General features: G+C 42.8%; 6 protein-coding genes and 2 long non-coding RNA genes across 15 annotated transcripts; 2 read left to right on the plus strand and 6 right to left on the minus strand.

Annotated features, from left to right (window-relative positions):
- The first annotated feature begins 3,828 nt into the window (after positions 1 to 3,828).
- LOC106579004 (mitogen-activated protein kinase 8) lies at positions 3,829 to 19,673 on the plus strand. Of its 4 annotated transcripts, none has more exons than XM_014158395.3 (12): positions 3,829 to 4,028; positions 6,959 to 7,139; positions 7,606 to 7,735; positions 8,107 to 8,165; positions 11,352 to 11,490; positions 11,714 to 11,879; positions 12,412 to 12,483; positions 14,030 to 14,212; positions 14,641 to 14,765; positions 15,363 to 15,426; positions 16,077 to 16,154; positions 16,445 to 19,673. In XM_014158395.3, the coding sequence occupies exons 2-12, from the start codon at positions 7,018 to 7,020 to the stop codon at positions 16,459 to 16,461; spliced, it is 1,155 nt and encodes a 384-aa protein (XP_014013870.1). In that variant the 5' UTR covers positions 3,829 to 4,028; positions 6,959 to 7,017; the 3' UTR covers positions 16,462 to 19,673. The 4 variants fall into 4 exon arrangements, with proteins under 4 accessions (XP_014013870.1, XP_014013868.1, XP_014013869.1 ...); XM_014158393.3 differs by having other exon boundaries at positions 16,450 to 19,673; XM_014158394.3 differs by lacking the exon at positions 12,412 to 12,483 and adding an exon at positions 13,330 to 13,401.
- A 120-nt stretch (positions 19,674 to 19,793) lies between these two features.
- LOC106579003 (rho GTPase-activating protein 22) lies at positions 19,794 to 57,466 on the minus strand. 4 transcript variants are annotated; one of them, XM_014158385.3, is made up of 10 exons: positions 56,005 to 57,466; positions 50,333 to 50,532; positions 49,046 to 49,133; positions 28,875 to 29,006; positions 25,627 to 25,834; positions 23,608 to 23,740; positions 23,356 to 23,429; positions 23,118 to 23,239; positions 21,841 to 22,801; positions 19,794 to 21,558 (listed from the first exon to the last, which is right to left on the minus strand). In XM_014158385.3, exons 1-10 carry the CDS (start codon positions 56,045 to 56,047, stop codon positions 21,336 to 21,338), a joined length of 2,184 nt encoding a protein of 727 aa, XP_014013860.2. In that variant the 5' UTR covers positions 56,048 to 57,466; the 3' UTR covers positions 19,794 to 21,335. The 4 variants fall into 4 exon arrangements, with proteins under 4 accessions (XP_014013860.2, XP_014013864.2, XP_014013866.2 ...); XM_014158389.3 differs by lacking the exons at positions 49,046 to 49,133; positions 50,333 to 50,532; positions 56,005 to 57,466 and adding an exon at positions 43,768 to 44,158; XM_014158391.3 differs by lacking the exons at positions 49,046 to 49,133; positions 50,333 to 50,532; positions 56,005 to 57,466 and adding an exon at positions 35,335 to 35,941.
- On the minus strand, positions 33,960 to 35,313 carry LOC106579005 (uncharacterized). The gene is made up of 2 exons (XR_001322562.3): positions 34,840 to 35,313; positions 33,960 to 34,453 (listed from the first exon to the last, which is right to left on the minus strand). It is a non-coding gene; the product is annotated as an uncharacterized LOC106579005 (long non-coding RNA).
- A 2,898-nt stretch (positions 57,467 to 60,364) lies between the features above and the next one.
- On the minus strand, positions 60,365 to 62,611 carry LOC106579048 (leucine-rich repeat-containing protein 18). Its single transcript, XM_014158475.3, has 2 exons — positions 62,340 to 62,611; positions 60,365 to 61,726 (listed from the first exon to the last, which is right to left on the minus strand). The coding sequence occupies exon 2, from the start codon at positions 61,720 to 61,722 to the stop codon at positions 60,955 to 60,957; it is 768 nt and encodes a 255-aa protein (XP_014013950.3). The 5' UTR covers positions 61,723 to 61,726; positions 62,340 to 62,611; the 3' UTR covers positions 60,365 to 60,954.
- Positions 62,612 to 69,997: 7,386 nt separating this feature from the next.
- vstm4b (V-set and transmembrane domain containing 4b) lies at positions 69,998 to 82,358 on the minus strand. The gene is made up of 9 exons (XM_014158396.3): positions 82,178 to 82,358; positions 80,638 to 81,042; positions 72,762 to 72,815; positions 72,476 to 72,583; positions 72,261 to 72,294; positions 71,987 to 72,108; positions 71,192 to 71,256; positions 70,870 to 70,985; positions 69,998 to 70,534 (listed from the first exon to the last, which is right to left on the minus strand). Exons 1-9 carry the CDS (start codon positions 82,227 to 82,229, stop codon positions 70,450 to 70,452), a joined length of 1,041 nt encoding a protein of 346 aa, XP_014013871.1. The 5' UTR covers positions 82,230 to 82,358; the 3' UTR covers positions 69,998 to 70,449.
- Positions 82,359 to 91,662: 9,304 nt separating this feature from the next.
- Positions 91,663 to 100,242, minus strand: LOC145862308 (uncharacterized). Of its 2 annotated transcripts, XR_014381641.1 has the most exons (5): positions 100,108 to 100,242; positions 96,397 to 96,450; positions 95,862 to 95,972; positions 95,719 to 95,746; positions 91,663 to 95,627 (listed from the first exon to the last, which is right to left on the minus strand). It is a non-coding gene; the product is annotated as an uncharacterized LOC145862308 (long non-coding RNA). The 2 variants fall into 2 exon arrangements; XR_014381642.1 differs by lacking the exon at positions 95,719 to 95,746.
- Positions 100,243 to 121,491: 21,249 nt separating this feature from the next.
- Positions 121,492 to 133,787, plus strand: LOC106579007 (uncharacterized). The gene is made up of 3 exons (XM_014158397.3): positions 121,492 to 122,230; positions 122,327 to 122,426; positions 126,304 to 133,787. The coding sequence occupies exon 3, from the start codon at positions 126,382 to 126,384 to the stop codon at positions 133,138 to 133,140; it is 6,759 nt and encodes a 2,252-aa protein (XP_014013872.3). The 5' UTR covers positions 121,492 to 122,230; positions 122,327 to 122,426; positions 126,304 to 126,381; the 3' UTR covers positions 133,141 to 133,787.
- A 4,991-nt stretch (positions 133,788 to 138,778) lies between these two features.
- LOC106579050 (bone morphogenetic protein 2) lies at positions 138,779 to 141,636 on the minus strand. The gene is made up of 5 exons (XM_014158476.2): positions 141,075 to 141,636; positions 140,793 to 140,932; positions 140,586 to 140,702; positions 140,301 to 140,493; positions 138,779 to 139,342 (listed from the first exon to the last, which is right to left on the minus strand). Exons 1-5 carry the CDS (start codon positions 141,385 to 141,387, stop codon positions 138,918 to 138,920), a joined length of 1,188 nt encoding a protein of 395 aa, XP_014013951.1. The 5' UTR covers positions 141,388 to 141,636; the 3' UTR covers positions 138,779 to 138,917.
- Positions 141,637 to 144,179: the final 2,543 nt, after the last annotated feature.

The following is a 144,179-nucleotide window of genomic DNA, read 5'->3' on the forward strand; positions in this document are numbered from 1 at the left end:
CATGCTATCCTGCCCCAGGTCAGACAGGGTAGGTCTATTTTTGCACCAGGACAGTTTGTACAAAAATATATAAATAATTTAAACATAAAGGCATGATAACTGACTATATTCATGCTGTCGTTGCATTTAAAACATATTTACTAACTCTTATCCTAGCAAAATATCAAAATCACTTGCCCAATAATTAAATTAATGGGCTAAAATTATCGCTGACGATAAACTCTCTACCAGGCTATTGTCTAGAAACTGTCGATGGAATATGTTGTAATTAAACTGTAAATACCTAATGGAAAGATCGGGCCACAATTACCTCCCGATGACATACCGGCATTAATTAAATTACTCATTGGTCGTGTTCCCGCAACTTTTAGATATTCATAGAATATCACATATGTGTTGAATAGATGTAGGTCTATATTTTTGTGCAATTCTATCCACTTAAACCCATAACTTTACCTTATTTCATTCAATATATGAAGAAGTCCCTCTTCAGAAAACCTCCAGCAGCTCGAATGTAATCTTCTCAAGCATCACAGGGTATTCCACCTGTGGCTGTACTCTTCATTCGCTACTTTTTCTAGCCTATCAGGCGACTTTTCATCTATCCATAAATCCATCACAAGATAGCGTGGAAATAACAAATTTTCTCCATAGAATATAATGTTCTGTACACAAACGTAGCGATGTATCGATACTGGGTTTTCGGTCAATTTGGACTATTTTTAGACTCCAGGTATAAGAACTCAATTGGATTACGCAGGAGCGGTTTGACAAGCAGCAAGGTAGTGGTCAACCAATCGGTGTGGGCAAGAACATTTAGCTAACCTTTCAATAGTAAAGTGATATACGTATTGTTCTGCTCAATTCTACTAATCCAACCCATGTTAATAATATATATATATCTTTTTTTACTTCGACAATAATGTGTGATTTGTTGTTTGGCTAAAGTCACCAACACTCTTTTTCTCTTGCTATCTGTTTTACTTTCTTACGTTCTCTCTCTCTCTCTCTCTCACACACACACACACACACCCTTTCCATTCAAAATCCTAACGCTAAACCTAACTCCTGACCCTAACCCTAAATTATAACCCTAACCCTAATTGTAACCCTAAAAGAATGGCGCTGAAGGGAATAGTACTGCAATTAGTTGGGGGCGAAGGACATACTACTCATCTAAGGAGGCGTTATAGAGGCCAGTGTGTGGGATACCAGATGAGACTAGGTTGGCGAGTGGATAAACCGCCTTTCCCTTCCGTTCTATTGGCGAACGTTCAATCACTGGAGAATAAACAGGACAAGCTCCGTTCGAGACTAGCCTATCAACGTGATCTGTATTATCCTATGTTTCTCAGAGTTGTAGCTGAACATGGACATGGGAAATATAAATCTAGCTGTTGTTTCTATACATCGGCAGAACGGCAACGAGCCGTAAGCAATCAAGAAAAGGCTCACCCAGAGAGCAGGCGCTAAGATACAGGACTGTTTCGTAGTACAGACTGGAATATGTTCCGGGATTCATCCGATGGCATTGAGGAGTTAGCCACAGTCAAGTGCATCAACAAAGTCATCCCCACAGTGACTTTTGTCTGCCAATTTTTCTTACTTTTTAACTTCATTGTTGGGAAAGGGCTCGTAAGTAAGCATTTCACAAGGAAGTCTACAGCTGTTGTATCGGCGCATGTGAAAAATAAATTGTATTTAATTTGATTTGAACTCTGAACCTAACCCCTAAACCTAAAATAGCTTATGTCCTTGTGAGGACATTTCCCCATGAGAACAAATGCACAGTTAAAAAGTAAGAATAATTAGCATTTTGTGAATTCTTGGTTGGTGAGCGGATCCCAGATCTCACAACCAAAAAGGGCAAGGGGTTCTATTACTGATTCAAGTATTTTTAGCCACAAAGATGACTTTCGAGTAGTAAGACATGCACAGTTGAAGTCGGAAGTTTACGTACACTTAGATTGGAGTCATTAAAACTAGTTTTTCAACCACTCCACAAATTTCTTGCTAACAAACTATAGTTTTGGCAAGTCGGTTAGGACATCTACTTTGTGTATGACACAAGTCATTTTTCCAAATGGACAATGATCCCAAGCATACTTACTTGTGGCAAATGGCTTAAGGACAACAAAGTCAAGGTATTGGAGTGGCCATCACAAAGCCCTGACCTCATCTTATTGAAAATGTGTGGGCAGAACAGAAAAAACATGTGCGAGCAAGGAGGCCTACAAACCTGACTCAGTTACACCAGCTCTGTCAGGAGGAATGGGCCAAAATTCACCCAACTTATTGTGGGAAGCTTGTGGAAGGCTACCCGAAACGTTTGACCCATGTTAAAAAATGTAACGGCAATGCTACCAAATACTAATTGAGTGTATGTAAACTTCTGACCCACTGGGAATGTGGTGTAAGAAATAAATGCTGAAATAAATAATTCTCTCTACTATTATTCTGACATTTCACATTCTTAAAATAAAATGGTGATCCTAACTGACCTAAGACAGGCCATTTTTACTAGGATTAAATGTCAGGAATTGTAAAAAACTGAGTTTAAATGTATTTGGCTAGGGTGTGTGTAAAGTTCTGACTCCAACTGTATAAAAGCAACAGATATCATTAATAAGAAGGGGCTAGAAGAGTCTTATATGGTGAGCTACCAAGTGGCTAGAACAGGCAAGCCACATACTATTGTGGAGGACTTGATTCTTCCTGCTACCACGGATATGGCTGGGCCAATGCTGGGGGAAAAGGCCAACAAAAACTATACAGACAAAGCCTTCATCAAACAACACTGTTTTACGATGCATCAGTGATATGGCAGGAGATGTTTTGAAACAATTACTGTTCCACTTACATGCCAGTGAATTCTATGCGTTACAGCTGGATGATTCAACAGACGTGGCGGGCCTGGCACAGCTCCTGGTATATGTCCGTTATCTTTATGGGGGCTCAATTAAGGAAGACAAATGAACTCAAGCTTACGGACAATGTCAAATGTGATATAGCGAAGGACTTGAGTGAGCTGGTTGCGCAATTACGCCAGTACTTTCCCGAAACGGACGACACAAACAACTGGATTCGTTATCCCTTTCATGCCCTGCTTCCAGTCCACTTCCCGATATCTGAACAAGAGAGCCTCGTCGAAATTGCAACAAGTGGTTCTGTGAAAATTTAATTTAATCAGAAGCCAATGACAGATTTCTGGGTAGGGCTGCGCTCAGAATATCCTGCCAGCTGTGTCACTAGAGATTCTGGGTTCGAGTCCAGGCTCTGTCGCAGCCGGCTTCCCACGAGCCGGGTTGTGACAACTCACACTCATTCTTATGTTTAATAAATGTATCATATAGTGTGTGTGTGGCAGGCTTACAATGATGGCAAAAAACAACATTTGAGAGTGCACTGACCCTGGTGCTAGAGGGGGTACGCAGCTGGAGGTTGAATGTTTGAAGGGGTACGGGACTATGAAAAGTTTGGGGACCACTGCTCTACTGAGATTTACTGTCAGGGCCCAGGTCTGGCAGCATCTGTGCAGAAGATCTAGGTGCTGCTGTAGGTTCTCTCTCGCTCTATGCACTAGCGTAAGTGCATGTGCTTATTATGGCAAGATCACAGAGGTGAAATGCCTAAATGCCTCTAATTTGTCCAGCATAGTGTTGCTACATAAACTAATACTGTGAGAGGTAGGCTACCGCAGGCTATACAACACCGCAGGACGATTTGTTCTTGAATGTCACCTAGTTCTCATCGGCAACTTCCGGCAAACATCGCAAGGTTTCGACGACATCGGTATGAAATGGCAGAAACTGCCTCTGTGTCACGGACTCAAAGATTAGGCTACGTAGTACACATGTATTTTGCAGACCTAGGCCTGCCAGTGGAAGGAAACGCAGTGGATTCAGAGGTTGTCCTACTAAGCAAAAAATAATATAATATCTTCAAACATTCTGCTGTATATTTCAACGGAAGACCAGAAACCGCGGTTTGACAGTTTTGGAATTTCTAACGCGTTCTTTTGGAGTAGGGTGAGTTCGATATTAAACCTTTATAAGACATGTTATTGTTAGCAGTGGGGGAGGGTATTAGCACTGATGGGTTGCAAAGAACACAGAAAATACATTAAATAACTGCAATCAGCTAGCTGGACCATATTGTCAAGTTTTGGCTTATATGCCTATTGTAATTTTAAAGACATGCACCGCATAAAAAAAAGATGGCTATTGGATATTCTCAAACGCGCACCAGAGGCTACAAAATGCGCTAACGTTACATTGTAAGACTTTAACTAACTGCTAAGAGCTAGTGCTACATTGTAACAACGACCTAAGTATCTTCGCGGCATATAGGCTACTGACAACATCAACGGCGTGGTTACATTTGTCATGCTATATTTGGATTTGTATCATCACCATAATTTCTAAAATGAATAAGAAACACAAGCCCACCATTCGGTCATAAATGGGCTTTTGACAATTAACGTTAGCCTACCACCAATGGACTAGTATAAACTTGTGAGTGCAAGTTAACTTATTGCCTGCTGCTAGTACGTCAAGTCGATTTCTATTAAACAAGTGAGAGGTGTATAGCTGCAATTTGTCTACATTTCATCCAATATACCTAAGAATAGCAGAATAATGAATCGACGATATTATGGTCACATCGACAACCATCTATCATAATAAGAACGCTATTTATCATGTAAATATGGTTAAATCATATCTTAATTTGACTATCTATTCAATTAAAGATGAATACAATTTCGGTGATGTTTAGTGTCGCATGTTGTTTTTGAAGGATTTTGGACACCTTCATTGACCATTCCAGGTGTGTCCTATAGAAGAATGACCTCCATAACAGATGAAGCCAGAGGCTTTTGGCACATTGCTTCTAATGCTGATGTCTGCTCTCAGTGGTGATAGGCTTCAGTATCTTCATTAGCTGGAAAAGTAGGCTGGTGAATCCCAGAAAAACACATCAGATAATGTGAGAAGTCATATTCATTTTGGCTAGATGTAGACCCCAGCTGGGCATTGTGGTATGAAAGAGAGTCATGGATGGCCCTGAATGGTTTGACATCTGGTTTGAAAGCTGAACAACCCATATTCATGTTCAGCTTTCTTCCAGTTATGCATTTAATTTATTCCTTGAAATGAAATGGCCCCCATTTTACTGAAATGCCCCACACCACGGAAGTGTGATTAGTGAGAGACCTTGAAACAGCGTCGATGTAGCGCGACGACAGGCTTCATGGCTATGGTTCTCTGCCTCCGCCTGATCGCATATTCTCTCAGATTCTCTGTGATTTGAAGCAACACTCATCTAAGTTTCACATCTAAAGACCAACTGACATGTCATAAAAATGCTCACATTCCAGTGATAATGTGACGAAAAAAAGAGTGTCATTCATGTTGTTTTAATAAAATGACACGCATATCATTCAATTTAATCCGACTGTATTACTATGGTCATCCTGTTGTTCACACCGCCATTCGTTCTGCTCCAGAGCACACAATTGGATGGAGCGACTGCACGGAAACGATTTCATTTTGAATTTGGCAAAGCATTTTGTTCAGGCTTCTCCAAACCCTGTTTTAGTCCCTCCATCTCATAGCAGGGCTTCAGGCCGTTGACATGCCTTTCAACCGGGATGAAAAAACCCTGCTGAACACCCCTTCATGTGGAAAAGGGGAAGGGGGTGGCTGTATAGGCGTATGGAGGTCAAGTCATGGTCTGTTGACCGTGCAGCCATCAGCCAGTGAAAATGTCCTCAGCACAAATGTTCTAGATTTGACTAATGATTTCTTCTTCTAGCTCCTTATCAAATCCAGCGCTCCCTCCGGCTCTCCTTTTCTCTCTCTGCCTCAATACTTCCTTCCATTTGCCTGAACAATGAGTCTTAAATGTACATTTCTGCAGGCTCAAATGGGCTTCGGACAGTGGTACTAGTCCCTCTTGTTGTGATAGCTGTGGGATTTCTCTATAAGCTAGTTATTAACTTTTCTATCGCTGGCCAATATCTCACCCGAACAATCATCTAAAGACATTGTGTATATGTTTTACATTTTCTATGTTAAAATCGAGCCCGGACGACTTGTTACTATTGTGGCGAGGAATCAAAACACGAAGTGGATTTAACTTCTTTAGGAAAACAGCCCTAATGTTGGAAATAAACATACTTTTAGTGTCATCCAGTCACATGTATTTATTTCCCCTGCTTTTCCACACAGTATTTTCCACACAGCAGGTTTTTAAAGGACCAGAGTGTGGTCTGCTTTGTGTTTTCATTTTTGCCATGGAAAACGTATTGCGACACTGGTATCTTCACAGCCCTAGTTCAAATGCTAGCAAAGCACTGCCACGAACCTCAGGAAATGCCTCTCTGTTTTCTGATATTGGAGATGTTTTTAAATCTGTAGAAGCAGGATGTATGCAATGGATTTTTTGAGCTGAAGGTTTAGCCAGCTTAGACTAACACAATTGTGGCTGAAACATTGGTCCCTGTTTAGACCACAATTGATTGGTGGTACCAGACAGTTTGCTGTGCTGGTGTTTTGCTTTACAGTGCTCTGGTTTTACATTTATGAAAGCTGTGATCCAAATCCTGGAATGAATTTGTACAGTATATTGACTTATGATGGGATATAAAATACCAGCTAATCCTATAAACCCAGAACTATAATGTGTTGTAATGCATTTAAACCTTTTTTAGATGAACTGTATGTGTAACGCCGTATACCCTCGCTAGCCTAAATGACCCAAATGTCATCACTATTCAGGGAGGACTTGATTTCTCTCATATACTGAATCATTTCGCCTCATGAATTTTGACACACAATGCAGCCTCTGTCAATCGTATTCCCATAGATTGACAGCTATGGCTTGAAAGGTCCAGGTAATAAGCTGATAATATGCTAATTGCTTTTTTATCTTTCTGTTTCTTCTCCCTCTGTCTTAGGTCTTGAGACAGAAGTCCCACTTGGATGCCCAAAACACACACTTTGTCCAGATTTCATCATGAATCGGAATAAGCGTGAAAAGGAGTATTACAGTTTAGACGTCGGGGATTCCACTTTTACGGTTTTGAAGCGCTACCAGAATTTAAGACCCATAGGCTCCGGAGCACAGGGGATTGTCTGGTGAGTAGACGGAGCTGTGAATTGGAAAGGAAAATAGATGCCCTGTAGCCCGATGCTTATTTTCCAGTGGCTATGTTAGAACTGTGTGTGTTACTCTGGGAAAAAACATCTAATCTGAATCGTACTATAAAATATCACAATTTGCCAGCTATTTGAAATGTGATTGGAAGTCAATGTGATTCATACGTTATTAGCTGCTGTAGGTTGAAATGGCTTTGGACGTCAATATGATACATTATTAGCTGCTTTAAGTCTGTTTATATGCTATATGTTTGCCATTGGTCCAGTATTACACTTCAATCATTTGGACCCTGATATTGATCTAGGATGTGGGAAATAAGGAACAAAACTCATCTTTCATAAAAAAAAACAACATATATATTTAAGACATTGATGTTTGGCCATGCTAGCCTTCTTCATATACATCATAAAGTAGGGACGGACATTTGTATTTTTGTGTTTCCAGCTCAGCATATGACCACAACCTTGAACGAAATGTGGCAATTAAAAAACTCAGCCGGCCTTTCCAGAACCAGACCCATGCCAAAAGAGCTTACAGAGAACTGGTGCTCATGAAATGTGTCAACCATAAGAACGTAAGCTATTTACCTCTCAATCTGTGTGTCTGATAGAAAAAGGGGAACAGCAAGTAGGAAAGGGAGTTGTCCCAAATTATAGAAAAGAAAGTTGCGAAATCATTTACTCTTGTACAATGAAGCAAAATGTAAGATCATCACAGATCATTCTAGAATGTTGCTATCCTCTTGTAGCTCTTACATGAATTCTTGATGTTTCCATTTTTCTAAAATGCCATTGTCTATTTTATGTAGTGTTAATTGATTTTCGGAAGAACCCCTCTGTAGTTTTAGCGCGTCCTTAGGCAGCGTATTGTCAGCATGAAATGCAATATTGCTACATACGCTGCTCACAGAACTATGATGCACTGATGCATCTTATATCTCCACAGATTATCGGCCTATTAAATGTATTCACGCCACAGAAGACGCTGGAAGAATTTCAAGATGTGTAAGTAACGTCATCGTCACCTTTGCTTATAAAATCAATAAGGATAAATTTTATGATCTCTGTTCCCTGGTAGGCTGTAGTGCTGAAATGGCCAAAAGTATATTTTGGATGTGTGTTTTTTTGTGCAGTGTAGTGGGGACCAGGGTCTATTGTGGGATAACTGAAGGGTTAGTACATTGTAGTGCATGGGAGGAAATGTGATTAATTCTCAGAGCGGAGGGAGGTACTTTGAGAATCTCTGTCTTTCTGATTTGTATCTAAAAAGAAAAATGAGCATCATGGCTGGGGGGTAAACAGCCCGTTTCACTATGACGGAGTATGACGGAGGAGCAGCCCACTCCTGTGTGTGTGTGTGTGTGTGTGTGTGTGTGTGTGTGTGTGTGTGTGTGTGTGTGTGTGTGTGTGTGTGTGTGTGTGTCCTGCAGCATCACACAATAGAATACATTTGAGTCATTATGGAGTCATTTACAATGCTTTATTAAGACGTGTAATAGACCAGGGGTTTTCAAACCTTTCTTGCCCAGGCAAACCGGTGACCAAGGGACCAACACCATATGTTAACAAAAAAAAGAAATAGCACTTTTTGTCTTATCATTGGGTAATGGCAAGTAGAAGTAATCAACATTTTAAAATGAATAGATTTGGTCAACAGTTATTATTTTGACCTCCCCACAGTTTATTGGAAGAGGAAGTGTAAACTCTAACATAGGTTATTAGCTAGAAAGGTAACTTGCAGTTTTTAATCTACACAGTTTGGCATGGAGCTGAGAAACACATTGCAGTTTTAAAGATAATTTCCTGCAATTCTATGCATTTTGCCATGGCTAGTGCTGTGTTCCTCTGCTCAAACATTATAACAAAATCAATGGACATGTGGCCTGAATGACCGTTTACATTTTTTACATTTTAGATTCTCCCTGACTGTCTAGCTGTTATTTGATTGTTAGTTCTCAAAGAGCGCTTTATGTATTTATATATATAAACATACACACACTACCGTTCAGAAGTTTGGGGTCACTTAGAAATGCCCTTGTTTTCCATGAAAACATACATGAAATGAGTTACAAAATGAATGGGAAATATAGTCAAGATGTTGACAAGGTTATAAATAATGATTTTTAATTGAAACAATAATTGTGTCCTTCAAACTTTGCTTTCGTCAAAGAATCCTCCATTTGCAACAGTTACAGCCTTGCAGACCTTTGGCAGTCTAGTTGTCAATTTCACCCCGTGCTTCCTGAAGCACCTCCCACAAGTTGGATTGACTTGATGGGCACCTCTTACATACCATACGGTCAAGCTGCTCCCACAACAGCTCAATAGGGTTGAGATCCGGTGACTGTGCTGGCCACTCCATTATAGACAGTATACCATCTGACTGCTTCTTCCCTAAATATTTCTTGCATAGTTTGGAGCTGTGCTTTGGGGCATTGTTCTGTTGTAGGAGGAAATTGGCTCCAATTAAGCACCGTCCACAGGTTATGGCATGGCGTTGCAAAATGGAGTGATAGCCTTCCTTCTTCAAGATCCCTTTTACCCTGTACAAATCTCCCACTTTACCACAACCAAAGCACCCCCAGAACATCACATTGCCTCCATCATGCTTGACAGATGGCGTCAAGCACTCTTCCAGCATCTTTTCATTTTTTATGCATCTCATGAATGATGTTCTTTGTGATCCGAACACCTCAAACTTAGATTTGTCTGTCCAGTGTCTGTGTTCTTTTGCCCATCTTAATCTTTTCTTTTATTGGCCAGTCTGAGATATGGTTTTTTCTTTGCAACCATGCAAAGAAAAAGGCCAGCATCCCGGAGTCGCCTGTTCACTTTTTAGGTTGAGACCAGTGTTTTGCGGGTACTATTTAATGATGCTGCCAGTTGAGGACTTGTGAGGCGTCTGTTTCTCAAACTAGCCACTCTAATTAATGTACTTGTCCTCTTGCTCAGTTGTGCACCGGGGCCTCCCACTCCTCTTTCTATTCTGGTTAGCTGTTCTGTGAAGGGAGTACTTCACAGCATTGTACGAGATCTACAGTTTCTTGGCAATTTCTCGCATTGGAATAGCCTTCATTTCTCAGAACAAGAATATAGACTGACGAGTTTCAGAAGAAAGGTCTTGGTTTCTGGCCATTTTGAGCCTGTAATCGAACGCACAAAGGCTGATGCTCCCGATACTCAACTAGTCTAAAGGCCAGTTTTATTGCTTCTTTAATTAGAACCACAGTTTTCAGCTGTGCTAACATAATTGCAAAAGGGTTTTCTAATGATCAATTAGTCTTTTTAAATGATAAACTTGGATTGTGCCATTGGAACACAGGAGTGATAGCTGCTGATAATGGGCCTCTGTACGCCTAAGTAGATATTCCATAAAAAATCTGCTGTTTCCAGCTACATTAGTCATTTACAACATTAGCAATGTGTTCACTGTATTTCGGATCAATTTGATGTTATTTGAATGGACAAAAAATGTGCTTTTCTTTCAAAAACAAGGACATTTCTAAGTGACCCCAAACTTTTGAACGTTAGTACGCACAAACACAAACTACTGGTCAAACGTTTTAGAACACGTACTCATTCAAGGGTTTTTCTTTATTTTTACTATTTTCTACATTGTAGAATAATAGTGAAGACATCAAAACTATGAAATAACACACATGGAATCATGTAGTAACCAAAGAAGTGTTAAACAATTCAAAATATATTTGAGATTATTCAAATAGCCATCCTTTGCTTTGATGACAGCTTTGCACACTCTTGGCATTCACACTCTTGGCATTTCCCCCGCAATTGCAATTGAAATGATATAAAGGGGGGAGAGAGTGTGAGAGGCTCACTCATTACAGCAAAACAAGCAGGTACACTTTTATTACAGGAATCATGAGAATAATGCACTTTACTGTTGAACAAATTCATGGTTTTATCCACCCAGAAATAGGACGTTTTGATTGAGGTGACCAGGTAGAATGTGCAGCTTGCACCAGTCGGAACAATTAAATGGTCACAGTCTGAAGCCCTGGTGTGTGAGTGAGAGCGCGAGACGTGTGCACTCTGCGCATATTCTTTCATGTGTATCTGTGTGCGTCTGCCTGTGTATGCTTACGTTTGTGAGTGTATACGTGTGCACTGCACACCTTTCTGTGTAATGTCATCCACCCTCCCTTCCCTCTCCTCTGTATCCGTCCCCAGGTATATTGTGATGGAGCTGATGGATGCCAACCTGTGCCAGGTGATTCAGATGGAGCTGGACCACGAGCGGCTGTCCTATCTGCTCTACCAGATGCTGTGTGGCATCAAGCACCTTCACGCCGCGGGCATCATACACAGGGTGGGCACACACCACCACACCTTGCCTGGCCAAGCAACCTTAATATGACCCAGTCCTCCTGTGTATTCCTAAAGTTGTCCCTTCTCTTACAATGCATTCACCTTTGGAGAATAAAATAAAAATCAAATGCATTTCATTGGCCTGGTGTGGTGTGAATGGAACTTAAGCATCGGTAGAGAGTTATCCATCTAAAGCGTATCCCCCTCCTGTCCTCCAACCTCAGGATCTGAAACCCAGCAACATCGTGGTAAAGTCTGACTGCACGCTGAAGATCCTGGACTTTGGATTGGCCAGGACAGCGGCCACGGGCCTCCTGATGACCCCGTACGTGGTGACCCGCTACTACCGTGCCCCTGAAGTCATATTGGGCATGGGTTACCAGGCCAACGGTGAGTGAGAGACCGAGGGATCGGCCAATTGGAGCTGTGCGCGCTGCAGAACGCTGTTTGTCGCATGCCCCGCCCACAAGGTCCTGAGACCCACCCACCTTCACAGCCACACCCCCCCCCCCCCCCCCCCCGTGTCAGTGTTGCAGTCAGAGGGGTAGGTGGTACGCCTGGTTATGCATTGTAGGTTCCTTTCCTGCTGCATAGAGAGCCAGTGCACAGCAGGTGTAGTGCTTGTGTTTTGTAGGAGGCTGTCCAGAGACAGCGCAGCTGGACTAGATGTCAGTGTGATCCAGTCCCTAGTTCAGCTTGCCTTTAGCAATGAATGTTTACTGCAAGAATGTGCAGATGTGATGGGGCTTGATATCTCCGAATCATTGGACTCGCTGCGATAAAATTCAGAAATTAAGTATGAGGAAAAAAACTGCCTGAAAATATGGGCATCCCTGCAGTGTCTAAAAACGACCCAAACTTTCCTGCTGACTTGTTGCTTTGCCTTTCTTCTTCTCCTTCTTTCTATGCTACACATATTTAGTGGATATTTGGGCTGTGGGCTGCATTATGGCAGAAATGGTTCGCCACAAAATCCTTTTCCCAGGAAGGGATTGTATCCTTGTGCTGCTTGAAGCAGTTCAGTTCTGCATTTGAAAAAAACGTCAGAGTTTATTTTAGAAGGCTTGTTACAATGGATTGCGGAGATCATGTCAAAGAGCAACTGTCAATTCTATTTCTCTTTTGATATGCCTGACACCCCCACACCTTCCCTCTATCCCCCAAAGCACCCAGTGCTGTAGCTTGATGCACTTCTGACTTATGCAACAAGCACCTGAAATTTAATTCAACAGTGTTTTGCGCTTTCATTTTTTACCAAGACAATTGCAAAAGATACCCTTTTAAATCATATTGTTTGATGTTCTTCTTCAAAGATAAGCAGCCATTTTGGCAGAAAATAAGAAATGGACCCTGTCCTAACACAGAACATCTAATATCAATGGTGGATCTTTTATCAATTATCAAAACGTGGCCTTTGTCTATTAAATTGATAGCATTAATTTGCCCCAGTGAGAATCTTGAGGGTGTTATGCATTTCTGCTGTCATAATACAGTTTCGGCAGGCCTCGGGTGTCAGTGTCTTGCTAGTCAAAAGCCAATGTTATGTGGCCAATGTAAAAAAAGAAAGCCAATGTAGGCAGTTCTTTGGCCCACTTCCACTTTGTTTAATAATATGCCAGATAGTGAACCAAAAAACCCTCACCTTATCATGATGCACTGCCTAGTCGGACACTGACAGCGGTTTGACATGAGAGTTGGCATGCCTTCATTTTCTTTGTTTGTATTCACACACATCACATTGTCTGCATCGTAATTACTTCCTTGTTTTATGATTCCATTTTTTTTCATTTGGATTGATTTGAGTTCTGCATGCTAATTTGGTTGTCATTCCATTTTTCAGTTGATGTCTGGTCTATTGGCTGCATCATGGCAGAAATGGTCCGAGGTAGTGTGTTGTTCCCAGGCACAGATCGTATCCTTCCCTGGACCCTCGTCGTCCCTCCATTGTGTGTGTGAATATTTGTGTGTATGTGTATGCAAGTTTGTTATGTGTGTGTTCTGGTGGTCAGCGTATCGTACTGCATTTACATGTTAGTCATTTAGCAGATGCTCTTAACCAGAGCGAGTTACAGGATCGATTAGGGTTAAGTCCCTTGCTCAAGGGCACATCGACAGATTTTTCACCTAGTCTGCTTAGGGATTTGAAACCAGCGACCTTTCACTCCATCCAAATGACTTTCCACTGGGTTGGGTATATGTGAAAGGGTCTGTACCTGTCGGCGGCCATTTCAACTCAAGGGAAAAGTGTTCTGATCACTTCACCTCATTACACAGTCCCATGTCGAGGCTTGTGGCTCTGTTTTCAGTCTTCTTTGTGTCCGTCTCACTGGAGAAGAGGCGATCGAACAGCTTTCCCTTGGTTCCTCAATCACAGTTGTTCTACAAAGTCAACAGTGAAAGAAATTTGCCTCCTCTGTGTCCAGTGTCTGTAATCCTCCTCCTTTATCCCAACTACAAGCACAAAACCTTGCCAATATTCCGCTTGTGAAAAGCCTCTGAAAAGCCCTTTGCAGCATTTTTCTTACATGTTGGAACGTCAGATATTGATCAGTGGAACAAGGTGATCGAGCAGCTGGGGACTCCAAGTCAGGAGTTCCTGATGAAGCTCAACCAGTCAGTGAGGACTTACGTGGAAAACAGACCCCGCTATGCCGGCTATACCTTCGAGAAGCTCTTCCCCGATGTCCTCTTCCCAGCCGACTCAGAGCACAACAAACTGAAAGGTAAGCGGGGAGAGCACACGCCCCTGGGGGACACCCCAAGCATGGAAACTGCAGTATGGTGTGTCATTGTGAGATGTAAAATGTCTCATACATGTCTGTATGACTAGAATATCCCATATATAGTAGTCAGTTATTTGCTGAATATAAGTATATTATGTGCCTAACACTGTCTCTGATATGCACTAACTAATCGAGTCCGGCTTATGTGATCAATTGGAAATTCCACGGAAAGTAGTCTGATGATCATGAATAGTATTTTATGTAGTGGTTTGAAGCCTTACTCTGCTTTGATTCGGATCATGTTTGACTAAGGGACTCTATTCTGGCCCACTACACTAATTTATCAGCACAGTGAATGTCAGCCGAGGGAATGAGAGGGGAATTTGCCCACGCCATTAATTTCTCTATTTGTCTCAATTGTCTCGCAGCAAGTCAAGCCAGAGACCTATTATCGAAGATGCTGGTAATAGATGCATCCAAACGGATCTCTGTGAGCGAGGCTCTCCAGCACCCCTACATAAACGTGTGGTATGATCCAACTGAAGTGGAGGCGGTAAGCACTTACTGGCCCATTATGTGGGCGTGGAGGGGTGGTTCTTGTGTTAATGATCTACTCTTACGTTAGATAATAACATGACTCTTCAGATCTACTGTGTGTGTGTTTTTATGCGTGCATATGCCTCGAAATACACATTGAATGGTGATTCACAATAAGAGGGAACGTCAAAACAGCCACACGCGAAATGATGAAAGCCCTGTGAGTTTGCCTGCCTGGGAAAAGCTTAGCCCGGATCAGATCATAAAACTCCCTGACTGTTTAAGCAGGGGCTCTGGATTTGACATCCATTGACAACCAGGTCGTCATCACCGAGAGTGCACTTGCCGTTTTTCCTCTGTCAACCAATCAGACCCCGGCTACCGTAAAGTGCGGGGGTGGAGAATGAGATGTTGCACTCCACTCAGTCACTCGCATGCAAGCATTCCTCACAACTGACTAAATCGTCCTTGAGACGTGTAGATTTGGCTGCAGTGCAGCGCCTTGCGCAAAAGTATCAAATTTGAATGTGACTCAGCCAAGTGAAGAGAAGGCCAACATTCCCCATGTCACCCCACTTAAAGTACACTGTGCCCTGTCCTGTTCCTCTTGCAGCCCCCACCGCTGATCACAGACAAGCAGCTGGATGAGAGGGAGCACACGGTGGAGGAGTGGAAAGGTACAGTAGAAAGCGAGAGAAGCCATTTTTCTTACCCATGCTTTGATTCATACACTTTGAGCATGTTTAAATGTTTCCACTTTGTTACATTACAATTGCACATTATTCTACTAAGAATCTACATCTCAAGATGTTCTCGTGGGACATTCAATCTTAATATTTGAGTTTTATGCAGGTTTTGCCCTTTGTCTGTCTGTCTGTCTGTCCTAAAAAAAAGCCTGTCTAAAGTGAGACGTGTTTATGGTGCATCCTATCCATCCCTGTCTGTCTAATCTAAACCTGGTCTGGTGATCTAACCCTGCTTCCTCTGGGAGCGTGATAATGACGACAGGGCATTCACACCCGAGTCTAGCAGAGCTCTGTTTATTGGCTCTATTCTCAAGTGTGGACTCCATGTCATATCATGCTAGCAATGTTTCTGTCTGTCATGTTCTTCTTAGGTTTATGTCTCATGTCTAGGGTTGCAAAATTCCCGAGATTCACAGGTTTTCCAGAAATCCCAGTTGGAAGATTCCCAGATATCCTGCTTGTTCCCTCCTAATTCCAGGAACCTTCTGACAAGAATTTCTGGAAAACCTGGGAGTTTTGGTGTAGTTACCAGAAGTTCAACTGTAGTCACTTTTTTTACTAAATCTTGTGATCCATTGCAGATTTGATATACATGGAGGTCCAGGACTGGGAGGAGAGAACGAAGAATGGAGTGATCCGGGGACAACCATCGTCTTTAGGTTAGTTTAGAGAGTTTTCTCCAAGGGCAACTTAGCACTCAAACTCTGATAGTTATACTCTATAACTAGGGCCCAGAGTTGTTCCTGGTCAGGTCCTATGGTCAGAGAAATCTCCTGGTTCTAGAGTACTATGTGTGGGAGCAACAAATTGAGACTGGCACGGTCTCTCTGCCCGTAGTTGACTTCTGTTCCAGATCCAGCTCTTAATGAAGAACCTTTGCTCTTTCTGCCTAACCAGAAGTGGTTTAAGTCTGACTTGATACCCCCTCTCTGTTTCTCCATACATGTAGCACAGGTGCAGCAGTGAGCAGCAGCTTCCAGCAGCACCCTTCTGCGTCGTCCTCGTCCGCCAACGATGTGTCCTCCATGTCCACCGACCCCACCCTGGCCTCGGACACAGACAGCAGCCTGGAGACGGCCTCTAACACGGACCCGCTGGGCTGCTGCAGATGACCATCACCCTGCCCTGGTCCTTGTCTCACCAGTCCCTCCGCTTGTCTTCAATGGTGTAGAGTTTAGGCCAGTTTCGATGTTTGTTTGTTTGTTTGTAAAAAAAGAAAAGAAGAAAAAAAAACATTTTTTTCCCCTTAAAGTACTACTACAGAGTCATTTTTATTACATTTTATTAATATTTTTTAGTCCAGGCTGTAATATCAACTTCTTTTTAACCTAAGAACTTTATGATTTCACTACGCTGCAGTTTTGGCCAATGGTGATATTTTGAGAACGTCTGTAAAAGCTTTTTAGATGCTTTCATTTTGTATCTTTGTTTTTAGTTTCAGCTACTTCTATTTCAAGCTACTGCTGTTTCAACTGGCCATATCAATGTAGAATGAGTTTGTACAGATTTTATGGTGAATATATTTTTTTCAAATTTAGTTTGCAGTGAGCCATTCTAACCATCATTTAATTGATACATTTATGATTTTAGTACTCCCCTTCCGAATAGTACTATTTCTTTGTCTATTCTAATCTCTATTCTAATCTTTTTCATATAGAATATTGTTTAATGCATATCCATTGGGTTGGATTTTGAGATATACTTTAGATTTATTTGTAAAAAAAAAAAAAAACGGTTTTCCTCGTGAGTCACTACCTCCTTGAAAAAAAAAAAACAGTTTATCAAACCGCTTTCTTTTTTTTTATTTTCTCATTAGTTTAGTCTTAAAATATCTCAAAATGCTGTTAGATTCCTGAACCATTTTCTCTTTTGGTAAGAGAAGACATTTAGTATTTCTTTTTTGTTGTTGAATTTTTGTCTGAATTTTCTTTTCCATGTTATGGGTGTTACAGATATGACGGAAATGGCGCAGATAGGTCCAGAAAGGAAACTAAGGAGCTTTTGATAATTTTCTTTGTTTGTCAGTGCTGAAGGCACTGCTTCCTCTGCACTGGTCAGTTATTCTCCAGTGATTATTTTCTACAGGTTTACTCTTTCTTTGACAGTGGGGCTATGTTGAACGCTAGGACTGAGAAACGTGGCAGTGGTCGTACTGTACAGGTGTATGCTGAGGAGCTTTGTGAGAAATAGGATGTTACTAGTTAGAACACATGACTTGAGACGGTTGAAGGTATATGAAGAATGTGTTTTGATTAAGTCCCAAACAGGGACGTAGAGAGGGCTTGTGTATGTGGTGATGTTGGTTGTCTTTGGAGGGATGGACATTCTGCAGGCTTAAAGCACAGGAACAAACTATTTAAAGAAACAAGGTTCCTAATCTCTGCTCATGTTATTCATGTAATATAAGTGTGCAGTCAGCTTGCAGTGTATTGAACATTTCAAATTGGAAAATGAGTGTACAATACGTAAGTAATAAGCTGAATCTCGGAGAAGATAATTGGCTGAACCCTTTGCAGAACTTGTACGTATGCATGCACTAAATAAATGTCACCCTATGCTTAGTACATCACACAATAGCTACAGAACCACCTCAAAACCCAAGTGAATCAGTGATTCTGAACTGTATGCAATAATGGTGTCCTTACAGTGTTTTTTTTTATTTAGCTTTTAAAAGGAAAAAGTGCCTGTAGTTTGCCAAGCATTCATTCCTTGAGTATCTAGGAAGAGGATGAGTAGTCCTGTTGTGTCGAGGTCAATAACGGTTCCTGATAATGACTATAGTAGTTTCCACAAATAAGTCAATCACATTTGAGGCGTTTATCGTTAATGTGTTGTACATTTTCTTTTCCTACGGCATTGGTAAGTCTCCAACTTTACGGTCAATGTTCTGTCAAGAGGATGATGTATGCTTCTGATTATTTTAGCTCATATATTTGAAAATGTTTCAAAAAGGGGGCAGTTTTATCAAAGTAGGTCTTTCATCAAAGTAAAATACGTTTAAAAAAAATTACAATGACTGGTAGGTGTGTATGGTTTGTGGCTTTACTTTGCATAATGAGAATGTGCTTGGTGATTTTAGGAGGGACATTTTCATACTGTTTTCCCTCATTTCCCCAATATTAAACCAAATGTATTTGCGCTGAATGGTGGCTGTGGCAGTGTAGCTGTTACGCGGTGGCGTTGAAGAATGCCTGTGCTAAATTATGGAGTTTCAGAATGTAAAATACCATGTAGTGTGTTGTTGAATGGTCGATGGGGAAGGTATGCAGAATAACAGCCAATCATATGTATCCATTATTATAGTAGCTGTGTTATAATTCATAATTATGATTCATTTTTTGTTATTTTAAGTGCTCTTCTATTTCTTAACCCAGCATTATTAGGGACACATTCAGAGTTGTTTGACTTCCTGTGGCTTTTTGCTTTTCTATCACATCTCTCAAAATTGTAATTGTGATTTTTAAGTAGGCTTTGATGAACTACCTCACACTCAATTTCTACAAGTTCTTGGATACCTAGTTGCCCACATGATTAGCTATCGAAGACATGTGAATACAGATTCCGTTATTTATTTATTTGAAAGTGTACTATTGTTAATGTTAGGAAACTTCTAGTTGTGTACGGTGTGTACTTCACCTAGAAGTAAAGAGAATTGTTTATGTAAATGTCATTTCTCCCCCCCTCTTTTTCCCTCTTGTTTTTACAGTTCATGTGCAATACCTTCTGCAAATTATGCTAGTAGTAAACTAAGTGATGATCTAGCCTGTTACTTTGTATTTTTCTGAAGGTAGAGAAATGTTTGGTACTGTCAATCCATGTTTTCCTTTTTTATGAATTAGGATGATTTCTTGTGACTTTTAATCTATGATGTTACGTAATCAGTCCTATACCAGTCCTTAATCTATGGCCAGAGTCGGTTATATCATGCATGGCCAATAGATTTTGATTGGGATAAGGCCAAATAATGATAAAGGAAAAAATGTAAAAGATAAGTAATGCCTAAAAACAAACTCATATATATATGGTGCTGGTTTGTTATGCAACTAGTTAAACATTTCTGGCTCTGCATCCTGACCGCAGCCAATGAAAAGTACACTACTGGAATAAAAACACTGGGATCTGATGATGCCAACTTAAAAAAAAAAACATGTACTGCAAATAAATTAAACAAAATTTGACTCATGCATTTGTAGTTTTTTTTTTGCGCTTGATCTTAATATGTGGTAAATGTGTTGGAATTGTAAGACACTCTGAGCTAAGTAGAAGATGCACTGAACACAAGCTTGCTGACCCATACATAAGGTATCAGTCACGAAATGACACCTGTCATCTTTATTTACTTAGATTGCCATAATGCCATTCATTACAAGTGTGTAGATTCATAATAAATAAGCAACTTAAATCTTAATCAAAGACACAAGAAACATTCAGCCTAAGTTTGTTTTAAGAGATACACATTTCAACTGCAATCATCAACAGGGCGAACACTAGACGCTTGTCTATAACGGTCGTCTTTCAAAACACCACCTTGTAAACAGTAGCATATGAACAGCATATGAAAAGGGTCTGTATAAAATGTAAAAACAAAACAAAAAATAGTCACATTACCTTAATGAATGCACATTATTATACTGCTTATAGTGGTCTTCAAGAACCAAATCATGTTTCGTGTTCAAGCCTCAAGACATTTCTATGCAGTAGCAGTAATCATTTGCTGAAAAAGGGGATTCTATCAACACTTTCACCACATGCAACGCTCACATGAGAATGTTCTGGGAAATGTATATAATTGTTATCCATTCAAATCTATATCAATGTTTTAAGAATTAGTTTAGGCTCAATTTACAGGGCTGGCTTGATCAACAACACAGTTACATTCACTAAAGTATACACCATTTTTTCAAAATGTTCAATTAATGGCGGTGCATAAAGATGTCAGAATTCAGGTTTGACTTCATTGTTTTACCACTATATACTGGATTATTAAATTACAGCCTGCGACATGGTTCAACACGCCAATAAATCAGAACATTATACTTTGTTTTTAAATCGCCGGCGTCTTGGAGCTAGAATTGGGATCATGTATACTGTCCTAACGACAACACTGGAGTACAGGAGAGCAATACAGCGAACTTATCAAACGAGGTATTTGCGGCAAGTACATGGGGGCCTTTATGCACCTCCGCGATTGTCATTTTACGGCAAGTGACTGAGGATGTCATGTGACTCTTCAACAAATTTGGAGTAGTGATAAAGTTAAGCAATACATGTACCATGTGAGTATTATTGACAGTAATTGACTAACTACACCTCTGGACAAGCACGCAACATTTTCTTTTATCGAAATCAAAAAGTCTGCAAAGGCACAGCCAGCACACTTCTTCATTGTTCCTTTGAGGGCAGTAGTCAGCTTCATGTGCCCCAAACCAATATGGCGGCTTCAACCCTGGTCCTTAGCAGAGTCCAGCTTTGGTAATGTTGTATTTGCATATTGTGTACTGTTGTAGGCAGCATATGATTAACACAGCAGGGATTATTGTATAGTCATAATGATAGAAGTTGAAACCCTTTGCTTTACATTAAAAGTATAATGACAGAGTTGACCAGAGTAAACCAAGGACCGAGGCTTTGTCACCAAACGACACGGAATTCCATCCAGATAGATACTCGTGGTAGTCATAGGCACACTTTGAGGCCTGAGGAAACATTGAGAGACGCAGCTGCCTGCGTTGGACAACATGCAGTATTATTCACTGAGTCCATGTAGTTGTCAGTCTTGCTTGCCAGACTCATGGCACTCGGCTGTGGGAAGAGACTATAGAGGTCTATGACCAGGGCTATTAAATGTCACTAGTCCTTGCTCCCAGAGCCAGGTCCCCCAGAGTGGAGAAGAAGTCCTCCATTTCCTTCTCCAGGAGCCGGTTCCTGTTCTCTGCGTCGTGACGGGCTCGCTCTGAGTTGCGGAGCTTGATCTCCAGCATCCGCTGCTTTTTTCTCTCCTGCTCCATCTCCTGCTCCAGACGCTCCATCTGAGCACACAGCACCGCACTGGACTCCTCCAGCCTGCCGGGGGCACACACACACATATGTTGATTTTACACAAATGTAGAGCTGGCACGCCTCAATACAAGTAACCCGAGAAAGATTGTTGACAGATTTACAGCAATATTGAATATTTTGGAAGGGAAAATATTTTTGTCCTTTGATTTTTTGGGACACTAGGAATCAATCTACTCAGACAGTGCATATTTTGTTGTTATGTTCACATTAACTGTTTCTCAGAAGTTTCATTCAAAATTCTGACTTATAAACCCCCATGGTACAATAAATAAGCTACAGACATACTTTTTGATCCTGGTCTCGTAGGCCACCTTCTGTTTCCTCAGCTCATCCTTCAGACCCTCCACCAGGCTGGTAAGTGCTTTGGAGCCTCCATCAAGGTCTTCTGGCGTCACGATGGACGGCACCACCATATTGGCTATGGTGTTCCTGTTGTCACTGCAGCCTGCACTGCTAACACAGAGCTCCATGGCTTCACTACTGTCCTGCTCTTGCTCTGAGACCCTATCTCCAACTCTCTCCTCCACCCGGCCTCCCCTCTGACCCTGGCCCGGGCCCTGGGGTGAGGCTAGCTCCTGCCATTGGCACTCCTCTAGACCCTTCCCATTACCACAGTTAGGCCCTGAGGGTTCGCTGCCTGAGTCGGATGCGGAGATGTCACAGGAGGAGGTAGACCAAGGTGTGCTGGCTACACTAGGGCCACTGCCCATGCTGGAGGAAGACGTGACGTTGTCGTAGGTGGACAGTCTCTGGGAAAAGCCGGTGGAGTCCCTGACACGCTCCCCCGAGGAGGTGCGCCTGTGGCTCCTCAGAGAGGACAGCCCGTTCATCAGCCAGTTGCCACTGGGGGACACGGTGGTGACGTCGGCCTGAGGAGGGGGCCGTGGCGTTGAGGTGCCCTTGAAGGAGTACTTCCAGGAGGGAAGGTTCTTGGTCTGCTTGCTGGGGCTGACCACCGTCTCCCCCTTCACTGAAGGAGCTAGTCTAGGTGGAGGGGTGGTGGCAGCACAGAGCTTTGCGTCCAGAGAAGAGGCGCTGCTGCAGGCTAGGTCCTCGTTGGGGTTGGTGGGGCAGTTCTGGAGGTCCTCCTCAGAGATCCAGCCACCGATGCTGTGCTGCTGGAGCCGTTGGCCCTGGAGGGTCACCTCTGGCTGGGGAACAAGGACCTCCAGCTCCCCCCTCCCCGAGTACAGACGGTTATGTTCACTGATCATTACGGTCATGAGGCTTTGGACTAGGGAGGTCCCTTTACAGGAAATAAAAAACAATAAGGAACTAGACTGTACAACGCTGCTCTACTTTAGATTTGACATGTTTTATGAACTAGAGATAGACAAGATGAGTCATGAATAGATAACATGCAATAGTGACGCTCTGTCTCTGCCCTAGGCGTCTCCGCTTTCCATAGGCTAATGTACTCCGCTTTCCATAGGCTAATGTACTGTATCTACTCTGCCTCATACCGCCCAGACAGTTGTATAAAAAAATATTAGGAATGTCTCAAAGGATTAATACAGTGCCTATTAATAAAAGTATAATATAAAATGAATGAGAGTTCACACCTTCCATAATAGCCACTGGGTCCTCCATTTTGGGTCGGAGGATATTTGGTCCAAATACTGTGGCCAGGTTCTGTACACTCATCTTGTTTTTGTTTGCGTGAGACTGGACCTCGTCAAGAAACCTATAAAGGAAGGCATGGCACGGTGGGATGGAATTAAAACGATATGAAAATGGCACTGTGATAAAATACGATTTTTGAGATCTTCAAAAGAAGGAGTTGTATGTTTGTGGACATACATGCATATATACTTCAGGAGATTGTAGTTGGCGGGAGGAAGATTGCTCACTTGCTTGCCCAGCTCCTGTACACCCTAAAAGATGAGATGAGATGAAAAGATACAGTATCACCATCACTTGTTTCTTCACACAGACAACATGTACTTGAACACTGGTTTCTATGGAATGACAGAGCAGTTCTGTTCTTTGGCTTCGGTGTCATAGTGTGAATACTAACATGAACTGGAACTAGCGCAGAGAAGTGTCTCTTACCTCCTCCACGTCTTTGGCCAGCAGCTGAGCACAGGAGAGGAAGTCCTCATACTTGGAGAAAGGGACCACAGGCTCAGGCAGTTCACGGAGGTAGAGCTTCAGCAGGGATGCCACCGTGTGGACGTCAGTGTTACTGCAAGAGGGTACAAAATAGTTATCTAGAGTGGTCTACTAACTGTATGAATCAGTCCAATAGCAAGTGCTATAGCCTTAGTGGCCAACAGTAGAGGGATTTATTGTGTGTTTCACAGGCGGCTGGTGGCACCTTAATTGGGGAGGACGGGCTCATTGTAATGGCTGTAATGGAATGAAGTCAAAACATCATACACATGGTTTACTTATGTTTGATACCATTCCATTCACTTCATTCCAGTCGTTGTTATAAGCCGTTCTCCCCTCACCAGCCTCGTGTGTATACACTATCACAGTACAGGATGCGTACTCAGAGCAGGCGCTGACCAGCTGTCTTCATGGACATTTTTAACCTCCCTGACTCAGTCTGTAATGCCTACATGTTTTATACAGACCACCATAGTCCCTGTGCCCAAGAACGCCAAGGTAACCTGCCTAAATGACTACCGCCCCGTAGCACTCACATCTGTAGCCATGAAATACTTTGAAAGACTGGTCATGGCTCACATCAACACCATCATACCAGAAATCCTGGACCCACTCCAATTCACATACCGCCCAAACGGATTCACAGAAGACGCAATCTCTATTGCACTTCACACTGCCCTCTCCCACCTGGACAAAAGGAACACATAGGGGGGAATGCTGTTCAGCGTTCAACACCATAGTGCCCTCCAAGCTCATCACTAAGCTAAAGACCCTGGGACTGAACACATCCCTTTGCAACTGGATCCTGGATTTCCTGATGGGTCGCCCCCAGGTGGTGAGGGTAGGCAGCAACACATCCGCCACACTGAACCCCAACACGGAGGCCCATCAAGGGTGTGTGCTTAGTCCCCTCCTGTACTGCCTGTTCACCTACGACTGTGTGGCCACACACGACTCCAACACGACGGTGATATGGCTGATCACCTACGATGATGAGACAGCATACAGGGAGGAGGTCAGCGACCTGGCAGTGTGGTGCCAGGACAACAATCACTCTCTCAATGTGAGAAAGACAAAAAAGCTGATTCTTGATTACAGGAACAGGAGGGCCGAGCCTGACTGGTTGATCACCGCTTGGTATGGCAACTTCTCAGCATCCGACTGCAAGGCGCTACAGAGAGTAATGTGTACGGCCCAGAACATCACTAGGACTGAGCTCCCTGCCCTTCAGGACCTCTATACCAGGCGGTGTCAAAGGAAGGCCCTAAAAATTGTCAAAGACTCCAGCCACCCAAGTCATAGACTGTTCTCTCTGCTACCGCACGGCAAGCAGTACCGGAGCGCCATGTCTGGGACCAAAAGGCTCCTGAACAGTTTCTACCCCCAATCCATAAGACTGCTGAACAACCATTAATCAAATGGCTACCCGGACTATTTGCATTGACTCCCTTATTTTTGCACTGACTCTCTTGCACAGGCTCGATTTACACTCACTGGAATCTAACCATCTAACCACAAACTCACAAATACTACACACACACACACACACACACACACACACACACACACACACAAACTGCTATTATCTGTTTATTATCTATGTATAGTCACTTTACCCCTACCTACATGCACATACCTCAATTACCTCAACTGACCCGTACCCCTGCACATTACCAGTACCCATTGTATGTAGCCTCCTTATTGTATTTTATTGTGTTACTATTTTTCCTTTTATTTATTTACCAAATGTTTTAACTTTTTTAAGGGCTTGTAAGTAAGCATTTCATGCTAAGGTCTACACCTGTTGTATTCAGCGCATGTGACAAATAACATTTATTTTTATTTGACTGTCAATAATTGACCACTGCCACCATTACTGTGGCCACCACTTCTACTTCCAGCTGAACAAATAGCAAGTCAGCACTTTTTGCCATTCAATAACAGCGAATGCAGATCTACCTGTCAAACAGAGGCTTATCCCCACAGTCAAAGGCTTCCTGTAGATCCTTTACCAGGTTAGCCTGCCCTGGCATCCGAAAGAGGCCCTCCTCATCCAGACCGCGTTCCCTTATGAAGTCCACACACTGCTCCACCAGAAGAGGTGCCAGGCGCTGCCCAAATTTCTTCTCATACTGGACTGTGTCTTCTAAATGCTGGCCAAATATACCTGCAGGCAAAAAACATGGTTTACATACAGTATAGGGTTCTGTATTTCAGTATTTTATGATGGTTGTCATTCATTCAATTAAAAAAGTTTTAACATATTAAAATGACAAATCAATGGAAAGTTATCTTCAGGAATACCAATATGCAGTTTGTCAACATTCAGTAGTTGGATGAACAGTAAACACAACATGCAAATTAAATAAAGGAGAAACAGAGAGGAAGGACACACAGTTCAGACAGTCTTCACATCTACATCGGTCAATCGCGCACCGCATCTCACCTGATTGTGCGCAACACCGCCTCTCAACACAGCTGCAACCACTGGACACTGACAGATCAAAGTAGTCGTAGTACATCATCGAGCAAGTGCTACACAGAATCAGAGCGCGCTTTTCATACATTCCAAAGCCACATTTACCAAGCAGCGACGGTCGAAGTAATTCAATCCAGTCTGGCTCGTGCACTCGAGATGACTGGTTTTCTAATAACACGTAATGACACATCTATAGACGTTGGTAATAGCGCAGCGTCCGAGCAGAAGTGAGAAGAGGATGAGCAAGAGATAAAAGGTTTGGCGGCAGGTAGTCAGCACATCAAAATTTAAATAACAGACATGGAAGTGTCACGGGTTCTGCCAGCAGTATTCCTGTTAACGACAGTTCTATAAATTGGCAACAGTTCTATTCTTGATGGAGAGCGAGAACTGGAAAGCATTCCTGCAGCCATGTAAATTTGAGACGATGGAAACGAAATACACTCCAGTGCAACAGAACATTCAGGGGCCAATACAAAACGTGTCAATAGGCCTCAAATACTGTACAGATGAAATCCGGCTGTTATCAGCAATCTCGTGTATATCCTCCTGGTGTAAAATGGAAATGATAGCCAACCGTTTTCAGTTTAGGCCCTATTTACATGAATTAGACATGTCGGGCTAAAGAAGAGTGAATTTCGTCATTGCATGCTCCTTTTAAAATGTAATGTATGAAGCCACAAGTACTGGCTACAATATAGTGACTCCCTTCCAGTTCCAGAGAGTTGGTTGGTTTAAAGTTACGGCAATGATCACAGACATACTGTGATCCTCCTATTTATAACGTCCTTTTTGTAACATAATATCTGTATATCCAGCTGCCTCCACACAACCTAGCCTAGTTATATTTCTGGACACACGTCAAGGATAGTAGCATACAGTAGACTAGCCTCCAGTGCAACGTTAGCAACTGTACCGGGTGTAAAGACAGACTAGTGAGGAAATGAAGACTTAGTGTTCTGAAAGGACCTTTTATTCTGTTCTGAACATACAGTGCATTCATAAAGTATTCAGACCCCTTGTCTTTTTCCACATTTTGTTAATTACAGCCTTATTCTAAAATATATTACATAATGACAAAAACATTTTAGACATTTTTGCAAATGTATATAAAAAAAAAGATTTAAAAAATATCACATTTACATAAGTATTCAGACTCTTTACTCAGTACTTTGTTGTAGCTCCTTTGGCAGCGATTACAACCTTGAGTCTTCTTCGGTATGACATTAAAAGCTTGGCACACAGATCCTCTCAAGCTCTGTCAGGTTGGATGGGGAACATCGCTGCACAGCTATTTTCAGGTCTCTCCAGAGATGTTTGATCGGGTTCAAGTCCGGGCTCTGGCTGGGCCACTCAAGGACATTCAGAGACTTGTCCAGAACCCACTCCTGCAATGTCCTGGCTGTTTGCTTAGGGTCGTTGTGCTGTTGGAAGGTGAACCTTCGCCCCAGTCTGATGTCCTGAGCTCTGGAGCAGGTTTTCAACAAGGATCTATCTGTACTTTGCTCCGTTCATCTTTCCCTCGATCCTGACTAGTCTCCCAGTCCCTGCCGCTGAAAAACATCACCACAGCATGATGCTGCCACCACCATGCTTCACCGTGATGCTTGGCATTCAGGACAAAGAGTTCAAGCTTGGTTTCATCAGACCAGAGAATCTTGTTTCTCATGGTCTGACAGTCCTTTAGGTGCCTTTTGGCAAACTCCAAGCAGGCTGTCATGAGCCTTTTATTGAAGAGTGGCTTCTGTCTGGCCACTCTACCATAAAGGCCTGATTAGTGAAGTGCTGCAGAGATGGATGTCCTTCTGGAAGGTTCTCCCATCTCCACATAGGAACTCTGGAACTCTGTCAGAGTGACCATCGGGTTCTTGGTCACCTCCCCCGATTGCTCAATTTGGCCGGGCGGCCAGCTCTAGGAAGAGTCTTGGTGGTTCCAAACTTCTTCCATTTAAGAATGATGGAAGCCACTGTGTTCTTGGGGACCTTCAATGCTGCAGACATTTTGTGTTACCCTTCCCCAGATCTGATCCTCGACACAATCCTGTCTCAGAGCTTTACGGACAATTCCTTCAACCTCATGGCTTGGTTTTTACTTTGACATGTACTGTCAACTGTGGGACCTTATATAGACAGGTGTGTGCCTTTCCAAATCATGTCCAATCAATTGAATTTACCACAGGTGGACTCCAATAAATTTGTAGAAACATCTCAAGGATGATCAATGGAAACAGGATGCACCTGAGCTCAGTTTTGAGTCTCATTGCAAAGGGTCTGAATACTTATGTAAATACGGTACTTCTGTTTTTTTTTTAAATATAAAAACCTGTTTTTGCTTTGTCATTATGGGGGTATTGTGTGTGATTGACAAAGATGTTTTATTTATATAATCAACTTTAGAATAAGGCTGTAACGTAACAAAATGTGGAAAGAGTCAGGGGGTCTGAATACTTTCTGAATGCACAGCACGTCATAAAATGATCTTCTGTCTGTCAAACCACTGACCCCATAAAGCACTAGACAAAGACGTTTGAGTGACATACAAAGAGCATAATGTGAGCCTGTACCAGAATATGCTTTCACTGAGATTTAGAGTGCATTTTGTAATCATTCTGTCTAGTAATATAACTCTGGACAAAGCAGTTTACCTCTAGCCCGGCTAAACCAGCTTGAACAAAGCAAAACAACGGTGAAACATGGCAAAATCATTTGGAATGCCAGGCTAGTTTACCTCCTCCAAAGGGTGCCCAGATGACCCGTCTTATGGCCTTGACCCAGTCATCCATGTCACTCTGAGAGTTGGCCATGAGCAGAAAGGCCTCATGACTGAGTGCAGCACGGTCCTTTTCTCCTCCTGGACCACCTGAGCGAGAAAGAGAGAGAGAAAGAGAGAGAAAGAAAAAGAGCAAGAGAGAGATGAAGAGAGAGAAATGGAGAGAAAGAAAGAGAGATGGAGAGAGCGAGAAAGAGAGAGATAGAGAGAGATGAGTGGAATTAGTCTTTGAAAAGTACATATTCTTGCCAGACTCCAATCTTGGGGAAGACTGGACTGATGTTAATTAAAGGTTGATGAGTCCAGCAGCCACTTCAATATCCTCCCATGTTTTCCCCATACCACAGCTCTACAGGGGGAGATGGTGTCCTTCAAGATCCCATCCCTGTACTAGGCTACAATATGAGATATTGTGAATGGTCTACAACCTCTGACTCCTCAAAAATCTAATTGTCTAAATTAAAATTCTGATTCGATTTTCAGCAAATCAAGCTAATTATCATCTGCCCTCATCTCAGGCCTATCATTTGTAACTAATTAGTACCACTAGATGGTGGAGTTGATTTGTTTAGAATACAGTGACAGCTACAAACGTAACAGAATGACTGAAATACCAATATAGACTACGTGTCTCAATTGATTGACCCTAATTGTCACATTTAAGAGATTAATCAGATATAATTATTTAGATGTCATTTTACTGTGGTCCAGTTATATGTTATGGTATCTCTTGCCATGTTACTCAATAGCATTTAGCTTTGGTCCAGCTATATGTTATGGTATCTCTTGCCATGTTACTCAATAGCATTTAGCTTTGGTCCAGCTATATGTTATGGTATCTCTTGCCATGTTACTCAATAGCATTTAGCTTTGGTCCAGCTATATGTTATGGTATCTCTTGCCATGTTACTCAATAGCATTTAGCTTTGGTCCAGCTATATGTTATGGTATCTCTTGCCATGTTACTCAATAGCATTTAGCTTCGGGAAGGTACACCAAATATAAACAGCAGTGCCATAAAGTTAAATGCCTTTGTCACCCAGCTCAGCAAACTCACACCTTTATCACTGAGTAGACCAGTTGCTGTGTGCTCATGTGACCCCTACACTCAGAGAAAAAAGGGTTCCAAAAGGGTTCTTCAGCTTTCCCCATAGGAGAACCGTTTTTGGTTCCATGTTGAACCCTCAGTGGAAAGGGTTTTACCTGGAACCAGAAGGGTTCTACCTGGAACCAAAAAGGGGTCTTCAAACGGTTATACTATGGGGACAGCCAAAGAACCATTTTAGGTTCTAGATAGCCCCTTTTTTTAAGAGTGTAGGTACAGGGTTGTATTCTAGTACCTAGCTGAAATTCTTTAGTCATCATTACTTTCATCATTATTACCACATGCAGTCATTTCATTCAGTCAGTACTTCATATAAGGTACTTAATATTATTTTGATGAAGTACAGATGTCGGATCTTAATATGACCAATTTCGTCGCAGGAGAGAAATAATCCCGCACAGGAGGATTTAAATGAATATTGAAAATGTAGAATCGCTGTCAGGGGGCAGCTGGAAGTGGTGTTTGTAGGCTGTACAATGCAGTACGATACCTAGAGGTTATGGCTTGCAAAACGCTGCAAAACAACCGACCTCATACCATCAAGTATTCTCATGGCTTGCTAAAGTGTAGTGAAATGCCATAGCGCAGTTTTCTGAGCAGCACACTTCAAAGCCAAGCATTACAGGCTCGCGGCCCGTGCTGTGCAATAATTTTTACACTTTGTATGACTGGAAACTAATGTTGGTGTAGCCTACTGTTGTTGTTTAACCAATCCAAAAGCAGCTACCTACTGCCTACCTGCCTCCAGAGGCACCTAGTTTAGTAGTTAGCACTTTTCCAGTAGGTTACTGCCATTTGCAACGAGATTCAAAGGCAGCATCACGTGATAACGCATTCAAATTCCACTGAGCGTGAAACGTTTGCAGTCACATTGTAGCCACTGTAGCAGTGTGAGCTAGTGATGGGCAATCCGGCTCGTTCCGCTCAGCTCACCAAAAAGAGACGGCACTTTTGGCTCCCAAATGGCTCTTTAAAAAAAATATGTTTTGTATTTTTTCAAGTCAAACAGTTTGCGATAGTTTGACTATGATTGGTGTTAAAACAATTCTAATTAAATTATTAAATCATACTTAACCACAATGTATTTAAAAATGCATCGGTCTGTTATGAAAAAGAATGCTATTAAACATTTGCATTTAAAGTATAACTTTTTAATGTATATGAACAAAGTGCATATAAATGTAACAATTCAAAATGAATACAATCTGAACAACATAATAATAGAATATTGCACCATATCAAAGAAAAATAAATAACAATGTGTAAAACTGCAGCATCCCACTTAAAATATTAAACTGGTCCCTATTTTCTCTCTCTTCTTTAGAGGGAACGGATGTGGCCACTATGCAGAGTCTCCCTGTCATGACTTTAGTAATCCGTGGGTAGACAGAGGCCTTGTTCTTCCACCAGCTCAGGGGGGGCTCCTCCAAATAGGATCGGACCTCCATTATGGCATCTACTCAGGGATTCCTTCGTGCTGCATCCCCAGTTGCTCTCTCGTCAAACAGCATCCAAACAGCAGACGTTTGTGGCACTACTGCTGGTGCTTCTACTCCATCTGATCTCTCTTCTTCCTGTTGCCCTGGTGTCTGAGCCAGCTGACTGCTGGGGCTGTCCCTCCCTGCTGCTGAGGTTATTCTTTGAAGAGCTTCATCAATCGCTCTGGCATCACTGAAGGCTAACTTCTTAAACCTGGGGTCAAGTGCAGCAGTTTCTGATAGCACGTGATTATATTCCATTCTGTGGAACTTTCTGTCCATTGATGAACATAGGGTGTCCATCAACTCTGTCACATGTCCTGTGGTTACATTTGCTTCTCTCTGGCGGCTGGCTGTGATTCGCTGCAGACCCTTACACAGGAGTATCATTTTTGAGGCTGTCACATAGCTGAAAAGAGAGAACAGTAACTTATTAGTTCAGGTTCATGTTTTGTCTACTGATACTACATTCTCATCTACTGCTCATATACATATATAATACTGTATTAAATAATGATGTAGTAATAACTATTTACTGTACCTCTCCCCACTGATCTCCACAGTGATCTGCTCAAAGGGTTCCAGGACTCTGCACACCTCCTCCACCACCTCCCATTCCTCTTGGGTCAGAGCATCAACAGGTGCATTGACAATGGCCAGGGTAGAGATGATGGCATCCTTTGACTCAAGAAACTGCTTCAACATATAAAATGTTGAATTCCACCTTGTAGTGCAGTTTTGTTTAGGCCTCAGCTCAGGCATCCCCATCTGGCGTTGTGTAGACTTTAGTTTTTCAGCACCTACTGTGCTCCTGTGGAAGTATTCCACAGCTGCTTTCACTTTGTCCACAGTTGGCTTCATCACCTTCAGAGCATTTCTTACAATCAGGTTGATTGTGTGGGCAAGACATGGATGATGGGTCCATGTAAAAATGTTCATGGCTTTGGTTATGTTAGCTGCATTGTCGCTAACACAACAGACCACTTATCCATCTACTTGCCATTCTCAACAGTTCCTCTGTCAAGTTCTCTGAGGTGTCTGTCACTGAACTCAAAGCAGTCCAGAAGACAGCTAGACATCAAAAAATCTTCAATGAAGGGACATGTAACCGACATGTAAGAAGTGGTTACCCTTGATGTCCAGCAGTCAGTGGTAAGGCAAATTGCAGTAGATTTTTGGACTCTTTCCCGCACTGAAGCCTGTGTGCTCTCGTACAGTTATGGAATAAGTGATTTTGAAAGGGTTTCCCTGCTTGGATTTAGACTATTGCTATAATAATTTCTAAAACCTGTCCTCCACGATCGAAAATGGCTGGAAATCGGTGGGAATCATTTTAGCCAATATGCAATATCAATTTGGCCTTGTTTGGCTACAGACTTTGGCATAAACTGGTCCATAGAAGACTGCGTTGCTGTGGGTCGCAGAGTAGGCCTACTTGACTGAGTGGATAGGTGGAGGTGCTGGCTCCACCACTATCACTAGCAGGCCCGCTAGTTTCTCAAAGCTCCGCTACAGCTAGCTTCACAGTTGGGTGCACAGTTCACATATGCCGGTGTAGGTTGTGCGTAGAACCGGCTTTATATGAGATTTTGTTTTGGCAAATTCTACACTGTGTTCTAACATTGTCTACATTATTAAAATGCATCCAAATGCTACTGTGCTTCCGACTCATTTTTCCAGCTATTGTTTTCACAGCTGTCCTTCCTCTCGCCTCGGCTGCTAAGTGTGTGACTAGTGTGAGCAACTAGTGATAGCAATCTCCTCAACAACCATCTCAAGTGGCAATATCTGACACAAATAAACAAGTAACTGAATCCATCTCCTCAGTACCTGTTAATGAAGTTGACACCGACCAGAATAATTATCCTTCAGAATAGGGTCCTCCTCTCGCATATTGCTTGGTCTGCTGCTCCATCATTGTAAGCTTGCATGCATGATATTATACAGGCTACGATTTTTTGAGATCGCTAAATAATATATTTTACTGACTGTTTAAGAATGATTAATAGCCAGAATAGTGGTTTCACTGTGAAGTTAATATTGCATTAGAGCTGATAATGTGCTTCTCTAATGAGTAGGCTTGCATTGTGAGTAATTCATATAACTATCACACCCGTGCAGATTATTAAATGACATTGATTTTCATGATTTATATTTGTTGATAACTAATATTGAAAGGTGATATGATGCATAATAACTAGATTAGAAGGACAAGGCTACTTCATCCTAATGTAAGCTAAATGCATTGTATACAAAACAAATACTGGCATGTGATAAAGGACATGTCCAATATAATTATGTAAATGCATATCAAACAGGAATATATATTCAATTAAATAAATACAGCATTGTAATATGATTGATGCCTTTCTCTCCTTGCAGTGGATTAGACAGATGCAGTCACCAGATACTTTAGATGCCCAAGCCTCAAAACCAGAAACATGACATCAACAATTGTAATTTTAAATAAATGTTAACTTTTTTATTGTTTTTCCTGTATCAGTGCATGAGTCCTTCAAACACAGTCCATTGTACAAAATAAATAATTACCAAGTGAGGGATTTCAAGGAGATTAACCCCCAACATTCATAAGCTTGTTCAGCCACAGGTTTTTTTATATTTTTTATAGACAGGACCGGAGTTTATTTTTTATTTTTTGTTCCAGCCCTTCACTAACACCTAATTCAACTAATTGTGGTCTAAATTGAAGACTTGTTCAAAGTGCAATCCCCTGGGTCAGACATCACATCTGTATTTTAGAATGAGCTTCATAAATTACAATGTCCTATCAAATCTGCATGATACACAATAACATGGGTGAATCTATTTCTATTTAACATTGTGATGTAACACTCCTGAACAATATCCTGGGATATATGGTGATTATCCTGGTGCCTGGGAGGTTCACAACAAGTTATTTACATCTGCAGGGTGTTGTTGTGGGATCCTTCATCCTGGAACAAGCACAGACAAGGGAGGAGTAATTAACCTCACTGCTCAAATTTCAGTAACGTTACTGGTTCAAGTTGCTGAAGCCACAACTACCTTTATTAATGTGCAATCGTTTTGTTAACAGTTTTGCATATTTTTAGGCTTGGTCAAGTTGTTTACAGTAAGAGTAGAATAACTTAGCTTCTAATTTTAACTAGTAACACCAACCCCAATGGTGCAACACAATAGGGGAAGGGAATGTGGCAAGAAAACGTTAGCTAGGTAAACAGACACTGCATACAGCTAGCTAGCAAAACAGACTCGTCAACAAAATGCACAAATGGCTTGCTAGCCAGACAAGTTTAGACTGAACAATACACAATGAACAGATGTTGTTAAAATGTTTTACCTCCAAACGAGTCGGGCAGGACTGTTTTCTCCTGCCAAGCCAATGCAATGGAGTGAAACGTGATCAGGTGCCCACTTTAGTTCCTGAAAATATTTTTTAAGTATTTGCGACATGTCTTTAGCTAGCTAACAAGTTCACCAATTCATGACTTAAAAACGGTCAGATTCTTCACAATTGACCCATTGCTGAATCTACGATTAGTTAGTTTAGTTGTTCATCTCTAAACATACGATAAACAGGATGAGATCGCCTGCTAGCTAGTTATCATGTCCACCCCATCTGGTCACACACTGGTCGAATCAACGTTGTTTCCACGTCACTTCAATTACATTACATTGAACCAACATGGAAAAGATGTTGAATTGACGTGTTAGCTAGCTAACTTGGCAACAAGCGGATAAACACCAGTTACTCAGCATTTTAATAAAACATTCGTATGAAAGTAATATTTTTTTTTTTTACATAATTTTATGAATAAACAAACGCTATACTTACATTTCGCAAAATGATTCCTTTTTCTTCTGGAAAATGCTATCCCAAGCGGGGACTTCTGTCGGCCATTAATTCAGATGTTTTTTTAAATAACTTTCGCTGCGTCGCAAGGTTTATGGGATTACATTTTTTATTGTATTTGGCTCCCTATCAGGGAAAGGATGATACAGTTGTAGAACTGAATGCATTTAAATGAAATGTCTCTTCCGCATGTAACCCAACCCCTCTGAATCAGAGAGGTGCAGGGGGCTGCCATAATCGATATGCACGCCTTCGGCGCCCGGCGAACAGTGGGTTTACTGCCTTGCTCAGGGGTAAAACGACAGGTTTTTACCTTGTCAGCTCGGGGTTTCGATCCAGCAACCTCCCGGTTACTGGCCCAATGCTCTAACCACTAGGCTACCTACCGCCAAAGGAAAAAGCTAGTCTTACTGGGGTCCCATATATAACGAAAAATACATTACAGCCAAAATACTTTACAGTTTACATACATTTAAAAACATTAACATGTATGTGTGTGCATCTATCAGTTACACATAAACTCAGCAAACAAATAAACGTCCTCTCACTGCGTTTATTTTCAGCAAACTTAACATGTGTAAATATTTGTATGAACATAATAAGATTCAACAACTGAGACATAAACTGAACAAGTTCCACAGACATGTGACTAACAGAAATGGAATAATGTGTCCCTGAACAAAGGAGGGGTCAAAATCAAAACTAACAGTCAGTATCTGGTGTGGCCACCAGCTGCATTAAGTACTGCAGTGCATCTCCTCCTCATGGACTGCACCAGATTTGCCTGTTCTTGCTGTGAGATGTTACCCCACTCTTCCACCAAGGCACCTGCAAGTTCCCAGACATTTCTGGGGGGAATGGCCCTAGCCCTCACCCTCTGATCCAACAGGTCCCAGACATGCTCAATGGGATTGAGATCCAGGCTCTTCGCTGGCCATGGCAGAACACAGACATTCCTGTCTTGCAGGAAATCATGCACAGAACGAGCAGTATGGCTGGCGGCATTGTCATGCTGGAGGGTCATGTCAGGATGAGCCTGCAGGATGGGTACCACATGAGGGAGGATGATGTCTTCCCTGTAACGCACAGCGTTGAGATTTCCAGCAATGACAACAAGCTCAGTCCGATAATGCTGTGACACACCGCCCCAGACCATGATGAAAACTCCACCTCTAAATCGATCCCGCTCCAGAGTACAGGCCTCGATGTAACGCTCATTCCTTCGACGATAAATGCGAATCCGACCATCACCCCTGGTGAGACAAAACCACAACTCGTCAGTGAAGAGCACTTTTTGCCAGTCCTGTCTGGTCCAGCGACGGTGGGTTTGTGCCCATAGGCGACATTGTTGCCGGTGATGTCTGGTGAGGACCTGCCTTACAACAGGCCTACAAGCCCTCAGTCCAGCCGCTCTCAGCCTATTGTAGACAGTCTGAGCACTGATGGAGGGATTGTGCGTTCCTGGTGTAACTCGGGCAGTTGTTGTTGCCATCCTGTACCTGTCCCGCAGGTGTGATGTTCGGATGTACCAATCCTGTGCAGGTGTTGTTACACGTGGTCTGCCACTGCGAGGACGATCAGCTGTCCATCCTGTCTCCCTGTAGCGCTGTCTTAGGTGCCTCACAGTACGGACATTGCAATTTATTGCCCTGGCCACATCTGCAGTCCTCATGCCTCAGTAAAAAGGCCTCTTTAGTGTCCTAAATTTTCATAACTGTGACCTTAATTACCTACCGTCTGTAAGCTGTTAGTGTCTTAACGACCGTTCCACAGGTGCATGTTTATTAATTGTTTATGGTTCATTGAACAAGCATGAGAAACCGTGTTTAAACCCTTTACAATGAAGATCTGTGAAGTTATTTGGATTTTTATGAATTATCTTTGAAGACAGGGTCCTGAAAAAGAGACGTTTCTTTTTTTGCTGTGTTTGCATGTCAGTACAAACACACGACATGTCGGTCACATGTGGGAGAGGCATTGTGCCGAGAGTTGTTGCTTTATTTGTTTTTTTCAACCCAGGTTTGCTGTTCACTTGCACTATATGAGATGGAAAGGAGTTCCATGCAATCTTGGCTCTGAATAATACTGCACGTTTCCTTGAATTTGTTCTGGACCTGTGGACTGTGAAAAGACCCCTGATGTCTGGTGGGGTAAGTGTTACTGGCTGGCAGTGCTGTGTGTAAGTTGACTATGCAAACTGTTGTTTTCAGTAATATGGTGTCATAGCTCAGTTGAGTACTGAATACTGTTGCTTTAAGAATGTATCTGGCACGTTGTGTGTGAACAGAGGTGTAAAGATTGGATGAGTGAGTTTTATACGAGTTGTTAACATTAAATAGTACCCGCAAAACACCAATCTCAACGTCAACAGTGAAGAGGCTACTCCGGGATGCTGGCCTTCTATGCAGAGTACCTCTGTCCAGTGTCGGTGTTCTTTTACCCATCTTAATCTTTTATTTTTATTGGCCAGTCTGAGATATGGCTTTTTCTTTGCAACTCTGCCTAGAAGGCCAGCATCCCAGAGTTGCCTCTTCACTGTTGACGTTGAGACTGGTGTTTTGCGGGTACTGGCCTTCTTTAGACTAGTTGAGTATCTGGAGCATCAGCATTTGAGGGTTTTGCACTCTTCTGTGATGTGAGTAGTACACAGTGTTGTATGAAATCTTCAGTTTCTTGACAGTTTCTCACACGGAATAGCCTTAATTTCTCAGAACAAGTATAGACTGACGAGTTTCAGAAGAAAGTTATTTGTTTCTAGTCATTTTGAAACTGTAATCGAACCCATAAATTCTGATGCTCCAGATACTCAACTAGTCTAAAGAAGGCCAGTTGTATTGCTTCTTTAATCAGAACAACAGTTTTCAGCTGTGCTAACATAATTGCAAAAGGGTTTTCTAATGATCAATTAGCTAACACAACGTGCCATTGGAACACAGGAGTGATGGTTGCTGATAATGGGCCTCTGTACGCCTATGTGTATATATTCCATAAAAAATCTGCCGTTTCCTGCTACAATAGTATTTCAAACATTAACCATGTCTACACTGTATTTCTGATCAATTTGATGTTATTTTAATGGACAAAAAAAACGTATTTTAAAAAAAAAACAAGTGACCCCAAACTTTTGAACGGTAGTGTATATAGGATGGAATCATCAGCATACATGGACACGCAGGCTTTGTTTAATGCCAGTGGCAGGTCATTGGTAAAAATAGAAAAGAGAAGAAGGCCTAGAGAGCTGCCCTGCGGTACACCACACTTTACATGTTTGACATTAGAGAAGTTTCCATTAAAGAAAACCATCTGAGATGTATTAGATAGATAGCTCTGAATCCACTTTTTTTTTTTTACAACAGTTTGCTAAGAGCTGGCAGCAAGCTGACAGGTCTGTTGTTAGAACCTGTAAAGGCCACTTTACCACTCTTGCGTATTGGAATGACTTTGGCTTCCCTCCAGGCCTGAGGACAAACACTTTCCTCTAGGCTCAGATTAAAGATATGACAGATAGGAGTGGCTATAGCAGCTACCATCCTCAGTAGCTTTCCATCTAAGTTGTCAGTGCCAGGAGGTTTGTCATTATTGATCGATAACAATAGTGTCTCCACCTCTTCCACACTAACTTTACAAAATTCAAACTTACATTGCTTTTCTTTCATAATATATTTTTTTTATGCATGAAAACGATGGCTCACTGTTCGTTGTTGGCATTTCCTGCTTAAGTTTGCCCACTTTGCCATTAAGTAATCATAAAAATAATTGACAAAACCAAATGGTTTTGTGATGAATAAGCCTTCTGATTCGATGAAAGATGTAGTTGAATTTGCCCATAATTCCATTTAAAGTACTCAAGTTTTTTTTCATCATTCTTCATATCATTGATCTTGGCTTCATAATACAGTTTCTTCTGCTATTTGTTGAGTTTAGTCACATAATTTCTCGATTAGCAGTAAGTCACACTCCTTTTGCCCCATCTCTTTCAACCATACAGTTGTATGTTTATCAATAATTGGAAGAAGCAATTTCATAAATTCATCAAGCGCAGCATCTGGATGCTCCTTTTTTTTAACATCATCCATATAAGAGTTACAGCTACATATTTTGTATAATCTCTTATACACTATTTTAGGCCCAGCTTTTGGAGCGTTGTCTTTCCTGGATATAGCCACTACAGTTGAAGTTGGAAGTTTACATACACCTTAGCCAAATACATTTAAACTCAGTTTTTCACAATTCCTGACATTTAATCCTGGTAAAAATTCCCTGTCTTAGGTCAGTTAGGATCACCCCTTTATTTTAAGAATGTGAAATGTCAGAATAATATTAGAGAGTGATTTATTTAAGTTTTTATTTCTTTCATCACATTCCCAGTGGGTCAGAAGTTTACATACACTCAATTAGTATTTGGTAGCATTGCCTTTAAATTGTTTAACTTGGGTCAAATGTTTCGTGTAGCCTTCCACAAGCTCCTCACAGTAAGTTGGGTGAATTTTGGCCCATTCCTCCTGACAGAGCTGGTGTAACTTAGTCAGGTTTGTAGGCTTCCTTGCTCGCACATGCCTTTCTAGAATTGAGGTCAGGGATTTGTGATGGCCATTCCAATACCTTGACTTTGTTGTCCTTAAGCCATTTTGCCACAGCTTTGGAAGTATGCTTGGGGTCATTGTCCATTTGGTCTGCAGATAGACTCTACTCAGGATACACGGCATTGGGATATGCCAATTCACCTGCACAGTTGATCTCAATAATTATTGGTCACCTCATTACCGCTCCCAAGAATATGATATTTGTGTCCTGTTGCAACCCAAGTCTTTCAAGATACACTATATATTTAAAATTATGTGGACGCCCCTTCAAATTGTGGATTTGGCTTTTTCAGCTAAGCGTCAGCTGGAGTGATGTAAAGCTCACCACCATTGGACTCTGGAGTAGTGGAAACATGTTCTTCTCTAGTAATGAATCACTTTTCACCATCTGGTGGTCCAGGTTTGCCGGATGCCAAGAAAATGCTACCTGCCCCAATGCATAGTGCCAACTGTAAAGTTTGGTCTAGGAAGAATAATGGTTTGGGGCTGTTTTTCATGGTTTGGGATAGGCCCCTTAGTTCCAGTGAAGTGAAATCTTAACACTACAGCATACAATGACATTATAGACGATTCTGTGCTTCCACCTTTGTGGCAACAGTTTGAAGAAGGCCCTTTCCTGTTTCAGGATGACAATGCCCTCGTGCACAAAGCGAGGCCCATACAGAAATGGTTTGTCGAGATCGGTGTGGAAGAACTTGACTGGCCTGCACAGAGCCTTGACCTCAACCCAATCGAACATCTTTGAGATTAATTGGAACGCCGACTGCAAGCCAGGCCTAATCGCCCAACATCACTGCCCGACCTCACTAATGCTCGTGGCTGAATGGAAGCAATCCCCACAGCAATGTTCCAACATCTAGTTGGAAGCCTTCCCAGAGGAGTGGAGGCTGTAATAGCCCATGATTTTGGAATGAGATGTTCGGTGAGCATGTGTCCACATACTTTTGGTCATGTAGTGTATGTTCGCCCTATGGTTGGTATTGTCATCGCAACAACTTAGTCCTTTTTTAACAGACTAAGGGCAATTTATCTATTTGACAAGTATTCCGTAAAGTATTTCCTTTGTTACCACAGAAAATATACTGTGGCAATTTACTTGACAATTTGTATGAATGAAAATGAACGTTTGGTGTAGCCTACTGACTGTTATTATTTTATTTGTTAATAGTTTCCTATTTACGTTATCCAAAAGTGTCATTTCTTATCAAGACCAGGGGGAAAATAACCATGGACTGTCCACATTTGAAATGTGTAACTACATCAAGTCAATCAGGGGATTTATTTATTTGTGCCAGAAGGGCGTGGGCCGGAATCGTATCTGCGTGACATGGTAGGCCTATATGTGCGCACTGAAGGCAGCGTCCCTAACTGCTAAACCACCCCAGGCCACAATTGAACTCAGTTTTGACAGTTAATTCATAACCTTAGGATACACTAGACATTTGTACGTCGTAGTCTGGTGGAGACCAATGTCTATATTGTGTTATTAATCTATATAAAACGACGGTTGTTTATGTGTATGGCTGCATTTCAGATAAATGTTTGTACATTTGAATGTTGCAGTAATAGGGCCTAGGCCTAGAGTTTGCGCAATCAAGAGAGAATATTATTTTGATAGCAAGCCTGATCCCAGTGATTTGACTACCTCTGCATGGAGAGAAAGAGAACTGCTAATTTTCAGCCACTCACAAGGCCCATTTGAATTTCCTGATGCAGCACGAAAATTCTCTGCGACAGAAGTGTGATCAAGTTAAGTGCCGACATCTGTAGATAGAATTCCTGTTATTGCATTGCTACCATATTACAATAGTCTTAGAATCAGTTGAAACCCCTTATGCCCGAGTAAAAAGTAATGAGAATTCCCTTGCCTTCATAAAATATTGCATTATGATCCTATCATTTGACTGGTGGAATATTGGTTCTGTGAAGGTATACTGTATTTCCCACTTGTCTTCTGCTTCAAAACAACTTACTCATATACCAGACAGGCATAAAGCAATAATGCCCAGCTAGCTGCTGCCATCTGATATGAACTTCAATAAAACAGAGAATAAATGGACTCCCACTGTAGGAGACGATCATATCATTCACCAAATATAATACCTTCTACTGTCTTGTACCAAATATACCTTCTAACCGTCTTGTCTTTATTGGCTACTTTTGGTTCTAAAACATAGGACTTATATCGTTACAGCTTGAAAAGCACTTCTTCAAAAAGCTGTTCCTCTATGTGGTCTGATAGGAAAGCCAAAGCTTTTCAGACCCAGTTCCTGTCATTAATAACAGTGTAGACCAGATGGATCCCTTCCCACCAGGTCGCCTAGCCAACGGGAAAGAGAGAAATCAAGCAAGTGATAAAGATGTCTTGCCGACGCAGACATAAAGGAGCCTGAACACAGCCAATAGTTCCTCTTCCAGCTCACTGCCAGGCGGATAATACAGCTTCACAAAATCAATCAAGAAATGGCAGACTGTCAAAAATCTAAGAAAATCCTCTGTTTGAAGAAAGAAAGTAAAAAGATTTGATTTGGAGACAAGAGCTCTGGGATTTAATGAAAGTAAGTCTCACTCCTACAGAGCACAGTGAAGGGCTGGTATTTTGAAAAGGACACTTCATGTTCCACAGAAAACTGCAGTGAAGGTCATTTTTTGATAATAATGATTCCCTCAGGTTGGTAAATGTCAGACTGCCCACTGTGCTTGTGGATGGATGGATCCTTAGTGGAAGATGAAGGATGGGTTTTACTGCGAAAAATACATTTCTTCTTATCGCTGATTGTACTGTGTGAACTTAGTTAACTGACTGCAGTAAATGGTAAGCAGTGGCGTTGTGTGTGTACGGTATGTGTGTGTGGTCAGTGTTAATAATTGGCCAGAGAATTATTCTGAGGATTGGGAGTGGATTAACTCCTTTTGACCATTGTGATTGTCCAACCTTTGTTGGATAATCAGAAAAGCTTACCTTTCAAGTGAAATGAAGGACTCTTCACAAAACCTGACTGCAGTATGTTATACAACAGAGCCACCAACTAAAGATAACACTTCTTTGAGTCCCTCTAGTGCCCCTACTAAGTATACCTTCTGTCGGGGTATGACAGACTGCACTATGGACAAAACAAGTGAAATCCACAACAGACAGATGAATCTCAACCGCCAACCTGGTCTCATAGCATTTCCTATGGTTCTGTATGTAAATCCGAAACACTCCATTTAGTATGATATGTTACGTTTCGTGTGGTATGTATTAATTTGTGGCTGTCCATCATCCATTTCGTAGGATATGCTACGAATTACAATTCGCATGATATGTTACGAATTTTCAATACGTATGATATGTTACGAATTGTAGCTATAGTTAGCTAGGTTAGGGATTAGGGTTAGGGGATAAGGTTAGGGTTAAGTTTAGGGTTAGTAGTTAGGTAAAATGGTTAAGGTTAGGGGAAGGGTTAGCTAACATGCTAAGTAGTTGCAAAGTAGCTAAAAAGTAGTAAATAGTTGCTAAAATTGTCATTGATAAGATTCAAACACGCAACCTTTGAGTTGCTAGACGTTCACGTCCAACCCAACCAACCACCCTAGGCCCTATTACTGCCTTTCGTTTATTCCTTAAGTAATCTTCTGTCTTATGTAATCATACCAAACCTAACATATCATACTAATTTGGGTGTCACGGATTTACATTTACTACAGTATGTTACATCTAATCTATGAGACCAGGCTTCAACCACCCATAGCTGTCCAATGTACATTGTAATTACAATACTTTACATGTACGCAAATTAAATTAAATGGCATTTTCCAAATATAACTCTAAAAAGGTAGCTAGCATTACCTTGCAGGTGTTCCTGTTTGAGCCCGTTGGGCTTACAGCAGGCCAGCCCCATTCCCATGCTTCACTGAGGGGAGCTGACAGTGCTACAGCTGGGGCATGAACGTACACACTGCCCTCCTGGAGGTTGTATATCTTTATCCACAAACAGGTACTACTGGGCAGACGGTGCCAATAAGGCATGCTCGATGCCAGGAAAAACGAAACCCGAAAAACAAGTCCCTTCTTATTTTTCATCCGTTCACACGGTCCCTCATTCACTGACATGGGCAGCAGCAAATCCCTCTATCCCCTAGCTCCCCTATGGAGAGGCAGGTCCCAGAGGAAGAGCTAAGCTCTCCTTGTGTTGCCTTGCCTTGCTCTCCCTCCCTGGCTGTGTGCAGCTGTGCGTGGAGTGACAGGAAGATGGGCTGCTCTTCCTTTCCTTACCAAACAAACCTCCACCGTCCCAACACAGAAAACAAACAGACCCTGCTAATCAATTGGGAAGCCTCTGGCTGGCCAGCTTTGATGGTGATCTATAGTATGAGTCTAAACCGCAATGTACTGTATCAATGTAATCATGTTGTTGGATGACACGATGCTGTAGGCTAGTTTGTCCTACTAACCCATATTTAAAAACCCATACACAAAAAAGTGTTGAACAAATAAAAATATATTTGAGATTTGAGATTTTTCAAAGTAGCCACCCTTTGCCTTGATGACAGCTTTGCATACTCTTGGCATTCTCTCAACCAGCTTCATGAGCAATGCTTTACCAACAGTCTTGAAGGAGTTCCCACATATGCTGAGCACTTGTTGGCTGCTTTTCCTTCACTCTACAGTCCAACTCATCCCAAACCATCTCAATTGGGTTGAGGTTTGGTGATTGTGGAGGCCAGGTCATTTGATGCAGCACTGCATCTCTCTCCTCGGTCGAATAGCCCTTACACAGCCTGGAGGTGTGTTTGGGTCATTGTCCTGTTGAAAAACAAATGATAGTCCCACTAAGCACAAACCAGATGGGATGGCGTATTACTGCAGAATTCTGTGGTAGCCATGCTGGTTAAGTGTGCCTTGAATTCTAAATAAATCACTGACAGTGTCACCAGCAAAGCACCCCCACACCTCCTCCTCCATGCTTCACGTTGAGAACCACACATGTGGAGATCATACGTTCACCTACTCTGCGTCTCACAAAAATCTCAAATTTGGACATCAGACAAAAGGACAGATTTCCACCGGTCTAATGTCTATTGCTCGTGTTTCTTGGCCCAAGCAGGTCTCTTCTTTTTATTGGTGTCCTTAGGAGTGGTTTCTTTGCAGCAATTCGACCATGAAGGCCTGATTCACGCAGTCTCCTCTGAACAGTTGATGTTGAGATGTGTCTGTTACTTGAACTCTGTGAAGCATTTATTTGGTCTGCAATTTCTGAGGCTGGTAACTCTAATGAACTTATCCTCTGCAGCAGAGGTAACTCTGGGTCTTCCTTTCCTGTGGCAGTCCTCATGAGACCCAGTTTCATCATAGTGCTTAATGGTTTTTGCAACTGCACTTGAAGAAACTTTCAAAGTTCTTGAAATTTTCTGGATTGACTGACATTCATGTCTTAAAGTGATGGATGGGTTGTCATTTCTCTTTGCTTATTTGAGCTGTTCTTGCCATAACATGGACTTGGTCTTTTACAAAATAGGGCTATCTTCTGTATACCACCCTTACCTTGTCACAACACAACTGATTGGCTCAAACACATTAAGAAGGAAATAAATTCCACAAATTAACTTTTAACAAGGTACACCTGTTAATTGAAATGCATTCCAGGTGACTGCCTCATGAAGCTGGTTGAGAGAATGCCAAGAGTGTGCAAAGCTGTCATCAAGGCAATGTGTGGCTACTTTGAAGAATCTGAAATATAAAATATATTTTGATTTGTTTAACACTTTTTTTGATTACTACATGATTCCATATGTGTTATTTCATAGTTTTGATGTCTTCACTATTATTCTACAATGTAGAAAATAGTAAAAAATAAAGAAAACCCTTGAATGAGTAGGCGTGTCCAAACTTTTGACTGGTACTGTATGCAGGCATGTAAGTCACTTTCGATAAAAACGTTTGATAAATGGCTTGTATTAATTCCAGCATGCTGCTCAGAGACATGGGACTCAAACCCAGCACTTAGCTTATTTCCATCCATAAACATGGGACTTAAACCCAGCACTTAGCTCATTTCCATCCATAAATGTGGGACTTAAACCCAGCACTTAGCTCGTTTCCATCCGTAAACATGGGACTTAAACACAACACTTAGCTCGTTTCCATTTCTTACGCAACACTATCTGGGGTCATGAAATGAACCATTGTTGTAGTTGCTGACAGTTTATGCATATCAAGTAAGAAGAGCTCACACTGAAGCACAAAATAGATACAATTTCTATACAAAATGCAATACTGATAATTATTCTGAAAGGATCTGAAAAATAGACATTGCAACGTAAACCGTGAGCCGATTACTTTCAGTCACGTTATTAAATAGCCATCAGTCAATATGCATGCACAACTACACACAAGGTATGCATTAATATTGTCTACTTTTTCCAACCTGGGTTACATTACTCAAGTAAACAAGGGCATAAACCAATCAGAATCACGTCATTTCACACAGCAATTAACTATAGAGACTTATAAGGCTCTTGTTGTAGTCTATCCCTATTCCAAGTCAGCCTGCTCTGTAAGGAATGATCAGACAGACATTCAGCACTGACAGCAAGTTGAACTCAGAGCAGAAGTACTGTAAGTCTTTAGAGAGGAGGACTGTCCCTTTGTCTAGAACTGTTACCAGTGTGCTTTATAAAACCCATGGATGTTGCACGTGTGGGGGAAGGGGTTAGACAAACAGATATTTGATAAGGCTGAACTTAGTTAAATACTCTGTGGGAGAGCTGGGGGCAGGGGACAGGCTCTAAGTTTGTGTGTGTGTGTGTGTGTGTGTGTGTGTGTGTGTGTGTGTGTGTGTGTGTGTGTGTGTGTGTGTGTGTGTGTGTGTGTGTGTTTGCACATGCACTTGCTAAACAAGTAGCCTGCAATAATGAATTAGCTGAAGTAGTCACGTTTACACAGGCTTGTGCTTTAGTGTGTGTGTGTGTGTGTGTGTGTGTGTGTGTGTGTGTGTGTGTGTGTGTGTGTGTGTGTGTGTGTGTGTGTGTGTGTTAGTGCACCATCCTTTCCTGGCTGTTGTTTCCCAGCTGGCTTTATGGCTAGAGACCAACACAAAAGGAAGCTTAGCCTTGAGTAGCCCCCTTAAGCACAGACAGCATTTAAAAACCACAGATTATTACAACTGTTCCTTAATCTGATAGGCTTTCAGTCATAGCCGTATACTTTCAGTTGAACCAAAATGGATTGCTGGATTTGTCTGTGTTTTGGTTCATTGCTTGCTTTCTAGGTCACAAGGATATTCCAGTTAAAATAAGCAGGATATTTTACTTTGAAAAGGTGTGAGGCCTCCCAAACTATTAATAAAACCCTTGGATATGAGGACAGAAGAAGGGAGGTTCATTTGGTCATACAGGATGTCTATCAACGTAGATGTTCTTGTGGAAATGAGGGGAGATGCATCATGTATCAATGTATCATCACCTGCCAAATTTTGGACCCCAAAGAAAATCTAGCTACTTGTACCCTTGATAAGTTAGTCTCAGTTTGCAGGGGCCTTAGCTTCTCTTTCGTTTGGACAGGGCAAGGACCTTAAAATGTCCACAACAAACACGACCTGCAAGGGCGTTTATTGCCAGAGCTCATGCATGGAGGGAGTCAGTGAACTGAGACCCAGGAACACCCTATCGCTCAGCCTTGCTCTGAAAGGATGACGTGACGCGGTAACAGAAAACGAAAGGTGCTAAGAGGAATTCATCAAACGTGCTATGAACATCATACAGACAGTAGCCTCAGGAGTCATGGGCTCTCTAACCCCCTGCAGTCAAAAACGAAATTTTTCAACGAATTTCAGGCACTGCTCTGTGCCAGAACTGGTTTTGAAATGGATAGTATGAATGAGGACATAGGACCATCGGTCCAAAGTGGATCTGACTCCATGCTGTATGGAGACATTTTGGCTGATATGGGTCAATGTATTATTCCCTGTGGACCCACTGTAAGAAGTGTACAGAAAGCTTCCCTGCGCCTCTGTTGAAGCCTTACAGTAATACTTGTTTACCATGATCCCCTGTTTCCCAACCCCTCTTACTAAAGTGCTAGAGTGGATCTTTATCGTAGTGTGAAAGTCAACCTAAGCCCCCAGTAGCTGTTCATTTCAAAGCTGAGAAGCGAAAAAGGCTTTAATTTAAGCTGATTAAGAATAAAACAAAGGAGGAGAAAGAAAAAAAACAAGGGCCTGAGGGTTGAATATCTTGTAAACAGTAGATGTAGGAGGTATGGAGGGGGTGAGTTGGGTTTGGGAGTGAAAGGTATGTAGTTTGAAATTCAACCCCATTTCCATTCTCACTGTCCCACTGTTTTAATGGTCTTCAGAAATGGCTTTGTCTGCCTGTGTGCTGCCTGCCTGGCCCATCCACACTTGGCTGATTGGGGTCACACTCTCCTGCAATATTTACTCATCATAAATAAAACACACAGGGACCCAATGGCCCGTCGACAACAATAAACAGTGGGAAAAACCACCTAGCAAATACCCTTTACTGAGTGATATAGCTATCTCGCACACTCTGAGTCACTTTCATTGAAAATGACCATTTGGCTGTATTGAGCGCAACCAAAAGCTTGAAGAGCTGATTGAGTAGGGTCTTTCCAGCACACTCGCCCCCAGGCAACGCTGTGTATTGTCTGTGTATGGATGTCAACAGTAACTGACTCCTGATAGACATGAGACTGAGGTATTGGGGTCGATAAGCCTGGACAAGGCTAGGAGATTCTCTTTTCTCCCTGAGGTATTAATGTGTTCTTAGAGATTAGTTCTGATTCTGGAGTCTTAGTTTGGAAACGATGTTATGAGAGAGATTACCATCCACAGGATTTCGAAAGCAATTCTTAGCTGGTCATATAATTGCACAGTGCATTGAGTGCAAGCTCATCTACCAGTCAGTAGTGTGTACTGTATGTGTCCTACATCTACATTCTCTACACCAGACGCAGTTGTTAAACATCAGCATTGCCCCCTGCTGGGCTACTGTGGTATTGAGAAAACTACAATGTTAAATATCAGCTCTGTGCGGTGATGCCTGACTTTGACAGCACTTTTTTTTGTGAGAATAGGAGAGGGTTTGGTGTTGATGGATCACCTCACCTGGAACGATTTCAAAAAGATGTCTCCCTGGTTCCTCTGAGTTGGCGGTGAGCTCATTCACCTGACAGCCCTGCAGGGGTATGCAGCCCTGGAACGAACAAACCGAGAAGGACTTAACTGGAACACAGGAATCAGCAGCATTTGGGAATAGATCCATTTGAAAGCAAAGATTAATGATACCTCAGTGAGACTCTAATCGATTAAATCACAAATATTGACTAAATCATGATGAGACTATTAGGGTAGAAAATAGACCGAAGATCTCGTTATTTATATTGATCTCTTTAATCTATCCAATGATGAAGATGTACACATTATCAAATGCAGATCAATAGTAATTTAACAACGGAATCAAGGCCTGTTAATTAGAGACTACGCAGAAGGAAAATTGGTCTCATCCTACCAGTCTGGAGCTGGCACTATCCCACATCAAACTGGCTGCGATCTTCCAAATGGCCAAACTAGAAGCCAAGCTGTCACCACATTAGCCGCCATGGCAACAAATTGGTAGAACGTTGGCGCAGGGCTAGCAGCCCAGAAGCACATCTCCCAAGCGTACAATGTGGCTTGAATACTGCTGGTGGGAACGAATGAATGAGAAGAACCAAAATGTAACTCAAGATCTGAGATTATTCTTCCTTCAGAGTGTGTCTTGGAGCAAACTCTCTGGCTCTAACACAAATCCATTCCTTAATGACCTGCTCTACATGATGAGAAATGGCTATTGATCGCTTTTGTGCAAATGTCCTTCCTCCAATTATAATTTCCTTTCATCTCAGTGTGAGACCTTGATGTGTGATGTGCCTACGCAGTGCCCTGCTCCGATTCCTATTGATTAGATGGGGGGAAATCATCCAGATTGACACTCGCACACATCCTGAATACTGCACAGGGAGGTGTGTAGAGAAATAAATTCTGGCTGGATGACTATTGACAGCCTTTGATTAAAAGGTGTCAACCAACAGGTGTCGTGACTCATGACCAACACTGAGCGACGCTATCAAAATTATGTTTTATCCTGATTTTCCTCCTAGGCAGGGCACGATGACAATGTAATCCATCCAGGCTAGGTCATGGTATAGAAAGTTCTTTCTTTTCTATTGGCCATTTGACCTGCGTGTCTAAGGAATGGATGGAAAAACCACAGCAAACAAGCAAAGTATTTGTGGAGACGATCTGAACCTGCGACGTTGGCTTTATAGTAAGGTCCCACATTCAACCAAATAAAGGATGTCAGCTAACCTCTGTAAGAATGTGAAGAAGAGCTTAGGTGTGAACGTTCAGTACCTGTGGCTTGGTCTCCTCCTCCTCTTTGTAGAAGAAAAGCTGGTCGGAGCGCAGGACAAACCATCTCAGCTGCCAGTTCTTCATGATGCTCCTCTGTTTCTTCAGCCAGCCAGCTTTCAGAGCCCCCTCCTGGAGACTGGGGGAGGACGGGCGGATTGGGCCCCGGGACACATCTCCCATCACCATGCTCTTGGACCGGGCTGGAGAGTGGAGATGCACATACAAACATGAATACAAATACACATTTAAGCAGCAGGGAGACAGGCACATACACACAGTGTGTGTGTGCGCTCCAGGGTTGCCATGGTGAGGCACATACCACACACACCATGTCCTGCCCTGGAGCTGAGGCCGAGGCCCCCCTTCCTCCCCCGGGTAGAGGTGGCTGGAGACCCACCCGGCACAGGGAAGAAAGGAGAGGCCTCAGGTGATATAAGCGATTAATGTAAAGCCCCTGGAAGAGAGTTATTGTCTGTTCTGGCAGACCAATAGAACCAGGAACCTGTTTGAACTGGGATAACAAGGCCTCCTGGGATGTCTCTGGGTTTTAGTGTAATGTGAGCTCAGTCAAGGACCGTTTCAGATGCAGTTCATGTCAGGAGGCTCTGGAGTCACGCGCTGTCCCTCACCCTGTATCAGTTTCAGTCTGTTCTCTATTCAACGCAATTGATGAAATAAGCTACATTAAAAAGTACAGGAATCACTCAATATTACTCAATATTTTTCTCAGAGAGAAGATGGCGCTGACAGACATGGCAGTTCTGCTTCTAGCTCCTAAGCAGCTTTGCAGTATTTTTATTTCTTTTTTGTTATTTCTATTCAACGCAAATACAAGCATTTCGCTACACCCGCAATAACATCTGCTAAATATGTCTATGTGACCAATAAAATTTGATTTGAAAACAGTACAGCCTGTGCAGAAAGTAACATCTGGTGATTACTAGTGGAAAAAACAGCATGCTTTGATCATGCCATTTTCCAAAATCAACTAAACCCTGAATACAGCTTCTAGAGACCATCCTGAGAGAATAACCACTCAGCAACACATCTCACGGAGCCAAACAGCAGCAACGCAAACAAGACAAAACTATTTGATTATCATGTATAATTTATAAGAATCAATCCAGCATCCTGTGTGACATACTCAGGATCAATGCCCAGATGGCTTAGAGGCGGAAGGGGGGATGAAAATCAATGTTTGTTCTGTAATTTCTCTCTTATTCTCCTTCTTCTGCTTCTTCTTCTTCTTCTTGCGATATGGGATGGGGGGCCAGGAGTTTCTCACATGGTCAAAGAAAACTCCTGACCCTAAGGATGGGGAATGCTATGGTATAGATGCAGACACCCTGAAAAGACACTTCCCGACATATCCCCGGCACCACCAACCATGTTTCATTGGAATGAATTGATAGTTCAAACTGTTCATTCATTTACAGTCATTGTATACTATACTCTTTGGTTGTGGGCTTGGCTGTGGCACAACATAGCATGGCCACTATAGCCTAGTCATCGTGGTCCCCCTCCACTCCTACCTCCATCGCTGCCTGGCTCCATTCCTAATCGGTTAAACTCACAAGAGGAACAGGGGCCGTATATCACGTTAAACATCTCTCTCTCTCCGTCTACAACCATCCCTCTCTGCCTCCGTCACCATGTCTGGCTGCACTGCTGGCCCCACTCAATCACAGCCCTGTGTTCTACCCTGGAAGCCTTATTAGACTAAGTGCATACTGTACACTCAAGAGTCCTGGAGGGACTATAAGCATGGTTAGTAGAGTGTCGTTTGAGCTCATTGGTTTATTGTGAGAATTAATTTGAATTGGTTTATTGTGAGATACAATGGGCTCTAGTCAATCTGTTCAAAGCTGAAGCGTTACAGATTCCGCGCAAGAAATGTAAAGGTCATTTCCGATTGAGCCGACATATGCAGCGTTTACCATGAATACAGTCTCCGCCGATGCGGGAACATTGCTTTTAAATTTCAATCATTCTGTAAAGCTGAACTTCTGCGACGTGGATTGAATAGAACCCAAAATCGAAGAATTATCGAACAAGAACAATATTGTCTTAATTGGAACTATAACGAGAAGGTCTTTCACTACTGTACTCATTATTCTGTCATTCCGGACAGATGTATTGCATCAGTGGTGTTTCAGGACACAGTGGCGTTGTGGGTTTTCTAAACGGACATTTGGGGGAAACCTCCAAGAGTCTTGTTTTCCAGTTTCCACACTGTCTTTTCAAATTTGTCTCCACAGGAAGAAACCAACTGGGTCCAAGAGGAATAAAGGAATGATTTGTAATGTTGCCATAGTAATGTAATGTACCGTAGTTCGCACCAGCTGTTGCAATCCGTGGGCGCTTTGGAATACACTGCCCAATTATCTGAGTCAATGTGTGTGTGTGTGTGTGTGTGTGTGTGTGTGTGTGTGTGTGTGTGTGTGTGTGTGTGTGTGTGTGTGTGTGTGTGTGTGTGTGTGTGTGTGTTGGTAGGCCAAATGCTACACTGAGCCAGTTTGGACATTTCTCCTCAGTGATTCATACCTTCCCTGTGTTGACATGGGTGTAGCTACAATGTGGTCTCACTCAATCTGTAACATTGGGACTGTGGTTCAAAGTGAACATTTTCACAAAATACTAGCAATTCATTGAGTGTGCGTTCATACTAGTTCTTTCCATGTTTAAAGTTAAGTAAATGGATGATTCACTCTCTCAGTAGCTCTGGGATTCAAACCCACACATGCTATCCCCTCCATATGATCTATAGTTATCTTCAATGAACAATTTAGTAGATTGGTGGTCCACCATCTTGATTCTATGTATCATGTACCCCCTGACCCTAGAGAATAGTCTGCCAAGGATGTGCATCATGAGTAATGTATATTGTGTATGAGCTTCATTAATACCATCAATCAATGAGCTAATGTCTAAAAGCGCCAGCCATGATGTGCTCTGTATAACCTGTTTATTTAGCATGTTTCAATGTGCTGCTACTAGCGTATGGTATATATGTCTAACCCATAGTAATTACATATTGTATGATTTAATCCATAGCAGAGCCATGTATTTTGAGAGTTGAGACATTGAGGTTTCTGCAATATGATGCATTTACATGACACTACAACATTCTATGGCAGCCATGTTGGCTCCCCATTAACATTACATGAGGAATATCATGTCTAGAATGAGCATTATGATGCATTTACATGACACTACAACATTCTATGGCAGCCATGTTGGCTTCCTATTAACATTACATTTATTTGTATTTATTTTATTTCACCTTTATTTAACCAGGTAGGCAAGTTGAGAACAAGTTCTCATTTACAACTGCGACCTGGCCAAGATAAAGCAAAGCAGTTCGACAGATACAACAACACAGAGTTACACATGGAGTAAAACAAACATACAGTCAATAATACAGTAGAAAAATAAGTCTATATACAATGTGAGAAAATGAGGTGAGATAAGGGAGGTAAAGGCAATAAATAGGCCATGGTGGAGAAGTAAATACAATATAGCAATTAAAACACTGGAATGGTAGATTTGACAGTAGATGAGTGTGCAAAGTAGAAATACTGGGCTGCAAAGGAGCAAAATAAATAAATAAATACAGTAGGGGAAGAGGTAGTTGTTTGGGCTATTTATATATGGGCTATGTACAGGTGCAGTGATCTGTGAGCTGCTCTGACAGCTGGTGCTTAAAGCTAGTGAGGGAGATAAGTGTTTCCAGTTTCAGAGATTTTTGTAGTTCGTTCCAGTCATTGGCAGCAGAGAACTGGAAGGAGAGGCGGCCAAAGGAGGAATTGGCTTTGGGGGTGACACGTGAGATATACCTGCAGGAACGCGTGCTACAGGTGGGTGCAGCTATGGTGACCAGCGAGCAGAGATAAGGCGGGACTTTACCTAGCAAGGTCTTGTAGATGACCTGGAGCCAGTGGGTTTGGCGACGAGTATGAAGCGAGGGCCAGCCAACGAGAGCGTACAGGTCGCAGTGGTGGGTAGTGTATGGGGCTTTGGTGACAAAACGGATGGCACTGTGATAGACTGCATCCAATTTGTTGAGTAGAGTGTTGGAGGCTATTTTGTAAATGACATGAGGAATATCATGTCTAGAATGAGCATTATGATGCATTTACATGACACTACAACATTCTATGGCAGCCATGTTGGCTCTCCATTAACAGTACATGAGGAATATCATGTCTAGAATGAGCATTATGATGCATTTACATGACATTACAACATTCTATGGCAGCCATGTTGGCTCTCCATTAACAGTACATGAGGAATATCATGTCTAGAATGAGCATTATGATGCATTTACATGACACTACAACATTCTATGGCAGCCATGTTGGCTCCCCATTAACATTACATGAGGAATATCATGTCTAGAATGAGCATTATGACGCAGCCACGTTAGCTAAATACATGGCTCTGATCCATAGTAATGACATAGACTAAGTGTGGCTGTTTTCCTGTTGATCTCATACCTACCTTACAGTATGATGTTTCAACGTGGGTGAAAACTCAACCCAGAGATAGTCATCATGACCATAGAGAAATATGACTGCATGATTGCATTGCACACACACGTACTATAGCCTATGATATCCAGTCACTATTGTTAATGCACATTTGAGCTGCGAATTCATCATCACACGATATAGATGTATAGTCCCCTCTCCACATCGAAGAATAGCTATCCATTAACCTGTCACAATGGGTAGACTTATCAGCCACAAGACAAATTACCTGGCTCTTTTTCTCCAAGCATGGAATCCATTTTGAGAAATTCAATTTCATGAATCTGGTTGCTGTGTGATTTATGATGCCTGGGAAGGAGCTGGTAGAGTTACAGGTGCATCATTTCCACTGACTCATCTGCGGTTGATGAATGTATTAACCCATTGAGAATTAGTGGAGTGTTTGCATTGCCGGAGAAACTGTAGTAGGCTCCACTCGGATCGGGGGGTGGGGGGTGGGGGGGGGGGGGTACTTATCTATGCTGTGTGTGTGTACTACTGTGCCTGTAGCTTAGCTGTCAGTACTGTCCATGATGTGTAATATAGTACAGTAGTGGGATCTCTCATTCCAAAAAAACAATAGTGAAACAGCTGCGATGTGGGCTATTTAATGAGGTTTCCATGGACCAGGAAATAGATTTTCTATGGACCAGGAATTGAAATCGGATTTCGTCATGTGTTTTGTTGAATGAATAAAAGGAAGCAATCACATTCCAATTACAACATCTATGCAGAGAATGTGTGTATTTTAGAACCACAAAGCTAATTGAATCTATTTCATTAATCCATTTCGTTTATCATACACTGTCAATTGTATCTTATTTTAGAGAGAATAACAGAACAAAGATAACAAAGTGACCTATCCCTATATCCAGTGATATTCACGGTTTCACATTCACTATCTAAACACACCTGCATCATTTTGACGTTCACCATTCAATGCATCAAAAGCAGCAATTGACAGACAAGCATCTGATCAGCATTATCAAGATGAAACAGGAGATGATGATGTCATTGACAGCATCATAGTAGAAAGACCCGTGTGTACCGGCCATATGCTCCATTCAGATATGTAGTGGTAGTAGTAGTAGTATGGTTAGGTAGTAGTGGTAGAGAAAAATACAATGCGCTCGGCTCTCTCACCTCTCCTGGTCTGTCTAATCTTGGGACTCAGCATGGCTGTCATCGCAGGAAGACCACACTCTCCCCTCTGGGCATGTTCATCCGTCCGTCCGTCCGTCCGGCACCCCACCCCTCTTGCTCTTGCTCTCTATCACTCTCTCTTAACACACCATCCTCTCCTCTGTCCTGCCTCTCCTCTCTCCTCTCCTCTCTGCCACTGACGTTCTGTAGTAGGCAACAGCAGCAGCAGCAACAGCAAGCTAGGGGGCTGAGGCTGAGGGGGAGGGATCCCTCCTCCTCGCACACGCTCAGTGGCCTCCACCCATCCCTGCTGCATTATTCATCGCCAGGGAGACCACGCCGGTAGGGAGGGTGGAGGGAGGGGGGATCTCATCCCACTCTTACTACACCACACTGACAGGTAAATGCCTGTGTGTGATCAGAATGTCCTTCCAAGCGCAGGCTTCACTGGGGCTGAAACACACAAGGAGTAGGCAACAGCAGCAGCAGCAGCAGCAACAGCAAGCTCTCACTCTTCCTCTCTCTCTGGCTGGCAGCTACCATCTTAATCGGCTACAGCTGTGTGTTTCCCTGTTTTTCCACAGATGTTCTGTCATTTTCTCACTTTCTCTCTTCTTCTCCCTCTGTGTTCTTCCTTTTCTTTCTCTCGTCTCTGCCTCTCTCGTCTCTAGATCTCTGTATATTATCTCTCTCTGCCTCTCTCATCTCTAGATCTCTGTATATTATCTCTCTCTGCCTCTCTCATCTCTAGATCTCTGTATATTATCTCTCTCTGCCTCTCACATCTCTAGATCTCTGTATATTATCTCTCTCTGCCTCTCTTATCTCTAGATCTCTGTATATTATCTCTCTCTGCCTCTCACATCTCTAGATCTCTGTATATTATCTCTCTCTGCCTCTCTCATCTCTAGATCTCTGTATATTATCTATGCCTTTGTCATCTCTAGATCTCTGTATATTATCCCTCTCTGCTTCTCTCATCTCTAGATCTCTGTATCTCTCTCTGCCTCTCTCATCTCTAGATCTCTGTTAATTATCTCTCTCTGCTTCTCACATCTCTAGATCTCTGTATATTATCTCTTTCTGCCTCTCATCTCTAGATCTCTGTACATTATCTCTGACTTTGTCATCTCTAAATCTCTGTATATTATCTCTCTCTGCCTCTCTCATCTCTAGATCTCTGTATATTATCTATCTCTGCCTCTCTCATCTCTAGATCTCTGTATATTATCTCTGCCTTTTGTCATCTCTAGATCTCTGTATCTCTCTCTGCCTCTCTCATCTCTAGATCTCTGTTAATTATCTCTCTCTGCCTCTCTCATCTCTAGATCTATGAATATTGTCTCTCCTTCCCTCCATCCCTCCCTCTCTCTCCCTTTCTCTCTCCCTCATTTCCGCATCTCTCTAAGAATATGTCCCTCAGTCAGGCAGCAGCAGCCCAGATATCCTCCACTTATTCTCTTCATCCTCCTCCTCCTCTTCTCCCCCTCTTCATCCTCCTCTTCCTGTATGGAGGATAATAGCTTTAAATCCTCCATTGCAATTGAATCAGCACTGCCCTGTAGACCACAGATGCTCTTATTACAGAGCCCAGAGGGGGGAGGGCAACACACACCCTAGCACAAGCCCAAAATGAGACAGCAATAAAAACCTCACCACCATGGATGGCGTATAGGGCTATGGTTAGGGTTGGGCTGGGCACTGCTGTTTTTGTTCAGTCATAACTACTGGGCTGCTCATGAAATATGGGCTCCTATGTCTATTTCAGAGGTGCATCACATGTTGTATTGTTGTTTAGTGGTTTAAGATGGATTGTTTGAAATGGGAAATATCATGGCTTAGCACTAGCTGTGTGAAAACCTGCAAACAATGCTGTACAGTAATTAAGCAATAAGGCCATAGGGAGTGTGGTATGTGGCCAATAGACCACGGCTAAGGGCTGTTCTTTCGCACGACGCAACGTGGAGTGCCTGGATACAGCCCTTAGCCGTGGTATATTGGCCATATACCACAAACCCTGAGGTGCCTTAATGCTATTATAAACTGGCTACCAATGTAATTAGAACAGTAAAAATATATGTTTTTTCATACCCGTGGTATACTATCTGATATACCACTGCTGTCAACCAATCAGAATTCAGGGCTCGAACCACCCAGTTTATAATACACATGTAGCCTCTCTTCTTCTGTCAATGCATGTCCTTGTACTGAATTGGAATATGCTGACTAGCGCTACTGCTGACTGTCTACAAATGGGAATCCAGAGCTTTGCTCTCAAGTTAAATATTCATCAGAGGAGGCTGGTGGGAGGAGCTCTAGGAGGAAGGGCTCATTGTAATGGCTGGAATGGAATTAATGGAACGGTATCAAACATATCATACATGGAAACCACATGTTTGGCTCAGTTCCATTCCATCCCAGCCATTACAATGAGCCTGTCCTCCTATACCTCCTCCCACCAGCCTCCTCTGATATGAATAGTTTAACCTAAGTACATTTTCATAATGGATACGTGTGGTAGTTGTTGTGAGATTGTCTTGGCTGTCTGTTGAAGGTGTGATGACTTAGAATGACTTATTGATTTGCAGTGTGTTCAAGAATCAGCCATCCATTCTTATGGGGGCGTTTGGCAGTGACTGTATTGACAGAAGGCTTTGCAGATCTACATCATTTGTTTCTACAGGAAAGATTTTTTTAGATGGTTGACACTGTGCCAAACATACTATTCATTATACTCAATATAGCGTTAGTCGGAATGCTGGGGACTTACACTTCATTAAATATCTGGCATCTAAAGAAATGAATGAGTCGTTTACAAACAGGTATAGACTAAATTACTTCACAGATTGTTGTTATACTGACAATTATTTAGGATGCAATGAATGGAAATATGGGTCATATCAGGGGTGGGCCCTTACTGTAATGAATGATGTAATTGAATACAAAAATGAAAACCTATAACCACTGTTTGGGCTATTCCAGTGCCAGTCATTCTTTAATCTTCTTTTAAATATTTAATACTATATATTCAGTTATACCAGAATACAGACATCTGTAGTAACAATTTGATGTGGGAGGTGGACTCCAACCACGCTGAGTGCATTCTACACTCATAATTGACCAGTAAAAAATCCAATTGGGGCTTATTAGTTCAAACCTGTAACGTCTGTAGAGACAAAGTTGATTCCCATGTGCCCCTGCAGCCCCCGTTCTCCCCGACACAATGCCTAAACCCCCATTACCCTGTCACTGGCAATTAGCAAGGGCCATCATTTCATCTGCTAATGGATGTGATGGGGAACATTCTGATAGCAGACTATGCACTGGCTGCCACGTATGTCTGAATGATGAGTGTTAAAGTCCATCCCCCCCCCCCCCCCCCCCCCCCCCCCCCCCCACACACACACACACACACACACACACACACACACACACACACACACACACACACACACACACACACACACACACACACACACACGGCTTCTGCTCCACTGCATTCTGCCAGCCTGACTGACGGAGTGTGTGCGTGTGTGTCTGTGTGTACTGGTGCATTGATTTCCTATAGTGCTGACACAGTGGTGAGCAGTGTGTAAAGCAAAGTATGTTGGACTGCTCACCTGTGACAAGGCTGCATAGACAGAACACAGAAAGGAGGATCTTATCAGATACTGCCTCTTAACATTGATAGTGATCAGATCTTATAACGGTCAGATCAATACTGTGTAGTTTCTGTTGGCTAACTAGTTAATCTATCGATTTAGCGTCTTTATCTTCTTGTTGACTCAGCACTTCTCTGGTCAGCGTCAGCCCCAGGCAGCCGTATGGTAAATACGGTGTAATGTTGGAGATGGTGATGACCTTGTATCTTAAGGGTTTATTAAAATGGAAGATAGGTTAATAGCAAGGCTGTTCCACTGAGGTGTGTGCACAGACCTTATCAAGCCGTCACGCTTGGTGCAGAAATGTGTTGGCAGTCTTTGCCAGCCTGGTCCCAGATCAGTTTGTGCTTTTGCCTCCTTCACTGTCATTGTCAAGCCAAACATAAAGTACCAGTCAAAAGTTTGGACACTACCCATTCAAGGGTTTTTCTTAATTTTTACTATTTTCTACATTGTAGAATAATAGTGAAGGCATCAAAAATATGAAATAACACAAATGGAATCATGTAGTAAACAAAAAGTGTTAAACAAATCAAAATATATTCTAGATTTTAGATTCTTCAAGGTAGCCTTTGCCTTGATGACAGCTTTACACACGCAACTTACCTGGTAAAATACAAAATAAAAACTATGTCTGGGATGTTGTCTTGGGCCTAGTGAGATTCCTTACTGGAACAGAGGAGACAGATAATCAGATAAAGAATGAGAATGAAATAATATTTATTAACAGAAACATGTGAAAGGATTTAGAATACACCAAATGAGAATACTGTATAGTGAAGCTAAGGCAGGTTTTCTTCTAGTAGTTTGTTGAAGAACATTACAGTAGTCCAAACTCTAGAGGGTGGTAGAGTAGAACAGACCACAGACCCAGCAGCTTATAAAAAGCTGTGGTTACGGATGTGTGACTGTAACCTCTGTAATGTTTTTGTCTTCCAGAATTCTTGATATGCTTAATATACATTGTTTGTAATAAGTAGCTATTGCAATGGAACACCTGGACTGTTCTCATCCTAAATAATCTGTCCTTGATGACCTTTTGATGACATCATGGAGGACCTGGTTCCTGGTTCTGTCTTGGTGGAATAGAGCTTCCCGAAAGTGACTTTTTTGTAGCAGGTTAGGAGAACTTATGCAGCAGATTAGGATAAATAATGCAGCAGGTTAGGAGTATTAGGTTAAGGTTAGGAAAAGGGCTAGGGTTAGCTTAGAGGCTATCCTAACCTGCCACAAAAAGTCACTTCCAGTCATAGCTGTACTCCATCTAGACACAACCCTGGTTCCTCAATCACCTCCAGGTGGCCTGGTCCTCCTGCGCCACCGAGTTGGGTGTGATCAGGCCGGCGAATATGGACCTCCCATGAGCAGGGGCTCTGTTTAGCCTGCTGTCCACCCTCTGCCTGGCGTCTTTGACCTTCTTGAGGCAGGAGGCACACAGGCAGCTATCCCTCACCAGGTACAGACATTCCACCCTCTGGATGGGGTCTATGCCTTTGTCATCCCCCGAGGGGATTGGGTTACACTTCAGGTTGACTCTCTCAAGGTGGGGCAGGTTGCGGAGGCACTCGGGCACCCGGGTCAGGTGGTTGTTGAACAGGCCCAGGTGGCGCAGCTCCTTGAGGGCTGCGATGGAGGACGGGATGCTTTCAAGGAGGTTCATGCCCAGGTTGAGGCTCCTCAGCTTCTGCAGGAGGCCGATCTCGTTGGGGAGTCCTATACTGCTCAGTAGGTTGTTACACAGGTTGAGGCTGTATAGGTTCTGGAGGTGCCCGATAGCTTCCGGGACGTGGTCCAGCTGGTTGCTGTGGAGATCCAGCCAGCGGAGGTTGATGAACTTGTCGATGGAGTCAGGGATCTTCTTGAGCATGTTGCGGCTCAGGTCCAGCTCGTCCACATCACACAGCTTCAGGATGCACTTGGGAAAGCTGGCAATCTCCATGTTGCTGAGGTCCAGCCGACGTTTGCCGTCCACGGTCAGCTTCAGAGCCAGCTTTGCCATCTTTAGGGTGATCTTCCGGCCTTTGGGCTCTTTTGACTGCTTGTTGCCCTTGGCCATGGTGCTTGAATAAATAAAGGAGGTGCAACTTGTTATGAGTTTAGTGTTTAACAAGTTTGATTAAAGGTGCTTTCCTTGGTTAAGCTTTAACCTGTTCCATCAATATGTTATTCGGTTTTCTATGGTTCTAACTACTTCAAGGATCGTAACAAAGCTGTTAATTTCTCCTTTACACACGAAGTAGACAGTAGAACAATGGAATTACTAGTAGAACCAGAACTTGATGTAATAGATATTGTCATAATCCCTTGTATCCATGACAATAGACTTGTCTCACTGTAACTAAGCTCATCACATTACAGCTAAGGAAATGACGCAGCTGGCTGTTGTTTGCCACTGTAGCAGAGAATGAACATGCACCTTGACCACAAGAACTCTCAATCCCACCTTTTACTGGAATAAAAGAGTGAATAGTCATTGATTTTACTGTATAGCTTGTCTTTAAATGAACAATTATGAATAAGTTGAACCTATTCTCACATTCCCCCTATTTAACCTAACGTCTTACAACACTGACATCAACACTAGAATCTACTGTACGACTTTTCAGCAACAATCAAGTTTCTTTTGTTCTGAACTTATAGAATACAAGAAAAATATGATGTTTTGTTTCTTACCAGCGTTGGAGTTAGTCCACCACCCCCAGATCAGTGCAGAGCCAGAGAGGGTGCAATCTCCAGAGCGAAGACACAGGAATACTGTCCCAAGGTACGGCCGTGTTTGTCGAGGATCATTCCATCTCCCTGGCTGTGAATTATACATAAGAGCCACCGAGAGCCATGTAAATAAAAACCAGGAAGTGCATCGCTCTGACGTTTTTAGGTGGACACAGCTGAGGCCCTGTGTTTAACTGTCAGCCTGGCCTGGGTGCACTGTGAGTGCTGCTAGCTTTGTCACGTTTTTCTTTGTAACCAAGCAACTGAATTTTGTTTAGAACTAGGTCTGAGGCCTACAGGGAAAGAGCTAGTGTACTGTTGTTGCTGTTAATACCTTACTGTATACATTCTGTACACAGTTAGCATACAGTTGAAGATCAGAACAAATAAGTACAAATAAGCCTGTCATGTTGAGACATAAATGGTGGAAAATCTTAGACTATTTTCGTGTTATATTCTCATATTTCTCAAGTAATTTACTGCTACATTTACTTCCTTGTACACTGAAGTACCTAAGCGGGCCCTCATCCTACAGGAATAGAAAAGCAAAAACAACATGTTGTCTTTTACTTGGAGATAGAGAGATTGATCTTTGGCTATTGGAAGCCCTAAGAGAGTATTGTAATCAAACTTAAAGACATCGAGACTGAGTCAAAAGTAGGGCATATAAATGAACTTGTCCCGTTCGGTCTGGTCCCCTTCCCATGTTTGTAAATAGCATAGACTATGACCCACATCTCAGACTTCGCCCGATTTAGTTTTTTGAAATCTGTCACATGGTTCATAAGGTACCTTAAAGCCACACACATACCTTATAGTGACATTACTCAACCCTGTCAACAAGGGTATTTTTAGCCAGATGGGTATTTCATAACACATTCAAGATACACTAATCTCAGTCAGTATCATTTAGCACCAATAGATGGCACCATGATAAGGGGTGATGGAAAATAAATTAATGTTACCTTGATCCAAAACTTCAGCAGCACAGATTCATGTAGAACTCATACCATTCCATGATTTGGTATTCTACTGAGAATGGTTCTAAGAATGGAACCGGTATTTATGATGTCACTCACTGTTGTAAATCGATACATTCTAAATCTATGGTCAGTCTTATTTGCATGTATATGAAATATTTTGAGGTCATTGTTGATATAAATGTAATCTGAAGGACGACTAGCAGTATAAAAAATGTTACGAAAAGTAATAGCGTCTCTGGTGCTTGAAAATACTTAAACGTACCTAATAAAGCACACATTTCCATCAAATCTGTGCTCTTGACATTTACCATGGCCGTTGTAAATTTAGTTTGTTTGACAACTGAATCTGGTGTCAATAAATGTAAGGGTATAGTTTACCCTAGCCAGTTAGACAGAACCAACTTCGCTTCAGTGCCTGAATTTCACATAGACCATATGCAAATGTCTGCATGTAATGAAGACAGACAGACGTACTGACCTACTTAATTGAGCGAGGCCCACTGCACCTTGTGGACCTTTGAATAGGCTAGAGAGAGAGAGAGAGAGATTCCAAAAAAGGACCAGTTGCCAGGACCATGAATACAAATTCCATCTAGACACACAAAAACTGTACATACTTCGGCCTAAACATCAGTGTCCGACACACCAACCAAGAATTCCCAAAATGGAGCAAACACTAAATTGAGACTCTGCATGCAGAATTCTGCAAAAATATCCTCTGTGTACAATGTAAAACACCAAATAATGCATGCAGAGCAGAATTAGGCCGATACCCACTACTTATAGGCCGATACCCACTACTATCAAAATCCAGAAAAGAGACGTTCAGTTCTACAACCACCTAAAAGGAAGCGATTCCCAAACCTTCCATAACAAAGCCATCACCTACAGAGAGATGAACCTGGAGAAGACCCACCTAAGCAAGCTGGTCCTGGGGCTCTGTTCTCAAACAGACCCCACAGAGCCCCAGGACAGCAACACAACTAGACCCAACATTTACATTTTAGTCATTTAGCAGACGCTCTTATCCAGAGTGACTTACAGTAGTGAATGCATACATTTCATTTCATACATTTTTAGTTTTTTCCTACTGGCCCCCCGTGGGAATCGAAGCCACAACCTTGGCGTTGCAAACACCATGCTCTACCAACTGAGCCACATACCAGTGGGATCCAACCAAATCAGGACAACAACAAAAAAAGAGAATCACTTGACACATTGGAAAGCATTTACAAAAAAACAGAGCAAACTAGAATGCTATTTGGCCCTAAACAGAGAGTACACAGTGGCAGAATACCTGACCACTGTGACTGACCCAAAATTAAGGAAATCTTTGACTATGTACAGTGAGCATAGCCTTGATATTGAGAAAGGCAGCCAAAGGCAGACCTGGCTCTCAAGAGAAGACAGGCTATGTGCACACTGCCCACAAAATGAGGTGGAAACTATAAGCTGCACTTCCTGACCTCCTGCCAAATGTGTGACCATATTAGAGACACATATTTCCCTCAGATTACACAGATCCACAAAGAATGTGAAAACAAACTCCCATATCTACTGGGTGAAATACCACAGTGTGCAATCACAGCAGCAAGATTTGTGACCTTTTGCCATTAGAAAAGAGCAACCAGTGAAGAACAAACACCATTGTAAATAAAACCTATATTTGTTTATTTATTTTCCCTTTTGTAATTTAACTATTTGCACATCATTACAACACTGTATATAGACTTAATATGAGATTTAAAATGTCTTTTTTCTTTTGGAACTTTTGTGAGTGTTATGTTATTTGTAAATTTGTATTGTTTATTTCACTTTTGTTTATTAGCTATTTGTCACGTTTGTTGGAATGATCAGACCAAAGCGCAGCGTGAGTAGCGTTCCACATAATTTATTAGAAAGTGAAACTTAGCAAAATACAAAACAATAAATAATAAACGAACCGTGACGACAATGCAGTGCTAACAGGCAACTAAACATAAACAATATCCCATAACTCACAGGTGGAAAAAATGCTACATATATATGATCCCCAATCAGAGACAACGATAACCAGCTGCCTCTAATTGGGAATCACACAAATCACCAAAACATAGAAAAACTAAACTAGAACCCCACATAGAAAATAATAACTAGAAAACCCCCAGTCACGCCCTGACCTACTCTACCATAGAAAATAAGAGCTCTCTATGGTCAGGACGTGACACTATTTCACTTGCTTTGGCAATGTTAACATATGTTTCCCATGCCAATAAAGCCCTTAAATTGAATTGAATTGAGAGAGGGAAAGAGAGAGAGAGGATGAGGGGTAGGAGGGGGTGGGGGGGGGTGGGGGCGTGTTGTCCACAGGTTTTTTTGGGTTGTCCACAGACAGAGACCAAGCTAGACAGATCCTCCAGGTCATTGTGTCTGTCAATGGGATCCTGTTTCTGGTCCCCAGGAGGACAACACATCACAAGGGCCTCTTGTTTACCTGTGTTCAGTCTGTCATCCTCCCCCTGTAAAAAGAGCTCTGCTTTACTTGAGGGGTGATGATTCCTCTGTAACAGCCAGACAACCCGTTGAGTATAAACACACATACCTGCATTTCATTCACTGGTGTTTAACTAACCTATTCATTTAGTTTATTATGGGTTTATTCTACTCATACACACTGATTCTACTTATTGTTTCATTCAAGAAAACCCTCTAGTAGCTGACAATGTCAAACACTAACACTCAGCAATCAATCATACTGGGCTATCTACTGCTGCGATACTAGCACATTGGCCAAGTGCTGAGGCTGGATTGCTGGACATAACGGCTGCATTTAGACAGGCAGCCCAATTATGATATTTCTTTCACGATTTGGTCTTTTGAAAAAATATCTGCTGTGAAAAAATTCTGATATAATTGGTCAAAAGACCAATTAGTGGGAAAAATATCGGAATTGGGCTATCCTTGTTAGCAGGACGTCCATTCTGTCTGGTCTAGCTTTCCTACTCCCAACCCTGTGCCAGCTGACAGTGTCTGTTACAGCCCCTCGGTTTTCTTCCTCTGTTATTGTGTAACTGCCCCATTGGGTATGTCACGCCCTGATCTGTTTCACCTGGCCTTGTGCTTGTCTCCACCCCCTCCACCCCCCATCCAAGCTTACCCGAGTTCTCCAAGAGCCCCCGGAGACTGCCGATTCACCTCTTCCCGAGCCGATGCAGCTCTGCAGGGCTGAACGCGTGCGCAGACTTGAGACCCAGAGTTGTCTGTATTGCAGTACTGCTGGTCATTATGTGTCTACCTGTCCCTTCAAGAGACCTAGCTCATTCGTTGGAGTGAGTACTCTGGTGGGCCTTAAAGAAAAATGTCCGTCTCCCCTTACTCGCCCCCCTCTCCGTGCCATGCTGCGGTGGGGTGACCAGTCCAAGTCTTTCCAGGTTCTCATTGACTCGGGGGCCGATGTGAGTCTCATGGACGTTACCCTGGCATCCGAGCTGGGCATCCCCACTCAACCCCTCTCCATTCCCATGGTTGTTAGAGCGCTGAACGGGCGCTCTATAGGCCGGGTCACACACCAGACCCCCCCCCCCGTCAACCTACGAGTGTCGGAACCACAGTGAGACGATCCAATTCCTGCTGGTTGAGTCTCTGCAGGTTCCCGTGGTATTGGGATTCTCTTGGCTGGGCTACTGGTGCCATCGTGGGCTGGAGCCCGTCCTGCCACACTCATTGCCTGAAGTCAGCTCTGCCTGCCCCGGGACGTCTTCCTGGGGGCTTGGAAATTTCCCCGGACCTCAACGCCAGCTCCACAGAGTACCAGGACCTCTGGGAGGGGTTCAGTAAGGCCAGTAAGGTTCAGTAAGGCCACTTCACTTCCGCAGCACCGACCGGTATCCAAGAAGGTCAAGCCTGAGGCGCTGGCACGACACTGTAGTGCCGTGGCTACATCCCCGGAAGCTGAGACTTTTTGCCCCCGCTCCAAGATCATTAGCCCCTCTGCTGTTCGTCCTCTGTTGCCCCGTACCCTCCGTATTTTTCTTAACTTGGCTCTGTCTAGAGTCAAAACCTTGTCTGACTGCCCCTTGTCTTCTGTTTCTAGGCCCATCCCTCCCCCCTGTGTCATCGATGGCCAGCCAGCATACATTGTGAGACGCAACCTGAAGGTTCATCCACGGAGCAGTACCTGGTTGACTGGGAGAGTTATGGCCCAGAGGAGAGGTGCTGGGTTCCTGCTAAAGACATCTTGGACCCGGCACTCATCGCCGACTTTCACCCCCGGCACCCCAGTCAACCAGGTATCCGCCTGCCGTCCTGTACCTTTGCCGCTACTCTGGATTATCAACCCCTGCCTGCCTTGACCTGTCGTTTGCCTGCCCCTGTTGTTGCAAGAAACATTGTTACTTCAACACAGTCTGCACTTGGGTCTTACCTGAAACTTGGTAGGGTCACCAGGTACAGAGTTTTATTATGGGTTAATATTTAAGGCCCCAAGTGACTAATTGTCTGATGATACTCACAGAGGATTTCTGTACAATTCTCATTTCTTTTCTTGTCATGTCTTTGACTGTGGAGCTGTTTTGTTTTGGTATTGTAATTCCTTTCAAAGATAGCCGAATTAGCCATGTAGCCTATTCAAGGGATGAGTTATAGTTTGTTGGACATCATGTTTAGGAAAACTGTCAGGAATGGGCAGAAACATGTCGTTCTGTTTATTCAAGTCTTGAATGGATGTGGTTTTGTTCTCCTCTGACTCAATACAACCCTGTCATACAGTCTAAAGATCAAATTTAAAGAGCTCTTCATTGTATAAATGTTTCTGGAACTACTTCAACGGTACTTGACTGAGTATCAATAATAATTATACTTGGAAAAGTTGTATATGAGTTTAAGGGTGCTATGATGTACAGGACAATTGGAGGGCTTGGTGGTGAGAGAAGTTGGATACTGTGCCATTGCTTACCGATGTGATTGTGGAAAAAGAAACAACTCTGTCGATACAGAAGAACATCTTCAATGAAAATAGTCATTTTCTGTATTCTGTAAAAATGTAATGCTTCGTTCATAGTGTGTCACTAAGGACTGATGTCATCAGCATGGGACCAGAGGGGATCAGTTACCAAACTGTTTTCATTAGTTACGGCCCAACACTTTTAGTGTGAGCCAATGACCTAAACACTCTTTGAACACAATGAGTGTTTAACAGAGCCAGTGGGTAATTTGCAGTGAGACATGACATGGTTAAATAGCCTAAACCATTTATTTCCTATAGCTTATTGAGTCTGAGTCAGAGATGTCAGACTGGTACTTTGACAATCACGGTACCTATTTCTCTTACCACACAGGATATACGTAGGCAACAGCTACACTATGTTTACTGTACACTGCAATTCAGAAACTTTGTGATGTCTGGAGACTTGAGATCTGACCCCCTCCGTGACACACAGAAAAATATGCTTTGTATTTTTCGCTGGCCTCTGTAGTTTAATCTGTGTGCAGGGCGGGGAGGCAGACTGTTGTTTGTCTATTTAAAGTCACTCTGTTTGCTCCCACTGTCAACCTGTCTGGGCCTGTCACACTTCTCTCTCTGTCTCTCTCTGCCCCCCCCTCTCTCTCTCTCTGTGTCTCTCTCTCTCTCTCTGTGTCTCTCTCTCTCCTCTCTCTTCTCTCTCTCTCTCTCTCTCTCTCTCTCTGTCTCTCTCTCCCTGCCTCTCTCTCTCTCTCTCTGCCTCTCTCTCTCTCTCTCGTCTCTCTCTGTCTCTCTCTCTCTCTCTCTCTCTTCTCTCTCTGTCTGTCTCTCTCTCTCTGTCATTACAGTTCCTCCTCCACAAGAGAAGACACTCTTTACCCCACCCTCCATTTCCCTCAATTAAGCACACATGGAGGTATGATCAAACCACAACATCTCTTTTACCTGCTACTTGTTCAATTTCCCTTTTCCTTATAACATGTCATGAATAATCATTGACTTTTCACTGAAGTGATATCCTGTTGAGGTTTGAAAGAAAGCACAAGGAAACACGCCATTAACCACTGACCATATACATCCGCTTTATGTTTATACAGCACATATGATACATTATACACACACACATCTATCGTCGCTGTCTGATGAAAATCTCATCTCCAAAACAGAAACTTTTCAGTAAATGAAAAAAATGACCATATTTTCCCATTAACGAATATACAATTATGAAACTTCAGAAGATATTTTGAATACATTTTCTTGGTCCTAGAGTCATGAAATGTTGAGAGTACATTGAGGGGAGTTATTGCTTTCAATAAATGAAAAAACATTTAAATTGGCAAAAATATTGTTACGAGGTTTTCATCAGACAGCGACGACGTCATTTTCAAATGACAAAAACAAATAACAGAGGCGCTCCAAATGGAATGGAGAGTAATGTTGGCGACGGCACTCTCCGGGTTAAACGAATGGCAAAGGAAAAGTGCAGAGGAAAGTGCAGAGTTCAGCGTTCACACATGGTTCTAGTTAGAGGTCCACGCAGTGGCCTCCCATTAAGTCAAATGTGGTTTGGAGGAGACTTCAATTTTCACAGTTTAAAAAGGTTTTAAGACGTTTTTCTCTCCCCAGGAAGTTTACTTTGAGCCATTGTGTAGATAGATATAGATAGATTTAGTTGTTGTCAATGTATGTGGGAAGGATTTGTTTTTCCTACATGGAATCGTCTCAATGCACTCTGGTGATTATTAGTCAATGTATAGATCTTCATATATGAGAGAGAGAACTGGTGGATGGGGAATGGTTATGGTGCCTGAATGTCTGGCATTTCAAGTTCACTGGGGGAGAAAAAAAATCCTGTTGTTTTGCTCGCTTTTCCATGGTTAAATCCAAGGGGTCATTAAACATACTAAGCATTTTTACACACACTTAAATTCACGGAAAAGTAAAAACCAGAAGACAAAATCTCCGCTGTTGTGCAGATCTTGAGAGATAAAGAAACGGCATTTGGTCATTGGTGTAGTTCTTATCAGGAGTAAAAAAAAAAGAAAGAACGAAAACCTTAAGTAATCATGTGCTATGTAATCATAAGGCGAGAGGAAAACACTGGTGCTGCAAGTCAAACCGAACAAGGCCTTTCGTTTGCAACCAGTTGTTAAACTGCTCTGTCACAGCTGATCACAGCTCTGGGTACAAGTGTGTCGCCAAGAGCCCGTTGACTTTGGCACCAGTTGAAAGAGCTGCGTGATAACACAAATAACACAAATGGGTGGGCGTCTAATTGTTACCTTAATGTCAACCTTTGCAGCTGCAGTACTGCTGTAATAACATAGCAGAAGATGACAGACATCATGCAGATGTTTTGGGAGGTAAAAAAAAAAAAGAATGTAAAAAGTAAATTGTAAAATAAAAATTCAACACAGTATAGAAAACATGTTTGTATCTCATCTCATTTTGGCTTTGTAAAAAAAAAAAAAAATCGCCAATAATTTATTGAAATACACAATATAAAACAATAATATATAACATTTTGTACATAAGCTTCAGCTAAAAGTGGTGTGTTTCTCATACTTGCCTCTCCTCAAAGAGGATCTGGGCGTACACAGTGCTTGTGCACGAGGCTTTGTTGTCCGGCAGAGGCTTGACCAGCTCCAACTCTGCATATGTCAGGCTCTCCTCTGCAATCTTCGGCTATAGGGGACAAGGAGAAAGATTAAACGTGTGAAGAAGCATACTCGTCAATTGAGTTATTCATGTTGTGTCTTTTATAATATGATACTGGACAAAATTACCTCGGGATAACAATCACATATACATGGACAGCCCTCTACTGAAATACTGTAGGTGTTGCCTTTTAAATTGTATGTATGAACCAGGAGTTACCCCAGAGCACTTACCAAGACCACTTTCATCGGCTGTACCTTTAAAAGTTTGGGTTTTGGGATTTTGTTTGCTATGGGTGCTGTGGAAGAATACAATGATTACATACTTTATGCAGATAGGGAACACATTGTCTGTGTCACAAGAAACATTTCCCCCCTAAAACCCAAACCCAGAACCAAAATGTTCTCCGTCTGCAATGTTTACGTGCCCGTCCTGTCATTTATTAGTGATGATTTGTACGCAGACGTCAAAGCAGAGTTAAACAGACATACAACGTTTGACATGTAGCCATTCAGACTACTACGGCATGACATGAACTCCTTGTGAGACAGATGCAACACTTTAAAACGGTCAAACATCAGCCTATTCATCTCAAGGGTAAACAAAAATATCACCATCAAGAACAAACGTAACTTTTTTTAAATCCACTGTCTTACTTGATTAGTTGACCATAAACTTTGCACTATTTCTGGTAACACACTGATGTCACAAAGACTGATATAGAAGTTGTTTGGCTCTTTTTCCAGTGTATCTATGCCAGCACGTACGGTATAGTAGATCCATATATGGGCTCAAAAGGTAGTAGCAAGTAAAGCAATGTTCCTCAGATAATTCACAACATCTCTAGCATCAGGAAACAGAGTGTTCAGTACTCCTTTATGCTCTGATGATCACTTTAACCACATTCTCTCCCCCAGACCACATACTCAACTGTGGGTAAGAAGATAGGCTTCTAAGAAAACATACATGCTTGGGTAAGGGAAAATGTGATACAGATGTATGATGTTGTTGAGAGACTGTCTGTTTACCTTTAACTGGTATCTCTGGTGGTATCTCTGACTGGGCTTTGCTTCGTTTCTTCCTGTACCTCCTCTGCTTTTTGGGCAGAGCTGGAGACACACTGACTAGACTGGTCACCGTCTCCCCTGAACTGCAGACAGCAGACAGGCATGTTTACAGCAGAATTAGAGCAGGGAAATGTAAGTAGCCATCACGGTCATGGAAGAAAAGAGTCTGTGTGTACCATAGTGGCTAAAGTACAGTATAAGTCACAGTTACTTTAGTTTGGATGATGAAGCTTACCTGTTCTGTAGGCTCTTGACCAAATGGTAGTTGTCTATGAGGCAATGAGAAAAAACATAAGCGCATGACGGGCAAAAAACATTCTGCCATTTCATCAAAAAGCATGCCTTGGCTTTACATATCAGAGTCCATTATCTTTAAATGATCTGGTAATATGGCCCAGATGAGGGCTTTCAGTGTTGGATGGAAGGAGCAGGGATAGAGTGTTTACTCGCCTTTTAACTTCTTCTTCCTATGAACATATTGGCAGGTCACCGCCACAGTGAACATGCACATGCACACCAGTCCCACAGAGCAGATCAGCACAGCGCACAGGTACACGTCTGAAACACACAAAACCGACCAGATTAGTCACATTCAAAATATCGTACAACCCTGAAGACTCATGTATCAGTTCTTAGTCACTTATGCAGAAATATCTTTGCCATCTATGACCTATTTATTGTTGTTGCGCTATTTTAGTCAAGTACAATGCAGAGAACCAGAGAGTCGCATTCTTACCTTCAAACAATCTCCACAGACTCTCCTTGGCCGTGGTCGCTGGTAGGACATGCACTGAAAGGAAACCAGGGAAAGTTCATGGTCATCAGTGTGTCAACCGTCCTGCCTGATTATACATTTGCAATACATCTAATTGTACGTGGCTCGGCGTAGGATGACAGCATCGAGGTTATCCTCTCCTCTGGATCCTCTTCCTGAATCACTGACTAGTGGTAGCTAACACCCACCGAGCCGTCCTGAAATACCCCAAACCGCCAGCAGCTGACAACAGCCTCTCTCACACATAGCAGCCATCCTTAGCTTAGCTAGCCACCAGAGCTCCAGGGTTACTGGGCTGAAGCCTGGCTGGGTGTCTGCCTGTCTGGGTGTGCTGCACGTTAGCCTGTACACAGGGTTTAAACTGGGTCTGTGCCATCCAAGATTATTGGGACTACCACGTTGAAGTTGGAATGTAAAATGGTCAAGGTAAGGGTTAAGGTTAGGGTTAGGTAAGGGTTATGGTTAAGGTTAGGGTTAAGGTTAGGGTCAGGTTTGGAGTAGGGATGTTCCAAGGAACCCGGATAGCACTGACCCTTACGCTGGGGTTACCTCTAGAGTATTTCCCTTGATGCTAAACCAGCAGCACTTGCTTTGTCTGTGCCGACCATAATTATGGCCTACATTCAACTATTTTGAAACATTAGTCTGAGGTAGATGACAGCGAGCTATGAGTCTTGGCTCAGTATTTGCTGTAATTGTGTTTGCCAAGTATATACTTTTTTTGCCACACATTTATTTTACTGTAAATTCTATAACTTGTTCCTATCTTGGTGAAGCTACACTCGATCATGTATTTTTGGTTCCTAAGTCTGATTGAGGAGTCCCAAATATACTTCAAAGCAGTTTTTGTTTCTAGATAGTGGTCATCAGAAATCAAGCGTACAGTATCGTGGTGCAGAAGACTCTTCTTTGCCATGAATCATATAGTATGACTTCAATAGGACATTATGAATATGCACTGAGCCAAAAGGCCAGCTGCACATTCTGGAATACTATGAATCATCTGAATCTGCAGCACTGCATGGAGCCAAAGAAGTGTCTCTCACTGTTCAATTGATTCCATTCATATGTGCTCCCCCTTTCTTTTTGATAGGAAGTTTCTCATTATATCCTCACACAGTGACGGTACACAGATCGAATGAATAGCGTCCCTAACACAGATCTGCATTCTGGGATAAATACTGTCTTCAGCAATCAATAGACCAATTCAATGGGTCATTTTGGGCTACGTCAGAGTAAACGTAAAGAAATAAAATAAGAAATGAATACCAGTATGCAGTGATGATCCATACAAAAGTCCTCATCACAAAAACCTTCAAAACATCCTTCCCTTTAACGTCCTCTTTCTTCACTTTTCTCCATCTTCTTTGTATCACCCTCTTTCTCCATGTGAGGCCCCGAGCATGCGCTGACCAACTGGTAAGTGTCGTCACTGACATTTTCAACCTCTCCCTGTCTGTGTCTGTATTACCAACATGTTTCAAGCAGACCACCATAGTCCCTGTGCCCAAGAACACTAAGGTAACCTGCCAAAATGACTATCAACCCGTAGCACTCAAGTCTGTAGCCATGAAATGCTTTGAAAGGCTGGTCATGGCTCACATCAACACCATTATCCCAGAAACCCTAGACCCACTCCAATTTGCATACCGCACCAACAGATCCACAGATGATGCAATCTCTATTGCACTCCACACTGCCCTTTCACACCTGGACAAAAGGAACACCTATGTGAGAATGCGATTCATTGACTACAGCTTAGCGTTCAACATAATAGTGTCCTCAAAGCTCATCAGCAAGCTAAGTACCCTGGGGCTAAACACCTCCCTCTGCAACTGGATCCTGGACTTCCTGACGGGCCGCCCCAGGTTGTAAGGGTAGGTAACAACACATCCACCACGCTGATCCTCAACACAGGGGCCCCTCAGGGGTGCGTGCTCAGTCCCCTCTTGTCCTCCCTGTTCACTCATGACTGCACGGCCAGGCACGACTCCAACACCATCATTACGTTAGCTGATGACACAACAGTGGTAGGCCTGATCACCGACAACAACCAGACAGCCTATAGGGAGGAGGTCAGAGACCTGACCGTGTGGTGCGAGTACAACAACCTCTCCCTCAAAGTGATCAAGACAAAGGAGATGATCATGGACTATAGGAAAAGGAGGACCGAGCACACCCCCATTCTCATCAACGGGGCTGTATTGGAGCAGGTTGAGAGCTTCAAGTTCCTTGGCGTCCACATCACCAACAAACTATCATGGTCCAAGATAATCGTGAAGAGGGAATGACAAAAGCTATTCCCCCTCTGGAGACTGAAAATATTTGGCATGGGTTCTCAGATCCTCAAAAGGTTTTACAGCTGCACCATCGAGAGCATCCTGACGGATTGCATCACTGCCTGGTATGGTAACTGCTCGGCCTCCGACCGCAAGGCACTACAGAGGGTAGTGCGTCCGGCCCAGTACATCACTGGGGCCAAGCTTCCTGCCATCCAGGACCTCTATACCAGGCGGTGTCAGAAGGCCCTAAAAATGGTCAAAGACTCCAGCTACCCTAGTCATTTACTGTTCTCTCTGTTACCGCATGGCAAGCAGTACTGGAGTGCCAAGTCTAGGTCCAAGAGGCTTCTAAACAGCTTCTACCCCCAAGCCATAAGACTCTTGAACAGCTAATCAAATGGCTACCCAGACTATTTGGACCCCCCTCCCCCCCAATAGTAAGCAATACGTTTGGAACATGAAATCGCAATAAAATCACAGTATCAAATCGCAACACATGTAGAATAGGGAGAATCGGGAGAATCACAATACATATTGTATCGGCACCTATGCATCTGCTTTGCTATATCTGCTGTGCTACATCTGCTTTGCTACATCTGCTTTGCTACATCTGCTTTGCTACATCTGCTTTGATGCATCTGCTTTGCTACATCTGCTTTGCTACATCTGCTTTGCTACATCTGCTTTGATGCATCTGCTTTGCTACATCGGCTTTTCTACATCTGCTTTGCTACATAGCTTTGATGCATCTGCTTTGCTACATATGCTTAGCTGCGTCTGCTGTGCTACATCTACTTTGCTACATCTGCTTTGCTACATCTGCTTTGCTATATCTGCTTTGCTATATCTGCTTAGCTGCATCTGCTGTGCTACATCTGCTTTTCTGCATTTGCTTTGCTACATCGGCTTTTCTACATCTGCTTTGCTACATCTGCTTTGATGCATCTGCTTTGCTACATATGCTTAGCTGCGTCTGCTGTGCTACATCTACATTGCTACATCTGCTTTGCTATATCTGCTTTGCTATATCTGCTTAGCTGCATCTGCTGTGCTACATCTGCTTTTCTGCATCTGCTGTAATACATCTGCTTTCCAATATCTGCTGTGCTACATCTACTTTGCTATATCTGCTTTGCTACAGTGTATGTTGCTTAGATTCTTTCACTGAATGTTCAGCATCGAACTGGCAGATCAGAAGGGCTGACATCAGCTTTAGAGAAGGCAAGATACTCTATCTTGTCACGCGAGCATAAGAAAGCCCTCTAACCACTAGCTGCCATGAAACATATTGCTATGAAGTCTCACTTCTTTTCAAGCTTGTTCAAAACCATGGAATTCCCTACCACAATGAAAACATCAATTTGTAAGTCGCTCTGGATAAGAGCGTCTGCTAAATGACTAAAATGTAAATGTAAAATGTAATGACCTTTACACATGACACAATCTCTTCCTTCTCATGATCGATGAAACACGAAACTAGGTTCTGGTTCCAGCTATCATTAGCACGTTACTCCTGCTTCTACAACTACTACTTCTAATGTTTCCACTGTACTACACTACTACTGCTACTGCTACTACTAATACTAATAATTTTGCTACTACAACTACTACTATTACTACACTACTACTGCTCCTACTACCAATACTACTACTCCTGCTACTATTACTACTACTACTACTACCCTACTACTGCTGCTACAACTAATACTACTACTCCTGCTACTGCTACTGCTACTACTACTGCTACACTACTACTGATACTGCTACTACTACTACTACATTACTACTAACACTGATACTAACACTACTGCTGCTGCTACTGCTACTGCTACTACTACTTTTACTACTACTACTGATACTACTGCTACTACTACTACTACTACTGCTACTACTCATGCTACTGCTACTACTACTTCTGCTACTGCTACTACTACTACTGTTACTGCTACTGCTACTACTGATACTACTGCTACTGCTACTACTACTACTACTGCTGCTACTACTACTACTGCTGCTGCTACTGCTACAGCTACTACTACTACTGATGCTACTACTACTACTACTTCTAATAACAACACGGTACTACTACAACTACTACTACTACTTCTAATAATAACGCTGTACTACTACAACTACTACTACTCCTTCTAATAATAACGCTGTACTACTACTACTACTACTACTACTACTAGTACTGTTGATACTACTACTAATAATAATACCACTGTACTACTACTATTACTACTAATCAAATCAAATCAAATTGTATTAGTCACATGCGCCGAATACAACCTTACAGTGAAATTCTTACTTACAAGCCCTAACCAACAATGCAGTTAAAAAAAATACAAAAATCAATACGAATAAGAATAAGAAATAAAAGTAACAAGTAATTAAAGAGCAGCAGTAAAATAACAATAGCAAGACTATATACAGGGGGGTACCGGTACAGAGTCAATATGCGGGGGTACCGGTTAGTTGAGGTAATATGTACATGTAGGTAGAGTTATTAAAGTGACTATGCATAGATAATAACAACAGAGAGTATCAGCGGTGTAAAATATGGGGGGGGGGGGGGGGCAATGCAAATAGTCTGGGTAGCCATTTGATTAATTGTTCAGGAGTCTTATGGCTTGGGGTAGAAGCTGTTTAGAAGCCTCTTGGACCTAGACTTGGCACGCCGGTACCGCTTGCCGTGTGGTAGCAGAGAGAGCAGTCTATGACTAGGGTGGCTGGAGTCTTTGGCAATTCTTAGGGCCTTCCTCTGACACCCCCTGATATAGAGGTCCTGGATGGCAGGAAGCTTGGCCCCAGTGATGTACCGGGCTGTACGCACTACCCTCTGTAGTGCTTTGCTGTCAAACTGCTCTCAACCTGCTCCACTACAGCCCCGTCGATGAGAATGGGGCGTGCTCGGTCCTCTTTTTCCTGTAGTCCACAATCATGTCCTTTGTCTTGATCACGTTGAGGGAGAGGTTGTTGTCCTGGCATCACACGGCCAGGTCTCTGACTTCCTCCCTATAGGCCGTCTCGTTGTTGTCGGTGATCAGGCCTACCACTGTTGTGTCATCAGCAAATTAATGATGGTGTTGGAGTCATGCCTGGCCGTGCAGTCATGAGTTAACAGGGATTACAGGAGGGGACTGAGCACGCACCCCTGAGGGGCCCCTGTGTTGAGGATCAGCGTGGCGGATGTGTTGTTACCTACCCTTACTACCTGGGGCTGGCCCGTCAGGAAGTCCAGGATCCAGTTGCAGAGGGAGGTGTTTAGTCCCAGGGTCCTTAGCTTAGTGATGAGCTTTGAGGGCATTATGGTGTTGAACACTGAGCTGTAGTCAATGAATAGCATTCTCACATTGGTGTTCCTTTTGTCCAGGTGGGAAAGGGCAGTGTGGAGTGCAATAGAGATTGCATCAGATGTGGATCTGTTAGGGTGGTATGCAAATTGGAGTGGGTCTAGGGTTTCTGGGATAATGATGTTGATGTGAGCCATGACCAGCCTTTCAAAGCATTTCATGGCAACAGATGTGAGAGCTACGGGTCGGTAGTCATTTAGGCAGGTCACCTTAGTGTTCTTGGGCACATGGACTATGGTGGTCTGCTTGAAACATGTTGGTATTACAGACTCGGACAAGGAGAGGTTGAAAATGTCAGTGAAACGCTCCTTGAAAGCGACAGCTCTAGTCTTTAGCTCAGTGCGGATGTTGCCTGTAATCCATGTCTTCTGGTTGGGGTATGTACGTACAGTCACTGTGGGGGTGACGTCATCGATGCACTCTGATGAAGCCAATGACTGATGTGGTGTACCCCTGTGCTACCAAAACAGTCCTGTAGCTTAGCATCTGCTTCATCTGACGACTTTTTTATTGATCGAGTCACTGGTGCTTCCTGCTTTAATTTTTGCTTGTAAGCAGGAATCAGGAGGATAGAATTATGGTCAGATTTGCCAAATGTAGGGTGAGGGAGAGCTTTGTATGCATCTCTGTGTGTGGAGTAAAGGTGGTCCAGAGTTGTTTTCCCTCTGGTTGCACATTTAAAATGCTGATAGAAATTTGGTAAGACGGATTTAAGTTTCCCTGCATTAAAGTCCCCGGCTACTAGGAGCGTCGCCTCTGGGTGAGCGTTTTCCTGTTCACTTATGGCAGAATACAGCTCATTGACTGCAGTCTTAGTGCCAGCATCAGTCTGTGCTGGTATGTAGACAGCTACGAAAAATACAGATGAAAATTCTCTAGGTAGATATTGTGGTCTACAGCTTATCATGAGATACTCTACCGCAGTCGAGCAAAACCTTGAGACTTCCTTAGATATCGTGCACCAGCTGTTATTTACAAAAATACATAGTCCGTCGCCCCTTGCCTTACCAGGCACGGCTGTTCTATCCTGCCGATACAGCGTATAACCAGCCAGCTGTATGTTGATAATATCGTCATTCAGCCATAACTCCGTGAAGCATGAGCTATTGCAGTTTTGAATGTCCCTTTGGTTGTTTAATCTTCCTCGTAGGTCATCGATTTTATTTTCCAAAGATTGCACATTTGTTAGCAGAATGGAAGGAAGTGGGGGTTTATTCAATCGCCTACAAATTCTCAGAAGGCAGCCCACCCTCTGGCCCCTTTTTCTCCCACCTTCTCTTCACGCAAATGACGGGGATCTAGGCCTGTTCCCGGGAAAGCAGTATATCATTCACATCGGGCTCGTCGGACTCGTTAAAGGAAAAAAAAAGGATTCTGCCAGTCCGTGGTGAGTAATCGCAGTTCTGGTGTGCAGAAGTTATTTTCGGGCATAAGAGTCGGTAGCAGCAACATTATGTACAAAATAAGTTAAAAACTAAGTTACAAACAACGCAAAGAATCAAACATTTAGGAATATGTAAAATGTCAGCCTTGTTCTCCGGCGCCATCTTAATACTGCTACTACTGCTGCTACTACTACTACTGCTGATACTACTACTGCTACTGCTACTGCTATTGCTATTACTCCTGCTGCTGCTACTACTAATATTACCACTGTACTACTGCTACTACTACTACTACTGCTGCTTCTGCTACTACTACTGCTACTACTACTACTACTAGTACTGCTACTGCTACTACTACTGCTACTGCTACTACTAATATTTCCACTGTACTCCACTACTACTTCTACTACTACTACTACTACTACTACTACTACTGCTACTACTTGCACTGACTTTGCTGATAGCTACTTTATTGAGGAAAAATGTACTTACTATGCCTGAGATATGTGGTTGTCCCAGCTAGCTATCTTAAGATGAATGCACTGTGACTGTAAGTCGCTCTGAATAAGAGCGTCTGCTAAATGACTAAAATATCAATGTAAGTGTACTTCTACTACTGCTACTACTACTACTACTACTGCTACTACTAATACCACTGTACTACTACTACTACTACTTATACCACTGTACTACTACTACTACTACTACTACTACTACTGCTACTGCTGCTGCTACTACTACTACCACCACCACCATCTGCATCATTTGTATTCTACTGCACCACAGACAGTGCTACACCTAAAGCCATAGTTACCTCTAAGCTCGGTGGCGGCCGTACAGTTTGTTGATGCCTTCCATCGGTTCTGGTGCTTCTTGAACTCCTGCACCCGGCATATGTAGAGTCCACGGTCCTCCACTGAGATGTTCATAATGAGCAGGTCAAAAATCTTCCCCTGCTTGACCACTGTCAGTTTCAACTTAGGCCAGGGGAAGCTCTTAGTATAGTCCCCATAGAACCTGGCCTTTCTCATGTTGACCCTGGCGATGAGGAACTCTTCGTCGCTTGAAGAACGTTCCGGCAGGAATGTCCATTTGACTACGGGCAGGCTGCTGGAGCGACGTCTCTGGGACACCTGGCAGGTCAGGGTGACGTTCTCGCCCTCCTGGGCCACCGTAAACGGGGAGGGGGTGACAGTGATGTTGATGGCCTGGCACACTTCTGAAAGATATAGTACACAAAGGTACAGTAAATAAACACTGAGTAGACAAAACATAAGGGACACTGGCTCTTTCCATGACATAGACTGACCAGGTGAATCCAGGAGAAAGCTATGATCCCTTATTGATGTCACCTGTTAAATCCACTTCAATTAGTGTAGATCAAGGGGATGAGATAGGTTAAATAATGATGTTTAAGCCTTGAGACAACTGAGACATGGATTGTGTATGTGTGTCATTCAGAGGGTGAATGGGCAAGACAAAAGATTTAAGTGCCTTTGAATGGGATATAGTAGTTGGTGCCAGGCACACCGGTTTGAGCTGGGTTTGTCACACACAACAGTTTCCCGTGTATATCAAGAATGGTCCACCACCGAAGGGACATCCAGCCAACTTGACACAACTGGGAAGAATTGGAGTCAACATGGTCCAGCATCCCTGTGGAACGCTTTCGACACCTTGTAGAGTTCATGCCCCGACGAATTGAGGCTGTTCTTAAGGCAAAATGTGGTGCAACTCAATATTAGGAAGGTGTTCCTAATTATCTCTTTCCTACTGTGTTAATGCTTGTGGATGAGACATCTGAAAGTGGTGTTTGGCTTAAGTGCAAGCATATGTCCATTTTAAGTGGAAGAAATATTAAGGACCAGACTTTATGGCCTGTTTCATGACAAAAGCAACATCTGGTTTTTCAAGTAATTTCACAACTTTCCATTTGCAGTAAGCATATTTCTATGACACACAAAGCCATCAAGCCACTAAGAAGGGAACTATTCATCTCAAGATAAAATCTATAGTTTGCTAGATGTATTTATTAAGCTAAAGAATTAAGCTGCATCTTATGAAAAAGTCCCACAAACCACAGTACATTTTATTTTTAACAAAGATAAGGGAAAACACATTATTTACTGATTCAAATGCATGTCATGTGGAATGTGTTTTCTAACACTTACTAATTTCACAAAAGTTTTCCCAATCTTTTATTATGACATTCTCTCTCTCTCTCTTGCTGTCTCTCTCTCTCTGTATCCATCACCACATAACTACCTCTTCAAGGTATTGCCAAATTTCATATCATGACCTAAAAACACTATTTTCCATTATAACCCAGTCACCTAAATAGAAAAGTTGCTTACCTCCAATGAATGCTCTAGTCAGGAGTACTATGACCACAGAAGAGATCTTCATTTTCCAGACCAGCAGTCTCCATAAAAAACAGTTAAATGTCTCCCGAAGTAAAGAGCCTCAGCTCAGGATTCCCTTTTCTTTTTTCTGTATTCGTGTGTAATATGAAATGGGGCTCGCTCTGTTTCTGCTTAGAACCACCCTCCTCCCCCCAGGCACACAACCCCACCCACTTCACTCCTCTGCTTGGCAGAAAGTGGGAAATGCAATTTCCTGTGTAGGAGGAAGGAAGGTTGTGCTATAGCTTTGACGCAGAGTCGATCAGACTTCCAGCTGTGGACTACAGCAGAGAAAACAGACACTTTTGGCCAGCTTTTTATTACACACACACACACACACACACAGATTCACACACACACTGATCCACACACACACATACACACATGCAAACGCAAACACACACACACACACACACACCACACACACACACACACACACACACCACACACACACACACACACACACACACACACACCACACACACAGACACATGAGGGAGGATGTATCAAGGCTGTCTCCCTCTGTGTAACTGGAGCCCGCAGACAATGTTTGTGCAGAAGTTTGTGAGAGCAACTCTGTTTCCTCTCTTTATAGACACACTAGAGTTTAGAACAAATGTTCACACATTCACTCTTCTTGAAATAAAACGTGACTGCATTCATGCATCCATTTGTCTTAGAGCTAGCGAGACTTACAGTTGAAGTCAGAAGTTTACATACACCTTTGCCAAATACATTTAAACTCAGTTTTTCACATTTCCTGACTTTTAATCCTAGTAAAAATTCCCTGTCTTATAGGTCAGTTAGGATCACCACTTTATTCTAAGAATGTGAAATGTCAGAATAATAGTAGAGAGAATGATTTATTTCAGCTTTTATTTATTTCATCACATTCCCAGTGGGTCAGAAGTTTACATACACTCATAGTCTTTGGTAGCATTGCCTTTAAATTGTTTAACTTGGGTCAAACGTTTCGGGTAGCCTTCCACAAGGTTCCCACAATAAGTAGGGTGAATTTTGGCCCATTCCTCCTGACAGAGCTGGTGTAACTGAGTCAGGTTTGTAGGCCTCCTTGCTCGCACACACTTTTTCAGTTCTGCCCACAAATTTTCTATAGGATTGAGGTCAGGGCTTTGTGATGGCCACTCCAATACCTTAACTTTGTTGTCCTGTAGCCATTTTGCCACAACTTTGGAAGTATGCTTGGGGTCATTGTCCATTTGGAAGACCCATTTGCGACCAAGCTTTAACTCCCTGACTGATGTCTTGAGATGTTGCTTCAATATATCCACATAATTTTTGTTCCTCATGATGTCATCTATTTTGTGAAGTGCACCAGTCCCTCCTGCAGCAAAACACCCCCACAACATGATGCTGCCACCCCTGTGCTTCACGGTTGGGATGGTGTTCTTCGGCTTGCAAGCCTCCCCCTTTTTCCTCCAAACATAACCATGGTCATTATGGCCAAACAGTTATATTTTTGTTTCATCAGACCAGAGGACATTTCTCCAAAAAGTACGATCTTTGTCCCCATGTGCAGTTGCAAAACGTAGTCTGGCTTTTTTTATGGCGGTTTTATGGCGGTTGCTGTATTTTCACTGCTCTCTCTCGCTTCACTGAGAGACTTAAACCATTGCGGGGGGGGGGGGGGGGTTCTGTTATACTTCATACAGTGTTCAAGTGTTCCTTTAAATCAAAGTCTATGTCTTTTCAACAGACGGCAGTTAAGACTGATGTGGTTGCAGGGAAAGTAAAGTAAACAGGCAAGATCCTTCTTGCACTCAGATGTGAGATATGCATGGGAGAAATTGGAGCTCAGGGAAGTGAGTTGTGGAGTTGCAGCTTAGGCAAGCTGCCTTGTTATGGCGCTATCAATGGTAAGTAATACTGCCACCTTGTGGGAAGTATATTGATAGTGTTTCTCAATACGAACGTTTGTCTCTATTTGTGTCATCAGAACAGAAGTAGGTTTAGCTGAAATAGCAAGCATTTTTGGAGTTTGTATGATTTAATGAAGTCGGGATATTTCAGAAATAATGTTTGATGTATTCATCCATCAATCTTACAGATAGATAAAGTACATATAAACTGGCTCCAGCTGAAAACATGTTTAATGTGCATAGAGGGACATTAAGAACTTACACCAATATATTTCCAAACATGGCAAATATTGAATTACAAGGTGGATGGAGACAGTGCAAAAACATAAAGATTCATCGCGAAAAGCAAAACGTGAAGACAACCCCATTGACCCTTCACCCTGAGCTGCTTCTGGGTCATCCCTAGTTTCTATAGACACAAAGTCATAAACCTCGCCCAGTTCTACAATTTATCCTCTTACATTTTTATTTGAAGCCTAACCCTAACCTAAACTCTAAAATTAACCACACTGTTAACCTTATGCCTAACCCTAACCTTAAATTAAGACCAAAAAGCGAATTTTTGTAGCCAATTTTGTCTTTGTGGCTGTGGAATCTGACTTTGTGGCTATATAAGCTAGTGGAAACCCTGCTTCTGTGGGTTCCATGGCACCCTGCTCACACCCTGTAAACCACTGCCCCTGACCTCTGACCCCCGTCACTAGAGACGCTGGATAGGAATGATCTCATTGGTCCTGTTTTTCACACACAGGACAAGGTCAATTCCATTTGTGGCTGAGTAGGTACCAGTTTACATAATTATTACTGAGTGTTCAGTAGCAGTCTTCAGTAACAGTCTTCAGTAACAGTGCACATACTGGAAATAGTGAAGGGACCTGTCTATGTTCAATCAGCCCCTTGTTCACTCAACCCTATGTTCCCTCAGTTCCTTTAGCCCTATGTTCCCTCAGACCTATGCTCCCTCAGCCCTATGCTCCCTCAGCCCTATGCTCCCTCAGACCTATATTCTGTCAGATCTATCCTCCCTCAGCCCTATATCATCCGGCGCCGACAGAGATGGCCACCTCGCTTCGCGTTCTTAGGAAACTATGTTTTTTTATGTATTATTTCTTACATTGTTACCACAGTTAATCTTAAGTTTTATTACATACAGCCGGGAGGAACATTTGGATATAAGAGCAACGTCAACTCACAAACATTACTACCAGGAATACGACTTTCCCGAAGTGGATCCTCTGTTTGGTCCACCACCCAGGACAATGGATCGGATCCCAGCCGGCGACCCAAAACAACGGCGCCGCAGAAGGGGCAGACGGAGCGGTCTTCTGGTCAGGCTCCATAGACGGGCACATCGCGCACCGCTCCCGAGTATACCAATGTCCAGTCTCTTGACAACAAGGTAGACGAAATCCGAGCAAGGGTTGCCTTCCAGAGAGACATCAGAGATTGTGATGTTCTTTGTTTCACGGAAACATGGTTCACTTGGAATACGTCATCAGAGTCGGTACAGCCACCTTGTTTCTTCCCGCATCGCGGTAAGAAGAAGGACGGGGGTGTATGCCTTATGATTAACAAGACGTGGTGTGATCATAACAACATACAGGAACTCAAGTCCTTTTGTTCACCTGACCTAGAATTCCTTACAATCAAATGCCGACCGCATTATCTACCAAGAGAATTCTCTTCGATTATAATTGCAGTTGTGATTATCCCCCCCGTGCAGACACATCGACGGCACTGAAAGAACTTCATTGGACTCTATGTAAACTAGAAACCACATATCCTGAGGCTGCATTTACTGTAGCTGGGGATTTTAACAAGGCTAATCTGAAAACAAGGCTCCCTAAATTTTATCAGCATATCAAATGCGCGACCCGGGCTGGCAAAACCCTGGATCATTGTTATTCTAACTTCTGCAATGCATACAAAGCCCTCCCCCGCCCTCCTTTCAGAAAATCTGACCACGACTCAATTTTGTTGCTCCCAGCCTATAGACAGAAACTAAAACAGGAAACACCCGTGCTCAGGTCTGTCAACGCTGGTCCGACCAATCGGATTCCACGCTTCAAGATTGCTTCGATCACATGGACTGGGATATGTTCTGCATAGCGTCGGACAACAACATTGATGAATACGCTGATTCGGTGAGCGAGTTTATTAGCAAGTGCATCAGTGAGGTTGTACCCACAGAGACTATTAAAACCTTCCCCAACCAGAAACCGTGGACTGATGGCAGCATTCACGTAAAACTGAAAGAGCGAACCACGGCTTTTAATCAGGGCAAGGCAACCGGAAACATGACCGAATACAAACGGTGTAGCTATTCCCTCCGTAAGTCAATCAAAGAAGCTAAGCGTCAGTATAGAGACAAAGTAGAGTCGCAATTCAAGGGCTAAGACACGAGAGGTATGTGGCAGGGTCTACAGTCAATCATGGACTACAAAAAGAAAACCAGTCCCATCGCGGACCACGATGTCTTGCTCCCAGACAAACTAAACAACTTCTTTGCTCGCTTTGAGGACAATAAAGTGCCACCGACATGGCCCGCTACCAAAACCTGCGGGCTTTCCTTCACTGCAGCCAACGTGAGTAAAACATTTAAACGTGTTAACCCTCCCAAGGCAGCCGGCCCAGACGGCATCCCTACCCGCGTCCTCAGAGCATGCGCAGACCAGCTGGCTGGTGTGTTTACGGACATATTCAATTAATCCTTATCCCAGTCTGCTGTTCCCACATGCTTCAAGAGGGCCACCATTGTTCCTGTTCCCAAGAAAGCTAAGATAACTGAGCTAAATGACTATCGCCCCGTAGCACTCACTTTCGTCATCATGAAGTGATTTGAGAGACTAGTCAAGGATCATATCACCTCCACCCTACCTGACACCCTAGACCCACTCCAATTTGCTTACCGCCCCAATAGGTCCACAGACGATGCAATCGCAATCACACTGCACACTGCCCTAACCCATCTGGACAAGAGGAATACCTATGTAAGAATGCTGTTAATCAACTACAGCTCAGCATTTAACACCATAGTACCCTCCTACCTTGAGCCTCGACCCCGCTCTGTGCAACTGGGTCCTGGACTTCCTGACGGGCCGCCCCCAGGTGGTGAGGGTAGGAAACAACATCTCACCCCGCTGATCCTCAACACTGGGGCCCCACAAGGGTGCGTTCTCAGCCCTCTCCTGTACTCACTGTTCACCCATGACTGCATGGCCATGCACGCCTCCAACTCAATCATCAAGTTTGCAGACGGCACTACTGTGGTAGGCTTGATTACAAACAACGACGAGACGGCCTACAGGGAGGAGGTGAGGGCCTTCGGAGTGTGATGTCAGGAAAATAACCTCACACTCAATGTCAACAAAACAAAGGAGATGATCGTGGACTTCAGGAAACAGCAGAGGGAGCAGCCCCCTATCCACATCGTCAGGACAGTAGTGGAGAAGGTGGAAAGTTTTAAGTTCCTCGGTGGACACATCAGGGACAAACTAAAATGGTCCACCCACACAGACAGCATGGTGAAGAAGGCGCAGCAGTGCCTCTTCAACCTCAGGAGGCTGAAGAAATTCGGCTTGTCACCAAAAACACTCACAAACTTTTAAAGATGCACAATTGAGAGCATCCTGTCGGGCTGTATCACCGCCTGGTACGGCAACTGCTCCGCCCACAACATCAAGGCTCTCCAGAGGGTAGTGAGGTCTGCACAACACATCACCGGGGGCAAACTACCTGCCCTCCAGGACACCTACACCACCCGATGTCACAGGAAGGCCAAAAAGATCATCAAGGACAACAACCACCTGAGCCACTGCCTGTTCACCCCACTAGCATCCAGAAGGCAAGGTCAGTACAGGTGCATCAAAGCTGGGACCGAGAGACTGAAAAACAGCTTCTATCTCAAGGCCATCAGACTGTTAAACAGCCATCGCTAACATTGAGTGGCTGCTGCCAACATACTGACTCATCTCTAGCCACTTTAATAATTAAAAATTGGATATAATAAATGTATCACTAGCCACTTTAAACAATGCCACTTTATATAATGTTTACATACCCTACATTACTCATCTCATATGTATATACTGTACTCTGTACCATCTACTGCATCTTGTCTATGCCGTTCGGCCATCGCTCATCCATATATTTTTATGTACATGTCACAAAAAATGTCGTACTCGTCACGGAAAATGTCGTACTGGAGAGAAGAGGACCAAGGCGCAGCGGGAATGTGAATACTCATACTTTAATAGATTCAAGTAAGGCATCCACAGGAAACCAATAACACGACAGCAACAGTTTGCAGGCTAACAAACGCAGTGCAAAACAACTACCCACAATCCCAAAGAAAAACACACACACCTATATAGGACTTCCAATCAAAGGCAACTCAACACACCTGCCTTCAATTGGAAGTCCCAATCACCAACAAACATTCACACACACAAAACTGCCACGTCCTGACCCCAAAACTAATACAATAGCTCCATCTGCTGGTCAGGACGTGACAGTACATTTTCTTATTCATTTCTTTACACTTGTGTGTATAAGGTAGTTGTTGTGAAATTGTTAGGTTACTTGTTAGATATTACTGCATGGTAGAAGCACAAGCATTTTGCTATACTAGAAGCACAAGCATTTCGCTACACTCGCATTAACATCTGCTAACCATGTGTATGTGACAAATAAAATTGAATTTGATTTATATGTTAGCTCTATGGTCCCTCAGCCCTATATTCCCTTAGCCCTATGTTCCCTCAACACTATGTTCCCTTAGCTCTTTGTTCCCTATGTTCCCTCAGCCATATGCTCCCTCAACCGTATGTTCCCTCAGCCCTATGTTCCCTCAGCCCTATGTTCCCTCAGCCCTTTGTTCCCTCAGCCCTTTGTTCCCTCAGTAGTCTGTAGTCTTTAGCTTCAGTGTTCGTATTGTAGCCTGTAGTCTTTAGCTTCAGTGTTCGTATTGTAGCCTGTAGTCTTTAGCTTCAGTGTTCATAGTGTAGCCTGTAGTCTTTAGCTTCAGTGTTCATAGTGTAGCCTGTAGTGTTTAGCTTCAGTGTCCATAGTGAAGTCTTTAGCTTCAGTATTCATAGTGTAGCCTGTAGTCTAGCTTCAGTGTTCATAGTGTAGCATGTAGTCTTTAGCTTCAGTGTTCATAGCGTAGCCTGTAGTCTTTAGCTTCAGTGTTCATAGTGTTGCCTGTAGTCTTTAGCTTCAGTGTTCATAGCATAGCCTGTAGTGTTTAGCTTCAGTGTCCATAGTGTACATACTGTATGTGTATTGTGATGTGTCTAAATATTTTGTCTGTATATTCTGTTTATTGTAGCAGCACTATTTCACAGAGTCAAATTCCTGTACATGCAAATGTATTTAGCGAATAAAGGTGATTCTTACTCTGAATTTTGATTGAAATTGGTTCTGTAGGTACTGAGGGAACATAGGGCTGAGGGAACATAGGGCTGATGGAACATAGGGCTGTTGGAACATATGGCTGAAGGAACATAACCATAAAAGCCTTGGTTTCATGCATGTTAACATCAGAAGCCTCCTCCTTAAGTTTGTTTTACTGACTGCTTTAGCACACTCCACCAACCCTGATGTCCTTGCCGTTTCTGAATCCTGGCTTAGGAAGGCCACCAAAAATTCGGAGATTTCCATCCCCAACTACAACATTTTCCGTCAAGATAGAACTGCCAAAGGGGGCGGAGTTGCAATCTAATGCAGAGATAGCCTGAAAAGTTCTGTCATACTTTCCAGGTCTATGGCCAAACAGTTTGAGCTTCAAATGTTAAAAATTAATCTCTCCAGAAATAAGTCTCTCACTGTTACCGCCAGTTATAGACCCCCCTCAGCTCCCAGCTGTGCCCTGGACACCATATGGGAATTGATTACCCCCCTTCTATCTTCAGAGTTCGTTCTGTTAGGTGACCTAAACTGGGATATGCTTAACTCCCCGGCCATCCTACAATCTAAGCTAGATGCCCTCAATCTCACACAAATGATCAAGGAACCCACCAGTTACAACCCTAAATCCGTAAACATGGGCACCCTCATTGACGTTATCCTGACCAACTTGCTCTCCAAATACACCTCTGCTGTTTTCAATCAGGATCTCAGCGATCACTGCCTTATTGCCTGCATCCGTTATGGGTCCGCAGTCAAACGACCACCCCTCTTCACTGTCAAATGCTCCCTAAAACACTTCTGCGAGCAGGCCTTTCTAATCGACCTAGCCCGGGTATCCTGGAAGGATATTGACCTCATCCTGTCAGTAGAGGATGCCCCTTTCAAAAAATGTAGAACTAAGAACAGATATAGCCCTTGGTTCACTCCAGACCTGACTGTCCTCGACCAGCACAAAAACATCCTGTGGCGGACTGCACTAGCATCGAATAGTCCCCACGATATGCAACTTTTCAGGGAAGTCAGGAACCAATACACACAGTCAGTTAGGAAAACCAAGGCTAGCTTTTTCAAACAGAAATGTGCATCCTGTAACTCTAACTCCAAAAAGTTCTGGGACACTGTAAAGTCCATGGAGAATAAGAGCACCTCCTCCCAGCTACCCACTGCACTGAGGCTAGGAAACAAGGTCACCACCGATGGACCCTCTCTTTCTAAAATTATCCGCCACCATTGTTGCAACCCCTATTACCAGTCTGTTCAACCTCTCTTTCGTATCGTCCGAGATTCCTAAAGATTGGAAAGCTGCCGCGGTCATCCCCCTCTTCAACGAGGGTGACACTCTAGAACCAAATAGTTACAGACCTATATCCTGCCCTGCCTTTCTAAAGTCTTTGAAGCCAAGTTAACAAACAGATCACTGACCATTTCGAATCCCACTGTACATTCTCCGCTGTGCAATCCGGTTTCCGAGCTGGTCACGGGTCCACCTCAGCCACGATCAATCATAATATCGATAAAAGACAGTACTGTGCAGCCGTCTTCATCGACCTGGCCAAGGCTTTAGACTCTGTCAATCACTGTATTCTTATCAGAAGACTCAACAGCCTTGGTTTCTCAAATGACTGCCTCGCCTGGTTCACCAACTACTTCTCAGATAGAGTTCAGTGTGTCAAATCGGAGGGCCTGTTGTCCGGACCTCTGGCAGTCACATTGGCAGCACCCAAGGGTGAGGGAGACATATCTCCCTCACTAACTTTAAGCATCAGCTATCTGAGCAGCTTACCGATTGCTGCAGCTGTACACAGCCCATCTGTAAATAGCCCATCCAACTACCTACCTCCTCCCTGTCGTGTCTTTGGCTATGCCGGATTAAGTGATATGACATGCTATTCTATAAAATCCTTTCTCTGTAATTAATATTACCTTATTGAGCTAATCAAGTAAATGTAATTAACTAGAAAGTCGGGGCACCACGAAAGAGTGTTTATAGAGCTGTTATCTTCCGAATAAACTCTGAAAGACCTAGTAATATTTTACATCAATAGCAGTCAATATTAATCGTCACCTTATTTCAGTCTCATCTGAAAGTTGTAAATTCTTGCTTATCTTCACAAACCCTGGCTAACAAGTTGAATCAGCAATACAAAATTGGGTTTAATTATTTATTTACTAAATACCTAACTAATCACACAGAATTACATATACACAGAATGCAAATTATGTCATACAGAAAACATCCCTGGTGGACAGAACCTGTATGATGGGGGTTGGGCTTGAGAGAGGGGGTTGGGCTTGAATGAAAGAGCGGGAAGACTGAGGAACAAAGGGAGAAGCTGTGCTATCGTAAATACAGTATCTTATGCATTCTAAATTACCGCCCATTTGGAAAAGGAAAATGCAATAAATATTTACTCTGAGCTGCGCTTCCGTAGGTTGGTCATAGATGCTGGCCGTGTTGGCCAACAGAGATCTTCCTGGCCTCGGAAGAATGTCTCTGGTGGTAAATTGGATACTTTGTAGTATCTTCGTTGTGTGTTAGACTGGATATGTCGTCCGTCCTTTCCTAGCCCACGTTTACAGCTGCTGTTGATAACTCAATGGCTAGGATGTCTCACTTCTTTAGTGAATAAGAGTTCAAAGTTCATACCATTCACAACCAAAGCTCACGCTGAGGTTGGCTTAGTTCTGTAGTTGACATGTTAGTCCTTTTTAACATATGGACCGTCGTCCTATCGTCCTCGGAACAGGAGGTTACATTTTCGTCAAGGGCTTATATAGTGGAGGGAGAGAAGGGTGTGTTTCATAGTTTATAACCCATTTCTCCTCACAGGGGCGGGCCACTGATTGAGCAGGGCTCTAACCTAATGAAAACCCAATTCTCTCATTTGGAAGCTAAAATGACATTTAATCTTATCACAAATAGTTTCATATTCAAACATTTAATTTGCAGAACAATTCCATGTGAATCTGATAACTAGAATGTGTAGACTTTCCCAGATACAGTTTATGTCGTCCTGTCATCAGTCATAATGTCTCAGATGACCACAGAACAGACATCATATACATTAAGTACCAACCCATATTTTCAACTGGTTCTATTACCGAAATATGGTTCCTTTCCCCCCACTTGTTTGATGTTCCCAGACTCTCTATGTTTAACAAAGGCTATTCAAGAGTCCTTCAGTAGAGTCAGAGAGAGAGGGAAGGGAGAAAGGTATTTATTGGGGGGTCATAAACCTTACCCACAGGCCAATGTCATGACATCCCCATATTGTTTTTATTGACTTTTTTTGCTCTTTTGCACACCAGTATTTCTACTTGCACATTTATCACTCCAGTGTTAATTTGCTAAATTGTAATTACTTCGCTACTATGGACTATTTATTGCCTTACCTACTTACTCCATTTGCACACACTGTATATAGATTTTTCTATTGCGTTATTGACTGTACTTTTGTTGACTGTACACGTGTAACTCTGTGTTGTTGTTTTTTGTCGCACTGCTTTGCTTTATCTTGGCCAGGTCGCCGTTGTAAATGAGACCTCGTTCTCAACTGGCCTACCTGGTTAAATTAAGGTGGAATAAAAAAATAAAAATAAAGGGCTGAGGTAAATCGAGCCAGTAGCAGGTGGGGCGTTTTGAGCTCCACATTTTTAGCGAAATGTTTTGGGTTGCTTGTTTTGCATGTTATTTTAGCTTCAATACGTGTCACATATCAGTTTGAATACAATGTCAAAAAATAAATCATTGAGTTAATAAAGCCTCTATACAAACATGGTCTCTTTTCTGCTTTCTTGAGTAAGGCAGCTCCAAAATGCTGGTGTTTTGGCTTAGCTCAGTGCTTTTTGTGGTGGTGGGGCAACCAGTGGTTGGTAATGTTCTCTAGTTGCGCCGTGATTGGCTCAGTGTTCTGTCACTTAAGGGGACCCTATGTCACTGCCAAAATTAGCCCCTTGGGTGCTGCCATAGAGTTACATTAGAAGTGCCCATCAAGAAGGCTCAAGGTCATTGGCCACAGATAAAATGACGTCAAATCACGTTATATCTACAGTAGCTTTGATTGGACTGATCATCTCAACATCTTAGCTAGCAGTCATCATCATGAATCAAGTCGACAATCTAATGGCAGATCTTTTTTAATCCTTGTCATATGAAGATAAATAATTAAGAGAAATGATAGATAAAATGTATCGGTGCTCATCGGCCATTGGACATAAACATTATACAACAAGAAAGAAATTGCAAATTCAACAATGACTGATTTGGAAGGAATCAGTGGTTAACTGCAAGCATTGCAAAGCAATCACTAGCCTGCTATTCAGCAGAGTGGGTGTGTGGTCCCAATTCTGGGTTTACGGGTCTCTTTTCCAAGCTTAACATTATTAACATTCAACATTGGCCATGCTGTTAATCAAGCATGATTTCTGCCACACTCAAAACAACTGTTAACTCGGAACTGGGATATCTGACTTCAGTGAGTTTATTAAAACAACTGGGAACTCGAGAAACAATTAGCTCCGACTGGTAAAATACGTTTTCAATGGTCATCCAACTAGGAATTGTAAGTCGGGAACTCGGGCTTCTTTCTAGAGCTATGATCTGAAGATCACTGACATCATCATGATTCAACCTTGTTTTTTTACGGGTTCCCAGTTGTCTTGAAAGCACCATAAATCCAGAGAATGCCAGACTTTGATGACAACGTTTGATGACAAAATGTGCTCACGAAGGACTGCTGCGCCACCTTCCTGTTCAAGTGAGCACAACTAGGTGAGTCCAAAAATATCTTGTATGCTGCTGCGTAAATGATGTGTTATGCCAGGGAGCTATGTATACTGTAGCTAAGAAAGTAATACTAAGTGTATGTTGTGTAGTAAGCTGTTAGTAGCGCATGTGCCTCACCCTAATAATTTGGTCTATTTTACCCTCTTAATTTTGCCTACTGTTCTTACTTGGTGGTGCACATGTAGCCTATAACCTATTTTAGAGAAATGTAATCATTCGAAAATTGTAAGAGCTTTCATTGCCTGCTTGTATGCCCCCTTTATTTATCCTACGGTTCTGACTTGGTGTACAGGGAGAACACTGTAAGAACGGCCCATGTTCTGAATTCTGTCACTTGTACATTTAAAAAGTGCTGAACAAATATTCTAGTTATATTACCTATTTCTGTCCTAACTTGTTCATTAATGTCTTAATCGAAATTACGGATTGCCTCTTATCCGCTTGTCGTCTCCATATGCCATAGTTTGTACATCTCATTTTTCTGTTGAAACCACATTTGTTTAAGCAAGTCAGCCATATCAGCTACATTTTTAAAAAAGGCAGTAAATGAGGCTGAAATAACTGTTTCGCTGCCAGACAAGGCTCCGCTGATAGCCAGTGGTAAGGTGTTGGGACTGCTGTTTGGACTCTGCTGTTGGGACAGCTTTATGTAGGCCCTAACAGTTCATGTGCACCGTTTGTCACCGTTATAGTGTAATTAATGTATTGTTTATTGTTTCGCTGCCAGACAAGGCTCCGCTGATAGCCAGTGGTAAGGTGTTGGGACTGCTGTTTGGAGTCTGCTGTTGGGACAGCTTTATGTAGGCCCTAACAGTTCGTGTGCACCGTTTGTCAACGTTATAGTGTAATTAATGTATTGTTTATTGTTGTGTTGTGTAGTAGCTTCGCTGGCATGCACCCCCCCCCCCCCCCCCACCTCAAATCTTAAAATGTTTTGCCCCACCAAGATTTACATTCTAAAATTGCCACTGCATAGGGCTGAGGGAACGTAGGGCTGAGGGAACGTAGGGCTGAGGGAACGTAGGGCTGAGGGAACGTAGGGCTGAGGGAACGTAGGGCTGAGGGAACATAGGGCTGAGGGAACGTAGGGCTGTGGGAACATAGGGCTGTGGGAACATAGGGCTCAGGGAACATAGGGCTCAGGGAACATAGGGTGGACCCTCTTCCAACACACATTACTAAATTGTTGTTCACATTGTGTATGCCCAAACAGTGAATTAGATTAGTAGATTAGTAGATGCCATTTATCTTCAGTATTCCCCTGGTGTCCTGCTCTCTTCATCTATCAGTTACTCTTCTTCAGTCCTTCATGTCCACCAAAGCAGTTCTATTAGCAAAGGAATAAAACCACACATGGGAAGTTAAGTCAAATTTGTTGTGTATCGATACTACCGTCATGTTAGATACTGTCCACTTACCGAAGAGATGGTCTTTTTACGGAATCCTCTATAACAAGTAAAGAATGCTTTTCAGTTTTACATAAATCAGGGAATTATATTCAGTGTGGAGAAATGTAAAGCTATATAGGTATGCTACTATGCAGTAGTGCTTATGCATTTACCTGAAACTTCATTATCAAGCATGTGCTTTTTAATCATGTAGAGCTTGCTGCCAATAAAACAGATAGCAAAGAAGAGCCCGATCCCTGCCCCAATCCAAGCATATGTGGCATCTGAGAAAAACCAACACACAATGTTAAGAATGTAATATGCAGACTAAGTCATCAACAGCATGTTGTGAAAGCAGCTGCATCCAGTTGCTTGTATTGCTCAAGAGGACAGTTTACACGTGAGAGTAGCCGAATGCAATGTGTTTACTTTTTCTTCAGTCTGATTAAAGAAAGGTCCAGTTAGGTCACAGTCTCTGTGTGAACCTGTGTTGATTTGAAATGCTTCGAGTGCATCAGTGGTTCTCAATTGCAATCGGAAGGCCTTGGATTGTAATAGGGGATTGGCTTGTTTGGCATGTCAGTGTTTGAGCTGCATAGGTCACTTACTAAATGGGAGCCTATTGAATGTTCTCAACTAAAAGTCTACGGACAGAAAAAGGACTCATTATAGTATAGATATGATTTTTGAGGAAACTTTCTTTCTTACCTGGTTCTTCATTGCTTTCCAGTTCATTTCCTCTCACATTTGTCAACATAGACTCTGAAACACAGGGATACACTTTGTTATAGAACAGGCACTTCTCTAATATCTGTCTCAGACAGTCACCCGTCCACAACTCTTTGTAAGGATGAAACTGATAGCTGAAAACAGGATGTTCATGTAGATAAGATAGATGAGGACAGTGATATTTAATCCAATGTGAAACAGAGCAGAAAAACACTTTCACAGATTGAACTTGATGATGTCTTTAGTCCATAATAGTAGTAGTGGTGTAGTATTAGCAGTAGTAGTAGTAGTAGTAGTAGTAGTAGTAGTAGTAGTATTAGTAGTAGCGTAGTAGCAGCTGAGTAGTAGTAGTAGCCTAATAGTAGCAGTTGCCTAGTAGTAGTAGTAGTAGTAGTAGTAGTAGTAGAAACAGTGGTAGTAGTAGTAGCGCAGTAGCAGCTGAGTAGTAGTAGTAGTAGTAGTAGTAGTAGCCTAATAGTAGCAGTTGCCTAGTAGTAGTAGTAGTAGTAGTAGTAGTAGCAGTAGTAGCCTAGTAGCAGTATTATTAGTAGAGCAGAAAAACACTTTCACAGATTGAACTTGATGTCTTTAGTCTGTAGTAGTAGTGTAGTAGTAGCAGTAGTAGCACTAGTAGTAGTAGCAGTAGTAGTAGTAGTAGTAGTAGCAGCAGTAGTAGTAGTGTAGTAGTAATAGTACTACTACTAGTATTAGTAGTAGTAGCTTGTACCGTGTTTGTACCATGTTTTGTGCTGCTACCATGTTGTGGTCCTACCTTTTGTTGTTATGTTGTGTTGCTACCATGCTGTGTTGTCATGTGTTGCTGCCTTGCTATGTTGTTGTCTTAGGTCTCTCTTTATGTAGTGTTGTCTCTCTTGTTGTAATGTGTGTTTTGTCCTATATTTATATACCTATTATTTATTTTGATCCCAGGCCCCCATCCCCGCAGCAGGCCTTTTGCCTTTTGATAGGCCGTCATTGTAAATAAGAATTTGTTCTTAACTGACTTGCCTAGTTAAATAAAGATTAAATTAAAAAGAAATAAAATAAAATAAAAGTAGTAGTAGCCTAGTAGTAGCCAAGTAGCAGTAGTAGCCTAGTAGTAGATGTAGTAGTAGTAGCCTAGATATAGTAGTAGCCTAGTAGCAGCAGTTGTAGTTGTAGTAGTAGTAGTAGTACTAGCAGCAGCAGTAGTAGTAGTAGTAGCAGTAGTAGCCAAGTAGCAGTATTATTAGTAGTAGCAGTAGTATTTTAGTAGCGTAGTAGTAGTAGTAGTAGTAGAAGTAGTAGTAGTTCTTATTAAAAGTTAAACAGTTACAGTTGAAGTCGGAAGTTTACATACACCTTAGCCAAATACATTTAAACTCAGTTTTTCACAATTCTTGACATTTAATCCTTGTAAAAATTCCCTGTCTTAGGTCATTTAGGATCACCACTTTATTTTAAGAATGTGAAATGTCAGAATAATAGAAGAGAGAATGATTTATTTCAGGTTTTATTTCTTTCATCACATTCCCAGTGGGTCAGAAGTTTACATACTGTATACTCAATTAGTATTTGGTAGCATTGCCTTTAAAATGTTTAACCTGGGTCAAACATTTCGGGTAGCCTTCCACCCAAGTTGGGTGAATTTTGGCCCATTCCTCCTGACAGAGCTGGTGTAACTGAGTCAGGTTTGTAGGCCTCCTTGTTCGCACACGCTTTTTCAGTTCTGCCCACACATTTTCTATGGGATTGAGGTCAGGACTTTGTGATGGCCACTCCATTACCTTAACTTTGTTGTCCTTAAGCCATTTTGTCACAACTTTGGAAATATGCTTGGGGTCATTGTCCATTTGGAAGACCCACAAGCTTTAACTTCCTGAATGATGTCTTGAGATGTTGCTTCAATATATCCAGATAATTCTCCTCCCTCATGATGCCATCTATTTTGTGAAGTGCACGAGTCCCTCCTAAGGCAAAGCACCCCCACAACATGATGCTGCCACCCCCGTGCTTCATGGTTGGGATGGTGTTCTTCGGCTTGCAAGCCTCCCCCTTTTTCCTCCAAACACAATGATGGTCATTATGGCCAAACAGTTCTATTTTTGATTCATCAGACCAGAGGACATTATTCCAAAAAGTACGATCTTTGTCCCCCATGTGTAGTTGCAAAACATAGTCTAGCTTTTTTATGGTGGTTTTGGAGCAGTGGCTTCTTCCTTGCTGAGTGGCCTTTCAGGTTATGTCGTTTTAATGTGGATATAGATACTTTTGTACCTGTTTCTTCCAGCATCTTCGCTAGGTCCTTTGCTGTTGTTCTGGGATTGATTTGCACTTTTCTCACCAAAGTACGTTCATCTCTAGGAGACAGAACGCGTCTCCTTCCTGAGCGGTATGACGGCTGTGTGGTCCCATGGTGTTTATACTTGCGTACTATTGTTTGTACAGATGAACGTGGTACCTTCAGGCGTTTGGAAATTGCTCCCAAGGATGAACCAGACTTGTGGAGGTCTACAATTTTTTTTCTGAGGTCTTGGCTGATTTCTTTTGATTTTCCCATGATGTCAAGCACTGAGGCACTGAGTTTGAAGGTAAGCCTTGAAATACATCCAAAGGTACACCTCCAATTGACTCAAATGTTGTCAATTAGCCTATCAGAAGCTTCTAAAGCCATGACATCATTTTCTGGAATTTTCCAAGAAGTTTAAAGGGACAATTAAAATTAATTGTGTCATGCACAAAGTAGATGTCCTAACCGACTTGCCAAAACTATAGTTTGTTAACAAGAAATTTGTGGAGTGGTTGAAAAACGTGTTTTAATGACTCCAACCTAAGTGTATGTAAACTTCCGACTGCAACTGTATATTTGAATGGACAGTGCATTTGCTATTCAAGGTCATAGCCTTTCCATACAAGAGCATTATGGTAACAAACTAAATATATCTAATGAACTGCTTCAAGGTGTTTCTGAAACACACATAAACAGAGCTCACATATCTATTTTGGAGCCAGTCTTGTTGAGGCCGACTCTGTTGACAGTGTGTGATTGCCAGATAGATTGAACAATAATGTTGCAACATGGGGCACATGACGCTAGCACACCACCCAACACCAAACCCCCAGTCCCTATAATGTCACTGTCAAACCACTAGCACTGGAGACTGGGTAGTTAACACTGTACACAGCCGACCCTCCCTAGTCACATTCCATTGGCAGCCATGAGGAGACCATGGTTTGGTCCTTTGTAGCTCAAGTTTGTAAAGCATGCGCTTGTAGTGCCAGGGCTTTAGGTTTGATTACCGGGACCACCCATACGTAAAAGGGATGCACACAAGTCGCTTTGGACAAAATCGTCTGCTAAATGGCATATGCATATATTATATTACTTCTGACATAACATGTTCGAGAAGAGTGGTGATTCTTAACTCGCTCTCTGCTCAACAGACATGTAAACACAAACAGAGTGTCTGCAGCAAATCGATGAGTATAACAACTAGGCAGTCATTTTTTTTTTTTTAAAGCTCTCTCCAAGCTTGATCATTTAAGCAAATTTACTCGTGAAATATGCAAGACGATCATATTACGAAGTTATTCACAATCAATAAATTCTGCAAATCCAGTTATTGAATCAGAATTCAATTTTAGAAGACATGTTTTTTCCGTGACTGGAGATACAAACATACAGCATTTAAATATACACTAGTCACTCACCAATTGTAAAGATAATTGTTATGATGGACAAACATAGACCATTGTGAATCGTCTTCATCTCTTTAGACTTTCTTTACCATTTATTTTGTTCATTCGCTGTGGTAGCTGCTTGGAAGGTGCTGTCTCATTGAAAAAGAAACATTTCCTGTATTAGTTTAGAACGTGGTTGATGATGAAATGAGATAATATGCCCAGAGCTCAGCGCGTCTTAATGCATCCATTTACAGTGCATTCGGAAAGTATTCAGACCCCTTGACTTTTTCCACATTTTGTTACATTACTGCCTTATTCTAAAATTGATTCAATTTTTTCCCCTCATCAATCTACACACAATAACCCATAATGACAAAGCAAAAACAGGTTTTTATAAATGTATTACAAATTAAAAATTGAAATATCACAATTACATAAGTATTCAGACCCTTTTTGACCTGCTGTATACATTTTGGAGAGGAGCAGTGTCACAACTTCTACCGAAGTTGATGCCCCTCCTTGTTTGGGTGGTGTTCGGCGATCGAAGTCACCGGCCTTCTAGCCACCATTGATCAGTTTTTCATTTTCCATTGGTTTTGTCTGGTCTCTTTACACACCTGTTTCATATCCCAGTAATTATATGTTGTGTATTTAACCCTCTGCTTCCCCTCATTTCTCTGTCGGTGATTGTTTGTTTGTTATGTACGTGTTGTTTCTGTATCGGTGTGCGACGGGTTATTGTTTTACCCGGATTATTTTTCTACGTTGGTTTTGGAAATAAATACTCAATTTTTAACCACTCTGTTTTCTCCTGCGCCTGACTTCCCTGCCACCTACATACACGGACTATGACAAGCAGACATGTACAATGGCAAGGGTAGCTTTGTGCGCCCAGCTGCCTAGGATGCCTTGGCACGGGCCCAGAGCACCCCTCACGGCACCTGCCAGACCCTTTACTCAGTACTTTGTTGAAGCACCTTTGGCAGCAATTACAGCATAGAGTCTTCTTCGTATGAAACTACAAGCTTGGCACACCTGTATTTGGGGAGTTTCTACCATTCTTCTCTGCTGATCCTCTCAAGCTCTGTCAAGTTGGATGGGGACCGTCACGGCACAGCTATTTTCAGGTCTCTCCAGAAATTTTAAATCGAGTTCAAGTCCGGGCTCTGGTTGGGCCACTCAAGGACACTTAGAGACTTGTCCCAAAGCGACTTGTCTTGGCTGTGTGCTTAGGGTCGTTGTCCTGTTAGAAGGTGAACCTTCGTCCCAGTCTGAGGTCCTGAGCGCTCTGGAGCAGGGTTTCATCAAGGAACTCTCTGTATTTTGCTCCGTTCATCTTCGCCTCGATCCTGACTTGTCTCCCTGTCCCTGCCGCTGAAAAAGATACCCACAGCCTGATGCTGCCACCACCATGCTTCACCGTAGGGATGGTCCCAGGTTTCCTCCAGATGTGACGCTTGGCATTCAGGCCAAAGAGTTCAATCTTAGTTTCATCAGACCAGAGAATATTGTTTCCCATGGTCTGAGAGTCCTTTAGGTGCCCTTTGGCAAACTCCACGCGGGCTGTCATGTGCCCTTTACTGAGGAGTGGCTTCCATCTGGCCAATCTACCATAAAGGCCTGATTGGTGGAGTGCTGCAGAACTCAAGAGCTCAGAGTGACCATTGGGATCTTGGTCACCTCCCTGACCAAGGCCCCTCTCCCTCGATTGCTCAGTTTGGCCAGGCGGCCAGCTCTAGAAAGAATCTTGGGGGTTCCAAACTTCTTCCATTTAAGAATGATGGAGGCCACTGTGTTCTTGGGAATCTTTATTGCTGCACACATTTGTTTCGTACCCTTCCCAGATCTGTGCCTCGACACAATCCTGTCTAGGAACTCTACTGACAATTCCTTCGACCTCATAGCTTGGTTTTTTTCTCTGACATGCACTGTCAACTGTGGGACCGTATATAGACAGGTGTATGCCTTTCCAAATCATGTCCAATAAATTGAATTTACCACAGGTGGACTCCAATCAAGTTGTAGAAACATCTCAAGGATGATCAGTGGAAACAGGATGAACCTGAGCTCAATTTTGAGTCTCATAGCAAAGGGTCTAAATACTTACGTAAATAAGGAATTTCTGTTTTTTATTTTTAATACGTTTGCTAAAATGTCTAAAAAACTGTTTTCAATTTTTCATTATGGGGTATTGTGTGTAAATTGCAGATGTATTTATTTTTATTTATGTATTTATTTTTATTTATTTAATCAATTTTAGAATAAGGATGTAATGTAACAACATGTGGAAAAATCAAGGGGTCTGAATACTTTCTGAAGGCATTGTATAAACACTTGGACTAAGTAAGACTAAGTAGTTTGGTGAGAGGTTGTTAGGATGTCGGATATCTGTTTTTGCTTCTCATTGCCTTGCCAAACAAGGCAAGGTGTGGTGTCTCCAAACAAGCTAGGAATCCCCCTTACCCTCTAGTTTTCCACATCAATCAATTCCATGATTAAACTGTGAAGTGAATTTCTGGGTCAAGCCAAATGCGTTAGTTGTCGTAATTTAATTGTTTCAGAAATGTAGTAGGTTAGTATTAGGCTTTACCTAGAAGTTCACTTCACTTACAGTGGCAAGAAAAATATGTGAACCCTTTGAAATTACCTGGATTTCTGCATAAATTGATCATCAAATTTGATCTGATCTTCATCTAAGTCACAACAATAGACAAATATACTGTGCTTAAACTAACAACACACAAATTGTTACATTTTTCTTGTCTATATTGAATACATCATTTAAACATTCACAGTGTAGGTTGGAAAAAGTATGTGCACCCCTAGGCTAATGACTTCTCCAAAATCTAATTGGAGTCAGGAGTCAGCTAACCTGGAGTCCAATCAATGAGACGACATTGGAGATGTTAGTTAGAGCTGCCTTGCCCAATAAAAACCCACAAAAAATATTAATTTGCTCTTCACAAGAAGCATTGCCTGATGTGAACCATGCCTCGAACAAAAGAGATCTCGGAAGACCTAAGATGAAGAATTGTTGACTTGCATGAAGCTGGAAAGGGTTACAAAAGTATCTCTAAAAGCCTTGATGTTCATCAGTGTATGGTAAGAGAAACTGTCTATAAATGCAGAAAGTTCAGCACTTGCTACTCTCCGTAGGAGTGGCCGTCCTGCAAAGATGACTGCAAGAGCGCAGCGCAGAATGCTCAATGAGGTTAAGAAGAATCCTAGTGTCAGCTAAAGACTTACAGAAATCTCTGGAACATGCTAAAATCTCTGTTGACGAGTCTACGATACATAAAACACCAAACAAGAATAGTGTTCATGGTAGGACACCAAGGAAGAAGCCACTGCTCTCCAAAAAAAAAAACATTGCTGCACGTCTGAAGTTTGCAAAATTGCACCTGACTGTTCCACAGCGCAACTGGCAAATATTCTGTGGACAGATGAAACTACAGTTGAGTTGTTTGGAAGGAACACACAACGCTGTGTGGAGAAAAAAAAGCACAGCACACCAACATCAAAACCTCCTCCCAACTGTAAAGTATGGTGGAGGGAGCATCATGGTTTGGGGCTGCTTTGCTGCCTCAGGGCCTGGACAGCTTGCCACCATCGCCGGAAAAATGTATTCCGTTTATCAAGACATTTTGTAGGAGAATGTTAGGCTGTCCACCAACTGAAGCTCAGCAGAAGTTGGGTGATGCAACAGGACAACGACCCAAAACACAGAAGTAAATCAACAACAGAATGGCTTCAGCAGAAGAAAATACGCCTTCTGGAGAGTCCTGACCTCAACCCGATTGAGATGCTGTGGCATGACCTCAAGAGAGCAGTTCACACCAGACATCCCAAGAATATTATTGAACTGAAACAGTTTTGTAAAGAGAAACGGTCCAAAATTCCTCCTGACCGTTGAGCAGGTCTGATCCACAAATACAGAAAATGTTTGGTTGAGGTTATTGCTGCCAAAGGAGGATCAACCAGTTATTAAATCCAAGGATTCACATACTTTTTCCACCCTGCACTGTAAATGTTTACACGTTGTGTTCAATAAATTACATGAAAACGTATAATTGTTTGTGCGTTATTAGTTTAAGCAGACTGTTTGCCTATTGTTGTGATCTAGATGCAGATCAGATCAAATGTTATGACAAATTTATGTAGAAATCCAGGTATTTCCAAAGGGTTCACATACCTTTTCTTGCCACTGTATGCTTGATAATGGCAAGTTTGTTTTTAAATATAATTCTGTATATGATTATGAAAACGGTTGATACATTCACATTTGTAATTTCTTTGCTAGCCTATGATTTGTAAAGATTTGTAAACTAGACAGGGTGTCACGTCCTGACCAGCAGAGGGAGTAGTGTTGTAGTATTTTGGTCAGGACGTGGCAGAAGAAGTCTGTATGTGTTGTCTAGTATGTCTGGTTCTGTGTTAGTCTTGTGACTCCTGATCAGGAACAGCTGGGGATCGTTGTTCCTGATTGGGAGTCATATATTTAGGAGTATGTTTGTCACTTGGGTTTGTGGGTGGTTGTGCTAACACTGCTAGTCTTTTTGTTTGTAGTAAGCCTGTTAGCATGTTGTGAGTTCCGTGTTTAATGTTTTCCTGTGTATACTTTGCTTTAATTTATTATTCTTTACATTAAAAGATGAGTATCCACATTCCGCCTGCAGTTTGGTCCATTCAACACGGCTTCAACAACTGTTACAGAACCACCCACCTAAACAAGACCAAGCAGTGGAAAAAGGAGAGGAACGCTGAGTACATGGACTATGGTGAGAAATGGACCTGGGAGGAGATCTTGGAGGGAAAAGGCTCCTACACTTGGGAGGAGATCCAGGCTGGAAAGGATCGCCTTCCATGGGGACAGGTGGAAAGAGAGGGAGGAACGGTGAAAGGCTGGTGAGGACCAGGAACGCTACCGGGGTACACGACTGGCGAGGAAGCCGGAGAGGCACCCCCAAGAATTGTTTTGGGGGGGGGGGGGGGGGGGCACACGGGTAGTTTGGCTAGGCCAAGGAAGAGCCATAAGCCAGCTACCCGTTATTATGTGGAGGAGCGTATGGAGTGGAGGGCGCCGTGTTTTGCTGAGGTGCGCACTATCTCACCCATACGCACGCACAGTCCGGTGCGCGCCATTTCAGCCCCTCGCAGATGCCGTGCTAGAGTGGGCATCCAGCCTGGTAGGAGGATGCCTGCGCAGCGCATCTGGTCGCCGGTACACCTCCTAGGACCAGGCTACCCTACACCCGCTTTATGCACGGCAACCATCAGGCCCCTGCACAGCCCAGTTCGCCCTGTACCAGCACCCCGCTCGTGCAGGGCTGCTAGTTCCATCCAGCCAGGACGGGTTGTGCAGGCGGTGTGGTCAAGGCCACCTGTGCGCCTCCATGGCCCAGTCTTTCCGGTTCCCGCCTCTTATGCTATCCCGGAAGTGAGTACCTCCAGTATGGCACGACCAGTACCAGCAACCCGGACCAAGCTTCCCATGAGTTGGCCTAGTCCTATTCAGCCTGTTCCCGCTCCTCGCACTAGCCCTAGGGTGCGTGTCTTCAGCCTGGTACCACCTCTACCAGCCCCACGCACTATGCTTCTAGTGCGTCGGCCCAGCCTCAAGAGCCCGGCACCAGTGTGCAGTCCAGAGTATCCGGCACCAGTGTGCAGTCCAGAGTATCCGGGCACCAGTGTGCGGTCCAGAGTATCCGGGCACCAGTGTGCGGTCCAGAGTATCCGGGCACCAGTGTGCGGTCCAGAGTATCCGGGCACCAGTGTGCGGTCCAGAGTATCCGGGCACCAGTGTGCGGTCCAGAGTATCCGGGCACCAGTGTGCGGTCCAGAGTATCCGGGCACCAGTGTGCGGTCCAGAGTATCCGGGCACCAGTGTGCGGTCCAGAGTATCCGGGCACCAGTGTGCGGTCCAGAGTATCCGGGCACCAGTGTGCAGTCCAGAGTATCCGGGCACCAGTGTGCGGTCCAGAGTATCCGGGCACCAGTGTGCGGTCCAGAGTATCCGGGCACCAGTGTGCGGTCCAGAGTATCCGGCACCAGTGTGCGGTCCAGAGTATCCGGCACCAGTGTCTAGTCCGGAACTGAGGGAGACTGCCTGCGACCCGGAACCAGAGGGGTCTGCCTGCGACCCGGAACCAGAGGGGTCTGCCTGCGACCCGGAACCAGAGGGGTCTGCCTGCGACCCGGAACCGAGGGAGTCTGCCTGCGACCCGGAACCGAAGGTGTCTACCTACGACTCAGAACTGAATGTGACTAACTGTGTTGTAAATGAGTCTGCCTACAGCGTGGAAATGAGGGAACCTGCCCACAAGCCACGACAAATTGAGTCTGTCTACGACCCGGACCCCAATGAACCAGAGCCACCTCCAGGATAGGTGGGTTGGGGAGGGAGGGTGTAGCACAGTGCCGTCGTTGACGGCAGCCACCCTCTCTTCCCTCCCTTTTATGTTTAGGGGGTATTATTTTTTGTTGTGGTATTGGGGATTTTTGTGTTTTCTTTTAAGGTGCATTCAGGGGTCTGCACCTTTGGGGGGGGGGGGTACTGTCATGTCCTGACCAGCAGAGGGAGTAGTGTTGTAGTATTTTGGTCAGGACGTGGCAGAAGAAGTCTGTATGTGTTGTCTGGTTCTGTGTTAGTCTTGTGACTCCTGATCAGGAACAGCTGGGGATCGTTGTTCCTGATTGGGAGTCATATATTTAGGCGTATGTTTGTCACTTGGGTTTGTGGGTGGTTGTGCTAACACTGCTAGTCTTTTTGTTTGTAGTTAGCCTGTCGTGAGTTCTGTGTTTATTGTTTTCCTGTGTATACTTTGCTTTAATTTATTATTCTTTACATTAAAAGATGAGTATCCACATTCCGCCTGCAGTTTGGTCCATTCAACACGGCTTCAACAACCGTTACACAGGGCCATGCAACACAGCAGTCAATGCACAGGGAGTATATTCACTTTGCAAAATGGATCGTTAAGTTATAAATTGTAAAAAAAACATTGGGTCCTACTGGTGTGGTGTATATTACAATAATATTTGTTATTGTTTATCTGGATCGAAATCTACATGTATGAACTTGTATGTAGTGGAATGCTGTTGCTTTATGATTACACAGCAGCATATGCAACTGTCATTGACACTTGGATGTTGGGTATGTTGGGTACACAGTACTTGGTATTTTGGAAAGAATTCTGCCTGGCATGTGGGTCAGACTGGCACAGACATGTTCCACCATAATATACAGCACATAAATCCCAAGGGCTAAGACAACTGTAGAGCATGCCACCCACCGGCAGACAATCCTCTTTGGTAGTTAACAATTTTCTGAGCTGTTTGTGTTTTGCTCAACAACAACTGGTCAGTGACCTTAAGGGGAGTTTACCATGGCCCCGTCTCAACCCTCCCATTCCCTTCTCCATGACCCTGAGAAGTCTGGACCTGGAGAGGCCCGGGGTGTCAGGTTCGTAACATGGGTCCTTCAGGGCACACCGAGGAGAGCTTGCCCCTTCTCACTGCTCGGGTCATGGTTGGGTTTAATAGCAGGCAGCAATGTTCAAACTCTCCCAGCTTCCCCTTGTAAAGACACAGTCTACTGCTTCATTAATAGCAACAGCCTGGTCCATATCACCAGGTATCTCTTGATTATTTTTGACCTGCTGTGTAAATTTTGGAGAGGCGCAGACATGTACAATGGCAAGGGTAGCTTTGTGCGCCCAGCTGCCTAGGATGCCTTGGCATGGGCCCAGAGCACCTCCCATGGCCACTGCCAGCCAGCAACGACCAACCCACTAACCTCAACCCCCCCCCCACCACCACCCCACTGCAGCCCCCTACACTGGAGAGGTGTCGGAGATAAGGAGTGAAGACAATATTAACATGAGCTGGGTCTTTGCAGGTTGTTTAGATTAAGGCAATGAACAAACAAACAGAGGGGTGGGTGTGCCATGCATTGAATAAACTACAGTGATTAGGTGACAAAACAAAAAGTATTTTTGTAATGTTTACAATCATGTTTCCTAGCCTTTCATACCACACATTTCAGTATACAAAATGTGTGCATTATTTTGCTCAAATAAATCCTTGAATTAAACGGAGATGGCAGACACTGCACTGGGACACTTGAATACCTACATTATTACATGTTATTCTACCCATGTGATTCCTGGCTCTCATGATTACATGCCACTTTATAGGCTAAGCCACATGGTCCTCCTAAACCATGGAGGTCAATGAGGCCTCCTCAGACTGTGACCTTGTGTCGTTGGCATAGTTTAAATGCAGTCTGTTGCCTCTCCAGTTTCTTCTGGCTTCCTGGAATTATGATGGCCTCCGGTGTGATTCCAGACCTAGACACATGCCACAGACAGTATCACACGGGAGCCTTGTCTCACGGGAGCCCTGTCTCCACTGCTCCACACACTCTTGAGACCACGGATTGCATGTGGTTGAGTTAAGTATGCATTTATTATCTTGATCCATGAAACCAAACAAATGAACAAGGTATCATGGTTTCTATCACAGGAGGTTGGTGGCACTTTAATTGGGGAGAACGGGCTCATGGTAACGACTGGAGCGGAATTAGTGGAATGGAATCATATACATCAAACACATAGTTTCCATGGTTTCCATGTGTTTGATGCCATTCCATTCGTACCGTTCCAGCCATTATTATGTGCCGTCCTCCCCTCAGCAGCCTCCACTGGTTTCTGTGGATTGTACATTAAGCTTGATAATCAAAGGTTAGTTTTGTTTGTCCTGTTCGAACATACGTTAATCTATTTTGATATAATGTTTCTCTATAAAGGTTATAAATGTGTTTCTCTGACCTGTTCCAACTTGCTTCATACAGTAATGGTGTCCTCATTCCTAGCTTGTCAAACTATCGATGTCACCTCAGAGGTGTCAGAATGTCTAGGCTGTCCTTGGCTGACCAATTGGTCTGGGTGTTTCAGTAACACACTGCTTTTCTATCTATCTGATCCAGGGAACCATGGGCCTACTGAATGTATCCAAGAGGAGTTGGACAGACTATCAACTAGCTAATCCCAGCTATGCTAACTGCTTCAGCGGACAGGAATGAGGGGCATTCCACCAGCTGTGCACATCGTCCTCATACCGCAACAGAAATGCCTGTTTTTACTGGGCTGCCATGACAGCCAGTCAGTTAGTCATGCGCTTGCTTGCATGTGCTTGCCTGCATGGTCCCCAGTGGCTGTGACTGATAACTAGTCCCCCACTGCTGCCCAGCGCAGACCCATGTGTGTATGTCCATCAGATAGGGTCTGGGCCCTGCATCCCTGCCGGCCTGCATGACTATGTCCTTGATTGCCTGACTAACACTCCAGTGGAAAGCGGCCCGCGTCGCTCCAATCTCCGATTTTAGCATTAGCTGGCTGCAGGGAGAAGGGCAGCAAGAGGAACTGACACGAGAGCCTATTTGGATCTGGGTTGGAGGCTGGGTTGCTAGGGGAGACATTATGGTTGATGTAGTCATTTTCATCCTGACTAAGAGAGTCAACCTTAATGTCTATGGGATGAGGGTGCAAGCCTCCTCATAGCCTGCCGGCCCAAAATGGTAGTCCCTGTTGGCCATTGTGGCGATCATAATGGGCTTTCTAGAGCAGACTAGGGCTTATGGCACCGCTAGGTTGCTATGCACCGCTAGGTTGCTACGCAGTAGCCGGCGTGCAGTGCTCATGACCTCATGTTTTTTTCTCATGCTTTTTTTTCTGTCAACCCATCTAGGTAATGTTAAAATAAAAGTCTGTGTCACCTTTGTTTACAAACAGAAAAGTTGTGTAAAATCACACATTTCTCAAATTTTCCTTGAAATCTTGCTTTTTCAAAGATACAGTCCTTCCAATCCCGTGTCTATACTTTCTGCAACAACTCTTCACACTGTATCTCTCAAGTCAGCAAAGGCACTGAAGACACTGTTTCCAGCCCTGGAATCACATTGGACCTTGCTTGCTGCCAGTAACAGGTGTTGTTGGCCTGACATTTGACTGATTAGCTGAGATATGGAAGGTGTGACAGAACGAGAGGCAGGTTGTTACTGTATGAAAAACAACATGACAGAAATAGACCTGCTTAAATAGAGCACTTTGGTACAGTAAGTCAGGAGAAGTTCATGTAAAAACAAACCAAGGAACAAAAACAATGAAATCAGGGTTGAATAAGGTACTTTCTAAATGTAATCCATTACAGTTACTAAATACATGTCCAGTAATGTAACTTTTGGATTACCCAAACTCAGTAACGTAATCTGATTACTTTCCCCTTAAAGCAGCAATCAGCAGTTGAAACAATAACAAATCATTTTCCCCCTTCCCTGTTTTGGTGAAAAGCTGAGGGATGGAGCTGGAGAAATGTAACCACTCTCTAATTCATAGACGGGGGAATGGATGCAAGGACTTACCATCCATAATAATTTTAACCATGTTTGTTTAAAATTTACTTTGTTTAGAAACATTGGGGAAAAACAAGCTTATATGTTGGGTACTGACTGGGTATGACAGTTGAACTAAGTTCATGGGAAATTTATAAAATATATTCTTAAAGAATCAATGGGTACATATCATTAATTTAAAAGTTTTTAAAAATTGCCTCCCGAGTGGCGCAGCGGTCTAAGGCACTGCATTGAAGTGTAGCAGCATCACAACAGCCTGGGGTTCGATCCGGCCATGACTGGGAACCCCATAGGGCAGCACACAATTGGCTCAATGTCATCCGGGTTACGGTGGGGCTTTACTTGGCTCATCGACAAGTAGCTACTCCTTGTGGCGGGCTGGATGCCTGCAAATCAAATGTTATTTGTCACATGCGCTGAATACAACAGGTGTAGACCTTACATTGAAATGCTTACTTACAAGCCCTTAACCAACAATGCAGTTTTAAGACAATGCAGCTATATACACAGGGTACTAGTACAGAGTCAATGTGCGGGGGCACCGGTTAGTTGAGGTAATTGAGGTAATATGTACATGTAGGTAGAGTTATATAAGTGACTATGAATAGATAATAACAGAGAGTAGCAGCAGCGTAGAGGGGGGGGTTTAATGCAAAAAGTCTGGGTAGCCATTTGATTAGCTGTTCAGGAGTCTTATGGCTTGGGGGTAGAAGCTGTTTAGAAGCCTCTTGGACCTAGACTTGGCGCTCCGGTACCGCTTGCCGTGTGGTATCAGAGAGAACAGTTTATGATTAGGGTGGCTGGAGTCTTTGACAATTTTTAGGGCCCACCTCTGACACCATCTGGTATAGAAGTCCTGGATGGCAGGAAGCTTGGCCCCGGTGATGTACTGGGTCATACGCACTACCCTCTGTAGTGCCTTGCGGTCGGAGGCCGAGCAGTTGCCATACCAGACAGTGATGCAAACTGTCAGGATGCTCTCGATGGTGCAGCTGTAAAACCTTTTGAGGATCTGAGGACCCATGCCAAATATTTTCAGTCTCCGGAGGGGGAATATCTTTTGTTGTGCCCTCTTCGAGACTATCTTGGTGTGCTTGGACCATGATAGTTTGTTGTTGATGTGGACGCCAAGGAACTTGAAGCTCTCAACCTGCTCCACTACAGCCCCATCGTTGAGAATGGGGATGTGCTCAGTCCTCCTTTTCCTGCAGTCCACAATCATCTCCTTTACCTTGATCACATTGAGGGAGAGGTTGTTGTCCTTGCACCACACGGTCAGGTCTCTGACCTCCTCCCTAAAGGCTGTCTCATCATTGTCGGTGATCAGGTCTACCACTGTTGTGTCATTAGCAAACTTAATGATGGTTTCCCTGGCCGTGCAGTTGTGGGTGAACAGGGAGTACAGAAAGGGAACTGAGCACACACCCCTGAGGGGCCCCCGTGTTGAGGATCAGCATGGCGAATGTGTTGTTACCTACTATTACCACCTGGGGGTGGCCCGTCATGAAGTCCAGGATCCAGTTGCAGAGGGAGGTTGACTTCGGTCATCAGTTGAACAGTGTTTCCTTTGACACATTGGTGCAGCTGGCTTCCGGGTTAAGCGAGTGGATGTTAAGAAGCGGGGCGTGACGGGTCATGTTTCGGGAAGATGCATGACAGGGTCAGTAGCTATATACAGGGTCAGTTCCAGGGTCAGTAGCTACATACAGGGTCAGTTCCAGGGTCAGTAGCTATATACAGGGTCAGTAGCTACAGTTGAAGTTTACATACACTTAGATTGGAGTCATTAAAACTAATTTTTCAACCACTTCACACATTTCTTGTTAAAACCTGTTGTGGTATAGGGGGCAGTATTTTCACGGCCGGATAAAAAAACGTACCCTATTTAATCTGGTTACTACTCCTGCCCAGAAACTAGAATATGCATATGATTAGTAGATTTGGATAGAAAACACTCTAAAGTTTATAAAACTGTTTGAATGGTGTCTGTGAGTATAACAGAACTCATATGGCAGGCCAAAACCTGAGAAGATTCCATACAGGAAGTGCCCTGTCTGACAATTTGTTGTCCTTCTGTTGCATCTCTATAAAAAATACAGCATCTGTGCTGTAACGTGACACTTTCTAAGGCTTCCATTGGCTCTCTAAAGCCGCCAGAAAGTGGAATGGGGTGTCTGCTGTCTCTGGGCAAAGTACAACAGCTCTGTTTGTAAGTGGTCAGCCTGGGGACAGTGAGACTGAGATGCGCGTTCAGGAGACTTCTCCATTTTTCTTCTTTCAGCCTTTGAATGAATACAACTTTGCCCGGTTGGAATATTATCGCTATTTTACGAGAAAAGTAGCATCAAAATTGGTTTTAAACAGCGTTTGACATGCTTCTAAGTACGGTAATGGAATATTTTTACATTTTTTGTCACGAAATGCACTCGCGCGTCACCGTTTGGATAGTTACCTGAATGCATGAACAAAACGGCGGTATTTGGATATAACTATGGATAATTTGGAACCAAAACAACATTTGTTGTTGAAGTAGAAGTCCTGGGAGTGCATTCTGACGAAGAACAGCAAAGGTAATCCAATTTTTCTAATAGTAATTCTGAGTTTAGTGAGCCCCAAACTTGGTGGGTGTCAAATTAGCTAGCCGTGATGGCCGAGCTATGTACTCAGAATATTGCAAAATGTGCTTTCGCCGAAAAGCTATTTTAAAATTGGACATAGCGATTGCATAAAGGAGTTCTGTATCTATAATTCTTAAAATAATTGTTATGTATTTTGTCAACGTTTATCGTGAGTAATTTAGTAAATTCACCGGAAGTTTTCGGTGTGTATGCTAGTTCTGAACATCACATGCTAATGTAAAAAAGCTGGTTTTTGATATAAATATGAACTTGATTAAACAAAACATGCATGTATTGTATAACATAATGTCCTAGGAGTGTAATCTGATGAAGATAATCAAAGGTTAGTGCTGCATTTAGCTGTGGTTTGGGTTTATGTGACATATATGCTTGCTTGGAAAATGGCTGTGTGATTATTTGTGTCTATGTACTTTCCTAACATAATCTAATGTTTTGCTTTCGCTGTAAAGCCTTTTGGAAATCGGACAACGTGGTTCGATTCAGGAGAAGTATATCTATAAAATGGTGTAAAATAGTCCTATGTTTGAGAACTTTGAATAATGACATTTTGTGGTTTTAAATTTGGCTCTCTGATTTGTCACTGGCTGTTGAATAGTGTGAGACGATTTCGTCCCACCTCCCCTAGAGAGGTTATTAACAAACTATAGTTTTGGCATGTCGGTTAGGACATCTACTTTGTGCATGACACAAGTAATTTTTCCAACAGTTGTTTACAGATAGATTATTTCACTTATAATTGTCACGTCCTGACCAGTATAAGGGGTTATTGGTTATTGTAGTTTGGTCAGGACGTGGCAGGGGGTATTTGTTTTATGTGGTTCGGGGTTTAATGGGATATGTATTTATGTAAGAGGGGTGTTTGATTTATGTGTTCCGGGGTTTTTGGGTTATGTTCTATATTTCGTATTCTAGGTTCTATCTATGTTGTGTATTTCTTTGTGTTGGCCTGGTATGGCTCTCAATCAGGAACAGCTGTACATCGTTGTTGCTGATTGAGAGTCATACTTAGGTAGCCTGTTTTCACCTGTCCCTTTGTGGGAAGTTGTATTCATGCACTGCTATGTTTAGCCTGCAGAACTGTTAGCTGTCGTTCGTATTTTCGTTTTGTTGTTTTTGTGTGGAGTTCGTAATAAAATAAATATGAGCATTCACGTACCCGCTGCATTTTGGTCCACTTCCTACGACGGCCGTTACAATAATTCACTGTATCACAATTCCAGTGGGTCAGAAGTTTAAATACACTAAGTTGACTGTGCCTTTAAAGAGCTTGGAAAATTCCAGAAAATGATGTCATGGCTTTAGAAGCTTCTGATTGACATCATTTGAGTCAATTGGAGGTGAACCTGTGGATGTATATCAAGGCCTACCTTCAAACTCAGTACCTCTTTGCTTGACATCATGGGAAAAATCTAAAGAAATCAGCCAAGACCCCAGAAAAAAAATTGTAGACCTCCACAAGTCTGGTTCATCCTTGGGAGCAATTTCCAAACGCCTGAAGGTACCACGTTCATCTGTACAAACAATAGTACGCAAGTATAAACACCATGGGACCACGCAGCCGTCATACCGCTCAGGAAGGAGATGCGTTCTGTCTCTTGGAGATTAACGTACTTTGGTGGGAAAAGTGCAAATCAATCCCAGAACAACAGCAAAAGACCTTGTGAAGATGCTGGAGGAAACGGGTACAAAAATATTGTAACGGCTCTCATAGAGAGGGGACCAAGGCGCAGCGTGTTGAGTGCTCATAGTGAATATTTATTTTAACTCAGAATACTAAAGACAAAATAACAAACAAACAGCCAACAGTTCTGTCAGGTAACAGATAACTAAACAGAAAATAACTACCCACAAACACAGGTGGAAAAAAAACCTACATAAGTATGACCTCCAATTAGAGGCAATGAGGACCAGCTGCCTCTAATTGGAGATCGTCCCCCAAAAAACAACATAGAAATAGAAAACTAGAACTAAACATAGATATAGAAAATATCGAAAAACACAAAAACACCCCCTGTCACGCCCTGACCTACTCTACCATAGAAAATAACATCTTACTATGGTCAGGACGTGACAAGTATCTATATCCACAGTAAAATGAGTCCTATATCGACATAACCTGAAAGGCCGCTCAGCAAAACCACCATAAAAAAGCCAGACTACGGTTTGGGGACTACTGCACATGGGGACAAAGATCGTACTTTTTGGACAAGCGAAAGAACACCATCCCAACCGCGAAGCACGGGGGTGGCAGCATCATGTTGTCAGGATGCTTTGCTGCAGGAGGGACTGGTGCATTTCACAAAATAGATGGCATCTTGAGGCAAGAAAATTATGTGGATATATTGAAGCAACATCTCAGTCAATCAATCAAATTCATTAATAAAGCCCTTCTTCCATCAGCTGATGTCACAAAGTGCTGTACAGAAACCCAGCCTAATACCCCAAACAGCAAGCAATGCAGGTGTAAAAGCACAGTGGCTAGGAAAAGCTCCCTAGAAATGCCAGAACATTGGAAGAGACCAATAGTGGAACCAGGCTATGAGGGGTGGCCAGTCCTCGTCTGGCTCTACCGGGTGGAGATTATAACAGAACATGGCCAAGATGTTCAAATGTTCATAAATGACCAGCAGGGTAAAATAATAATAATCACAGTGGTTGTCGAGTGTGCAAGAGGACAGCACCTCAGGAGTAAATGTCAGTTGGCTTTTCATAGCCGATCACTCAGAGTATCTCTACCACTCCTGCTGTCTCTACAGAGTTGAAAACAGCAGGTCTGGGACAGGTAGCACGTCCGGTGAACAGGTCAGGGTTCCATAGCTGCAGGCAGAACAGTTGAAACTGGATCAGCAGCATGGCCAGGTGGACTGGGGACAGCAAGGAGTCATCAGGCCAGGTAGTCCTGAGGCATGGTCCTAGGGCTCAGGTCCTCCGAGAGAGAGAAAGAAAGAAAGAGAGAAAAAGAGAGAAAGTGAGAGAGAATTAGAGCGAGCATACTTACATTCACACAGGACACCAGATAAGACAGGAGAAATACTCCAGATTTAACAGACTGACCCTTGTCCCCCGAGACAGGAGGGGTCGGGAGACACTGTGGCCCCGTCCGATGAAACCCCCGGACAGGCCCAAACAGACAGGATATAACCCCACTCACTTTGCCAAAGCACAGCCCCCACACCACTAGAGGGATAGCTTCAAACACCAACTTACCATCCTAAGACAAGGCCGAGTATAGCCCAGAAAGATCTCCGCCACGGCACAACCCAAGCGGGGGGGGACAGGAAGATCATGTTAATGACTCAACCCACTCAAGTGACGCACCCCTCCTAGTGACGGCATGGAAGAGCACCAGTAAGCCAGTGACTCAGCCCCTGTAATAGGGTTAGAGGCAGAGAATCCCAGTGGAGAGAGGGGAACTGGCCAGGCAGAGACAGCAAGGGCAGTTCGTTGCTCCAGTGCCTTTCCGTTCACCTTCACACTCCTGGGCCAGACTACACTCAATCATAGGACCTACTGAAGAGATGAGTCTTCAATAAAGACTTACAGGTTGAGATCATGTCTGCGTCTCTCACATTGATAGGCAGACCATTCCATAAAAACGATGCTCTATAGGAGAAAGCCCTGCTTCCAGCTGTTTGCTTAGAAGTTCTAGGGACAGTAAGGAGGCCTGCGTCTTGTGACCATAGCGTACTTGTAGGTATGTACGGAAGGACCAAATCGGAAAGATAGGTAGGAGCAAGCCCATGTAATGGTTTGTAGGTTAGTAGTAAAACCTTGAAATCAGCCCTTGCCTTAACAGGAAGCCAGTGTAGAGGCTAGCACTGGAGTAATATGATCACATTTTTTGGTTCCATTCAAGATTCTAGCAGCCGTGTTTAGCACTAATTAAAGTTTATTTAGTGCTTTTTCCAGGTAGCCGGAAAGTAGAGCATTGCAGTAGTCTAACCTAGAAGTGACAAAAGCATGGATACCTTTTTCTGCCACATCTTTGGACAGAAAGTTTCTGATTTTTGCAATGTTATTTAGATGGAAAAAAGCTGTCCTTGAAACAGTCCTGATATGTTTGTCAAAGAGAGATCAGGGTCCAAAGTAACGCCGAGGTCCTTCACAGTTTTATTTGAGACGACTGTACAACCATCAAGATCAATTGTCAGATTCAACAGAAAATCTCTTTGTTTTTTGGGACCTAGAACAAGCATCTCTGTTTTGCCCGAGTTTAAAAGTAGAACATTTGCCGCCATCCACTTCCTTATGTCTGAAACACAGGCTTCCAGGGAGGGCAATTTTGCGGCTAGACCATGTTTCATCGCAATGTACAGCTGTGTGTCATCCGCATAGCAGTGAAAGTTAACATTATGTTTCCAAATGACATCACCAAGAGGTAAAATATATAGTGAAAACAATAGTGGTCCTAAAACGGAGCCTTGAGAAACACTGAAATTTACAGTTGATTTGTCAGAGGACAAACCATCCACATAGACAAACATATCTTTCTGACAGATAAGATCTAAACCAGGCCAGAACTTGTCCTTGTAGACCAATTTGGGTTTCCAATCTCTCCAAAAGAATGTGGTGATCGATGGTATCAAAAGCAGCACTAAGGTCTAGGAACACGAGGACAGATCCAGAGCCTCGGTCTGACGCCATTAAAAGGTAATTTACCACCTTTACAAGTGCAGTCTCAGTGCTATGATTGGGTCTAAAACCAGACTGAAGCGTTTCGTATACATTGTTTGTCTTCAGGAAGGCAGTGAGTTACTGCACAACAGGTTTTTCAATTTTTTTTGAGAGGTATGGGAGATTCGATATAGGTCGATAGTTTGTCAAGGTTTGGCTTTTTCTCGAGAGGCTTTATTACTGCCACTTTTAGTGAGTTTGGTACACATCTGTTGGATAGAGAGCCGTTTATTATGTTCAACATAGGAGGGCCAAGCACAGGAAGCAGCTCTTTCAGTAGTTTAGTTGGAATAGGGTCTAGTATGCAGCTTGAAGGTTTAGAGGCAATGATTATTTTTATCAATGTGTCAAGAGATATAGTAATAAAAAACTTGAGTGTCTCCCTTGATCCTAGGTCCTGGCAGAGTTGTGCAGACTCAGGACAACTGAGCTTTGGAGGAATACGCAGATTTAAAGAGGAGTCCGTCATTTGCTTTCTAATGATCATGATTTTTCCTCAAAGAAATTCATGAATTTATCACTGCTGAAGTGAAAGCCATCCTCTCTTGGGGAATGCTGCTTTTTAGTTAGCTTTGCGACAGTATCAAAAATACATTTTGGATTGTTCTTATTTTCCTCAATTAAGTTGGAAAAATAGGATGATGGAGCAGCAGTGAGGGCTCTTCGATACTGCACGGTACTGTCTTTCCAAGCTAGTCGGAAGACTTGAAGTTTGGTGTGGCGCCATTTCCGTTCCAATTTTCTGGAAGCTTGATTCAGAGCTCGGGTATTTTCTGTATACCAGGGAGCTAGTTTCTTATGACACATGTTTTTTGTTTTTAGGGATGTGACTGTATCTAGGGTATTGCGAAAGGTTAAATTGAGTTCCTCAATTAGGTGGTTAAATGATATCTGTACTCGGACGTCCTTGGGTAGGCGGAGGGAGTCTGGAAGGGCATCTAGGAATCTTTGGGTTGTCCAAGAATTTATAGCACGACTTTTGATGATCCTTGGTTGGGGTCTGAGCAGATTATTTGTTGTGATTGCAAACATAATAAAATGGTGGTCCGATAGTCCAGGATTATGAGGAAAAACATTAAGATCCACAACATTTATTCCACGGGACAAAACTAGGTCCAGAGTATGACTGTGGCAGTGAGTAGGTCCGGAGACATGTTGAACAAAACCCAGTGAGTCGATGATGACTCCAAAAGCCTTTTGTAGTGGGTCTGTGGACTTTTCCATGTTAATATTAAAGTCACCAAAAATGTGAATATTATCTGCCATGACTACAAGGTCTGATAGGAATTCAGGGAACTCAGTGAGGAACGCTGTATATGGCCCAGGAGGCCTGTAAACAGTAGCTATAAAAAGTGATTGAGTAGGCTGCATAGATTTTATGACTAGAAGCTCATAGGACGAAAACATTTTTTGGGGGTAAATTGTAATTTGCTATCGTAAATGTTAGCAACACCTCCGCCTTTGCGAGATGCGCGGGGGATATGGTCACTAGTGTAACCAGGAGGTGAGGCCTCATTTAACACAGTAAATTCATCAGGCTTAAGCCATGTTTCAGTCAGGCCAATCACATCAAGATTATGATCAGTGATTAGTTCATTGACTATAACTGCCTTGGAAGTGAGGGATCTAACATTAAGTAGCCCTATTTTGAGATGTAGTTTTGCCCAACCTAGGTCGAGGCACAGACACGGTCTCAATGGGGATAGCTGAGCTGACTACACTGACTGTGCTAGTGGCAGACTCCACTGAGCTGGCAGGCTAGCTAACAGCCTGCTGCCTGACCTGCACCCTATCTCATTGTGGAGCTAGGGGAGTTAGAGCCCTGTCTATGTTCGTAGATAAGATGATAAAAAGATAACATCTCAAGACATCCGTCAGGAAGTTAAAGCTTGGTCGCAAATGGGTCTTCCAAATGAACAATGACCCCAAGCATACTTCCAAAGTTGTGGCAAAATGGCTTAAGGACAACAAAGTCAAGGTATTGGACTGGCCATCACAAAGCCCTGACCTCAATCCTATAGAAAATATGTGGGCAGAACTGAAAAAGTGCGTGCGAGCAAGGAGGCCTACAAACCTGATTCAGTTACACCAGCTCTGTCAGGAGGAATAGGCCAAAATTCACCCTACTTATTGTGGGAAGCTTGTGGAAGGCTACCCGAAACGTTTGACCGAAGTTAAACAATTTAAAGGAAATGCTACCAAATACTAATTGAGTGTATGAAAACTTCTGACCCACTGGGAATGCGATGAAAGAAATAAAAGCTGAAATAAATCATTCTTTCTACTATTATTCTGACATTTCACATTCTTAAAATAAAGTGGTGATCCTAACTGACCTAAGACAGGGAATTTTTTAAAGGATTAAATGTCAGGAATAGTGAAAAACGTAGTTTAAATGTATTTGGCAAAGGTGTATGTAAACTTCCGAGTTCAATTGTACCTGCTGGAGCGCGTGCTACGGGTGGGTGCTGCTATGGTGACCAGTGAGCTGAGATAAGGCAGAGCTTTACCTAGCAAAGACTTATAGATGACCTGGAGCCAGTGGGTTTGGCACCGAATATGAAGCGAGGGCCAGCCAACGAGAGCATACAGGTCGCAGTGGTGGGTAGTATATGGGGCTTTGGTGACAAAACGGATGGCACTGTGATAGACTGCATCCAATTTGCTGAGTAGAGTGTTGGAGGCTATTTTGTAAATGACATCGCCGAAGTCAAGGATCGGTAGGATAGTCAGTTTTACGAGGGTATGTTTAGCAGCATGAGTGAAGGATGCTTTGTTGTGAAATAGGAAGCCGATTCTAGATTTAATTTTGCATTGGAGATGCTTGATGTGAGTCTGGAAGGAGAGTTTACAGTCTAGCCAGACACCTAGGTATTTGTAGTTGTCCACATATTCTAAGTCAGAACCGTCCAGAGTAGTGATGCTAGACTGGCGGGCGGGTGCAGGCAGCGATCAGTTGAAGAGCATGCATTTAGTTTTATTTGCATTTAAGAGACGTTTGAGGCCACGGAAGGAGAGTTGTATGGCATTGAAGCTCGCCTGGAGGTTAGTTAACACAGTGTCCAAAGAAGGGCCAGAAGTATACAGAATGGTGTCGTCTGCGTAGAGGTGGGTCAGAGAATCACCAGCAGCAAGAGTGACATCATTGATGTATACAGAGAAAAGAGTCGGCCTGAGAATTGAACCCTGTGGCACCCCATAGAGACTGCCAGAGGTCCGGCCACAGGCCTTCCAATTTGACACACTGAACTCTGTCTGAGAAGTAGTTGGTGAACCAGGCAAGGCAGTCATTTGAGTTCATCTGGTAGAAAGGTATCGTTGGGCACGGCTGGGTCTTCCTCTGTAATCCATAGTGAACTGTAGCCCCTGCCACATGCGGCGGGTGTCAGAGAGTAGTATGATTACTCCTTATTCCTATTTTGTGCTTTTGCTCGTTTGAAGAGTAATTTTTTCAATGCTGACTTGAATGTCATCGAGAAAACCGAAAGGTGTCATTGTTTTTTTTCTTCTCGCAAACATGTTTTTAAATGTAAAAATAATCCAATAAGTAATCTAGCTTTTCAAAAGTATCTATGATCTGATTATAATATTTGTGCTGCTAACGTAATTTGTTAGAGTTAAAAAAAAATTGTAATCAGATTACATGGAATTGATTACATACAATCAGCTACTGCTCAACCCTGAATGAAAGTGTGGTATTGACAATAAAAGGGGGAAATTGATTAATTGTAGGAACGATTCAAATCTAAATTTGTCTGCAGGATTACAAGAGCTATTGAGCTTTTCACTGTCACCTTTATGTGTGTACTAATCAACTCCTTATTTTCCTTACCAAAGAAATGATGAAAGTTCCACCAATGTGGTTGAACAATGATTGACTAAATGGAGTAAAAGTTACTAGAAACTAGACTCCTCTCACTTCAATCTCACTGAAACAACAGAAGCTTCAAACACACAGACCACACAGCTTATCCCAGTAAACAAAGCACGGACAATGTGTGTGTGTGTGTGGGGAAAACCAAACCCGTCATGGTAATCAGATGCCATTTGTCTCTCATTCTCCGCTTTAAGGAGTGTGACACTTGTGTGGATGACTCAATGAGCTATGTTTGATACCTTGTTTGTATGGCGAGACCATGGTAGAGACAAGTGAGTCACAGACTAAAAGCCATCACCCCATGAGTCCAACAGGAGCTAGAGACTACTCCACTCAACCCCTCACCTGAATAGCCACTGTAGTCTTTGAAGGCGCTTAAAGATAAAGCTAGCGTGCTGCTATGGACACATACTCTTAGATACTAAAATTAGTGTTACTGCTCAGTTTGGCCACACCGTCTTCTGTGTCTATTTCGGTAGCCACTCTTCCGTGCTTAGCTTTTAGGGTCCTTTGCCCCGCTGCATTTACCGCATGGAACTCAGGGCTTGAGTAAGTTCAAGGATTTATCTTTGGTTATTTATTTATTCAAAGTAAACTTTTTTCCTGCTTGTAAACTTGTTACTCACGCCTACGATTTTTTTGCAGGTGCCGTGGATTCATCAGGACTTAAGGATTTTTCCTCATGACCCCCCGCTGTCTTGATTTGAGCCATACCCCAACCAAACATGGAATACACAATCAAAAGGTAAAGCCGATTTGTATCTTCATTAATGGTAATAACTGTCCAAAGCATGGAAATTTGAAGGGATGATTGGATCACATAGTAATTTTTTTACGTGTGGGGTAAAGGGCTCACAATCTGAACCTTCAACCCTAATACCCAAACAAACATATGGCACATGTACACGACAAACATGTCAATATTTACTTTTAATTTTTATGATAGCCATATATATATATATATATATATATATATATATATATATATATATATATATATATATATATATATATATATATATATATATATAAAAACTTCAGTGCACTTTTATTGAAGTCCAAACATTTTATCAAAGTTATGAGGAACTTTGAAGACGGTGTTTGTTATGTTGCTGGCACTAACTACATTTACTGTATATTACTGTACCTTAACTGTATAATACTGAATATACTTACCTTGGGGTGTGATAGGTGGGATAGATAGCCTCTCTACTCTTGTTTCTCCTTTGGTATTAATATACCAACTAGAGGCTGGGAAATCACCCTGCCTCTCTAACTGGTATCACATTATAAGCACTGGAAAATAGCTTAGCGCTGGCCAAATTCTCCTGGGAAGTGAATGCATTCTTTCATCTCAGTTACAGTTACATAATAAAGTATATTGTTAAATATTGAGGGCAAAAGATTGAAAATGCATGTGTGTGACTGGCAAAGTTCCGATGACTGTACGCAGAGCTAGGCCTATACATGTCTGGAAAACTGTTGTTGATCTTGACATGATCATGAATCTGAATCATGTTTCTTTTTCTGTGCTTTTGAATCAAGTTTTACTCAGAGGGTTAAATTCAATACAACACTATGGCATATTCTATACATTCAGTACTCTCACTATGTTTGTGTTTATTTATCTCGATCAGCTGTAGCTACTTTTAAGGAGTGTCCCAGTTTTGTAGGAACAATAACATTGACCAATATGCCAATGGTTAAGCTCCCAGTTCAGAATATTGAAATGGGTTAATGAGCTATTCTAGTCCCTCACCCAGATAGCTAAACTAAGCTAAGCAGCTGCTGCAAAGTGCACTGTGAACAACGCCGTGATTTAAAGGCATTCTCAGCGCCCCATGTAAACTTATTCTGCACATAAAATGTTTAAACAGCATTGTGGTGTGTGATTTGCTTATATAAGCTTGACCATCAATCACATTATGAAAATATACACTGCGTGTACAAAACATTAGGAACACCTTTACTAATGTTGAGTGGCACCCCCTTTTGCGCTCAGAACAGCCTCAATTCGTCAAGGCATGGACTCTAAAAGGTGTCGAAAGTGTTCCACAGGGATGCTGGCCCATGTTGACTCCAATGCTTCCTCCAGTTGTGCTAAGTTGGTTGGATGTTCTTTGGGTGGAGGACCATTCTTGATACACACAGGAAACTGTTGAGCGTGAAAAACCTAGCAGCGTTGCAGTTCTTGACACAAAGCGGTGCGCCTGGCACCTACTACCATACCCCGTTCAAAGACACATACATATTTTGTCTTGCCCATTCACCCTCTGAATGGCTCACATACACAATCCATGTCTCAAGGCTCAAAAATCCTTCTTTAACCTGTCTCCTTCATCTACACTAATTGAAGTGGACTAAACAGCTGACATCAATAAGGGATCATAGCTTTTACCTGGATTCACCTGGTCAGTCTGTCATGGAAAGAGTTCCTATTGTTCCTAATATTTTGTCCACTCGGGGGAATATAATAAGTACTGTATATCCATTGTGAAGGTGACCACAGGAGGAAAATAATCCTGCAGCAACAGGAAAAGTGAATTATTGTGTGGATTATAATAAAGGACATTTTTGTAAAGTGGAAATTACTAACATTATAAGCCTTTTTTTTATAAGCCTTTTTCCACCAGCAGCATACCACTCTGCATCCCACTGCTGGCTTGCTTCTGAAGCTAAGCAGGGTTGGTCCTGGTCAGTCTCTGGATGGGAGACCAGATGCTGCTGGAAGTGGTGTTGGAGGGCCAGTAGGAGGTACTCTTTCCTCTGGTCTAAAAAATATCCCAATGCCCCAGGGCAGTGACGGCACCCTACACACTGCCCTTTGTAGGGTGCTGACTTTTGGATGGGATGTTAAACGGGTGTCCTGACTCTCTGAGGTCATTAAAGATCCTATGGTACTTATCGTAAGAGTAGGGGCGTTAACCCCGGTGTCCTGGCTAAATTCCCAAGCTGTCCTTCATACCATCATGGTCACCTAATCATCCCCAGCTTACAATGGCTCATTCATCCCCCTCCTCTCCCCTGTAACTATTCCCCAGGTCATTGCTGTAAATGAGAATGTGTTATCAGTCAACTTACCTGGTAAAAATTACATTTTAAACCTCAAATACACCACGAGTTTGCATTTTATGCAATGACAGGGTGATGAAATTAAGATCCTGCACCTGTAGGAAGTTCTAATATGCTGTTAACATGCTACCCACATGGTTGTACACAAACCTATGCTGATTTATAGGAATGTTGCAAACAATAACAGTGATTACTTGTTATTGTATATAGACTTATTTTTCTACTATATTATTGACTGTATGTTTGTTTTACTCCATGTGTAACTCTGTGTTGTTGTATGTGTCAAACTGCTTGCTTAATCTTGGCCAGGTCGCAATTGTAAATGAGAACTTGTTCTGAACTTGCCTACCTGGTTAAATAAAGGTGAAATAAAAATGACAATTGTAAAAAAAAAATTACAATGTGATGGCCTTTTCTGATAATAATGCCTATATTAGTCTATTAGTCTGTTAGTCTATAGCCTGTTAGTCTAAAGCCATTATTATTGGACTATAGCAGGGTTCTCCAACCCTGTTCCTGGAGCGCTACCCCCCTGTACATTTTTACTCCAACCCCAGTTGTATCTAACCTGACTCAGCGTATCAACTAGCTAATTATTAGAATCTTGTGTGCTAGATTAGGGTTGGAGCAAAAACTTACAGGACAGTAGCTCTCCAGGAACAGGGTTGGAGAGCTCTGATATAGTCAGATAATAATGCCTATAGACTAACATAGTCAGGATCTTAATTTGATCACCCAGTTGCAGGATAACCTTTTTTCCAATGCAAGAAATATCACACTTGTGGTGTATTTTAGGTTTAAAAAGGCTTCTGAAGTTTTTAATTTCCACTTTGAAATTTCAGACTTGATTTGCCCTAACAAACAAACAAAACAAAATTACAGAAAATGTATCAACCCCTACAAAAATGTCTATTAATTAGTCCACATTTTCTGATGCTGCAGGACTATTTTCCTGCTGTAGCAAACTGGCTGAAATTAAGATCCTACATCTGTAGGCAGTACAACAGATACACTGTAGTACAGGGCATCAAGGACACCAGCTCCTATAAAATCTCAGTATTTATGAGACATGAGGTCAAAAGTTCTTTATTGTCATGCTGCTCATATCCATGGTCATACTTGATGTTTAGGAGATGGTGTAGAAGCATCCTCCTTCCCTTGAAATAGCCTGCGGTATGGTATGTGTTTGTCTGTGGTGTGCATAGCGACGAGATAGTTCAGTTCACACATATCATGGACACAAAGGTCAGAGTGAGATACAGTACATGGTCTACCAAACAATTTATTGTGCTATCAAAATGGACACAGCCCTTTCTATAGTGTTAGGAGGAATCACATAAAAAAAACACTAAATCTAGCTTGTAATTTGTAAAAGATTATTAGGCTGATGAAAAAACGCTTGCATCTCAGAAATGCATCGACAAAAGCCTGGAACTTTCATTGAGCAGATACTGTAATGCTTCAAAGTCAGTCACTATACAATCTGTATAAAGCAATTAAGTGCTGCTGTTTCCTGATTGTGACACTGTATGTATTTCCTTCTTTCCCAGGAAAATGGTAAGCTGACCCAACTGGGGACGCTATAGACTCAACCATCTAAAACCCATTGTCAACCATCAGCCATCACCATGACCTGTGTGGAGAAGCGCCAACACGTGAGCCACCGGAATACCATGCTCCACCACCGCTTCCCCAACGGCTTCACTGAGATCTTCCTGGACGAGACGGACCGAGAGGTCAGCACGCTCACTGACCGAGCCTTCCGGAGCCTGTGCATCGGAGACGAGGCCGTGTACAACGATGAGTTTTCATATGGATACCCTTTCAGCTGTCACAAGCCCCTAGTGGAGAAGCCCCTGAAAAAGACTAAAGACGCTGGTAAAAAGCACAAACTCAATGGTGCCAAAGACACTCAACCCTGGAGGCAGAAGAAGAGCATGTCCAACGTGTTGATTAAAAATAGTGATTTCAAGGACACTAACGGGGACTCGTGGGATAAGTCGGCCCTCTTCAGCATCGAAAGGGAACTATCAGAATTCTCCTCGGATTACAAGAACCTCACAACCAAGAAATCAGACAAGGATGCAAAGTCCTCCAAGACTAAAAATGGCCAATCTATTTTCAAGCTGCGGAAGCTGAACATCAAAAACTTTTTCCTCCACAGCGAGTTCAGCCCGTTCCAATCGTGGAGGGATTTTAACCGGTTTCCGTTCAGTCAGGACGGCATCACCTCCATTCTCCCAGTGGTGGACAACCTCCCTAAATGGTACGACTCCCCTCTATACAAACAACTGACTGAGGCACATCGAATAGAAACACTGCATGCGGAGGAAACAGAGCAGCAGTGCCAGAAACCAGTCGAACCCCCTCTTCCTCCTCCTCGTCCTCCACCCAAGGTTCTGCCAAAACCAACTGCCCCCGAGAAGAGGTCTGCGTCGGACACCTCTGCTAAGGGTGAAACCAACGCCCCCTGGAGGAGAAACAGAGTGAGAGCCAAGAGTGCTGTACCTGTCAACCAACTGGGAGTACTTTGCCCTCCCACTGAAACCCCAAAACTGGTGGAGGAGATTCCTCTGCTGTATAAAAAGGAAGTCAAGTCGGTAAAGGTGAAAGAAGTGGAGAAGCCGTGCTCTTTGACCAATACTCCATTCAGCATTTCTCAGCTGATGACACCCGTAATACCGTCCAGACAGGCTACAGACACCTCAGAGATCCTGTCAGCAGTGCTATCTCCCTCTCTCCTCGATCTCCCCCTCCTAGACATAGAGTATGTGTCGCCAGTCATATCAAGGTCGACCTCCGAGGTCGTCAAACGAGACAGCTACAAATCTATTGCGTCCAGTTTGTTGTTCAACCTCAAGGATAACAGGAAGAGGGTCAAGAGCAGGTACAGCCCGTCAAAATTCAAAACCGAACAGGTGGATCGTAGCACTCTGTCTCCAAAGCTGCTGGAACAGAGACTACTCAAATATGCACAAGCTCCTTCTGACGGTATAGCCTCTGGTTTCAGTACACCTGCCATTCTAGCCTCCGGTTTAAGCACACCTCCCATTCTATTAGATGGACTGCCTATCTGTAGCCCAGCTGTTTCAGAATCTAGCAATGCTGGTCTTAGGAAATATCTAGATTCGGATATATCAGACGATTACTTGATATCCAACTTATTGCAAACCAAAAGAGAGGCTGCGGGTAGCAGGAGCCCTGGGTCGCCCTTCACACACTCAAAGGTGAACAAGCGCTCCCTGGCTACGAAACAAACGTACCCAACTCTGAACTTGTACAAGAGTCCTGCGAGGCCAGAGATGAAACACTTCTCACCGTCAACGAGTAAGGATACTTTGTCCATTGCCACACACAACAAAGGACTTTCTCAGAATAATTCAGACAAGACAAAGTACCATCCTAGTGCACAAAAGAAAGGGATTTCTCTGAATATACCAGAAAAGCCAGCAAAAGAGATGTTGCAGCGAAAGGAGAAAGACATTGGTGACCAGCCTGTACATACAATAACGAATACAGCACAGAACAAAATGGCATCTCCCAATTTACCTGTAGCGCAAAACAAAGTGTCGTCGGCAAATTTAACAGACAACGCTAAACAACCAACAAAAGACACTGTGGAATTGAAGGAAGAACACATCGGTGAACAGACTGTAAATACAAGAGAAGCCATCACAGCTATTAGGGAGACATTAATTACAGCCCAAAATAAAGTGCTGTTCTCGAAAAGAACAGACCATACCAAAAGGTCAACAAAGGACATGACAGAGTTAAATGTCAAAGATACAGTTGAAGAGGTTATGAAAGCCGGTTTGGAAGCAATATCCACCGCCAGAACCAAAATATTCTCTCCCAATAGAACAGAAGCTGTAGAAGAATTAACCATGAGTAAGAACAACATTGTCAAAACAGAGGACCCTCAAGAAAAAGATGACAATGCAATTGTAGTAGAGGATAGACATTCGCTTCATTCACTTTCAGTGCCAAGGCCAAGCCACAGACGAATAGAGCGACAGACAACAGGTGAAACATATCCAACTGACAACACACTCACCAACGGATTTATAGAATGTGCGGAAAAAGAGAAAGAAATTATTTTGTCAGAAAAGGAGAAGGAGCCGGTTAAAAAGCAAGGCAGGTTTAAACACATATTTTCAGCGAGACAAAACAACTATATTAAAAGCCAAAGATATGCAATGAAGGAGAGTGGCGAGAAAGAGGAGGATGATGAGGATTTTGAACCTAAAATGGAGGTAAATAATAAGAAAGATGTGGATGAAGAACTACATTATACAGAGAAGACGGTGCACAAAGAAATGAAAGATGGCAAAAATAAAGTAAGTGACTTACATGCACTGAAAGAGCTGGAGAAGGCTAGATTGGGTGAACACCTTATCAAGGACAGTGAGAATTTGAACCCCGAACCAGGGATAGATAGGGAGACAAAGGCGAAAAACGATTTAATTTCCAGGGAGCTTAGGAACATCAAAAGGGGTATGCTTTCTATGCGAGGAAACACATTCGCTAAAAAAGAGGCATTTGTGAACAAAGAGAAGGAGCAAACTAAGCATGATGTATTCTCAAAGATAGACAACAACGTTGTTATAAACAAGTCATTGATCAACGACAATTATGACAAGGCTAAAATGGCACTCGAGGAAATCATATCGGAAAGAGCAGAGAAACGTAAAAATAAAGTCTTAAAGAATAAAGAAGAGGATGTCAATACAGTCCCAGGTGAGAACCCTGATGATAGTAATAATGTTAGAGTCCAAGAGCGTAGACAAGCAAGACAGGATTCTATCAGGACAGCAGCAGAGGAGGAACAAAATGAGGTGAGAGAGAGGCTAGGAGATCTGAGGGATCATCATCATCAGACGCAAGAAATCATTACCAAGACTGAGACAAAACTTGGTGGAAATCACAGGTTAGGTGCCACAATCTATGCTGAAGAAAATAAACTCGCAACAAGACCTATCAGGGAGGAGCAAGAGAATAGAAACATCATCAATAATGTCAGTGACAAACAGAAATACAATATTACATCCAGCAAATACTCAGCAGAGGAGAGTGATAGAACTGTTGCTAGACAGTTATCTATTGAAACAAGAGATGACACCTCTAAAAATGATGAGGTCGTCAAAGAGGAGAGTCAACCAGACACACCCGTTCTCAAACCAGAGGTACCACCGAGGAGCAAGAAAGGGAACACTAAAAAAGAGGACAGCACAGAGGAAGAGAAAGAATGTGGGAATGTTATGAATATAATTGAGGAGGATATAAAGAATAGAGAATTTTCAAGTAGGGATAGTACTAATGACACAATTCAACAACAAAAAAACACACAGGCAAGAGGCAAGGTCTCAAACAGGGAGGCCCTTGATGCAAAGATAAAAGCAGAAAGACAAACAGATGCACTTGAAACAGAGACGACGACTGAGCAAGATACGATTATACAAAATAATCCCCATATTGGTTTGGCAGAAGAAGACTATTCTAAACATTCAAAGCATCCCCGTGAAACAAATACCTCTTTTTCACTCAGTGAAGAGAAGGAAAAGGAAATTAAGGCTTTATTAAATGAAAGCCAAACTAATAAACTTCCTATAAGGGAGCCCAAAGCAGAACAAACACAACACAATATGGAACAACAGGAACAACCCTGTGTGAGAAGGAAGGCCCCTTTGAAACCAGGCAAATATCATTCAAAACCTTCAAACCAAGTAAACATCACTACTGAGGATGAATCGATAATGGAAAAAGAGACCATGAAAAAGAGTCAAGCAACTGAAGAGTCAAACAAATCAGTTAAGATTAGTGAAGATATTGCAAATGTTGATGAAGATATTAGAGAAACATTAGTGTCTCCGTTGTCAAATAGCAGTAGTATAAATCAAAGTCAACAGGATCGAACCAGTATGTCCTCGAAGTCATCATATTTCTCTGTCGCAAGTTCATTGCAAAGAAACAACGAAACTGACTCAAACATCTATCACTCTTTGGAGAATTTGATCGATGAATTAGAGGAGGTTGAGGAAGGAATAGAGGATGTGGCAGAACGTGTGAGATGGGATTTGGAGACAAAGATAGAAGTGGAGTATTACTCTGTAAGTGATCATGAAAATGAGGAAGTTGAAGACAAGCCAGTAATCCCTTCCAGGCGAGATAGGGTAACATCCCGGATGGAGGACAACGAGTCAAGAGCCAGAGAGATGGACAAAAGTGGATGGCTCCAGAGCCCCATGGTCAACACAAACAATCAAACGCCAACATCTCAGTCCAATGCCTCTTCACCAGTTCTGGGGAAACCGGCTCTATTCAAAGTGAAAGACAACACATTCAAGCATCATGTCTCGCCTGTAACTAAGACAGTGAAACAGGTTCTGCACAAGACAAACCATGACCCAGCGGAACGTGCACCGTGGTCACCTAGAGAAAGCTTGAGTGGCTCTGAGAGGAGCGAGGAAGATCCTCTCAATCATCTTAAAGAGTCTATTGAAATACCGTCACCCTATAATGTCGCCACCACACCAGACAAACACTTCAAACCCAAAGAGACGGCATCTCCCCACTCTCCACAGTCACCGCTGTCTCCCTCAAAACTAAAGCCCGAACACAGTCGGAAAGGCCAACGTGCGCGATGGTCACCCAGGGAGTGCTTGAGTGGCTCTGAGAGGGGCGAGAAAGATCATCTTGATATCCCTGAACCCCATGCTGCTGCCACCACACCAGACAAACACCTTAAACCCAAAGAGGCTAAATCTCACCACGCTACACACTCCCCACTGTCTCCCACAAAACTGCCCCCTGAAAACACCCCAAAAGGCCAACAATATGGGTCTTTCCTCACAGTCCCTCAGGAAGATTACATACATTCGGGGGTGAGTCCATCGTCAGAAGGGGGGACAAGCACAGTGGATATAGCTGATAACAACCCAGAGGACTCCAAGGTGCAGTCTGGTTCAGTCTGCAGCGGGAATGACACCCAAGGACCCGGCAGACCCCCTGTGGTCCCTCCCAAGTCAGAGAAGGCCCTCCTCAAAGCCATGAAGCTGACCACCAGAAGGATCCGAAAGGAAGAGAAGGGAAGTCAACCACACAAGAGCCGCAGCAGTAGAAGTGATAAAAACAAGAGTGATAAATCATCGGAGCATAAAAATAGTAGCAGTGATAGTATTGACAAGCATTGTAGTAGTAAGAAGCAACATCAGGAAAGGACCGAACACATCAGCCATAGCAGTGAGAAGCACAGCCGTGGTGAATCGGAGCATCAAGGCCGTAGTAGTGAAAAGCACAGGCAGGATGAATCAGAGCGTCAAGCCTATAAGAGTGTGAAGCACCACAACGGTGTACCTGAACATCAGAGCCATGCTAATGAGAAGCCCCCGCAAGAAAAAGAAGAGCACAGCAGTCATAGTAGTGAGAAACACAGGCAAGGACGCAGCATTGACGAACAGAGGCATGGTGAATCAGAGCATCAAGGCCGTAAGAGTGACAAGCAAAGTCATGGTGATTCCAAGCGTCAGGGCCGTAGTAGTGAGAAACACAGCCGAGGGATGCAAGAAAAGAGATTCCGCAGCAGCGACAGAGCTGTCAGTGAGAATAAAAGGCAAAACAGTGAGAGATCCACGAGTGAGAGAACCCCGCGTCATAGAGCTCAGAGCATGGACGGACACATCGGTGATAAAGTGGAACAGAGAATTCGTAGTAGTGAGACATCTCCTAGGGACAGACCAGTACAGAGGAGTCAGCGTATTGAGAAGTCCATTAGGGAGGAGCTGTCTCAGAGGGGCCGAGCCCAAGAGAGATCCAACAGAGAGAAACCAGAGAATTGGAACAATAGTGTTGATTCCCATGCCAGTGACGTTATAGACTTGACATCACCTCACCCTAATCTATCCCGCCAGTCAAGTTACACCAGCCAGTTCTCTCGTCAGTCCAGCATCGAGCACGGTTACACCTCCTACCCAATGACCCAACGGAAGTTGCTGCAGGATCCAGACTCGGGGCAGTATTTCGTAGTTGATATGTCCGTCCAGGTCAAAACGAAGACCTTCTTTGATCCCAAAACTGGGAATTACGTGCAGTTACCTGTTCAGCCTCCTGAGGGCCCTGTGTCTCAGGCCTCCACCATGGAGGTGATAACCGCACCTATGGTACTCTACCACGGTTCCTTTGTCCCAGTGCCTGTCTCATCCATCCCATCACAGAAATCCACTGTCCACGCCTCACAGCTGGACCAGGAAGACTTTGAACAAAGGCTGGAAAGGCAGAGATATAAACACACAAACGATGGCCATCGCTACCTAGAGCCAGTGAACGGCTCCCAAGATCACATGCTAGGGGAGTTCTTAGGCACTGAGGATTTTTATGACTGTATGAGCTGATAGGGCTTTTATCAACTTTGTGAGAAATGTTTAACAGAGTTGAAGTGGAGTGTTAATTTGCATTTGTGAATTTGTGGTTTATATGAGCTACTTTAGACTTAATATAAAATTGGCATTTGGGAGTGTCTGACTTCAGGGATTCATGTACGATAAATATATGATTTGTAATGTTATTGATGGAAAATTACAGCTTAAAGAGAAAGGACATGGGTGTTCCATGTTAATATGTATTTTCACACGTAGACATGAAGTTTGGTTATACATTTTTATGTATTGTTTTGTTATTTTATTGATATGTAAAGTTCTGCTTTTTTAGACTTTTTCCACAAGCAGTTTGCTCTCACATAAACATAATTTAGTCAGATTTTTGTATTTATTTAAACATAAAGATACATTGTGTTTTAATCTACGTTTCAGTAGTCAATATCAGTCAACATGCAACTGAATATTGAAAGTCGCACATTACGTTTCATACTAATATCTAAATGCTTGAAATACCATTAATGTACGTGGCAATGATTTATGTTTTGTAAAATAATTGGAGATACTTGGAAATATGTTTGGCAGTATTTTGCATTGAATGGCTAGAAAAAGCAGGTCTACATTTTGTTTTTGTAAATCATTCCAATAAAAAAAGATCTGAAGAACTAGGGTTATCCTTTGTTGTTGTTTCATAATCTTGAACTTGTTAAAATATGAAGTGATTTTTATCCATTTATAAAAAGGCCTTCCTTTTCATAGGTAGGCCTACCAACACATGATGACTAGGCCTAAACTGCATTTATACACCATATTGTAATGCTTTTCTTATTTTTTTTTCATTTCATGGTGAGAGATCATATACAAGTGGTTCCAAACCTTTTTTTTTAATCGCGACCCCACCATGTAAAAAAAGTGATGTAATCAACGGCCAATGTTCACCTTTTTTAATTGGGACTATGCCAATCTATTACAAATCAGTCTGATACTACTTCTGACAATATTTTCATCTGAAAGAAATATGGTTTGAAGTGACTGAAATGCATCAGAAAGGCATTGGGAAGTTCAGAAGATCATCAGGCAATAATGTTGTATGATTTTCTGTGTAGAAAACAACATCATCATTGATTATGTTATTTTTCCCCCAGTCTGATTTAGCGCCTGGTCTCGTTCAAATGTTCTGATGAGACTTGGGGGCATTGTAGAAGAGTCTTATCTTTCGATGATGGGGTCATAATATTTTGAAGCTTAAACCATTCAAAATATAGAATCACATTTGTAGGAAGAAAACAAACCCTTGCGTTTATTACAACCAGTTTCACTCGCAACCCCCTTTTCAAATCACGCGACCCCTAGTTTGGGAAACGCTGTCTTATACCATGCATGAGATTGACTTTTTTTAATGTGAAACTCAGCCCTCTGGCATCATCTAGCGTGTATTCTTTGTTACACTGAAGAGGGGAATTACAACTGTAGTGTATGATTTAGTGTATGATATTGCAAACAAACAAACAAAAAACAAAGATAAAAACACAAATTATTCATAGGCTTACACGATTTAGTTAATTGGGACATCAGAAATACAGCTGAAGTTGGAAGTTTACATACACCTTAGGCAAATACATTTAAACTCAGTTCTTCACAATTCCTGACATTTAATCCTAGTGAAACCACTTTATTTTAAGAATGTGAAATGTCAGAATAATAGCAGAGAGAAGGATTTATTTCAGCTCTGATTTCTTTCATCACATTCCCAGTGGTTCAGAAGTTTACATACCCTAAATTAGTATTTGATTGGCATTGCCATTAAATTGTTTAACTTGGGTCAAACGTTTCAGGTAGCCTTCCACAAGCTTCCCACAATAAGTTGGGTGAATTTTGGCCCATTCCTCCTGACAGAGCCGGTGTAACTGAGTCAGGTTTGTAGGCCTCCTTGCTCACACAGACTTTTTCAGTTCTGCCCACACATTTTCTATAGGATTGAGGTCAGGGCTTTGTGATGGCCACTCCAATACCTTGACTTTGTTGTCCTTAAGCCATTTTGCCACAACTTTGGTAGTATGCTTGGGGTCATTGTCCATTTGGAAGACCCATTTGCGACCAAGCTTTAACTTCCTGACGGATGTCTTGAGATGTTGCTTCAATATATCCACATAATTTTTGTTCCTCATAATGCCATCTATTTTGAAGTGCACCAGTCCCTCCTGCAGCGAAGCACCCTGACAACATGATTCTGCCACCCCTGTGCTTCACGGTTGGGATGGTGTTCTTCGGCTTGCAAGCGTCCCCCTTTTTCCTCCAAACATAACGATGGTCATTATGGCCAAACAGTTCTATTATTGTTTCATCAGACCAGAGGACATTTCTCCAAAAAGTACGATCTTTGTCCCCATGTGCAGTTGCAAACCGTGGTCTGGCTTTATTATGGCGATTTTGGAGCAGTGGCTTCTTCCTTGCTAAGCGGCCTTTCAGGTTATGTCGATATAGGACTTGTTTTACTGTGGATATAGATACTTTTGTACCTGTTTCCTCCAGCATCTTCACAAGGTCCTTTGCTGTTGTTCTGGGATTGATTTGCACTTTTCGCACCAAAGTACGTTCATCTCCAAGAGACAGAACGCATCTCCTTCCTGAGCGGTATGACGGCTGCGTGGTCCCATGGTGTTTATACTTGCGTACTATTGTTTGTACAGATGAACGTGGTACCTTCAGGCGTTTGGAAATTGCTCCCAAGGATGAACCAGACTTCTGAAGGTCTACAATTTTTTTCTGAGGTCTTGGTTGATTTCTTTTGATCTTCCCATGATGTCAAGCAAAGAGGCACTGAGTTTGAAGGTAGGACTTGAAATACATCCACAGGTACACCTCCAATTGACTCAGATGATGTCAATTACCCTATCAGAAGCTTCTAAAGCCATGACATCATTTTCTGGAGTTTTCCAAGCTGTTTAAAGGCACAGTCAACTTCTGACCCACTGGAATTGTGATACAGTGAATTATAAGTGAAATAATCTGTCTGTAAACAGTTGTTGGAAAAAATACTTGTGTCATACACAAAGTAGATGTCCTAACCGACTTGCCAAAACTATAGTTTGTTAACATGAAATTTGTGGAGTGGTTGAAAAACGAGTTTTAATGACTCCAACCTAAGTGTATGTAAACTTCCGACTTCAACTGCATATATATACAGCCCTATTACTAGGCTATTCAAAAACAAATTCACAAGAATTTAATGCTAAATCTGAATTTGTTTAATTGAGGCTAGAACAATTATGTACCATATATTGTATAACAGCACAATCATTATGTTAATTCAGCAGGTTTTTTTGGGCTTGGGCTCATATATAGGCCTATGCTAATGCATAAGCATTTGAACTAATCATCACCTTAGAAAGCACTCTCCATTTGATTGTTAGGCTTTGAAACAGCATCCACATTGACCATGTTTTCCACTCAGCTTCAACCTATTGTTGAACTTCTTTCTTCAAATTGATCACTCACAGTAAAGTGAGTTTTAAAAGCGAATCAAATTAAATCAAATTGTATTTGTCACAGGTGTAGACCTTACTTACAAGCCCTTAACCAACAATGCAGTTTTAAGAAAATAGAGTCAAGAATATATTCACCAAATAATAAAAAAAAAGTGACACAACAAAATAACAATAACAAGGCTATATACAGGGGTACTGGTACTGAGTCAATGTGCGGGGCTACAGGTTAGTCGAAGTTATTTGTACATGTAGGTAGGGGTAAAGTGACTATGCATAGACAATAAACAATGAGTAGCAGCAGTGTTAAAACAAAGCGGGGGGATCAATGCAAATAGTCCGGGTGGCCATTTGATTAATTGTTTAGCAGTTAAGGAGCCTGCTACCGCTTGCTGTGCGGTAGCAGAGAGAACAGTCTATGACTTGTGTGACTGGAATCTTTGTAAGAAATGTGGGCCATCCTCTGACACCTCCTAGTATATAGGTCCTGGATGGCAGGAAGCTTGGCCCCAGTGATGTACTGAGCTGTACGCACTACCCTCCTTAGCACCTTACGGATGCCAAGCAGTTGCCATACCAGGCGGTGATGCAACCGGTCAGGATGCTCTTGATGGTGCAGCTGTAGAACTTTTGAGGGTCTAGGGACCCATGCCAAATATTTTCAGTCTCCTGAGGGGGAAAAGGCATTGTCACGCCTTCTTCACAACTATGTTCGTGTGTGTTGACCACTTTAAGTCCTTTGGGATTTGGTGTGTGTGTGTGAAAACCATAGAGCACATTCAAACTCATTCCACAGAGGGACGAGTGTCTGCGGGTTCACTCCACCTTGGTACTTCATTGACGAATTAACGTCCCTAATTAGTAAAGAACTCCCCTCACCTGCTTAATTGAAAGGAAAAAACTAAAACCCGCGGACACTAGGCCCTCCATGGAAGGAGGATACTGTTTTGATGAGAAGTGTTTAATGTGATTTTCATTTGCATTTGCAATGATGCCCTCACCCACCTAGATAAGATAAATACCAAAGCGATAATGATGTTCATTGACTCTTCACCAAGCTTGTGACTCTGGGACTGAACACCTCCCTCTGAAACTGGATCCTTGACTTCCTGACGGGCCGACCCCAGGTGCTGAGGATAGGCAGCACGGTGACCCTCAACACAGGGGCCCCACAGACACAGGGGCCCCACAGGGGTGTGTGCTTAGTCCCCTCCTGTACTCCCTGTTCACCCACGACTGCGTGGCAACGCACGACCCCCACACCATTATTAAGTTTGCTGATGACACGATGGCCGAAGGCCTGATCACCGGCGATGATGAGACAGCCTACAGGAAGGAAGTCAGTGAACTGGCAGTGTGGTGCCAGCACAACAACCTCTTACTCGTGGTCAGTAAGACCAAGGAGCTGATGATAGACTACAGGAAACAGGGGGCAAGCACGCCCCCATCCACATTGTCAGGGCTATAGTGGAGCGGGTCAGAGCTTCAAATTCCTCTGTGTCCAAATCCCAAATCCCTTCCCTAAACTTTTGCGACAAAGTTGGAAGCACAGCATCGTCTAGAATGTCATTGTATGCTGTAGCGTTAAGATTTCCCTTCACTGGAACTAAGGGGCCTATCCCGAACCATGAAAAACAGCTCCAGACCATTATTCTTCCTCCACCATAATTATAGTGGTCACTATACATTAGGGCAGGTAGCGTTGTCCTGGCATCCTCCAAACCCAGATTCATCAGTTGGACTGCCAGATGGTGGAGCCTGATTCATCCCTTTTTTATTTTTTTATTATTTCTATTACTCTTTTGTTTTTGTTCTACTTTACTTTATTTTATACTATCATATTTTTACTACTGATATTGAATACTGCATTGTTGGGAAAGAGCTAGCTGTAAGTGTGCACTTGACAATAAAACTTGAAAATGTGTAGTTTACCAATAACAACCTCATCTTGTTGACAACCATGACACTAAAATAGTTTGATAATTCATGCGCTTTGTTAGTATTGCCAGCATTTCTGACAATAGCAATACGTTTTATTCAGAAAAGGGTTTTCATTCACGGCAATTGCACCATACGGACGCTTCATTTCAGCACCTTGGTCAGCGCCAAAGGGACTTCCATTACTGCTAGTGCCCGGCCTCAAAGCGTAATCAAATATCAATATAAACATGTTGAATTGCAACGACCGATTTTTATTTCTCAAAAATAACGTCCATTTATACATGAATCACTGGACATACTGTAATTCAGTCAACATTTCTGAAACTCGTTGAAAATGTTCCCGGAGAGCAGCTGGCAATTGCACTGTAGTCAATGACAGCCACAGCCGACTGCCACCATATCGTCATACTGTTTAAGAACCACGTTTTCCTCGTCGTCAAAATAGAGAAGGCTGATGGACTGGAGTTGGTCAGGCACGCAGCATGGTGTATTCACGTCGCTGGAGAGCTTTAGCGCATGCATGATGGACTGCACAGTCGCATGATTCGTGGCGCGGAGACTCTCTCCGAGTGGGAACGGGCAGGAGCCCTTGCAGTGGTAAGCATTGTACCCCCGTGGAGAGATGATCCAGCCTGCCCAGCCGATCTCCTCGAAGTCCACAAAGAGGGGGATACGCTGGCAGGACATGGGGCGGCTGCGGGGATAACTTGGGGCTGCGCGCCTCCTTCTGCTCCCGCTGTCTTGACGCAATACCTTCGCAGGACTGTCATGTGCGGTGTCGTGGCTGACATGTCCTACAAAAATGTACAGTTAGGCATACAACTGCAAACCTCCACCATTCACACAATATAATTTGATAATTGACAGCCTAGCAATATGCTTGTATAAATGTTCGTACTAAATGTTCTATGATGAACAAAGTACAATTCATGGCCTACAATCAGATAAAAGTTTATTTTCAACGTTTAATTCTCCCCGTTTGTTTCTTTCAGTCCTGCAAGTAGTCATACCGTTGGCCCATTATTCGATTTAAACATCCCGCCCACCAGGCCTACTTGTTAAACAAAATATATTTCTCTGAGCAATTGTGTTAGTATAAAATAATATAATTTCCCTTTTTTAACGTGAGAAAAAAGAAGGAACTCGCACACTGCTCTTGATTGTATCACTGCTCTTTAATAAGCTTCACGTATCGGCCTCACCGCCTTCGTCAGAGCTTTTTCTCATTTTATTCAACTGTTACCATGCACCTGCAAAAAATATAGCTCAGATGTGCGAGTGCCTTTTGAATTTTTTATTAAAAAAATTTAACTTACAATATAGCTCAGTATTTGAGTTATTTATTTTATACAGGCATTTCTGCTAATCTTTATCAAGGGTGTAATTCATTTCGCACCCCACTGTACACCTGGGCCGCCTCAGACGTACTGCCAGGCATACAGCTGGAGGAACTACACAGAGTAAGCTCTACCGAGGAGGCTACGTCTTAGGACGAGAGAAGGATAACTATTCATCAGAAGCAACAGAAACTATATTCATCAACCTTGTTTTTTTTTTATCCAGCATTTTTTGTCTGTTTTTACAGGTTTTACATGTTTTTACATGAAAAGTAGAAAAATAAAACTTTGAAAAGAGTTCTCTCGATGTCTTTTTTTGACAAATATGAGTTTGGAGGTCTGCGTGCCTTGTACACGATTCCACTGTTATTCTGTATGAATATAAAAAACAGAAATTCTGACCATGCTAGTTTACCTTGATTTAGTGATTGATTAGTGGTCGAGCCTCTTCCGTCGTCTGAGAATATAACCAGGAAAGCATTCTCCGCAGGTGATTCTCCCTGTCTCTCTGAAGACTGCAGGACGGACTCTATCCATTTCCCCGATGGCAGAGTAATAACCACCAGAATACCATTATTCTCCTCACTGTTGCGAATCCAGTTGGACACCTTTCATTTGGGAAAACAAATGATGCGCTTAAAATATAGAAAGGGTGATGTTGAAATATGATGTGCTGTGATAAAACGTGAACAGATCTTACTGTTTGCGTGACGTTGAAGACTTCCCATCCCTGAGTGTATAAAGGCAACAGTCTTGACGTGATTAGATTCCCTCTCCAAGGTTTTACTCTGTTGTCCAACACCTCATATAGGTCCACCTGCGCGCGCAAAGCATGCATTAGGCTAAACAGTACAATAATTATATCGAGTTATCGCAACACACTTAAAAGTATTTATTTGCAACTAACCTTGTAGAAATGGGGTCCATATGCCTGCCCAAGGAAAAGTCGTTGTTTTTGCCTGAACCAGCGAAATTCTGCTTTGATCATTCTCTCATCTCTGGCAAATGAGGACAAATTGAAGAAATGAAACCTTCCACCGGCATGTCCTGCAGAAATATATCAAGAATTGTGTTAAAATAAAAAGTCTGAAAGTTTTCCCTTTAAGATAATATAAATATTTTGTACATTCTTTTCAAACATGCTTGGTCACCAAAGTGTGTGCGTATTACGCGCTTGGAGATAACTCACCTCTATCCTCGAAGCTCCGCACCACATTGCCCTCTAGTTTCTCCGAGTTCCTGGGGATTCCATTGGAGTCCGCCACTGAGTTGAACAAGTCCAGCATAAACTGAGGTGCCTTTCTATGCGGCACTGAAGAGCTCTCGGGCAAATCCATCGGATTGAACAATTCGTCCATCTTCTTAGCCGACTTTGTTATATCCAAACGGTTCTCTTTCCAAACATTTTCTTTGGATTCTTCGTCATAATAGATAGTGAACATGGACACGGTTCTTAGCGGTAATGTGAGGACTAGCCAGACGAGTAGACCCTGTAATATCATGCTAGCGATAGCCTAATGAGCCTGACTGGTTATGGGTCAGTGATTAGGCTATCACCGCCTTTGATAGGAGCAAGCGCCCCTGTCCTGAGGGTGATGGTCGAATGGACCATTTAAAGGTCTACGAATTCATATAGCGGATTTAAATACGGAAGTAGCACCCCCTCAGACCAACAATGAATCATTTGACCTACAAATGGCAGTTTGGCCCAAATAAGAGGGTCATCTTAACTATTCGTCTGATCCAAACTCTCCCCCCTTCACAAAATATACATTATTCAATTGTTATAAATCGAATTTAAATGGTAAACTAAACATGACATTATCGTAAATCACTAGGCCTACTGATATGTCAAATACTACCTTAATCTTAAACTGAAGATATCATATGGTTTACATTTGAGTTTTCAAGCATAGATTTAAAAAAAAAAACGTTATGCTTAACAAAAAGACCAATGACGCACGTCCTCACATCATGAACTAGAAGACAAACGTTTTTCTCAGTTTATCCTCGCTTTTTAAAAACAATCTATAGTGTGTTATCCGTTATCTGTATGAGGCCAGTTGGCCCTCAAAGGAACGCACACACAAACCTATGACGCAAATGAAAACTGAGGTTTACTTGTTGTTACGGGGAGTCTCCGTTGGGCGTTGTTTGTTGAATGACTCACAGGATTATATGCTAATGAATGGAGATGTCACCAAATCCAATAATTTGTGTATTCGCATTTTAAATTAATCGGGGATTATCTTCAATCAAGGGTGAGAAGAGAACACATTCCTAAAATCGTCTTATTGATCAATGTGGCTTCAATTTATAATGCATTTAATCAAATGATGATCCCCTCATTTGGAGGCAATTACTCAGTCACGGTCTTGTTATTACGCACGTGGGCCCGCACGAGGCCATCCATGGCCAGATTACATATCAATGTATGCGAATTTATTACATTGTGGATGTGTCCCTCATTTTACTGTGTGCATATTTTCCATTATACATATCGATTATAATACAGAGGAGCATATTTGCCAGTCACCCACACCATGGACATAAAAACATTTGAACAGCAGTGAAAGTGGACGGTTGTGCATACAGGGGACCCTGCATGTGCGTCATCCACGGCGCAGGACACATTGGAACCCCCTCTGTGGCCAATAAACGCAGTGTGTGAGATCACCTCAAATGTTTGGATTGACCATGTGCGGATTACTGATAAACGTGAAGAGAAGCCATATGACGTGGACCGAATCTCATAGGCCTACCACGTTATTCTGCATTGTATTGTTTAACAACGACCTCGTCTCTGCCTAGCCTAATGTATACAGTAGATGGCGGCATTGGCCAAAGCATAAATTGATACCCACTGCATGTGCCTCTGAGATAATCATTTTGATGTGGAGCCTTGTTGTGACTAGTACGGAGTGGGCAATCACTTTGAAAAAACAAAGCACATTTCCCCTCATTAACCCATGTTTAGTGCTATCCGGGATCCTTGGGACGTCCATACCCTAAACCCTAACCTTTATCTTAACCATACCTTACATTTCAACTTCTATGGGGTGAAGTCAGAGTTCGGATGGATCACGTTAATATGTCTACATTTTAAATTTTTGTCATTTAGCAGACACTCTTATCCAGAGCGATTTCCAGTTAGTGCTTTCACCTTAAGATAGCTTGTTGGGACAACCACATATCACAGTCACAGTAAGTCATTTTTTCCTCTATAAAGTAGCTATGAGCAGAGACAGAGCGCTGGAAAGGCGGAAAAAAATCGATTGTATATTCAAACTTTTTTTGGGGTGGGGGGCAAGGGATTATTTAAGATACTCTTTGAACAGGTAGGGTTTCAGATGTTTTCAGAAGCTTCTGTTGTACAGCATGAATATGCAGGAGAAGTCACTTATTTTATGTTTGCAGAGAACGACAGGGTGTTGTCCAAGGTCACGCCAAGGTTCTTTGCTCTCTGGAAGGGGGACACCGTGGAGTTGTCAACCACGATGGAAAGGTCTTGGAGCGGGCAGGTCTTCCCGAGGAGGAAGAGCAGCTCCGTCTGGTCGAGGTTGAGCTTGAGGTGGTGGGCCGACATCCAAGCTGAGATATCTGCCAGGCAAGCAGAGATGCGTGTCACCACCTGTGTGTCAGAAGAGAGGAAGGAGAAGAAAAGTAGTTGAGTGTCATCTGAAAGCAATGATAGGAGAGACTATGTGAGGATATGACAGAGCCTAGTGACTTGTTTCCTAGGGTTAGAGGCAGAAGCTTGACATTTTGAGTGATAGAAAGTGGCTTTAGCATTGGATACAAAGGAAGAGAGGTAGAGGAGGGAGTGAAAGGATGATAGGTCCTCCTGAAGTTTTTTTTCTTCTCAGCTGCCCACAGTCCTGTTCTGTAAGCTCGCAATGAGTCACTCAGCCACGGAGCTTGAGGGGAGGGCCGAGCCAGCCAGGAGGAAGGGGACAGTGCGAGTCATAGGATGTAGAAAGGGAGGAAAGTAAGGACGGAGAGGCATAATCAGGAGACAGGAGGGAGAGGGATTTAGCTGAAGGGTGAGATGATAGGATAGAAGAGGAGATTGAGATTGAGACAGCGCATGACCATCTGGGTAGGGGCTGTGTGGCTAGGGTTGGAGGAAAGGGAGGCAGAAATGGAAATCTTGTAGTGATCAGAGACCTGGAGGGGGGTTGCAGTGAGATTAGTAGGTGAAAAGCCTCTAGTAAAGATGAGGTCAAGCGTATTTTCTGTCTTGTGAGTGGGAGGGGACTGGGAAAGGGTGAGGAGGGGAAAGAGAGAGTTGGAA

This window comes from Salmo salar, chromosome 19 (assembly GCF_965601325.2).
Source record: "Salmo salar chromosome 19, fSalSal1, whole genome shotgun sequence".
Classification (NCBI taxonomy): Eukaryota; Metazoa; Chordata; class Actinopteri; order Salmoniformes; family Salmonidae; genus Salmo; species Salmo salar.

Bases quoted from the DNA above. Each gene is read 5' to 3' on its own strand.
- LOC106579003 (XM_014158385.3), bottom strand. From the start codon at position 56,047: ATGACAGCCATGCTGAGTCCCAAGATTAGACAGACCAGGAGAG. The intron at 23,741-25,626 runs GTAGATCTGCAT...ACCCTCTTGCAG, and splicing joins GATAAGCCTCTGTTTGACAG to TAACACTGACGTCCACACGG. The intron at 22,802-23,117 runs GTGTGAACTCTC...TTTCCTGTAAAG, and splicing joins CCCAGTGGCTATTATGGAAG to GGACCTCCCTAGTCCAAAGC.
- LOC106579004 (XM_014158393.3), top strand. From the start codon at position 7,018: ATGAATCGGAATAAGCGTGAAAAGGAGTATTACAGTTTAGACGTCGGG. The intron at 11,491-11,713 runs GTGGGCACACAC...CTCCAACCTCAG, and splicing joins CCGCGGGCATCATACACAGG to GATCTGAAACCCAGCAACAT. The intron at 15,427-16,076 runs GTACAGTAGAAA...GATCCATTGCAG, and splicing joins CACGGTGGAGGAGTGGAAAG to ATTTGATATACATGGAGGTC.
- vstm4b (XM_014158396.3), bottom strand. From the start codon at position 82,229: ATGAAGATCTCTTCTGTGGTCATAGTACTCCTGACTAGAGCATTCATT. The intron at 81,043-82,177 runs GTAAGCAACTTT...TATATCTTTCAG, and splicing joins GACTAGAGCATTCATTGGAG to AAGTGTGCCAGGCCATCAAC. The intron at 70,986-71,191 runs GTAAGTGCTCTG...TGTCCCCTATAG, and splicing joins AGCCGATGAAAGTGGTCTTG to CCGAAGATTGCAGAGGAGAG.
- LOC106579050 (XM_014158476.2), bottom strand. From the start codon at position 141,387: ATGATATTACAGGGTCTACTCGTCTGGCTAGTCCTCACATTACCGCTA. The intron at 140,703-140,792 runs GTTAGTTGCAAA...TTGCGCGCGCAG, and splicing joins ATGGACCCCATTTCTACAAG to GTGGACCTATATGAGGTGTT. The intron at 140,494-140,585 runs GTAAGATCTGTT...CCCAAATGAAAG, and splicing joins TCTTCAACGTCACGCAAACA to GTGTCCAACTGGATTCGCAA.
- LOC106579007 (XM_014158397.3), top strand. From the start codon at position 126,382: ATGACCTGTGTGGAGAAGCGCCAACACGTGAGCCACCGGAATACCATG.
- LOC106579048 (XM_014158475.3), bottom strand. From the start codon at position 61,722: ATGGCCAAGGGCAACAAGCAGTCAAAAGAGCCCAAAGGCCGGAAGATC.